The sequence below is a fragment of the Pituophis catenifer genome, unplaced genomic scaffold, assembly GCF_029215685.1.
Source record: "Pituophis catenifer annectens isolate HBS135680 unplaced genomic scaffold, rPitCat1.0.hap2 SCAF_6, whole genome shotgun sequence".
Lineage (NCBI taxonomy): Eukaryota > Metazoa > Chordata > Lepidosauria > Squamata > Colubridae > Pituophis > Pituophis catenifer.
Window position 1 is genome coordinate 29,230,829 of NW_027256886.1, and position 121,896 is coordinate 29,352,724.

The 121,896-nt window shown below is 36.9% G+C and overlaps 2 protein-coding genes across 3 annotated transcripts; one reads left to right on the forward strand and one right to left on the reverse strand.

Annotated features, from left to right (window-relative positions):
* Positions 1-38,835: 38,835 nt before the first annotated feature.
* Positions 38,836-92,507, forward strand: SPHKAP (SPHK1 interactor, AKAP domain containing). The gene is made up of 12 exons (XM_070945815.1): positions 38,836-38,918; positions 42,684-42,771; positions 51,062-51,172; positions 70,203-70,262; positions 70,739-70,873; positions 73,531-73,780; positions 74,524-78,244; positions 85,530-85,703; positions 87,319-87,405; positions 89,637-89,689; positions 89,785-89,969; positions 92,364-92,507. Exons 1-12 carry the CDS (start codon positions 38,836-38,838, stop codon positions 92,505-92,507), a joined length of 5,091 nt encoding a protein of 1,696 aa, XP_070801916.1.
* Positions 92,508-95,822: 3,315 nt separating this feature from the next.
* On the reverse strand, positions 95,823-119,416 carry DAW1 (dynein assembly factor with WD repeats 1). Of its 2 annotated transcripts, none has more exons than XM_070945798.1 (13): positions 119,377-119,416; positions 117,009-117,081; positions 113,553-113,697; positions 108,931-108,989; positions 107,199-107,321; positions 106,839-106,938; positions 103,749-103,856; positions 102,509-102,615; positions 100,211-100,313; positions 99,262-99,376; positions 98,100-98,176; positions 96,905-97,067; positions 95,823-95,857 (listed from the first exon to the last, which is right to left on the reverse strand). In XM_070945798.1, the coding sequence occupies exons 1-13, from the start codon at positions 119,414-119,416 to the stop codon at positions 95,823-95,825; spliced, it is 1,248 nt and encodes a 415-aa protein (XP_070801899.1). The 2 variants fall into 2 exon arrangements, with proteins under 2 accessions (XP_070801899.1, XP_070801898.1); XM_070945797.1 differs by lacking the exon at positions 119,377-119,416 and adding an exon at positions 117,181-117,229.
* Positions 119,417-121,896: the final 2,480 nt, after the last annotated feature.

Here is a 121,896-nt window from a genome sequence, read left to right on the forward strand (position 1 = left end):
TGCAATCCAAGGGACTCACAGGAGTCTTCTCAAGCACCATAGTTCAAAGGCCTCAATTCTTTGGCAGTCAGCCTTCCTTATAGTTCAACTTTCACAGCCATACATTGCAACTGGGAAAACCATAGCCTTGACTATACACACTTTTGTTGGCATGGTGATATCTCTGCTTTTTAGTATGATGTTTAGAAATGCCATAGCTTTCCTCCCCAGGAGCAAGCGTTTTTTAATTTCTTGGCTGTAGTCCCCATCTGTGGTGATCTTGGAGCCCAGGAAAATAAAATCTGTCACTACCTCCATTTCTTCCCCGTCTATTTGTCAGGAATTGAGAGGGCCGGAAGAAAACATTATGTTTTCTTAATGTTGAGTTTCAAGCCAACTTTTGCACTCTTCTCCTTCACCCACATCAAGAGGCTCTTTAGTTCCTCTTCATTTTCTGCCATTAGAGTGGTATGATATTTCTCCCGGCAATCTTAATTCTAACTTTTGATTCATGTAGCCCTGCATTTCTCATGATGTGCTATGCATATAAGTTAAATAGGCAGAGCAACAGTATACAGCCTTGCTGAATTCCTTTCTCAATTTTGAACCAATCAGTGGTTCCGTGCCCAGTTCTCACTGATGCTTCTTGACCCACATATAGGTTTCTCAAGAGACAAATAAGATGGTCTGGTACTCCCATCTCTTTACGAACTTGCCACAATTTGTTGTGATCCACACAATCAAAGGCTTTAGCATAGTCAATGAAGCAGAAGTAGATATTTTTCTGGAACTCCCTAGCTTTCTCCATGATCCAGCGTATGTTGGCAATTTGATCTCTAGTTCCTCTGCCTCTTCAAAATTCTGCATGTACTTCTGGTAGTTCTTGGTCCACATACTGCTGGAGCCTAGCTTGTAGTATTTTGAGCATAACTTTACTAGCATGTGAAATGAGTGCAATGGTGCGGTAGTTCAAACATTTTTTGGCATTGCCCTTCTTTGGAATTGGAATATAAACTGACCTTTTCCAATCCTCTGGCCACTGTTGAGTTTTCCAAATTTGCTGGCAAATTGAGTGTAGTACTTTTACTGCATCATCTTTTAAGATTTTGAATAGCTCAGCTGGAATGCTGTCATCTCCACTAGCTTTGTTGTTGCTCAGACTTCCTAAGGCCCATTTGACTTCATATTCCAGGATGTCTGGCTCGAGGTTAGTGACCACCCCATCATGGTTATCAGGGATGTTAAGCTCATTCTTGTATAGTTCTTCTGTGTAATTTTGCCACCTCTTCTTAATCTTTTCCTCTGTTAGGTCCCTCCCATTTTGGTCCTTTATCATGTCCATCTCTGCATGAAACGTTCCCTTCATATCTCCAATTTTGGTATTAGAACATTGTAATTGGAGCAAAGTGGAACCAGTGAGTAATGGCATAAGAATACATTGGATTCATATCTAAACCATCTTAAGATTGTTGATGACTTCAATAGAACGAGCTTCGTGCAAAATGCTTTTGTTCTGATATAAGAAAAATCAATAGCTTGCTTCCATTTAAATCCCTGAAAAGAGCTTTTCTAAGTTGGCACCCTCCAGAATATTGAACTGAAGTTTGGTCCTTACCCAGGACAGCTGTGCTGTGCTGGCTAGGGATAATGGAAATTGCAGTCTAATACATCTAGAGGGCACTGGTTGGGTACCAGAAAAACAAAAGTATTGTGAAGGCCAACAGATCTGATTTTTTTTTTTAACTGAATGTTATTGCTCTGATTTTAGTTACAATTCATGTTCTCCATTTTTATTATAACTTGCTATGATTTGGCAATAAAATAAAACAAAATAACCCTCAGTAAATTATTAATTTGGAATAAAAAAGGATTAATGTGGATTGAAAACAGCAGCCTTTCAGCAATCAACATAGGACTGCTCAGTTTTAATTAAAATTATGTCATTTACCATCAAAATCAAGCTCCAGTCTGTGGAGAAGTAGAAGCTCTAGTAATATTCTGATATGACAAATATAACAAGTGAATCTTTTCCTGAATGCACAACCTCCTTTGTCCAATAGAACATAAAATCTCTGTCCTCTTAGTTCCTTTTTTTTGAAGGACTTTTTCACATCTGTGAACATTTTAGGTTACCCTCATAGAAAGAAAAGTTATTTTAAAAAATCTAATTAACAAGAATCAACTATCTCTCTCAGAACATCAAGTAACCAATAATAGGTTTTGCTCTTTATAAAGTAGATGTATAAATCCAGTTAGAGTTTTTTTGTTTTTGTTTTCAAAGTAACATGCTAGTCATACTAACAATAGTATTGTTGAGAAATTTTACAGGTAGCTCACAAATTCATCCACTTAATACTTATTTATTAACCCTTTCTCAACCATACTGGGGATGAGGGGAAGATGAGGAGCTGGGGAAAAAAGTAGATAGTTAGTCATTTACAGTGGTAGAAGAAAAATAAGGTGAAACGTATCAGTCATACCCTGAACGTCTTAGAGCTTCTGCTCAAGGGCTGTATATGTGGCTCATGAGACACTGAAGTCTCACAACGTCTGCCCCAGAGCCACGTGTAGAGCTCTTGGGTGTCATTTACAGAGTTAACATTGCTGCTAAAGTGTAATTTTTAATATGCCACAAAGGGTGAATGATTAAATTTATGCGGAGTCAGAGTTAACTGAATGTAATATCATTTGGATTGAATTTAAATTTAACTTTTGTCTAGATGCGGTGGCTCAGTGGCTAAGACGCTGAACTTGTCAATCGAAAGGTTGGCAGTTCAGCGGTTTGAATCCCTAGTGCCATGTAACAGGGTGAGTTCCCGTTACTTGTCCCAGCTTCTGCCAACCTAGGGGAAGGTAACAGCGTTCCGTGCACCTTTGGCCACATGATCACGGAGACGTCTTCGGATAGCACTGGCTCTTCGGCTTTGAAATGGAGATGAGCACCACCCCCTAGAGTCGGGAATGACTAGCACATATGTGCAAGGGGAACCTTTACCTTTACCTTTAGCCTTGCCTAACTTTTGGAAAGCAATACAATGCAAGAAAAAATTTCAGTCAGTGAATTCAAAATAGTACAAATAAACTTCTCTGGGATTTGTCTGAGGCCAACAGGCATAACAATAGAACCTGTAGCTGTAATTTACATTCAGCTTCAAAGAGAAAGAAATCCATAGGATGAAAAATGATCAGCTATCCTATTTTTCATCAAAGCCTTAATTAATATTTGTAGGTCTTTGAATAAAATCTGAGTTATATATTACAGTATCCCGCTGTTGCAAAAAAAATATTAGGTAGAACACGGTCTCGCCTTCCTTAGGCAACAAAATAATTAGTGGAATAAATCTTCACTGTCATTGGTTCCACTGAAACAAATTTCAAATAATCAGCTATTTTCCAAAACCTGCCTTCTCCAAGACGGCATATGGCATGACTTGAAATTTAAATAATGAAAACACTACGTTAAAAAAAACAAGTTTCTTTTAGATATTATTCTCATATGTGAAAAGGAGAATCAGGTGTTTGTGTGTGGGTATGCGTGTATCCATGTCCATGCATCTGTGGATATGCATCCATGTCCTTGAATCAGTTCTCACTAAAGCAGTTACTAGCAGGATTGGGTTCTACTTACCTTTACTACCAGTTCGCAATGGGATCACGCGTGCATGTGCCTTGCTTCTGTGCATGCACAGAAGTTTCTGTGCATGCACAGATCACTGATGATGACATCCGGATTGGTGGGCGGAGCCTGCTGCCGGTTTTACTCCCGATTCTTGTGAACCGGTCCGAACCAGGGGCAACCCACCACTGGTCACTGGTCATGTAAAAGGGTTCCCATGCTAAATGAAGAGCAAGTGCTATCATCTTCTTTGAATATATATCTTTATCTCTTCACCAGTGCTGAACTGATCTCGTTCATGTATAAATACAGAAGAAAGATCACAGAGCACTACTTCAGTTAAGATTTTAATTAAGGTAAATGCTCAGATGAAGCTTTGCAGCAGTTACTCATTTTTTTCTCTGAAATCTATTGCTCTGAGCTTTTCTGGGACCAGCAAATTTTCATTCATTTGTGACTCTGTAAATGAGTATAATTGGATTTGAAATATAACAAAATATAATGAAAATTTAGGAAGAAAGATACTCATTTGGGCCTCACTGGTTCAAGAGACATCAGATTGGTAGCACATAAACATTAACAGCATAGATAATTACAGAACACAACACAGAGAGATTTGGTAAACCTTTTTCTTTTATTTTAACTTCTTTGGCAAAGCAAAATAAAGACCACTAACAGAAAATTTGTCCATTTAACAACTCAATATATTTCTATATAACTCATCTTTTTTCTGTATTGGATTTATGACTGTTTTGATGCATTAACTCATTAACAGATAGACTGAAACAAGCTTAATCATAATATCAATTTATCGTTATAGTTATTTATTTTATTTTTATTATTTTTTATTAGTCATGTTTCTATGCCGCCCACTCTCCGAGGAGTCTGGGAGGCTTACACCAAAGACAGTATACTAAATAGCATTGTTTAAATACAGTAAATAAATAAATAGTTATTGTTGCTGTGTTACAGTTATTTTTATTACATTTACATGTCAATCTCATCTGTCTTCCTAGGAGCAAAGGGTAGTGTACCTGATTCTGCTTTTATCTTTGTAAACATCTCTTAATAGATTTTAGATTTAGCTAAGTGCTAGAGACTGGCAGATTGTGTGCTTCATTGTTGATTAAAGATTTGAGTCTGGATTTCTCAAGACTATTAGACACTCAAAAGGAATGGGAGGGAAAAAGAGGTGGCATCTAAAACTCTGAGGTAACTTATTCTTAGCTTTCACTCATTGTCTCTACCATTACCTCTTTGATAACTGTGTTGGACAAGGAATGGGTGCGTGTAATTTCCTAGCAATACTGAATTTATGCCAAGTAGTACTTACAGAACTGTTGATTCTGTCTGTGAGGTTGATATTTTTTAAAGTTATAAATGTAGTATTGTATGTCAGCAATCTGAGCATTCAGCAATTCCAGCATTTGAGAAATATTGTTCTAAAGAGTGAGAAATCTAGGGATAGGTAAATTATTGCAATCAGGCTGTAGGCATGGGCTCTTTGTGTAGGAAGGAATTCATCAAATGAGGCACCATGCACATGTTGTTTTCATCTTTTGCCCTCTTTTCAGACATCCCCAAGGATGGACACTGCTGGTGCTGAATATATGCCAAAGCCCCTTCTGTCATGTAGAGTAGGGTTCTCCAGTCTTGACAACTTTACAACTTGTGGACTTCAACTTCAAGCAGAAGTAGATGTTTTTCTGGAACTCCCTAGCTTTCTCCATGATCCAGCGTATGTTGGCAATTTGATCTCTAGTTCCTCTGCCTCTTCAAAATTCTGCATGTACTTCTGGTAGTTCTTGGTCCACATACTGCTGGAGCCTAGCTTGTAGTATTTTGAGCATAACTTTACTAGCATGTGAAATGAGTGCAATGGTGCGGTAGTTCAAACATTTTTTGGCATTGCCCTTCTTTGGAATTGGAATATAAACTGACCTTTTCCAATCCTCTGGCCACTGTTGAGTTTTCCAAATTTGCTGGCAAATTGAGTGTAGTACTTTTACTGCATCATCTTTTAAGATTTTGAATAGCTCAGCTGGAATACTGTCATCTCCACTAGCTTTGTTGTTGCTCAGACTTCCTAAGGCCCATTTGACTTCATATTCCAGGATGTCTGGCTCGAGGTTAGTGACCACCCCATCATGGTTATCAGGGATGTTAAGCTCATTCTTGTATAGTTCTTCTGTGTAATTTTGCCACCTCTTCTTAATCTTTTCCTCTGTTAGGTCCCTCCCATTTTGGTCCTTTATCATGTCCATCTCTGCATGAAACGTTCCCTTCATATCTCCAATTTTGGTATTAGAACATTGTAATTGGAGCAAAGTGGCTGAGGAATTCTGGGAGTTGAAGCCCACAAATCATAAAGTTGCCAAGGTTAGAAAACCCTGATGTAGAGGAAATCTGAAGCTGCTATTCTCCACTTGTTAGACCTGGGCCATCACAATATTTCACAGAAGCTTGAATTTTACTGAAGTAAAATTTGTATCACTCGAATAGGTAGCACTTGATTTTAGTTTCAAAACATCCATTTGAGAGATCAGGTGTTCGTTAATAAACTTTAGTGAAGCATTCGTTACTTTTAATCTTTCAATTTAAAAAAAGAATATGGCAAAATATTTATAATCTTGCCCAAATTTACAGCTCAGTCTAGAAAAAGAAGAAGCAGGTCTCTCTGGCTACAAAGAAAAGACAGTTTATTACAACATAGAACATTCTCACTCTATAAGGGCACAATAGTTTGTGACCAAAGCTGTATTTAGATTTTGAGTTTTGTGTAGTTCATTGACATAGAAGTGAGCAAGGCAAGGCCAGGGTAAAAAGTAGATTTGATTAAATCCCTTTCAATTCGAAATTCCAGCTCAGTAGCAGCACCCATATTTTAGGGTGGGTCATGTATGACCCTGGAACTGCAGATGGCAAATCCTTTCACTGTTCCATACATATAATATTTCATTTATCAGCCTAATGAGGAATATCTCTTTGGGAATGCAAAGAATCATTAAAATGCCTATCCAGATTACGTTTCCTAGTTATAGCTGTGGAGCAGATGTGAGGAGATAAAAAAGAGTAGCATTTAATTCTAAAATTAAGAGTATTAATTAAATGGATTTCAGCTGACAAAATTGTATGAGTCTGCTGGAGCTGTTATTCTATAATAACCTGATCAGTGTCCTTGCTCTCAACACATTGGCCAATTATGAAGGATGGAAGGAGATTCCAGTTTCTTCAATTCATACAATAACAAATCTACAACTCCCTACATCTCAAATGAGAATACTGCAATCCAGGACACTATCACACTTTCTCTTACTTAAGACCTTCCAGAGGTGTTTGAATTTTAGTATCTTAAAATTGCCTTGTCCAATCTTTTGTTCTGAGATTAATTAGAATTCAAGTTTCAATAACCAGAGTATTTTCTTTCTGTCTGAATTAAGGTTCAGTTTTTATCTTTATCCTAAAACTGTCTCCAATCAATTATTTAAGCTGTTGGGGTTGTTGGGAGCTTAGGTGATGGCAATATGTCTCTCCTTTTACTGGAGATACTGCAACCCAAATAATTTACATTGGTAATTCATCTTTATTTTAAATAGGAAAATTAACAAGGTGGCAAATGATGGAATCTTCTAGACACCTATAGGCTATACATCACAGAATAGAGCAGACTCACCAAGTATTACATTTTGAAACTGAAACCATAAGGTAAAATGGAAAATGGAAATACCATTATATTATTATACCCACAATAATAACTTCCAGACAGCCAAACTGGTTAATGGAATTAAAGACAGCTTGAACACCCATGACATAGTTTTACAATCCATTCTCCATGCTAAACAAGCTTTCACTAAAGAAGCCTAAAGTAACCCCCATTTGGTGTAGTGGTTAAGGCATCAGACTAGAAACTGGGAGGCTATGAGTTCTAGTCCTTCCCTAGGCACAAAGACAGCTGGGTGACTTCAGGTCAGTCCCACTCAGCCCTAGGAAGAAGGCAAATAGTAAACCACTTGTTAAAAATCTTCCCAAGAAAAACCACAAGGATTAGTCTAGACAGTTTCCAGGAATCAACACTGAAGGCACCAAAAACAAAACATTTTTCCCCTTAAAACAAACAAACAAACAAATGGGTAGGGTATTTTTTTACCATAATTTAGAACTCCATCCAATAGTTAGTTTTTCCTCCTCTGAAAAGGGAGAAGCAAATGAATGAATGAATGGATGGATGAATGAAGTCTTTATTTCTATTTAAATAAAGAATTTAAATAGAGTAAATGCATAGAGTTGTAATTATGTACTCACCAGTAAGAGCTAAGTGCTTTAGTTGCATGAGCAGCCTTCTGTTAATAAAGAATTGCTTGATCCACCCAAATGGGGTTAGGGGTGGGTGGTAAGAGTAGTCAAGTCCCATGGAGGTTGGACAGACTGAGCTGCAAAAATCTGGATAATCACTCAAGGAACAATTTTCTGTATCTCATTACTGCCATTACTGTTGATTTTACATAATACAGTAATATTTATCCCCACACCATCAAAAATGTTGGGAACACATGACCAATACAAAACAGCTATCCAACAATTGCCCCAGTTAATGCAAGTCTTCTAGATTCATAAGGTGGAGCTTAGGGAATTTACATGGAGCTTCAAATTATAAAAACATTTCACTTTCTAAGTACATATGTTTTCAAGAATTCTAATCCAATTTAAAAAATGAAGACAAGCCGCCTACTCACCTTGTATCACCAGTATATTCCACTCTATGTACTTTGCTTGCCAACCCATTAAAATTCGCTTTCAGTCTTCCAATGGACAAACCCACAGTTTAAAAGCCCCTGTGCAGAGGGGTTATTTCAGAGGGCCTAGAATTCTGCAGTTAAACATCAGTTTAAACTGATTATCTTTCTAATTAACAGGAGAAATGTTTTCCTTCATTGCATTGATTTGGGAAAAAAAATATTTCCATCATCTACCTACAGTTTTTTTTTTTGTTTCTTACTCCTTTTTAATATTACTTTAATCTTATTTTCAACAGAATTTCCATATATGGCTACACTAAGGCCACACTTGGAATACTGCATCCAGTTTTGGTTGCCATGATGTAAATAAGATGTTGGGACTCTAGAAAGAGTGCAAAGAAGAGCAACAAAGATGATTAGGGGACTGGAAGCTAAAACATATGAAGAATGGTTGCAGGAACTGGGTATGTCTAGTTTAAAGAAAAGAAGGATGAGGGGAGACATGATAGCAGTGTTCCAATATCTCAGGAGTTGCCACAAAGAAGAGGGAGTCAAGCTATTCTCCAAAGCACCTGAGAGTAGCACAAGAAGCAATGAGTGAAAACTAATCAAGGAGAGAAGCAACTTAGAACTAAGGAGAAATTTCCTGACACTTAGAACAATTAATCAGCGGAACAACTTGCCTCCAGAAGTTGTGAATGCTCCAATACTGGAAGTTTTTAAAATGTTGGATAACCATTTGTCTGAAGTGGTGTAGGGTTTCCTGCCTAAGCAGGGGGTTGGACTAGAAGACCTCCAAGGTCCCTTCCAGCTCTGTTATTTTATTTGATATAGGGACAGATGATGGTATTGACAGGAATTTACAGTACATACGAAGCAAATCTACCTCTCTTTCAGTTTAAATTATTTCTTGTACATATTTCCAAAGAAATTCAGATTTAAACACATTTAGTTGAAATTGTTCGCAATTGCTACTGTGCTTTAGTGATGGCTCCCAGCTAACAGTTCTAGCTGTCAGACCCAGCCCTGCAATGGTACTTGGGGCCGCCATTTGTGTGGGGATTGCCATTCCGCTGCTGCACGCTTTCGCCGACGACCGTTCCTGTGTGCTGGGTTGTCAACCCCGAGGCAGGCCTCTCACTTCGACTCCCCAGCCGCATGCTAGATGACTTCAGGGGCATGCACTGAAGCAGTTTATTACCATCCATCACTTTAAGGAAAGATGGAGCAGCACGGAACTGGAGCAGCTTGCGATGGATTGGGGAGGGAGAGGGAGGATACGGGTTAATTGGATAATTGAGTGATTGCACTGGGGTGGAGCTGTATGCTGCTTAAAGGGTGATGGGGAGCACCGAGAGTCAGCTCCAGCAAAGATTCCTTTCTGTAACACTTTAAGGTGGTCAGTTAGTACCGATATCAGAATAAACAAACTTGGTTAATGCTTTTGCGTGCTGACGGTTTTTTCCCTTATTTTACAGAACCTGACACTAGCAGTGACTGTGTCATCAAAACACAGAACAAAACAATTTTGCTAACCCCCACCTCCTGTTTTCCCTATACCTCCTCCAACTCAAAGGCAAAGGTTCTCTCTATTCTTTGGGGTGGTGGGATACTTGTAGGAAACTGCAAAGGGAGAGGGACACAGTAAAAATGACTTGGTCTCATTCTGCTGGCAGATCTCTTTCAGGTCCTAAAAGATACTTCCTGCCTTCTTTACGTGTTGTTTTGTCTAGTTATATTTTGTCAATGGAAAGAAATAAAGGCAGTTGGAGCATGGGAAAATTTAGATAGAAGCACTTGATAGAAGCCTAGATATACATAGTCACAGTAGCCAATGAGAGAACAATGAAAAGCCATATTCCACTTGTGGTTTTCTAGCAACTTGGAAGTATTATGAAAACAGCAGTAACTTGTGGCTATTGATAATGTTATCATTCTTGGATCAATTCAATGGATTGTCTTAAGCCGTTGTACTGTTTAGTGGCTATCATCAAATTCCATTCAGAATACCTCCTTTTGCCTCTCTTGAATCTCGTTTGAAACACCAAATTATCCAAAAGCTACTGCTAGAGGAATAATACTACTATTTTCTTCTACCAGAAGAAAATCTTCTTACTTTCTATGTATCTCACTCATCCTTTTATATGCCTTTCACTAAAGAAAATAGTTCCAAATACTGCAATTTCTCTTCAGGTAATAAGTCCAATTTTCTGATCATCCCGATTGCCCTTTTCCTGCTCTACATGTTTTCTAAATTTCCACAACCCAAACAGTACATAAAAGGGCAAGCATGGTGTAGTTTGTACAAAGGCAAAAGACTTTTATTTTTCAAAAATAAAAGGGTTTCATAATAAATAGAAAATGAGTATAAAAAGAACTGAACTGTTTTGCAGCTGCCACATAGTAATCAGCATTCTCTTTGAGCTACTACCAAATCTTCCCTGTGGGGATCCCATCAATTTATATGTAAAGTTCTTCTTGTTTCTTCTGTCCATCTTTTTCTACCACATGTGCTATTTTAATGTCCATTGACCTAATTTGAAATATATTTTTCCATGGTTTTCATTTTTTTTCTTTCTTTTCCGAGGCTAAATAATTTAGTGCTGTCTTCAAATCTGGCCGCTCCAACTAACAGAATTTATAAACAGATTTAAAAGCATCAATCCTAATGCTGAAATTCCAAGCATAGCTTCTCAAAATTTAAAAAAAAACCCACTTTGATTTAAAGGATAGAAACAAATATAAAAACTCTGGACTATCCTCAGTTCTGGGATTTACAGCACAGTGTAAATCCCAGTACAAGACAGTTCTACATTGGAAGCATACTTCCAACTTGCTATTATAGAATTATTTAATTCATTTAGATTTGTACTTTGCATTTGTTTTTTAAAAAGTCTTTCATTTTCGTATCTCCTAAATGTATATTGATTCTTCACAGTAGGCCCAGGAAGTACTGCAGAAATAATTTATTTGATTTGACTAAAATGGGTTAAAATTAGCTTCCAGCTTATCTCATGCTATGATCAATTATTTTTCTATGATTTCTACACTAGGCTTTCTAGCTCAAACAAGTCTTCTGTATAATATGCATCTTACAGAAATCAAGGGATACTCTTAGATAAAGAAACAAGATTGCTAATTTTCAGTAGGGTTTCTAAGAGTCTTAAAGAGCAGCCTTATGAAATCAACTATTTCAGAAAGTCAAGCTGTAAGTACAAAAATATGAATTTTAGTTTGACCTTTTATCCTTAATGGATAAAAACTATCCTTAACAGTTGCCATATCTCCTTATTTATTTTTCTAACCTTGTTTCAAAAGAGATAATCTAGAATAGAAGCTCTGGATAAATCTGAACTAACTTTTTATTTTTATTTTTAAACTAGTTGAAAGAATAGAATAGAATAGAATAGAATAGAATAGAATAGAATAGAATAGAATAGAATAGAATAGAATAGAATAGAATTCTTTATTGGCCAAGTGTGATTGGACACACAAAGAATTTGTCTTGGTGCATACGCTCTCAGTGTACATAAAAGAAAAGATACATTTGTCAAGAATCATAAGGTACAACACTTAATGATAGTCTTGGAAAGTAAAATGAAAGTAAATTATTATAGCTGAGTTATTGTCATTTTTGCTACAAAAAACAATTCCTGCAGTGAATGTGTTTCGATACACCATAGCATGGCATTGATGTCAACCTGAAGAAAATTTATATTTACACATGCAATTTAAAGAAGTTCTTGTTTCCACAAAGTCTTTTTCTCAACCAACCTTTACTAAAGGGTACCCCACAACCAGCTGGCTCTATTCTCAGGACTATTCATCTTCTTTATAAATGAGCTAGGAGGTAGAGTTGAAGGGACGTTTATCAAATTTAAAAATGAAACATATCTTGTAACTAGTATCTCAAAGCACAGATTCTGAAACTCTGTGGTACTATCATCTTTCAAAATAATAAAACTGGACAATAAACCCCCACAAATAAAAATGTTTCATTGGTAAGCGATGAATTAATTACATTTAATAATTAACTTTATTTTTCTCCATTTATTAACATCATTGAAAATAATCAAACATAATAACACAAAACCCAATAAATTTTAACTCATGTTTTTAATGTGAAAGATGACCTGGTTTATCCTAATTTCCTAATTCTGAAATCTGGGTTTCATTTTGAAGACAGCTACTTTCATTCATCAAAAATCAGGGGAAAAGAGAGAGGGTGTTTCTTGGTTTTCAATCAGCTTCTTTTAAACTGCTGTTAAAATAATGTTCTTTGCAGGATGTAAGTCAATTTTCTTGTTTTACACTCTTTACACTCTCTAAGCATAGACACACTGAGATAACAATAACAGCTTAATCACCTTCCATTTTCTTGCAATTTCCTCCCTTTCTTCTGTTGTAATTCCCTCTAGAGCAGGGGTGTCAAACTCGATTTCATTGACGGCCACATCAGGGTTGTATTTGACCTCGGGAGGGGGGCAGAGAGGGTATATCCGGGGTGAGAATGTCCAGCTCGGCGTCACTTGGGTCGGGGGCACCTGTGGTAGCCCGAGTGCTCTGCCAGAGAAAACAGGCTGTTTTCAGCTGTGACAGCCTCCTGCAATCCTCTGTCAATGAAAACGGAGCTCGGGAGGGCTGCGTGTGACCTTCTGAGCTCTGTTTTCACTGGCAGAGACACCATGGACCAGTCCTTCACTGTTTCCAGCCAGCCCTGTGGGCCAGATCTAACCACCCTGTGGGCTGGATCTGGCCCCCAGGCCTTGAGTTTGACACCCCAGCTCTAGAGAGTGGTGGTCAGCTTTACATAGAAATTGTGGACTCTCCAAGCATGATGACTTCTTTCTGAAAGGCAAGTGAAGTGTTTCCCTTTGAAAAAGCAACAACAACCAGAGTCTAGCTTTATACAGGACTCTGGTCCTGAATCTCATTGCTTGGCATTCAGCATATTTTTGCATCAACCTGCTAAATCTGCTCAGCAATTATGCATAAAGAAGGAACTCTGGAGACCCAGAGTTTATAAACCTTGTTGTAAAGAACAAATTGAAATTACATTAAAGGTAATATTGAATATTGAACCAAATGCAACACAATGTTCAGCTTTGAGAAGTGTAAATAAGACGTTGTATCTGGATAAGAGTATGATATGCACTAGTACAGAGTTGGAGAAGCTTGACTTGTAAGAAGAATCTAAGAGTTCTGGTAGAACACATTGAAGTTTCTTATGATAAATACTGTTAAGTGTTAAGTACTAAAATAGTCTACATTGATGAAAAGTGGGTTATTCCTCATTAAATATTTTTAAACAGAGGTCAGATGGCCTTTTATTGGCTGTAGTCATGGCCAATAAAGTCATTAAGATCAGGAATGGGATTAAATTACTTAGATTATCCCCTGTATTCTGTGATTTTATCACTTTTAATATTCTATTGATATGATAGCAATCAAATCAAAACAGTTTAGGTTCTTTGCAACAACTCTCTTGTTGATTCTTAGAGCAAAAAATCATATGTTATTCTTTGAAAATGAGTAGGAAAAAAATAAGCTGTTCAAGTTTCTGGAGTTCTTGGGTGAAAATATGGAAGAATAATAGTAAAAAACAAATTCTTGGGCATGCTCTGAAAGTTTTTGTACATCACAGGGCAGCATCTATGCAGAGACCTTTTCTGGTTAAGCTGGAAAAGACTATTGGAGTGATATGAATGACCTCAGTGAGATGAATTTAATCACTGCTGCACAAGAAGAGCTGTATTATCTTTGTGGTGCCTCTGTCTCATTGATGCAAACCTCATATATCTCAATAAAATTGGCAAAATCCATTTGAAGATAAAAGCTGTCATAAACACACTATTAAAACCAAGAATGGCAGCAGAAAATAAAATGCATGAAAGAAAGCCCTTAAAACAGTTTTGGAAATAAGAGAAAAATAAAGAACATTAGCACCAAAAAGACTTCCTAGCTGAAATAAGCCACGTTGTTGAAAAGGCTTTCTTCTTGGTAGCCATCTGCCTTATCTCAATAGGCAGTGCTATAAGTCCATGATGAGTTAAGCACTCAGATATGTAATAAGAGAGGACATGCTCCTTCAGGTAATCTGGCTCCAATTCGCAATTATATCAAGATTTTACCAGATGTTCCTGCTGAGCCTGAAAATTGATTGGAATCTGTGTAAAGAGCAAAACACTAGAATTATTTGATTCTTGTAGTGATCCTTAGCTTAGATCCATTTAGGTGCTGCTTTGGCTAGCCGATATTTGAGGACCATTTTCAAACATAAATCACTTCTTTGTCCCTGCCCCAGGGGTGAAACTCAGCAGGTTCGGACAGGTTCTGGAGAACTGGTAGCGGAAATTTTGAGTAGTTTGGAGAACCGGCAAATACCACCTCTGGCTGGTCCCAGAGTGGGGTGGCAATGGAGATTTTGCAATATCCTTCCCCAGGAATTGGGCAGGAATGGGGATTTTGCAGTATCCTTCCCCCGGAGTGGGGTGGGAATGGAGATTTTGCAATATCCTTTCTCTGCCAAGCCCACCAAGCCATGCCCTCCAAGACAGACCACAGAACTGGTAGTAAAAAAAAATGAATTTCACCACTGCCCTGCCCCCCCAAATAGAATAAAAGGGGTAATTCAGAAATTCTGTTTAAGAACAATTTAAGAGCCTACCAATTATGAAACACCAAAACAGAAACAAAAGATAAGGCACTTAAACAGGAAATTAAATTAATATTGGAAATGTTCATTGCTGGTTTGGGATTTATTGAAGCGTTACAAGTTTCAAGATGCATCGCGGGGGCATGTAGAGGGGTCAATGACATTGTAGGATGCATTTCTTCTTTAATGTAGGAGGCTAATAAAATATGATAACCTACCATATATACAATTGCTTCACTTTCCTATGTGTGGAGGTCAGATTATATGTTGGAAACCTAGAACTACCTAGAATTGATACAGTCTACAGTAGAATTTCTAAGTATGATTTGGTTCACCCAACATATTAAATTGTGATTTATTAAACATGATTTACTGATTAATCCACATTTGCTGGGTTTGTATACCATAATCTCTCAACCATACTTTGGAAACAACAAAGCTGAGTTTGACAACCTATTGCATCAAGAGCAAACAAATCACAATGTGACATAATGGCGATTTATAAAACTAATCTTTGTGCTCCTCCTTTGTATATTTATAACACATCAGAGGCATGTGTAAATCCTAATAAAGCAAATACAGTATACAAGCCTGAAGGCATTCCATTTTTATTTTAAGGCATTGTCCTGAACATAATTATCTAGTATTCATACAAGATAATATGAAACAAAATTATGAAGTAGAGCTAAATATTATAATTAATTAGTCTATCTTCCTGGCAGAGGAGCAAAGATCAAGTTTTCACATTTCAAATAGTTCCACTCTAGATAAAAATAACCCAGAGTGTGAGTTGATCCAGCAAAACAGATCATCTGTTCTTCACCTGTTTTAGATATCACTCTTTTCAGGCATATTTAGGTAATAACACTCTGAAGAAATGATGAAATAGAATGCTGGACAAAAACCAAGAGATATCGAAAGGATTAGTTTAGAGAACTGACAGATGGTTGATTACGGAGAGGAGGTTTATTGTCAAGGGCAATAAATCAGGATCATTCATAAGACTGCAGCATAATCTCACCAGCTCAAAGTTGATTTAGCCTTCCATCCTTCTGAAGTCAGTAAAATGAGGACCCAGATTGTTGGGGGCAATATGCTGACTCTCTATAGTTTAGAGACGGCTAGAAAAGACCATGAAGCGGTATATAAATCTAAGTGCTATTGCCATTGATATAATCAGATTTATTGAAGCCCAAACAGAAGAATCTAGTCAAATAACAATCAGCACTAAATTGTCACTAGATAAGTCACTAAATTGTCATTAATTGTCACTTGAATTCTGCCAACAGAAATCAAGGATGGCTGGACTTGGATCTCTTGCAATGCAAGGACCCTGAACTGATAATGTGTTTTACTCCACCCTTCCCAGCTCTGCCTTCTATTCTCCTACATTTATTTTTTAAAATAAGGAAAGCAAAGGAGCTGCAGCTTTTTAACCTGTATGTTTAGGAAACCAAACTGTTTTTTTTTTCAAGCCAATAGGTGTAACTGAATGATTTGCTGGATGAAAACAAAGGGTCTCTCTGTAGTTTGGTTTTATTAGTGGTTATAATCAGATTCCTCTCAGAAACTGCAAGTTGTTTTTGAAGGAAGCATTTCTTCATAGAGCACCTACATAAATTTCAGAATTCTCAACCACAAAATATAATGATGGTTTAAATCCACCTGAAGACTTAAGAAAATTTAAAAAGATGAGTGAATGTTGCCTTTATGTTCTGCTTGGAGGCTACTCATAGAATGTGACTTCAACCTTTTAATTCAAATGCCATATTTGGAATGGTAACAGAATAACATGACTGCTCTCATACAACATTAATTTGCAAAATCATTGATTGTCCCAACAGGATTTACCTGTCTTTTTCTTCTCTAGTGGACTGTAAAGATCTCTCATTTTGTAAACTATCTGTGGGATCTACGTGCTAATCTGGCTGATGCTTGTGACTGGCATTTTACTTTGTAGCAAGTCAATCCCATTTTCTAAAAAATTAACATTTATTTTTAATAAAAAGTCTTAAAAAGCAGTATATTGGAAAGTGTTTTGAGAAATACTGGAATCTGCAAATAGTTAGGATTCTAACCTATATAATTCTGGAATAGATAAAATTTTGGTATGATTAAGTTCAAGTTTTCCTTTTTTCTTATGTAAAGAAGTTGCTGCCCAATCACACTGGAGGACTATTTCTAAACATAGAGTGATCATAACCAATAGGTAGAGATACAGTTATTTTGCAGCTAGTGACTTACAGAGTCTAAATGTAATCATGCATATTGAGTTGCATTCAATAATGAATGCTGGAGTTCAAAAATAGGTCTACAAGAATTAGTAATCACTCTATATCAGTATATAACAACTTGGCAAGGGAAGTTCTTTCTCAAGGAATATAATTTATTGATGTAGAAAACAGGATGCTGGAACACAGAGACCATAACAGGAATTCATTTTTATCTTGGCTAGACACATTTACTATTGTACCTATGTTTAATGCCCCAGAATTTTTTAGCCTGTAGGAAAAAGGTTTGGGGGAGCTATATTGGTACTAAGTCCTTCATAGTTTAAAAGATGGCACCCCATTCTTTATGACTGCCTGATCATCAATTTATTGTGCTTTGTGCAGGAAGTAAAGTATTTAATATTTGCTTTGCTTCTTTCCCCCATAATGTAGCTTCTACAGTGCATGGGGAAGACAGACACCAACTGTTATGCATTGTTTATGTGAGACTTCTTGATTCTGAGATTTTTTTTCCCCCTTGAGAAATAACTCAGAATAAAAAAGGAAACAGTGGACATATATTTGTGCTTCCTGTGGATTTGTCTCTCTAAATATGAGCAATCCATAACACTGTTGGATGGAATCATGTGAAGCAGGCTAAAAATGCAGAAATCTGGTAGTGTATCAGCAGTATTGCAGATGGTGATAGCAGGTTTCATGACAGCAGGCAGTAAAGAAATACTCTCTGAACTAAAGAAAAGACACAGAAATGAGACAAGAACATGATCCATCGAAAAAATATAAGCTGCCAAGAAACCTGTGTTATGTGGTGTCTATACAAAATAATTAAATAGAATTAAGGGCACATTTAGTAATCCTATTAGTATCAGTATATATAATATCAGTATATAAGATATCACTATATAATATAGTTATCAGTATATAGTAATAATCATATTACTATTGGTGCTTAGAGTTCTTACTATGGCACTTACTATGGTTATAATAAAGAATAAAACCTAGTTCTTGCATGTGAAAAAAACCATCAATTGGTAGATGTGACATTCCAATACCTACAGTTTTTTACATAAACCTAGAGTAGTACAAGATTGGGACCAATGTGCATTTTATTTGGTTACTCACAAGGATTATGAATCACTTTGCAACTCTTTCTCCTAATGGTATTTCTCCAATATACTGTTTTGTCCCTTTGGCATGATGATGTCTTCCAACTGAAGCAACATATGCTTAAATCGAGTGATATCATTGGCGGGAATAATTTTAAAGCCTGATTGCCTGATTGTGAACACCAAAATCTGTTGACCACTTTCTTCCTAAAAGGGAGGCTAAGGCTTTTCAATGCCACTAAAAACAGGTTACTACAGAAAGGGGAACAATAAAAACAGAAGGGAGAAAAATAGTCATTCAGCACCAGTGGAACCTGGAAAAGTTAATGTCTTTTTAAAATGTAAATGAACATGTTACATGCTGTTCCCCAAAGGTTCCTAAGAGAGAAAGACTTGTAGGAAGTAATTTGGTTTTTTAAAATCTGTTTCCAAAATGTGTGTGTGTGTGTGTATATATGTATAAATAAAATTTTCAGGCAATTGCATAACTATTTACAGATTTTATTCCTTAGCAAATGTGCATGTTTAGATTCAATCAACATACTTAAAACAAACACAATAGCAATTGTAGCCACAAACCAACTATCGCTGGAAAATTTATTTCTTGTATTTCTTCCAAACTTATATATCTATGCATAGATGTGCCATGTGCTTAATTTTAAATATAGCAAGTTTTGCATTGTGTTTATTAGCTTAATGCATTAAGCTCACACTATGTCATTAGTGTCTCATACATAAAAGGTTTCAAAGCAGAGTCATTTTATGGTCTTGATTTCCACGGGTTTGGCTTTTAAGCCACGTACTTTATTAAAGGTTGTATTCATGCATGACGTCTTTTGATGTTGGAGGTAGAACATGCATTGTGTTGCCAAGAAGGAAATGTTATTATATGATCTAAGCTCATGGTTATTACTGGAAATTCTGTTTTATAAAACATACAGCAGGTCTTCATTGCTAAAAGTAGAAAAACTACAGCATGTTCATCCATGAAAGTACTGCAGGGTCTTAGATGTGTCATTACAATCTTACATCTGCTCTGTATGTTGTTGGATTCAGTCACAGTGAACTGATTATGGATTTGAGACTAAAACTGCTTTTCCTAATAGTTCTGTCACGATTTGAATTTTCAAGCTTTCTGAAACATCCACTGATGTTGAGAAACTAGTAATTAAGTGGCAAGAATGGGAATCCAGCTGCAACATAGCTTCGGGAAGAAAACAAGTTTCAAAATATTGGCAGTTCTCCACAGGGCATTAAAAAAACCTACACTTTCAAATGAAAATAGAATAAATACACCCTGTTTTAGAAGATGCAATCATATCTTGATCCCAAAAGAAATTATAGGAGGGAAAAAAGGTCCATTGGCTTAGTGGAGCCAAGGGGCATCTGCAAATGATGAAATTTGTTATGTGATGTCATGATACACTTACCTGTGACATCTCAATGCAAGTAGAAAAGGGATGGAATTTGCATCAGGGCTGTAATTATTGACATTTGTTCCCCTCACAGACCCTATGAAGGATTTCTTGCAGCTACAATGTGTCTTTTTACACCATGGTTAGGCAGCATTCATATTGCAATATTGCATATATTGTATTTAACAGATTTATAAAGGAACACTGAAGAATTACACTGTACATTTAAACAATAGTATTATAATAAATGAACATATTTTGTGCTAATATGAACAACATTTGGCCTCTTGCTTGATTTTTGTGTTTCTTGTCTTCATGGCAAAATAGTTTGCTCTGGCCAGCTTCCTAGGGTTGAGGGGGAATGACCTGTCCATGGTCACCCAGTTGACCTCACGCTTAAGGCAGAACTAGAGCTCAGAGTCTCCTAGCCTGAATCAAATTGGCTGTCTCTTTTAATAAAACACACATTTTACCTACTGTAAATGAAAACACCTTCTAGTGGCTTGGCCCTATGCATATTTATTTGGAAATAAAATCCCTTAGATCATTGAGACATTTTTTCTAAGCAAAATTTCAATTTCCCAATCCTACACATAGGACAAAACATCCAACGTCTTGTTTATGTTTATATTGGAGAAACTAAAGCATTCGAAAAAGCTATGGAAAGAGACCACGTTTTGGGGGGAATGTTTTGAGATTATTATTTTTTTTTCTCAGAGAAAGAGTCCAAAATGAAAAGTTTGGGTATTGCACCCTCCTCTGTTTTTATTGATCTGCATCTACGTCCAGTTTTCTCTAAGACAGCAATCGCAGTGGTTTTTCTCCTTTTCATTTCGTCTACACAGCCACCTCCTGAAGATCAGGCGGAGAAATCACCATCGGTGCTAGGAAGAACCCAACTAGCTTGACCGAACCGTTTGGAACTTTGCTGCCCCAAACGGGCTCGTGATTCTTGGCCCTCCTCAATAGTAGAGTCAGTGACACACACACACACACACACACACACACACACACGTTCGAAAGGTTCCTCCTCCAGGTTGGGCGGGGGGGAGGAGGAGGAAGAGGAGGAGGAGGAGAAGCGGCGAAGGGCAGGGCCGGCAGAAGGAGGTGTACTAAAGCTGGCGAAGGTGCGATGCCAGGAGACTTCGCGGCGCCCCAGCTTGCCTCCCTTTCCCTTTCTTTCTTCCGTCCTTCCTCCCAGCCCTCAAGCGCCGCAGAAAATGACGGCGGCCGCGGATCCGAGCCTCAAGGTCTCTCCGAGGTAAGGTCTGGGGGCTTTGCTTGTCTTCCCCCCCTCCCGGTCCTTCGTTTTGCGGGGATTCTCCTTTCTCCCGACCGAAGGGCTCCGTGGACAGGGCTCCAGGTTCCAAGACAGCTGACCGCTCCTCCCGCGAGAAGCTTGGGAGAGCTAGGAAACAGCATTCGGCTAAAAAAGCCTGCCCCCCCTCCCCCAGCTCGCGTGTCTCGTCCCGTCCCGTCCTTTGAATCGAAGAAGCGGTTTGTCCCGAGCTGCCTGACTTCTAGCAAAGAAGGCGGCTTACTTCACGCGGGACAGCCGCGCGAGCTGGGTTGAGTGTCTTGGGTCCATCGCTGGAGGAAATGTCTATGGAGATTCAGGTCACGGTTGTCTCAAAGGTGCTTCCCCCCCGCCCCCAATAGGCAACTGGACTTTCTGGTTTTTCTCTGAAGACGTTTGGCTTCTCAGTTTAACAGTAACAGAGTTGGAAGGGACCTTGGAGGTCATCTAGTCCAACCCTCGGCTCACCCAGGAGACCTGTACTCGGGATTCGAACCGCCGACCTTTCTGAGCGACAAGCTCAGTGTCTTAGCCACTGAGCCACCTAAGTCAGATGGTATTAAATCCTTCCATTCACCACCCTCCAGTCAGAGCTGAAGAAGCTTCTTGGTTGACAAGCGAAACGTCTTCAAGAAGAAGAAAAACAAGAAAGTCCAGTTGGCTCTTCGGGGTGGGGTGGGGGGGAAGCACCTTTGAGATATAGCTGGAGTAAGCTTAAATTGGATGGGGGAGGGGAGGGAGAACCGATCATCTCTTTAGAGGATCCAACCTTTTTTTCTTCGTCCCTCGTCCCAGCAAATTGAGGACAGTCCTAGCCGAGGTTAAACTATAGAACCGGATTCTTAGAATCGGATTCTTTTTCCCTCTAGACTAGAAAAAGTGTCGGCTTCCCACGCGACACCAAATGAACTGCTTCCCATCATAAACGGTGTCCATGAATAACCGGCCTCGTTGGCTTAAAAGAAAGGGCAGATGGAAAGCAACGAAGGGAGGAAGGTTGGCTTTTCACGGGACTGGAGGGAACGGGGCTCTGGGCTGCAGGGCAGGTGGGAATGGAGAAGGGCGGATCGGCTAAGTAAAGCAAAGCTACAGGATGATGGTATAGAGGTCGTGCAAGGTGCGGCCATGGGGCAGCCCCGACCCATTAAAATTGCACTTCGAAAAAGGATTCTTGTTTTCCCAAAGTGCCATCGGACTATATAGTAAGGGCTTTATGGTAAAAAAAAAAAAAATCCAGGGAAATGGCCTTGCCTTTTCCCAGGACAATATAATTTCGGAATATTCTAATGAGAGAGAATGCTGTGTAACAAAACACACACACACACACACACACACACACACACACACACACACCCTATCTACTGTAAATTTAAACAGGCAGGAGGGAGAATGTGTTTCTTTTTTTCTTTCTTTAACATGGCTTGTCACATTTTCTTATGGGTTGCAAGTCTAACATAAAATACAAGGCAGTGGAAATTCAGTACTTGGAATTTCCAGAATGTACTTGCTTTATCATGACCAACATTTTCATTATACATATATGTGTATAAGAAAGATACATAGTGTCTGTTTTAATATAAATCATTGTATTTGTTTAAATCCAGTTGTATTAAGTTTGCAGTAACAGAAGCCACCGCAGAAATATGTTTTCCCCCCATGCCCAAAGATTATTTGGAATTTCATATGCCCCATGAATAATGAAGGAAGTAGATTAAATGCTTAAAATCATCATTACAGAATATGTTATTAAAAAAAGAAATCATGAACCATTACATTCCTTGTGTTTAATATTATCATTTCCATATGCTTTTGTTACATGCTACAGGCATGTATATTTTATGGCTGCCTTACATCCATTGCTCTCTGACCCAAATATCATAAATTGCTCCAAGAAGCAATAAGTTTATGATCTGTTCCTTTAGCTAATGAGTTTTCACTTTATTCCCTTGAGCAGATGCAGTTCATCAAGTAAATATTAAAAAATCATTATAGAAGGTTAATGGTGTCTTAGTGGAATAGTTAAAAATAAACATCCAGACATCTTCGAGCTAGTTCAGTTATTCTTAATGGACAGCATCTGTCTCATTCATACATCTCATAAGCCAGTAAATAGAGTGCAAGCATAGCCGTCTTTAACCATCTATGTGCTAAAGAACACACATCATGTTTGAACAGCAGAGGGTGCAAAATTGAGCCCTTTTCTCTTACTAGAAAAAACTAACTAGGGAAAACATTAAATCTGTTTAATATATACTTTCAATGTGATTTCCTTTTGGGTCTTGATAAAATAAAAAAGCACAACAAAGCAATTAGCAGATTGTAGTAATGCATAATCATTCCGATTTCCTTTAATATTTAAATGCAGTTCATTAAAGAAGATTAAAATTAGCTTTAGCGTCAATGTTCATAAAGACATAGAACTGATAAATCGTGAAGTGCCCAGGAGGATCATGCAAAAGCTGTGCTTCCTGGTTTGAGAGATGCTATTCATTTCTTTTATGGTTATAATATAAATTCTTATTCCAGTCTGAAATATTTTGCAGAGGCAGACAAACTGGTGCCTTCCAGATATTTTGAACTTCAGCTATCATCAGTCAGTCACTGTAGATATTTGCCTGTTTTGTTCCTATTTGTACTTATTGTAATGTATATAACTATCTTGTTCCTCATACTTTTAGCATGTGTAATGTGCATAAAAATAAAATGATATGTAACATTTCTCAATAACAATGCTTAAGATTATCTTCTAAACCTGCCAACTAAAGATCAAGTCCCCAAGAATATAACCTTCCTTTATACTTTCAGTAACTGCAAGCATGAAAACCTGACACGTCTTCTGATTTTTCCTTCTACTTCACTTTATCTCCACAGAGATGAAGACAACATAACTGTTCTTATTTGAATGTAGCTGAAATAATTCATTCTATTAGAAAACTTGATTGTCTGTGGTTTCCAAAAGAAGTATAACCATATTTGACCAAAGTTTAGTTCCTCTTTGCTCATTTTTTTTCCACCAAGCCAGGAAGGTCAAGGATGGAACAGGCAAAACAGATCCTGTCTGTTCTTAGAATTACTGAATGACCGAATTGAACTTTAGAAAATATGCTCTTAAGATCTTTAGGACTCTCTGCAAGATGTACTTCTTGAAAATAAAAACATTTTATGTGGCCATGTGTCTCCGTTTCTAGGAAAGAATTGGAGATTGCTCATTTCAAGGCACTGATAGCTTGGCCAGTGGAGTTTAATAAGTAATGACAAAATGAAATTGAGATGGATCAGGATTCAGTTCCTTAGATGTAGCTTCTGATTAAAGTATTTTCATTCTCCTGCTTGTTCCAAATGCAAGTGAACTATGCTTATTTATTTATTTCTATTATGAAAGAAAGGCTAGCTATTTCCTCCTTTCATGGCAAATTGTCCATACAACATAAACCATAGAAAAGAAAATAATGCATTTTGCTTAAATGCATTTCTAATGAGCTGCCAAGAAATCTTTATTATGGGATGACTAGTAAAGGTAAACAGAATTAAGTGCAAAATAATCTATTATTATCAGTGAGACTTCAACCATGCTTTTGCTTGGACCTTATATAATGAAGAGTAAAACATACCTCTTGCATGTGAAAACCCTCCCATCAATTGGTAGGTGTGACTTTCCAACACATACAATTTTATATAGTAAACCTAGAACACAAAATTGATTCCTGGGACCAATCTGTATGACCATTTTAACTCATCATTCACAAGGATTACAATTCACTTTGCAACTTTTGCTATACTATTGCTCCAACATTCTGCTATGTCCCATTGGCATGATTGAAGTAACATATGCTTAAAACTAGTGATATTATTGGTGGGAATATTTTTAAATATTGAGTGAGAATCAGCTGCCCAAGTGCTTCTTTAAAGTGAGTCCAAGAATTATATGCTCTGTTGCTTTATATAATTTTTTATTTTATTTTATTTTATATCCAATTTATATACCGCCCTTCTCCCTGAGGACTCAGGGCGGTGTACAGTCGAATAAAAACATAAATTACAAACATTAAAATAGTATTAAAAGAATATATATAAATTTGCCCCGTAATTTAAGAACAATAACAAAACCATTTAAAACATTTAAAAAATTAAGAAAAAAAGTTAAGCCAGCCCGGCTTGCTGAAAAAAGAAGGTTTTAAGGGCACGGCGGAAGGCACCGATGTCTTGGAGTCTCCTTATCTCTGGGGGCAGTTGGTTCCAGAGGGTGGGTGCCCCTACAGAGAAGGCCCTCCCCCCGGGGGTCACCAGCCTACATTGTTTGGCTGAAGGCACCCCGAGGAGGCCCTCTCTGTGGGAGCGCACAGGTCGATGGGAGGCCGTCGGTAGCAGCAGGTGGTCTCGAAGATATCTAGGTCCTATGCCATGGAGTGCTTTAAAGGTGATAATCAACACCTTGAAGCACACCCGGAAGACCACTGGGAGCCAGTGCAGCTCACACAGGAGAGGTGTTGTATGGGAGTGCCATGCAGCTCCCGTAACTATCTGCGTGGCCACATTCTGGATCAGTTGGAGCCTCCGGGTGCCCCTCAACGGGAGCCCCATGTAGAGAGCGTTGCAGTATCCAGATGAGAGGTGATGAGGGCATGAGTGACTGCGCAGGGCATCCCGATCAAGAAAGGGCCGCAACTGGCGTATCAGGCGGACCTGACAAAAAGTCCCCCTGGCCACAGCCGTCAGATGTTCCTCCAAGGACAGCTGCGTATCCAGAAGGACACCCAGATCGTGGGCCCTCTCCGAGGGGGCCAAAGACTCGCCCCCAATAGTCAGAGATGGAGTCATCTGACTATATCGGGATGCCGGGAACCACAGCCACTCAGTCTTGGAAGGGTTGAGTTTGAGCCGGTTTCACCCCATCCAGATCCGCACAGCCTCCAGGCACCGGAACATTACTTCAAGGGCATCATTGGGGTGGCCAGGGGTGGAGATGTACAGCTGGGTGTCATCAGTGTACTGGTGGTACTTCACCCCAAAACCACGGATGATCTCTCCCAGCGGCTTCACATAAATGTTGAACAGAAGGGGTGAGAGAACCAACCCCTGAGGCACTCCACATATGAGAGGCCTCGAGGTCGACCTCTGTCCCCCTGCCAACACGAACTGCGACCGATCGGAGAGAAAGGAGGAGAACCACCATAGCACGGTGTCCCCCATCCCCAACTCTTCCAACCGGTGCAGCATGATACCATGGTCAATGGTATCAAAAGCCGCTGAGAGGTCTAACAGGGCCAGAACAGAGGAGCAACCTCTGTCCCGAGCCCTCCAGAGATCATCTACCAACGCGACCAATGCTGTTTCCGTGCTGTGCCCGGGCCTGAAACCCGACTGTAAGAGTCTGACCCTTTATGTCAGTATATCAGTATATAAATCACTAATAGTTACTGCTTCCCTGAATAATGTTATCTCGATGCTGTTTTTAAGCTGCTACAGAAATGTTTAGTAGTGGTACGAGTAAAAAATTACCTATTTAATATAATCTATAATAGAGAGCTGTAGCTACTGCTTTCAGGTGTACTTTTAAGGAGGTAAATAGATTCCATATAATCTTCATGTATTTTAAGATGCAGAATATATACTTTGCTGCAATTTGAGCAAATATAATAAGCTGCCAAATTTCAATACCATGATTGATTAGCTTCACACCTGGCATAGCGATATACTTTGATCATCAGACACTTTACTCCTTTTCCAAGGCCTGGCTCTCAGGTGTGGCAAATTGGCAGATGTGGCAGATTTGGCAGAAGGTGCTCAAATGTGTCTTTCCATTAGAACGAAGCCACATTCACACAGGAGATTAAACAGGAGTCAAATTCTACGGTCCTGGATTTAAGCTTTTCCTCCTTTTTGATTCAATGAATACTTGGGTTTCTTTTGATGGCCTTGGAAGGCAATTGATTTCTGTTGTCACAACAATTCCTTTTAGCCTGAGAAATGCTGATTCCTGCCTTGCCAGCTTATTTCAGTTGCTGAAAATTGGCAACCACTATGCATCCTGAAAATCATCAAATAAATCCTAAATAAATTTAATGCAATTAAACTCCCCTAAAGATTGTCCACTTCAGCATGAATGCATCTCTTATTTTTTTAAAATAGTAGAAAGTTGTTAGCATCCTTGCATTAAAAAGAGCCTTGGTAGTACAGTTGTCTAAAGCACCCTGTTATTAAGACCAGCTGCCTGCAATTACTGCAGGTTCGAATCTCGCCAGGCTCAAGGTTGACTCAGCCTTCCATCCTTTCTAAGGTAGGTAAATTGAGGACCCAGTTGTGGGGGCAATAAGCTGACTTTGTATAAATATACAAAAGGATGAAGGCTATTGCTTAGCGCATTGTAAGCCGCCCTGAGTCTCTGGAGAAGGGCGGCATATAAATCAATTTTTTTAAAAAAAATGTCACAATTGCACTGGTACAGTGAAATTAGTGGCATTTTTCATATTTGGAAACTCGGTAGCATAGTATAGATGCAACAGTGCAATTTCTATGATATCACTGAATTATGTGCAAACGTTGCTAGAATCACATGTGGGCCAGGATTGCGAAATGTAGAAATATTATCGGATTCATTGTTAGTGTAAGCAAAACCAAATATTAAATGTTATAATCAGTTAAAACACTCAATGCTAACTTCTTTGCACAAGAGAAATCCAGAGTCAATGGGTTTTTTATTCATAGTACACACATGTTGTTCTTAAGTGCCTCTTGAGTGATACTTAACTAGAGTACATGAAGTTAATCAACAGATTTATAACTGCCCAACATGATACAAAGAACTAGCATTTCCCTACGAGGTTAACTGTCATCAAAAAATATTAAATTGTTAAAGTATTATTACTTAAAAGTCAATTAACCATTACATCATGTTGTTAGTTTGAGTAAATGGCTACTTTTGTAGAACACCTAATCAGATATGATTATTTTGATTGTTAATCCCTTCACCACAATGTTAACTATAAGAATAAATTTTGTTAAAATTAATGAATTTCAGGAGACTACAAGGGACTAGAAGAGGTAAATCAAAGCACATTTTTTATAGACAATAGATGTTAAACACGAGCTGCTTCCGTCTCTGCTTATATCTGAAACCTAGGCAAGAAATTATTAGATGCAAAACTGAGAGTATAAGACGAGCTCTTCTGGATAAATTATTGGTCAAGTGTAGATCTATGGAAATTCATAACCTGGATCTGAGTACAAGTACAATGAGTCTCAAGGCAGCTACTGAAAAAGTTCATTGAGTTGAGGTTTGAAAGAGTTGTTTTATAGGGGAAGGAACTATAAAATATAATAGAACTTTGAGTATCCCTCTTATTATTTTTCATAATTGACATGACTCCATAATAGACATGACTCCAAAATCCAAGAACATTGTTGGAATAAGTCATGTCAATTATGAAAAATAATATTCACTGCATATTCAATGCAGCTAAAGGACCAAGTAGAAACATCAGCACCCATCTGGATATATTAGAGACTTGCAGAATCTTGACCACTTCACTGAGCTTAGCCTTAGCATTATACCTTTTCCAAAAGTTCAGCAACCTATAGAACTGGGACTTTGTCTCTGGTCTGATTTGGGCATGTTGCTGACTTGGGACTGTCCTTCCTGATTGAACTAGCAGTTATACCTCAGCACTCTTAAGTGTAATATTATAATAATCTGAGCTGAATGGCTGGGAAAGAAGTTCTAGTCCTAGCATTTTGTGTAGGTCCTAGATCCTAGAATATGACTAGTTGGATTACACATTTTTGCTTAATTTCTTTTGCATGTATATATTTTTCTTATGAATAGTGTTTTCCTTTTAGAACTAGAAAACCAGCATGGCTCACTCAAGTCAACTGATTTTTCTTTCTTCTTTAGCCCCTTACGATCTCTAGAAACTCAGAATAATCAGATAATTAGATTTAGATGAGTTTTACTGAAAATATAGTTGAGATTTTCTCCCAGAGCCCCATCTTAGTTTCCTTCTGGTCATTCATTTAGGTATGATTCCCATTTGTTTCTAAGTGGGGATACAACTCTTCCACTGAATTCAGTCTCTATAAACTTTTCCTAAATCCTCCTTCCCTTAGTTTTCTTATTTTTCAAAGATTCACCCATTTTTCCAAACTAACTAGGCCCACAGTACCTTTCTATTTGACTAAGTCTAGAAGTGACCAGAATAGAATTACTTCTGTTCATCAGAGTTGAAAATAGACACGGAAAAACAAGGAAAATCATCCAAAAGTTCTCTGAATTTAGGAGTTGAATTGATATGGTAAGGCACACCAACACACATAGTAACAAATTCAAAGATGAAACAAACATGGAAGGAGTACATTAAAATCACGTACAGTGTGGATGCCAACATAGAAAATATTCCATATTTGCAAGAACTGCTACTGGTAGAAGATGAAGTTACTGAAGGATCAATATTCCAGTCTTTGCCAAACAGAAGGCTACAGAATTTGAGAGAATATCTATAGAAATATGGTAGGCAATTTAGGAAGAATGAGTAATTGTTTTATCTAATCTATGCCAGAAAATTTAGGGAACCACACTGGAACTCACAGATTGGAAGAGGGCAATCTACATTCCAATACCAAAGAAAAGACACTTAATAGAATATAATGCAAACTATTACACAATATCCTTAATTTCACATGTTGGTAAATCATGTATGGGATCATCCAAGACATATTGGAACCTACTTGAAGATATCAGATTTCAAGATGGTTTTGAGAAAGAAGAAACATTGCTGATATGTGCTGGAGAGCTAAGAAAACCAAAGAGTAGCAAACATAAGTTAGTATCTGCATCATGAATTAAAGAAAGGCACCATGTCAAGCTATGGAATGTTCTTAGGAAAATCCCGGAACATCTCATTGTCTTATTTCAAATCTGTATAGGAAACCACAATCTGCATGAAACATGGCAAAACCGACTGGCTCCAAACTGGCAAAAAAGTGAGTCAAGATTGTATATTTTATTCATTCAACTCGTATGCTTAATATATAGTTGCAGTAGCTGAATTGGAAGAAGATGGGCATGATTTTAAAGTTTGAGGAAGAAATAACCTGCATCAAGATGATGATGATGATGATGATGATGATCTCATAGGTGAAAATGTATTTTCATTCTTCTAAAAGAAGAGTCAAGAGTCAAATGAAAGTCAAGGAGCATGATGAAAAACTGGATCTAAGATGAAATATACAGAAGACCAAATTCATAACAATATGTACAGTAACAAGCTGAAGAATTGACAATGAAGATATTGCATGGTGGATAGACTAAAGCACAGATCCACTTGAAACATAACCCTTTAAAAGATTTAACATGTAATATATTTTACCTACTGCTTTTTCTTTTTATTCACCTCTTTTGAGTCTATAAGCCTTACATTAATATTTAAATCTCCCAATTTTAAGATATTATAAGTAATTTAATTTAATTAATCTAATTTAATTAATCATATTTCTATGCCGCCCAACTCCCAAGGGACTCTGGGTGGCTTTCTTCCTTAGGATTTTCTGAGCTCCACTCAGAAGAGTTCCACTTTTTTTGATCAGAGAACAAACAGATACAAAAATGAACATTTCTCATTTTTAAACCTCATGCATAAATGCATTATTGCTCTTTCTTTCTTGTTCTTTTTTTAAATAGAAGAATTTATGGAAATTAAATATTTATATTCTATATCTTTCCTCTGTAATTCTTCATCTTCAAATATTTAAATACATTATTCTAAAAATGATCATAATAAACTATAACAATCTTAATATATTTTGCTTTCAGAGGTCTAAGCAGTAATATTTGTTCCATAGCTCAACCTTTCAGTGCAACTGCCTAGTCCTGTTCACTTCTTATATCTCTTCCCTATTCTCATTACTCATTCCATCATCATTAAAAAGACACAACAAAGAATGTTCTTTCTGCATCAACTCAAGAAGTTCAGACTGAGCTGATACAGTTTTGCAGAGGAGTTATTGACTGTGTCATTTATACTTTCATAACTGTCTGGTTTGGTATAGCAATCAAACAGGACAGGAACAGATTCCAATGAATAATTAGGACTGCAGAAAGAATGATTGCAACCAGCCTGTCTTCTATAGAAGATCTGTATATTGCATAGGTCAGAAGAAAGGTTGAGACTCCTTTCATCCTGGACATAAACTGTTTCAACTCTGCTGCTTGGTACACTGCTGTAGGACATTGCATGCAAAACTAGACACAGGGACAGGATTTTACTGAACACCTAACTCTCACAGTACTGTCTAATGTCTATAGATATTTACCCATGTTGTATGGTGGTAGCATTACTATTATCCTTCTTATCTTTTTTACTACCCCCTCTTATTGTTTTATGATGATGATGATGAGTATTACTCTGTTGTTTTGCATGGGCACTGAGAGCTTCTGCACCGGAGACAAATTCCTTGAGTATCTAATCACACTTGGCCAAATAAAGTTATTCTATTCTATTCTATTCTATTCTATTCTATTCTATTCTATTCTATTCTATTCTATTCTACTCTACTCTACTCTACTCTACTCTACTCTACTCTACTCTACTCTACTCTACTCTACTCTACTCTATTCAATTCTCCAGTCCCTTTAATTTTTCCCATTGTTATAAAAGCCAGGGCACTGAAAGCACTCATATAGGTTATGTCAATCTGACATCTAAATCCAAGTTGTTCTGTATCCCACTGAGTTGATTAAATTAGGTACAAGAAATAAATGATTTTTCATACAATTTTATCCCCATAGAGCTGTGATGGCGAACCTACGGCACACGTGCCAGAAGTGACACACAGAGCCATCTCTTCGGACATGCGAGCCATCACTCGTTGCTATTTCGGGTTCTGGCATGCCAGCCAGCTGGTCTTCACATGCTCAGGAGTGCCGGAAACTGGAAGAGAAGCTACCCAGTGCGCATACACGCACTGGAAAGATGATCTTTCGGTTTCTGGCACATGCATGCACGCCGGTCACCTGGTCTTCCAGTTTCTGGCATGCATGTACACTTATATTTGCTGGGAGACTCATTTCTATTTTATTGCATCTTCCTGGAAAAAACTCTGCAAAAGGGCTGGATGGTTTCTAGTGCTAAAAAAGCCATTTATTTCCTCTGTAATTCTAATGTGATGCTAGTTACCTAAATCTGTTCAACATTTTTTTTTTACTTTTTCTTCTATTAGTTCAGCAATACATAATAAATTGATCTGGTAATTCGATCAATGGAAGCATCAGTGATTTGAGAAGGCTATAAAGTTCAACAATTGTTTGTGAGTGCGAGAAAAAGAGAGCTGGAAGAGAAACAAATTCTTTTTCATGAAAACATAAAGTTCCGTAGCCAAAACTGGACTGGTTTGATATGGTTCAACTCAAACAGTTTTTAGGGTTTGGGGATTGTCATGGCACCTGTGATGCAATGCACCTACTGTAGTTTGTCCAAACGTAACTGCAGATCTAGAGGAAACTATTTAGGTCAAAATATTGTTTCTCAACCTTAGTAACTTTAAGAGGTTGAAGGACTTGATGGCTTGCTGGAATTCTGGGAGTTGAAGTCCACATATAGTTGCCAAGGTTGAAAAACACTGGGTCAAAGACTAGAACTTCTCTGTAAAAGAGATGGTGGGTGATACTCAGTAGAAACTATGAGCTTTGCATGCAGGAAGATCCACGTTCACCTCCAGCTATATCTTGTCAGACATCAGGGCATGGAAAGCATCACTGACAGGTTGAAGAGTCACTGCCGCGCAGAGTAGATAATAATGGACAAGTTGACAGATACTCAGAGCAGCTTTTGCTGGCATATGGGAGATAATGGATTCCACAAAATTATTGTTTATATCTGTAGAATCTGGCAATAATATTCTGCCCATGCAGTTGAGCTATAGCATTTATCAGGTTTATCCCATAGCATTTATATTATATTATTATTATATTATTATTATAAAGGATAAAGTAGTGAGATATGCCAGAGTCTAATTTTTATGGATTACTTGCATACTGCAACAAACCAATAATAAAACTCTATGCATTAATTTGTTTCTGGAGGAGAATATTAAAGCCCAAATGTGAAAACAACAGCTGTGGCTTTCAACTAAGCCAATAATGATAATGCAGTAATGTTTATTCTCAGGGATTGTCTGTTTCTTTCAACTCTTCCCTCTTTGAAGCCCCACATTTAAAAATCTTAGCTAATTAACCCTAACACTTTATAGCCCAGGCAGGGAGGATAAAAATTAAAAATACTAGGAACATTATGTATTGTACTGTTGCTATCTGCACTCCCAACCCCACTGTCAATTTCTATGCATAAAATTTAACAATAATTTGGAACAAAACTGCTACTAGTAGGAACAAAGCCTTATAGACTAGGAACACAGTGCAAATTAAGGCAAGTGTTCTATTGCTGTTGGTCTTATCTCAATTACATTTAGAAATGATCTCTGGCCATTTTAATTATAATAGAGAGATTGCAGAGAACTTAAATATATTATTTGCTTCTGTATTATGAAATATGTTAGCCAAATACCCACACCTGAAACTTATGGGTTTTTCCCCCCCAAATAGGGGTAGAGGGACTATGTCAATAGAAGTAATAGCATATATATTTTAGTGCTTAAAATATTAATAAAATCACTGGATTAAAATGACATCCATCCAAAAAAATTCATCTATACTAGAAAGTAAAATTGTTGATCATATGTGCAAGATGTATGCATACCAGTGTTTCTCAACCTTAGCCATTTTAAGTTTGTAGATATCCACATGCTAGCAGGTGAAATCTGGGAGTTGAAGTCTACATATTTAAAATGCCAAGGCTGAGAAATACTAATGTAAAGTTCACACTTACTGTTTGGGAAAATAAGTGTTATGATGGCTGTTTTGATAAAGGATTAAAATGTGGGTGCGGAACGTGATAGGTCCATTAGTAGGAAATTGATGGAAAGAAAACCTAAAGGAAAGAATGTATTAAGCAGATAGAAAAGCCAATCTTGCTGAGAAAAATAAGCATAATATCTGTGAAAGAAATTTTGATTCTTGATGTTCTTATATAGCTTCAACATACTATACATACATCAAAATCAATTTGTTAGTGCATATCTGACCTAATTATGAAAACAGTATTTTTTTTTCAATAATGAAATAAATCTTCCTCTATATCTTACCCCAGAAAGCTGAATGTGCATTACCACAATCTGTGACTAACCTGACAATTGTCAATATTATTTGGATATGATGCAAACTGTAGTCCCAATATTTGACTTTGGGAAGTCATCTAAACATATTTTATGGGGGATCATCAAATATGTAGAATAAATGGGCATTAATTTAAAAAATCATATTTGTTAATTTTTCTGTGGTGTTCTTCAGCTTTCCTACCAGTCTGGGTATCAAGCATAACTAGAAGCAGAAGGCATTTCATAAGCCACAACTTCATAAGCTACACTACTACTTACTCTATGACAAGCAGACATATAGACAGGGAATAGTTGTCATGATAATCCAGGTGCTTCCCTTATAGCATTTCTGAATATCATACTATTGCTTATAAAGTGAAATATCTTATATTCTAAGGAATGGAATTAGAGATTAGCACCCTGTTTTATTTTTTTTTATTTTTTTTTTGTTTTTTTTATACTTTGCAGGGCTAGCTAAATTATAAAAACAGCAGAGATCTGATACAATGAAGTCTTATAATGCTAATCTGAAGGAGGTACCTTCTCTTCATTGTTCTTGGCAGATCCAACATTGATTTTGGAGATTCCAATATTCCAAAGGGAAATATTGACTTTATCTTTTTTCCTCTCATACTCTCCCCTATCATTGGTGTTAACACATATTAAGTTTGAGTTCATACTGGATAAAGTCAATGTTCCATAGTGCTAGATCGATGCAGACTGATTCACATATGCAGGTCATTACTTGAGAGGTGTCACTGATAGCCTTTCAGAGAAATATCCAGATTCAAATGCAAGCTGTACCATTACAGTATAAACAGAATCTATTTCAATGAATATTTGGAATATATAGTGTAGGAACCATAAAATGTATTTTGGGTGAAGCTGAAACAAAGGTGAAACTAGAGCCCAGAGTTGGGTGAATTATTCATTTTCTTACTGCGATCTTCTTTTATTGGGTTGGGGGGTGGGAAGAGACTGATGTCTGATTTTTATTTTTGATTTTTTACCTCAAGCAGTAGATGTGGGAATAGAGAAAAATCTCTTCACACCCTGGTCTTTTGCACAAAGCCATATGAAATGAGTTTGATGGCTGCTTACATGAATCCAGGTCTACAGCATAGTTACAGATAAGGTGCAAAAGTCATATAATGGATGTGAGAAATAGCCTGAAGTGCTATCAGATAGATACTGTGATATGTAGCAGTTTTGACTATGTTCTTTTCTTCTGTAAAATGATTGCTCTCTTTTGAAATGGCAACATTTTGTCATGCCAAAGATTTTGTAAATTTTGTTTTGGTTTTCATTCCTGAATAGCACTAAGAGTCTCTTATTTGAGATAGGTGGACATACTAATTGAATAAATAAATAAATGAATAAATAAAGAAAAATAAACTCCCTTAAAATAAATGTTTCTGTATTAAAGACAAAGGTAAGGATGAGATACTAGAACTTCTGTTTCTTTAGAAAGGAGACATATTTTAAGATATGATTATTATGCTTAATAAGTCACTTGGCCATAATATTTTAGTTTGGTAAATCTCACCTTATTGCAAATTAGGTCATTTGAATGAATTCCCACATTTAATAGAATATTTTTTTTCAAAAAGTGTAAAGCAAGGGAAGAAAATATCTATGTAAAGTTAAAGAATTATGGCTTTTTTTCCATTCAGTATTCTCTATTTGATATTTATTCCAAGATGACATCTAGTTTTACATTAGGATTGCTACAACAATTCAACTGTGGTACATATGAAATCCCTGTTCAATATAACATAATGTGCATTGAATATAGGCAATGGGTTGTTATATTTTTAAAATACAAAGCTATTTAATTTGGCTGATAAGTGACAACATATAATACTAGAAACAGATTCTTCTTCAGTATTTACATCCTTTGTAATCATAATCCTGAGAAGTAGATTATTGTATAAGACTCCTAATGTGTGTGATCTATATAGCTTGTGGAATTAGGCCACAGATAGCATTTACAGTTTGCCTGAGGTTTTCATCCATAACAAATCTCAAAGACATTTGCAAGAGGTATTTTTAGCTGTCACTTTGACTAACCATCTGTGCTTTTACTGAAGAATGCATGGTTAGAAGTGAACAAATAATGCTAAACAATTCTAACTTTAAAATCACAAATGCAATTACTGGGGTACATATGTCACCCAAACATATTTTGTTTATGTTTGTTGCCAAATCAGTACTATATATTTGAAAATGCATGTAAAATGAGAAAATCTGGATTAAAATTTCAGTGATTTTGCTATTCTAAATATTTGTAAGGTTAAGTGATATTATATAGGGAACGACTAATCTGGAGTTTGGAACCATTTAACTAACTTAAATACATGGTGTTATGGTTTTATTAATGCATTATCTTGGAAAATGAATTTGGTTTTCTAAACTGGGTTCTCCTGTCCACCTTTCATAAACACTGCATTTCTGAGAACAGAGACAAGTTCTTATTTTCAAATATGCTTTATATGAGCACAAGTGGATGGCCTGCAAACTGTCTACCATCTTTAGTCCACTTTGAAAGCCTGCAGAATCCCCTACAATAGTGCTGAAATTGAGAAACAAACTTGCAAAACACAGTGGTATAATTTAATATCTGAAAAAATAGATAATATTTTGATAAGCCTTTGATAAGCTTTAACACTCCTGTTTTATTTTTTCTATACCTTACCACTTCAATTTAAAAAACAAAAATACCCATACTTAAATTTTTCACTTCTACATCTCACAGTTCTCAAAGGCCAAACAACTGCGGGGAAAAACATCCATAGTGTTGAAAGGTGCCTCCTTTATTTTAGATAGAGCTGTATCTTATCAATATTTTGCTTGAACTGTAGTAGAGCTTTAAGTTAAAATATTAGCTTTATAAATACCAGTATTTCCACTTGCGATCTGCTCTAAGTAAATGTTTTGTTTTGTGCTTACTCAAGATTTCTTGAATCATATTATGTACAATTTATTGCAATTTAAATATAATTAGCTGAAGTCCGGCTGACATCGCGGCGAGATAGGACACGGAGAGCAGGTCTCCATGCTCCTGTGCCGAGTTCTCTCCGTTGGTAGGCTCCGAAAGGAGCCAAAGCCACCTTGGAGGGGCAGTGAAGCAAAGACAAGTCGCAGCTCTCCTGCCTGACCCAGAGCTTATTTTCCCCCTCAGCCACAGTGAGGAAAAGAGACAGCCTAAGGTAGCTGCCATGAAGCTGGAACAGCTGACGACCATCTAAGCTTTGAGCTGGAGCGGACTATAGTGAACAGTGTGGAAGTGGGTGAGAGGATTTCTTTTACCCAAAAGTTAACCCCAAAAGAGAAATCTAGGATTTACTCAGAACTATCTGTTAAAGTTCAAACACTTTGAGAAAACTACCAGACCAGAAGGAAAGGATTAAAGAGGAGAATTGGACTCTCAAATTGGGAAGACATGACATTGGGAAGGAAATTTAAAATGCTGTAATTACAGATTTAAAAAATTAACATTGCTTCTATAATTAAATTATAATTTAAAATAATTAAAACCAGATTTCTAGTAACAATATTGAAAATTAACTTGAGAGTGGCACCTGCTGATGAAAAGAAAATATACAAGCCTGGGAATACCATTTAAAGGACTGTGAAAATATTTACTGGACTATAAGAGCCTTGGTAGTACAGTGGTTTAAAGCACCCTGTTATTAACACAGCTTTTACTGCAGGTTCGAATCTTACCAGGCTCAAGGTTGACTCAGCCTTCCATCCTTTCTAAGATAAGGTTAAATGAAGACCCAGTTTGTGGGGGCAATAAGCTGACTTTGTATAAATATACAAAAGTATGAAGACTATTGCTTAACGCATTGTAAGCCACCCTGAGTCTCCGGAGAAGGGCGGCATATAAATCAAATAAAAATTAAAAATTAAAAAAAATATACATCTACCCTATGACCACTGGAGTTTTAAATGTGAGAACAAGAAGACATTTAAATAAAGTGAACCCTGAATGTTAAGTTATATGACTGAAGATATAAAGGTGACTTAAAGAGGCTTGGATAACTCCCTGGACTATGTAAATGGAATCAAGTGACTACTTATGAAACATAAAGAACTGTGATTAGTGTATACTTTGAAGAGTAACCTCATGTGTGAACAAATGGTTCTTCGGCTATTGGCCAAAAGTGGAATTTATTAAACAAGATAATATGCAACATAAGGAGGAAACAAGCTGAACTTTGAATGAGATGGACTTGATGTTTCAAAGCATAAAGGATATTATACAGAAAGAACATAACATGATTATGGAATTAATGGATGGCATAGATGAAAAATTGGAAAATATTATACAAAGGACAATGAGTAATGACCAAGATGCCCAGGAAAGGAAGGAGTTAGCAGAAAGAATAGAGGGAAAAACAGAATTGAGGAATAAACAAAAAGTAGATAATGAGGAGTCATCAATAAAATTAATAATGTTTAATGAATAAATCAGGGGTAAAACATTCTAAGAGATCTGAAAAGAGAACGGGAAGAGTAAGAAGATACTTTGGGAAGGGAGACAGGGGTCCGGGCTGATAATTTCAAAGCTAGACAGTGGAAGAGAGTAGGGATGGGAGAAACACTTAGATTGACTAGGCAGGATGTAGACACAGACACAGACAGAGACAAAGATTTAAGAGAAGAATATGGGAGGCAAGTTAAAAAAAGAATAAGAATTAAAGTATTGATGCGGGCCAGAGATGTTGGCTAGAAGGCGGATAGGAAAAAGAAGAAAGAAAAAAATATTTTTTCCCCTGTTTCTTTTTTTTTTTTTATAATGGTGACAGGAGGACAAATTAGAACAGATAGGAATGTGTTCAATGAGAGATTGAGGAATTACTTGTACATATACCTTTACATGATGAAACAAAAGTAATAATAAAATGGGAAAATTAGAGATTAAATGATGGTATTATTAAGTAAGCTTAAATAACATTGTGATTGGTAAATGCTGAGCAATTAAATAACGAAAAGAACATATTTTAATATAAACATGTGTACTAATACTAGAACCATATAGATTGGATGAAAGAATATGAATAGAGTTATTTTGTATGTTTAAATAATATCGTGATTGGCATTAGAATAGTATATTGAAATATTGAATAATAAAACAATGAAGGATAGTATTTTAATATAAATCGATTCAAAGAGGGAAATATGGGAAATATGAATAAGAACTAAGTATTAAAAAGGGGGAAATTAGAGATTGAATAATGATATTATTATGTTTAAATAATATTATGATTTGTAGTGGAATAATAAAGTGAAATAACAAGTAATAAAATGATGAAAGAACATATTCTAATATAAACAGGTGTATTAATGGAATCATATAGATTGGACAAATGTAAAGAATCTAAATAGAATTAATTTTATAAACAGAGGGATAGAATCAAGATCACGTGAAGTGTTAATACCACTTTTTAATGCCTTGGTAAGGCCACACTTTGGGTGTCAAGTAAATTTCGTTGTATGTGTATACATACAATGACAATAAAGTTTATTTATTTATTTTGTTATTTATTTTTATTTTACTTGGAATATTGCATTCAGTTTTGGTCACCATGATGTAAAAAAGATGTTGAGACTCTAGAAAGAGTACAGAGAAGAGCAACAAAGATGATTAGGGGACTGGAGGCTAAAACATATGAAGAACGGTTGCAGGAACTGGGTATGTCTAATTTGATGAAGAGAAGGACTAGGGGAGACATGATAGCAGTGTTCCAGTATCTCAGGGGTTGCCACAAAGAAGAGGAGCCTGGATAGCTCTGCAGACAAGGCACTGTAATTTAACACCAGCTGTCTGCAATTAAAGTAAGTTCGAATCTTGCCAGGCTCAAGGTTGACTCAGCCTTCCATCCTTTCTAAGGTAGGTAAATTGAGGACCCAGTTTGTGGGGGCAATAAGCTGACTTTGTATAAAATATACAAAAGTATGAAGGCTATTGCTTAACGCACTGTAAGCCACCCTGAGTCTCCAGAGAAGGGCGGCATATAAATCAAAAAAATTTTTAAAAAAAGAGGGAATCAAACTATTCTTCAAAGTACCTGAGGGTAGAACAAGAAGCAATGGGTGGAAACTAATCAAGGAGAGAAGCAATTTAGAACTAAGGAGAAATTTCCTGACACTTAGAACAATTAATCAGTGGAACAACTTGTCTGCAGAAGTTGTGAATATCCCAATACTGAAATTTTTTAAGAAGATGTTGGATAACCATTTGTCCGAAGTGGTGTAGGGTTTCCTGCCTGGGCAGGGGGTTGGACTAGAAAGGTCCAAGGTCCCTTCCAACTCTGTTATTCTATTCTATTCTAAGTAATAAAGAGCTTTATAGGTTAAAACCAATACTTTAAACTGTACCTGAATCCAATTGACAACCTGTGTACAGCCTACAAAACAGAAATAATGTATGTCCACTGGCAAATATCCATGAAGACCTGAGCTACTGGTTTTGAATCAACTGAAACTTTCAGGTGGTCCTTAAAAAGAACCCCATGTAAAGTGTGCTGCAGCAGTCTATATGTATGTCATAGTATATATAGTTGTGTATGGCATCCAGAATATTACTAAAATGATGATGGCTTTTGTGAGCCACAGGGTTTCCATATATATGGCTACCTGACAAATTTATCAGAATTTCCCCGATTTTCTGGGAAATAGCCTTAACCTAATATTTCACTGTCATGACTTTGTAATGAATATATCAAACAGTATGCTAGTTCCATATTTTGCACATGAGCATTGACAATGATAGAGGTTCCAGGTCCTAGAAATGTACCTCAAGCTTCAGAAGGAATGTGGAATTATTACTAGCTTCAAAAGGAAGAGTCTTTATGAAATTAGCTTTATATATTATAGGATTACAGCACTGGACTCTGTCCAGAAAGACTCTGTCCAGTGGATCCATTTCCACTCCAGATTGCTATGCTGACGGCTTTTTTTTGCTTCAGTATCAGATTATTATCAGATTTGTCTTGTTTGTAATAATGCCAAGAAAGGGAATCCACTCTTTGCACTCATGATTGGTCCCAACTAACCTGGCATCAGAAATGTCAGTTAAAAAGCTAGTCAGAAATCTGACTACCATAAATGCCAACTAGCCAAATTGATGAAAATATTTCCAAAACACATTAGCGCAGGGTTTCATTGTGAGGCAGCACTGCTGTTCGATCAGTTGGAGTTAAGACACTGGCCTTGAAAGATCAGGTATGAGCAAATTATGTGACCTGACAGTGTTACAACAAAGTCCACGTAAATCATCAGGACATACCCAGATTCAGATCAAATAGTCATCAGAGGGAGATCTTGGCCTGGAGACTGGACAGGAGCAACTAAAAAGGAGATTCTAGTGAACTTTTTAAGCTCCTGTCAGCTTTTTCTGTAATGACTGAGAATGACAGTTAGTCTTACCACTGTGATACTTAGAAAATGTCCTTGACAGATACCATCATCTAAGCATGGGACTTCCTTAAGAGAGAATTCAAGAAGGTTTAAGATATGAACTAAGTTATGCTATCATTTTCTGTTCTGGTTCCATGTTTGTTTGAGGATTTGGACTATTACAAGTGTTGTTACAGCAAAATACGCAGGAGCGCTATTTTATATGTACATAGTCATGTGACCTAATGGAAGATATTTCTTTCACAAGACAGTAAGAAAGATAAAAGTCCTGCCTTCTGACTAGAAGAAAACATTCTTTCTCTTTTGGTGATCTGGATGGCAATTCTTAGTACTTTTATACAGCCATAAGAGTCAGTCTTTGTATCAAAGCTGAATTTATGTAAAGGTCTTTGCCTCATGACTTCCCATTACACTAATTCAGTAACAGTAGCACTTAAGACTGGTATGAGCTTTTCTGATGATGAATTGTCTGATAAAATTCTCAGATAATTTCTTTGAACCCCATTCTTCAAAAACCGATTAACTGTTCCATGTCAGCGCTGATAGAAATGGCCTGCTTTGCTTCCTAAATTTAATCAACCCCATTGTATTCTTTGCCTTGAAAAGCTATAATTTACCTCTTTCCTTGGGTATGAAACAGATGACTTATAAGATTTAGTGTGCAATTTCTTGCCTGCTGGCATAGTGAATGGATGTAACCACTATATAATTTGGAAGTCTCAAATTGCTTCTTTGATACAGAAGAGAATATTTTATTGTATTGTTGAAGGTGGACAGATGCTATATCCAATGTAGTTCTGTATTCTGTTTTTTTTTTTAAGGCAATCAGGCCACTATTTCAGAATAGGGCTCCAATACTGAAAAAGTTATAATAAATAGCTAATCCTATAACAAATAATATGATGCTTTGAGCCAAGGAAAACTGCAAGAAGGGGAAGAAATATGAAGGATTATGAAATAATGTTTAATTCATTTGTACCAATGTCACTGACCCCCCCCCCCCCATTCTCTCTTCAGCAACTTTGAATGTCCCTTGATGTATGAAATTTCGCACCACGGTGGCATGGATAATAGTGTCAGAAGTTCGGTCAAGGCATGTAAGAAGGTAATTCTTTTTTGAAATTGTTTTAGTCAGCAATTCAGCTATGCTTTTTACCCATTATTTCAATAATTGAAATGCACACAAGGTAAACAATGAAAAATATTAATATCTGGAAGCAATCAATTGACCAATCATTTGCTGAAAAATAGTTACATATTCTAAAAACATACTTGTTCAGTTTTTATGGACAAACCTGATTATACAATATGATAGTTTTTAGCTTATAAAAACTGTGGCTTATAATAATGTGCCTTAAACACAAGGCTTGGAACAACGGGTACAAATCTCACACTACTGGAATTATGGAATGAAAATAAGGAAGGACAGAAAGAGTTGGATCCAAATATAGTATTAAGAAGTGAGTTTTGAATGTTATTTGATTGAGAAAATATGAAATCAAACTGACCAAAATGAAATCAGGACCACAATTTATCCCAGAAAGACTTAGGTGTGGGCACAGGGTTCATCTATCCAGGAATCACTGCCAAATATTAAAAGAAGAAAAATATTATTCATTATTTTAATTTTTTTTAAAATAATGGGATGGAATATTCCAGTTCAGATCTAAATGCATCAAGTACTGAAATTGCCTGCAAAGGATTATATGATAATGTATTCCTTTTACACAATGACTGAGATGGCAGTCAGTTTTAAAAGTGACTGCAAAATCTTTTCAAGAAGGAATCCAACTTGGATTTCCCAGGTCCCAGGTTCTAGCTCTACTTATGTCTAAAAAGGCAATTCTTACATATATATAATTTTCTTAAACATTAATATTAAACTGAGAAGTAACAAATACTGAATACCCAAGTTCAATTTTTATTATCACTTTGATTGATCAAGGTTCATGTTTGGGTATATTTTGCCCACAACAAGAAAAGCTAATCAACTTGACACACACCTTTGACCATAATGCTTAACACTTTTATCAAAGCGAGATCCCTGGCTTGCTTATGTTTTGAGAGGGATCCTGATTTGAATAGAATAATCAGAAAATCATAGATAAAGAGTCTTAATTTCTTTTGTTGCTTATACTAGTAGGAGAAACCAATTAAAAACAATTGAAAGATGAACAGTAATACATTTGCTTCTTAATGATTACTCCAGGATTCTGAAGAAATTTATAAAGCTTTCCAAAATGGACCTTTGACTATCCCTGAAAAAAATGGATGTATTATCTTTTAAGGATCCATAGATATCTTGCAAAAAGAGAAATAGCTAAGATTCTTGTTTATGCAGTGTTACATAATATTTCCTATTTTACTATGTGTTGGATGCTTATCCTACGGTTGGGTAGGTAATATATAGAAAACTATGTTCTGTAACTTTAACTGCTACAAAGATGACTAATTGGCTGTGCTAAGCAGACATAAAAGAAGGCAGGAAGTTCATTCACTTCTACTCCTGCTATTAGAAGGTTGAACTGCTGAAAGGAACTTTGTGTTACTGAAGAGAACTGGAATTGTAAGCAAACTATATTTTTGTGTTCAACCGTGATTATTTGAAGAAGTGTTATCTTTGTTTTGAGAAGCCAAGTTTGTTTTTTACTACAAGTAAAGACTGTTTATTTTTCTTTAAACGTTCAGAGTCTGTGAGTATCTGTGTGTTTTGCTAAGCAACGTATGTATTCATTGTCTGGTCTGTTGCACCACTTTGCAGAGGGCAGTTTTACCCTCAACACTATGGAGACATCCTAAGTAAGCAAAATTTTGCCCAATGACAATCCTTGGTTTTAGAACATTGCAAATGCCTTCAAATTCCTATCAAATCTAGATTTGTGGTCAGCAGAAATCACAGAACTGATTCTCAGGGTTGGTTTTTTTAAAAAAAAATTCATCAGAATGCAGTACTGCTGAAACCAAAGACACATAGGGAGAAGCATTTCTGGACATTGTTTTTATTTTAATTTCTCCCATTGCCTGGTACTTGAGTACATGGCACATGATTTGAGTATATGGGGAGTATAAATAAAGTATTAAATGAGAGAAAAGGATGGTGAGAGACTGAAAGAAGATATCTCTCTTTGCAAGGTATATATGGATCCTTAAAAGATAATAGAGGGGGAAGTTGTCTATACCACACTGTCATAGTTATGTAGACCTGGCACAATCTCTCATCATACTTGGCTGTCAGGGCAAAATAATCCTAACTCTTGGCCTAGGTTTTTACTGCAGATTTTTTACTTTCTGTGCAATTTGTAAAGCATATTTTATTCCACCAAATTATCATTCACTTCCATTTTGACAATAATCTGAAATAATTCACAACACTTATTATAAAATGAGATAATATGGAAAACATCACTGAGTCCTGGTCATAAACCATCACAGTCCATTTCCTGATCTTACACATTATGTTAACATAATTGATTTTTTAAAATGAAACTTTATTGTTTGCAGTGGGCTGACACAAGAAGAATAACGTAAGCATTCCCTTCAATTTGCTTTATGTTTGTTCAGTTATGCCTGGCATGAACAAAAACTCATAGCATATGAGATGCCAAATATTATTTCACTGACTCCATTTTAGAAAATCCATGTGGAATGAACTCCCAAAGTCTCATCTTGTTTTACACATTCTTTGCCATCTCTTTTTGATGAACTGTAATTAAGTACTGCAGTTAAAATGATCAGGCAAGAATAAGCTGTTATCTCATGTGTGAAGAGAATCTCTATAGGGATGTATCGAATTATACATTAACTGTATTAGTCATATAACTATCTTAAAGAATGAAGTGGTTGTTCTGAATTTATAGTCTGTGCATTATTAGACAGTGTTTCAGTTCTGTGATTTACAATTGACAATATAGGCCATAATAGGAACAGATTAGACTATATGGAAATTTCTATTCAATTAGAATTAAGGCATTCATTTTTATCTTATTTTATTTTATTGTCACCGAACAATCATGAAGTTTCAGCTTCCTATATGTGGAATATGACATACTTATTTGTAGGTTTGCTGAGAAGATGAAAAAATTGTATTTTAATCACATATTTTTTTTTAGTTCAAGTTGACCTTGGGTGTTTTGGGGATCATATTAGTCCCCAAATACATCATATATTAGATTGGGATCAAAGGGTACATCACAGAATAGCCAGGGATGGACCCAGAAAAATAATAAACCTGATATAACTTTATTTGACATGTAAACTAAATTAAAATACAACCACTCAGCAAAGAGAAGTTTTAACTTCTCTCATGTTAAAAATTATATTGTGAGAACAAGAAAAATGAAAGCAAATGCTTCTTAGATGATAAGCTAGTTTGAATGAAAACAGCTCAGGTTTTGATGATTTAATTAAAATGTTGCAATGATTGAAGTTGTTAGAATAGGGAAGAATTAAATTGTTTGGTCTGAAAAAAGATACTTTATCTGGATTATTGTATTGCAAAATAGTTGGTCTAACACAATGACTTCTTTTGAAAAATACTTCATTATCGAGATCTTTCAGAACATGATGGAGCTGTGTGGTCATGTGATCAAGAACAAACCTACAGAACATATTCAAGATATAGTACTTTTGTATAACATCTAAACAAGCTGGCATTTCAAATTAACTCATTAATAATTTGCACAGAGAATATACATAGCATCCTGAAAGAACAGCAATGTTTCCTGCTGTTACGTCCTATTCTGTTGTTTGTTAGATTTATAGTCTACTTTTCCTCAAAGTTTCAAGACATGGGATCTAATGTATGCACACAATGGCAAATTCACCTGAAGTTGCTGAATAAGTTTCAATTACTAAGAGTAGACATGTACCTCAGCCTCCCTGGTGCTAGTCCAACACCCTAACCACTATACTACACTGACATACAGTAGTGGTTTTGAAACCTTATTTCCTCCCTACACCATAGACTTGTGACTGTTTGGCTGTTTGACATGATAGAAAGGGCTCAAGGAGTTAAGATTCTTTCAACTCAAAGCTTTTCAAAAGCTGGCCTATTCAGATCCAGAACTTCAGTCCTGTCATTCCTCTTTGGGGAATAATTTTAGATCACTCTATTTTATTTAAGAAACCAATATTATAGAAGTTTATAAAAAGGTTAAGAAAAAAATGGGTTGACCTGCCTAAGCAGGGGGTTGGATTAGAAGACCTCCAAGGTCCCTTCCAAATCTGTTATTCTGTTCTGTTATTCTGACCCACTTTTGATTTTTTTTTCTTAGTACATATTTTAAAGCTTTATAATCTTAAAAAGGTAAAGGTTCCTCTCGCACATATGTGCTAGTTGTTCCCAACTCTAGGGAGCGGTGCTTATCTCTGTCTCAAAGCTGAAGAGCCAGCGCTGTCCGAAGACGTCTCCGTGGTCATGTGGCCGGCATGACTAAACACCAAAGGCGCACGGAACTTCCCACCAAAAGTTGTCCCTATTTTTCTACTTGCATTTTTTATGTGCTTTTGAACTGATAGGTTAGCAGAAACTGGGACAAGTAACGGGAGCTCACCCTGTTATGCGGCACTAGGGATTCGAACTACTGAACTGCCGACCTTTCGATCGACAAGCTCAGCATCTTAGCCACTGAGCCACCACATCCACTTTATAATCTTAGGCAGCATCAATATGACTGCTTTATCATTCCATTCTTATAGCAAAGCATTAAATGTGTGAGATGTGTTGTCCTAATTATTAGTATAATATGATGAACCATGCTTTTAAAATTACTGTTACATGTATTATGAAGATATGCATCACTGAAAATTTCATACAAAGGGAAGAAAAATCTACCTAGGCTTCAGTTTTGTACCTGCAGATTTAAAATAAATCCATATGAACTTATTTCCATGTCTCTGTTCATCTCAGTGAATTTTTTTTCTTTTTTAATTCTGTATGATAATTTGTCAGATAAAAAATAGCATATTTTAATAATATGAAAAGTTACCTAAGGATCTTTAGAAATAAATCCTGTTATTCTCACAGAAGCTATTATATTATAATGAAGCTTAATTTTTTCCCTTTCCTACTACACTGTCAGCTAGTTATTAGCAACATTTCATTTCCATGTATGAATAACTAACCGCTTTTGTTTTCCTTATTTCTTCTATGTGAACGCTTGTTTTAAAGAAACTTCATTTATCTAAATTAAGACATATAGATTTATGGAGAGTCTGACTTCCCTAAAATTCAATGATGGTGCTTTCAATACATTTCAGAGTGATCATGCATAACATTATCTGCTATTCCTTAACTGATCCTGGAACTGTTCCCCTCTGATATTTATATTCAACTCCCAAAGTTTCCAGCAAACACTGGAAAAGAAACTGCCTATAGGTCATCAACATGGAGAATAGTGTTTTACACCTTAAAAATAAATGTTGACAAGTTATGATCCTACTTACCAAATTGGAACAAGCATCTTCAGAAGCATTCAATTAATAGCAATTCCTTCTTTTTACAAACCAAGAAACTCCGAGTGAAATTGAGAGTGCTGCAACAAGCTAGGTTCTTAACCACAATTAAATGTAGTAGTTCTGAAAAAGTATCAGTTTGAACAAAATAGGAAGCTATCATTTATTTTAAAACTTCCTGTTGAACTGTATATGTGTCCATTGGAACCAGGGGGCAATGAAAGTATTATTTGTACAACCAAAGGCTTGATTATATCTCCAGTTACTGAATCAGATATAATTATCTGAATTCTCACAAAGTTGTTTTAGAAGAAGAAATTGTTTTTAGGTTAAAAAAAAGGTGGGCTCTTAGGTAAAGTTCTACATTAGATAAAATTAGAAAACATATTTCAGCAAATACATGCATACTTGTGTCTCTAAATATAGAAATGCATTTAATTTGCTCTTGATCAACTGTTCTAAATCAGTTTTAGATTTTGCATTGCCACTGACTACTCGATTTCATTAGTTAATAAACTGGTATTTTCAGAAGGCCTTCCTAGTCAACTTATCTCATGCTATTCAATTTCTGATTGAAAATATGAAGTACTCTTCTATATTATAGATTCCCTGAGTCTCCAAGATGATGTTATTTATGCCCCAGCAGTAGAAAAATTAGAAATATTCTGGAGTCATCAAGAATTTTACAGTTTTACACTTAAAGTAGCCCCAAAAGGAACCGATAGATTTTGCTTGTTTGGCATAGAACTCAGACTGATATTTGGGAGGAAAAAAACAGAATAAAATGAGGAATGGAATGCAGTGAGAGTAATACAGCTCTCTGGAATCCAATAAGGAATAATCCATAGTGTAACTTTTTGTTATAGATCCAGAATTTTTTAATTTATGTCCAGTCATCCTACATCTTTTTGGCAGGCAGACAGTATAATGGCACATTTTAAAAAATCAATGAGTTTCTGAATAAACTACCATAGAATAGAAGTTTTAATATCTCTTTCCTGCCATCTAATGCTCATCCAGATTTCTGTATGCCAGATCTGGCACCCCTGCCTATCACAGGGATGTCAAACTCACGTCGTCATGGTGGTGTCACGTGACGTATCAGGACTTTTCCCCCCTTTGCTAAACCAGGCATGGGTGTGGCCAACGCATGATGCATCCAGCCCGTGGGCTGGCAGTTTGACAGCCCTGCCTTAAACGGTGTGTTTTTTTTCCAGAAAGTCCCTATTCCCACAAACCTAATGGCCATAACAGTCAATGAAAATCTGGAACAGTAATCATTTTGTCTTTTCTGGAAAATAATTAAAGCATTTAAGGTCTTTTTATTGCTATCTGGTAATAATCTGAAGTTTTGCAGCCCAGTTATATATAGCCTTAATAATGATAATATTAAAATAATAATAGTTCTGTACTACGAGCTGCTATATTGTACATATTACTTGGAATTTATGTAGGAGCTGTAAATGTGGTTTTAAACGTTCTGGCCCATTAACTGGCATAGCCCCTAAAGGGAGAAAAAAGTATTATCTTGTAGTTTAGTCTGCATGCCTTACATAAATATTCATTTTTCACCAGTTTATAGTTATTGTTATAGAACAGTTGTAGTTCGTTTTTCATCAGAATTTTTTTTCTTTCTTTCTAGTCGCTTTAATGTACTTCTATGATGCATAGTTTTGGTGATGGCAATTTGCATCTTGTTGAAATGGGGACTACTGGGCACTTCCCTTCTCATCATTTGGAATCATAAACACATTTTATTACAAGATTTTATTTGCAAACCGGTGTAGTGTGCCTATTTATAATTTCGAACTAGTATGAGCTTTTGAAAAATAAGGCCTCTCAATGAAAGGAGACGAAAGCATTTTTATATAAAGCAGTAATGTCCTTTTCATAAGAAAGTAAGCAATATGCCAGGCTGCATTTTTAAAAGATTATTTAGTGGCATTCCAATAATTGGAAAAGGTTTTGCTTTAAGGCATTGTTCATCAACCACCAGCCCTTCAGATGCATAGAGACTACAATACTAAGAATGTCAAAGCATGAAAAGAGTTTGGAGTTTATGAATACAAGATTTTCTTCAGTGACTGTGGTTAAAGATGAGTTGGAACCTCCTCTGAGATTGTGATAAAGAAGTTGGGGAAAAGATTTTATTTTTAATCCAGGCCAGATAATTGACAATGATTTTATTAAGCCATAAATTAATTATTAGGCCCTTTAGTTTTGTAGTTTATATTTGGATTACGTTAGAGCTTTCCATTGCATTTACATTAAAATGAGTAATTAAATTTTAACAACAGATTACAGATTATGAAATGAGAATGATTCTAGCATAATAGAATAAACCATATTTAATTTTCCCTGCCTAGATGTAAACCCCGAGTGTCAAACTCACCGTGTCGTGTTGCATTCATGTGACATTTCACATTTCCCCCATTCGCGGAACTGGGGTGGGTGTGGCCTGTACATGACATATCCAGGCATGGGCCACCAGTTTGACACCCCTGATGTAAACTGTAAATAAAATAACCACAACACATGTGCATACTACCTATTGACCTCTCCTGTATTAAATAATTTGTTTAACTGGTTTTTTAAAAATTTACTGTAGTTGATTTATTGTAGCACCTTTAAATGGCAAGGATGAAAATAAAATTATTTTGAGAACCTCCTGTAGATAACCAATGCAGCTTGGAAATAAGGAAAACTTTCCTTACAGCGAGAACAATTAGTGGAATATCTTGCCTCCAGAAGTTGTAGCTTTCCATTACTGAAGGTTTTTAAGAAGAGATTGAACAGCCATTTGTCCAGAATGACATAAGATTTCCTACTTGAGCAAAGGGTTGAACTAGAAGACTCTTCCAATTCTATTATTCTGTGTAATGTTGTATTTAGGCTCATGATTTCATTTTGCGAAGGACTATGAACTGTTTCTGTTTCAACAGGTACTTTGCAGTAACAGTTTGCTAGAATCAACAGATTATTGGCTCCAAAATCAGAAGACACCATGTCGAATTGGCATCGTGGAAGACAAGATGGACAAGAATTGCACCTCTGTAAGTCCTTTGTAGAGGAGAATATGTACAGTCCTAGCTGTGAAAGAGCGTTTGTCACAATGAAATTGCACATAAATCAGTTAAGGAAAAGTAATGCCTAATGGCAAAATCCAATTATTACTGAACTGAACTGAAAGTAAGTTATTCTATCATAAAATTATGTTTTTTGTTGTTGTTGGAATTATCTCCTATGATCTGGCAGTTTTCTATTTGTTTTTCCCTCTTACGATAGGGATAAAATGGGATTTGAAGGATGCCAAAGAAGATAGGACAAACAATTACTATCATTTCATTTAATATTTTAATTTATGTTCATAGAAATGAGGCATGGTTTCTATTGGGATGGGAACAAGAAAATAAAGAATCACAAATATAGAGCTAACCAAAATTTCAAGAAAAGGTCTTTTAGTTGATACTATGAAGACATGTGTAACAGGTGTGACTAAGAGGCATATTTAATGATAGATGGAACTGCTTGCCATGAGAAATAAAGAGGGCCCTTAAAATACAAAGTATAGAAACAAAAACAGATCAGATGAGAAGAGGACTTTGGTTTGGGAGATTGGTAAGCAAATTTATAAATGCTTTTTGCAGTCTCTTTTAATTAAGGAATAGAGTGTGAATTTTAACTGAAATATTACATTTATTAATTCTGTTCTTACAAAAACTCTGAATCGCAGAGTTTCCCATTATTTCTAGCCATTCTTGTCAAGATTTTTAAAAACGTAGCTTTGCATCTTTTGGCTATATCCTCTCCCTCCATCTGAAACCTAAGTTATTATTAGTAAAGGTATATTTTTAGTATTAATCTGCTGCTTAGTGCTCAATTTTGAAACACCTTAATTACATTTCACCAAGGAAAAAGAAAAGATAGTTTCAGGAGGTTAGTGCTATAGCAATAAGAAACCCATGGCTATTTTTTGAGGATAGTTTCTTAGGGATTCATGTTTTACAAACAGAAGGCTAATGCTTTGGTTTAAAAGATTAGATTCATATGGTCCTAATGATAGTTAATAATAAGGATTACTTCCAAGATAAATGTTCTCTGCTTCAGCTTTGCACATGTCCATTGCTGCCATTTGATCACAGTAGTGGTCCATCTGCTTTATGCCTCTCTGTTAATTATTTGCAGCCTAAAAGGGGAAGTCAGGATAATTAACTTATGTAAAACTTCCCTATTTGATTGTTCCAACCTTATGCTATAGTACGTAGCATAAATGTATGTACTTATGGAATGAGTATATAATTTCCTTATTTTATTTATTCTTGATATTTTTCTTCTGGGGGCTCAAGATAATACAGTAGGGTTTCCTTCCTTATTGTGCTATCACAACAACCCTATGTGCGAATTTGGGGTGAAAAATGATAATTGGTCTAAACTGATCCTGTTCATGGTCACCTTTTTATTTTATATATTGTACACCATTAAAAATAAATTCCAAGTTTATTTCTGCAAGAAATATAGATTGTTCTTTCACCCCAATCACTTTGCAGCCAAAAGACTATCTATTTTCTCTCTTTATGTTGCTCACTTTTGAGTGTGGTTCATTTATTTATTTATTTATTTATTTATTTATTTATTTATTTATTTATTTATTTATTTATTTGGTTCGATTTATATGCCGCCCTTTTCCGGAGACTCAGGGCGGCTTACAATGCGTTAAGCAATAGCCTTCATACTTTTGTATATACCTGCTTAGTAGGGCTTTCGCCCCCCCAAGCGGTATTCTTTTTTATACAAAGTCAGCTTATTGCCCCCACAAACCGGGTCCTCATTTTATCTATCTCGAAAGGATGGAAGGCTGAGTCAATCTTGAGCCTGGTGAGATTTGAACTTGCAGTAATTGCAGGCAGCTGGTATTACTTAACAGTGTTTTAGTCTGCTGCGCCACCAAGGTCCTTAAATCCTTAATGATTTATAGATAAATCATTACTCAGTTTTAATAAAATTATGAAGACAAAAGGAGTTGACTTCTGCCCATACAGTATGTCATTTTGCTTGTTAAAGAACATGCCTTTGCAGCAGCTAAAATAGCATCTTTAGAAGGAGATAGTATCTATATAATGGATTTTTTTTCCTAGAAACTCTAGAAAATTCTACCAGATGTATCAATCTATCATCAGAAAATATTTTGACACTTAAAAAAATCTCAGTTTTAAAAATCTCAAACCCATATAAGTATCACTAAAAATAAAAATAACTTTATTTTAGTGGTTGTCCAGTTTTGAGTGATACTATAATAACTGGGTATTAAGTAAAGCTATAAGTAGTAGTATCCAGCAGGCCATTTGATTGCTGGGTACTTCAGTGGGGATCTGTAGGCATTATTTTTACAATCAACATGGTATCTCTATGAACTTTTTGAAACAGAATCCCATGGAGAGTTTAATTCACTATTTCCTGTTCTACCTTGGGTCAAAAATCTCAGTGTGACCAGAATGATTTCAGGTATAAACAACAAGTATCCTGCTAATTCTTAACATATGGTACCAAAGAAAGCAAATGGCAAGCATGACATAAATATTATTGGCATATTTTTGTCAAGGATTTATCTGAAGTGACAATTAATTACATCAGAATCAAAAAGTAGTCAGCTTTCATTACAATAAAAGACTTATATTTATTTATTTCTAAATGCTATGAAATATGCAGAAAAGGTTCTGGATGACAGTGCCAAGTATTTATATGGAGAACAACTTCTAATATATTTATAAATGCACTGGGACATTTTTTTTTTAAATTTGATTTATATGCCGCCCTTCTCCGGAGACTCAGGGCGGCTTACAGTGCGTTAAGCAATAGCCTTCATACTTTTGTATATTTATACAAAGTCAGCTTATTGCCCCCACAAACTGGCTCCTCATTTAACCTACCTTAGAAAGGATGGAAGGCTGAGTCAACCTTGAGCCTTGGAGAGATTCGAACCAGCAGTAAATTGCAGGCAGCTGTGTTAATAACAGGGTGCTTTAAACCACTGTAGTACCAAGGCTCTTTTTGGGATAGAAGGTAAAGTTAAGGTAAAAGCTAAATTTAATCTGTTTTGATTTATATTTAATTTAAAATAATTTAAGTCAATGCAATTAATATTACAATTGCCTATTTATTCAATGATTCCCCTTTTCTGTGACATTTTAATTTGCAATTTTATGCCATATATTCTGGCGATTGTATCCAGTAATTTTGGAAGCCAATATGTACCAACTAATCCATTATGGGATGTTCAGCAAGCCTTGATTCAAATAATTTTGGGGTAGAATGAAGCAGAAAACTGAAGCCTTATGAAGCAGCAGAACTACTTTCACTTCCCTTGAAGGAGTTATACAATTTGTGGCAACATTTTGACTTCAAAAAGGCATCTATCTTGATGCTTATAATTAACTCATTGAAGCATGTAATTCCATCATGTCTGGCTGCTTTGTTTCAGCTGAGGTCCTTTAGCACAGCTTGCCTGTGTCGAGCCTTTGGAACATCAACTGAGTAGAAGATACAATCCATTTAAAGGCACCTCAACTGAGCCTTCAGCTTTTTGAGGCTTCAGGTAGCTCCTCAAGGCCTGAAGAGAAGGGATGCTTCTCTTCATAGGAGGACATAGGTTTTAGAATAGACAACGTGTTGGGCAACTAAATGAGCATGATGATTTCAGAATCATTACTGGAAACAGAAAAACTACTTAAAATGACTATTTCTCTGCTTTCTGCTGAACAATAGGTTATTTCCTGCAGTATTTTTGTCAACTAGCATCTGAATGTCAAGTGTTTGAAAGAAAATCATTTTTCTGCAGGTGGAAATGTTTTTATTTTTGTAGGTTGTGCATTTTAATGAGCCTAACCAAAAGGGAGAAATATAACAATCCAGAAATAGAGGTGAAGGAGAATTCTTTCATTTATGCTGTCTATGATATTTTCTAAGTAATATTGAAAATCAGCTTTTTTTTTTAAGACAACCTCTTGAATTGAATGAATAAGATCTATAAAATTCATTGCTAAAGTTTTTTCTGTGTTTTATACCTCACTTCAGATTAATGGTTTTTCCCCCTGATGTTCTTTTGCCTTCTTGAATCTAAATCTGAATTAATTATAGAAAACAACTGAAGTCTAGTTAATTGCATTAGAGCATAGAAGATTTTTATTTTATTTTATTAATAGAGGATTTTTATTTTAATTTATCATGTTCTTTTCCTTTACTCCAAGGGTAAGTAATCTTTATAGCTCTGAAGGTTATTAGTAGTCCTGAATGATGAATCAGAGCCACATGTGTATCGGTGTGTGTGTGTGTGTGTGTGTGTGTGTGTGTGTATGTGTACAAAGTGTCCCTGTCAGAGGTGGGTTTCAGCAGGTTCTGACCAATTCTGGAAAACCGGTAGTGGAAATATTGAGTAATTTGGAGAACCGGTAATAAAAATTCTGACTACCCCCCCCCCATCTATTCTCTGCCTCCCAAATCCCAACTGATTGGGAGGAAATGGGGATTTTGCAGTAACCTTCTCCTGGAGTGGGGTAGGAATGGAGATTTTACAGTATCCTTCCCCTGCCACACCCACTAAGCCATGCCACACCCACCAATCCACACCCACAGAACCGGTAGTAAAAAATTTTGAAACCGACCACTGGTCCCTATACAATTCAATACTTGGTGAACAGTCAAATGCCACAATATATATCCACAGTTCCTGATAAATAGTCACACCTTTGATACATAATTCAAAATAACAGTATGGCTTAAACATTTAAAGATTTCCCCATAAATATGCTAATGTACTATTTTTCTCTAATTGGAAAAGTGATATTATTCCAGACATTCAGAGAATGGTTGTGAAAAATGTCCACCTTTTCTGGAAGAGGCAATACTTTCTATCTATCAAAGTTGCAGCAATGTGAGTTATTATGGCAGAGATTCTGTAATACCTTACAATAATTTCATGCCTTGTTCATATTATAGTAGAGAATTCATTGGTAAAACAATGAATGACTGTTGATAAGTAAAAAATATAAGATTTTATTTCAGTTGCTTCTTATATTTAAGAATATCTTATATTCTTATATTTTTAGTTTGCACTTTTACTTAAAGGTTTAAATTTAAAGATTGGGACTTTTTTTGAAAAATAAAATATTTAGTAACTATAATTTTAAAATATATTTTCATTTTCTTTCATAATCTGTACTGCAGAAATTCAGATCACTATGAAATGGCACCAAAGAGATACAGAAAATTATTTTTTCCCCCCTGTCAAAAATCCACATGTGGATTTTTGCAGCACAGATTTGGTAGGCCAACTTTTAAATAAAAAGAAATTAAATAGAGAGCTGGTATGCTGCCAAGCAAGACACCAGCTTTAGCATAGTTATTTACAGAAATGCCTGGGGGCCCCTTAGAGGTCCCATTAATACAAGAGAGAGTATCTACAGTGCCTCATGTCAAATGAGTAGTTTGTGAGTGGCCATGCCACTGAGCAGTCATTCTGTTAATAGTAAATTCTCCCATGGCAGCTTTCTTTTACGTGCATCCCCCAGATGTTCTTAAAATTCCTAATTGCTCCTGGCCTAAATACATGAAGATGACCAGAGTTTCTGAAATTTCATATAGCAGTAATCATTTTTTTTATTTCTTAAAGTACCAGGTTTCTCTCTCCCTTCTTTTTGTAACTACTTATTAAGTAAATTAATTTTCAACAAAACTATATGCTATTTTTAAAACCTTGCTAACCAAGGTTCATCCAAGTTAAGATTGTGACAGGTGTCTACCTTGCCTCAAATCCAAATACTGATGAACAATGCCTCTGGTGATTCAGCTATTCTCTGTTAAGGAAATCTCAGTGTAGTTTGTCTCAAGGTTTGGGCATTGTGTTTCATAGCAGCTCTGTGGAATAAGAAATATAATGATGATAAAACTCATCCCCAACATATAGCTGAAAAGAGGGCCTGATGATATTCTTACTATGTTATTTAGGTTGGAAAGTAAATAAGAATAAGGGAGTTCCAAATGGAGTCTCTCAACTTACTGAGAAAGGCATCTGGTTCAGCTCTATCTAGTCGTCCAAACTCTACCCCAAAGTAAGGGATTGCTTTTACCTGTTGTGAATATCCAAAATTGTTTAGATGAGATAGGTGGCCATTTATATTGAAATAATAATAATCACTACTATTTGTTATTGCACTGATTCCTCTGTCAACAATACTGAATGTGTTAGCCCATGACTATCAAATATCAAAAACATCTGCCAGATTATCCCACTTCCTTTACATAGATGATCTGAGGTTGTATGAGCGCGGGTGGGGGGTGGAATCTGAAATAGAATCACTGCTCTATATTGTCTGTATATGCAGCCAGGATACTACAGGAGAGTTTGGACTGAACAAATGTGTCATTTTCATAATTGACAGAGGAAAAATAGTGAAAACAGAAGGAATCAATATGTCCTGTGGAAACAACATCAAGAATCTGAAAGAAGATGATCACTACAAATTCCTGGGCATCCTTCAAACTGATAACATCAAGCACACTGAAGTCAAGAAGAAAGTTAGAAGTGAACACATCATAAGAATGAAGAAGATCTTAAAGTCTAAACTCAATAGTGGAAATAAAATCAAGGCAAATAACACCTGAGCAATTCCAGTGAATATATATACAGCTGGAATAATAGATTGGAGTCAAGTAGAGTAATAGGATAGGAATATAATGACAATGAATCATGCCCTTCATTCATGCAGGTATATTGATAGACTGTACTTACCAAGGAAAATAGGTGGCCGTGGAATGTTGCAAGTACACCAGACAGTTGAACAAGAAAAAAGGACACAGGAAGAATATCTGGGACAACGAGTAAGATGAAACCACTATACCAGGAAAGCTGGTTGAATACTGGAAAGACCAAACTGGCTTACAAGAAAGACCAAATGAAAAGAGACATGGCAAAGCAAAGTATTACATATTCAGTATATTAAAAAAAAAAAAAACATGCAAAGCAGATAACAACAAGGCCTGGCAAGGCTAAGAGAAAAAAACTTGAAGAAGAAGAGACAGAGGGACTAATACTGGCTGCACATGACCAAGTCCTGTGGCATATAAAGCCAGAATTGAGAAGACAGCAATATATATCAAATGCTGCCTCTGCAAAGAACCTGAAGAAACAGTGCACTACCCAGTTAGCTGCTGCAAGAAGATTGCACAGACTGACTAAAACTAATGTCATGACAAAGTAGTAAGAATGGTACACTGGAATATCTTGAAGAACTACCATTTGCTTGCAAGCAAGAATTGGTGGGACCATCATCCGAGGCCCTTCAAATGAATTAGAATTCAGTCTCCTGCATCTCCAGCTAGCAGGCTTTTTTTTTTTTTATTTGATTTACATGCCGCCCTTCTCCAGAGACTCAGGGCGGCTTACAATGCGTTAAGCAATAGCCTTCATACGTTTGTATATTTATACAAAGTCATCTTATTGCCCCCATAATCTGGGTCCTCATTTTACCTACCTTAGAAAGGATGGAAGGCTGAGTCAACCTTGAGCCTGGTGAGATTTGAATTTGCAGTAATTGCAGGCAGCAGATGTAAGTGGATGTTAATTAGTCTGCTGAGCCACCAGAGCTCCTAGGCTTATATCTAACACCTATGGAGAATTGATGACAGCTTACCTAGAGCTTCACTAGATTGCTCAACAAATAATAGGCATCAATTTGTAGTGAAAGAATTGTTACTGCTGTCTTACAGTTGGAATATTATAGCTGTGTTTCACAGTAGCTGAAGAACCACAGGAAAATGTTCTGATTTAGCAGGTACTTCAGTTTAACATTTTCTGACATATTGACATTTTACACTTTTTAAAATGTAGGCGTTTGGAAAGGAACACTGTAAAAACAAAATCATGTCAAACAAAACAGTCTTCAGAAAACAAACTATTGTAACCATAGTCCGGTAGAAAAAGAAATTTGCACAGCCATGTCAGAATACTGTGTGAAATGTTCACATATGGTATTCCTGTATAAGGCAATAATATTTCATATCTTGTTTTGCATATAATTGTTCCTATAAATAAATTCAGGTCTACTGTTTTCAAAACAGTTTTCTCTAGCCTGATGCTGTATAGAATTCCCAGTGGATATAAAATTATTCCTCACTGATTGAACATCTGCTGATATATGACGAAGGTCTCTCTTCTGTGTCTTACATGTCCAGGTAAAAAGAAAAAAACTGCCTAAGAAACACAGAGGAGCACTGACAGTACTGAGTTAATGGGATATTTGTGAAAGGCACTTTTTTATAACTAGGAAAACAATTCTAGCTCTTCCCCTCCTTCATAGAGTTATGATCCATATGTTGAACCTCAAAGTAGATATTAATATAAATAAATAATAGTAATAAATGTCAAATTTATGCTAAGTGTACATTAAAGTCAAGACTTAGGCTAATAAAAAGTATGTATTAATGTTCGGCTAAACCTCTCTTTCCAGAATTATACAGTGGCATTTAGGATTTCAAGAGTGTATATTTAAGTTGTCACATTAATTGAATTGATGACTCCAGTTGAAGTGAACAAGTTGACAAATGCTGATGATTCACAAGTCACATAAGATGGCCACAGAAGTCTCAAAGAAAATGATGCTATTTTTACAGATTTTTAATATCATATGTGTTAAAAATAGGCTGGAAGTGACAAAATAAGAATTATTGTCACAACAGTGTCTACTTTAACTAACAAGGGCAAACAATTCTACAGGCAGATGCTGTAAGGATAGGTATTTCAGTGAGTTTTTGAGGCATTAGAAACTGGGAGACTATGAGTTCCAGTTTCGTCTTAGCTGGGTAGGAAGGAGGCAATGGAAAACCACTTCTGAAAAACCTTGCCAAGAAAATGCTAGAGAGTAATCCAGAGAATCAGGATTCAAGACTGACTCAAAGGCAACCTTTACCCCACCTCCAAATAAATGGAGAACAACAACAACAACAACAACAACAACAACAACAACAACAACAAAGGCACACTAGAACAAGTGGTTTAAGAAAAAATATTTCAGGAATGTATGTAAATTTTTTTGTGATCTTAAGGACAGACGTAACATTTTATATATTAATCTTCAATACTTCTGTGCAAAAAGGCTTGTATAAAATTAGTATGAATTATTGGAGGAGAATCATTTTGATTTAAAGATAAAGATAAAGGTTCCCCTCACACATGTGTGCTAGTTGTTCCCAACTCTAGGGGGACGTGCTCATCTCCGTTTCAAAGCCAAAGAGCCAGCGCTGTCCGTAGACATCTCTGTGGTCATGTGGCCGGCATTATTAAATGCCAAAGGCACACGGAATGCTGTTACCTTCCCACCAAAGGTGGTCCCTATTTTTCTACTTGCATTTTTTATGTGCTTTTGAACTGCTAGGTTGACAGAAGCTGGGACAAGTAACAGGAGCTCACCCCATTACGCGGCACTAGGGATTCTGAACTGCTGACCTTTCGATCGACAAGCTCAGCATCTTAGCCACTGAGCCACTGAGCCACCACATCCCTTAAGTTTCCTTTGTGATAGTCCCTTTATGATAGTCAAAAATCAAAAGCCTGGTAGCATTTTTTTCAACTTTGTTTTTTAAAAGCATAAGGCATTTGGAGCTGCAGCTCAGTTCATCAGATTGATTGAGAAGCTAGACTGATGTAGGGTATAATTTGGGATGAGATGGGACACAATGGGAAATGACAGGGGTTAAGTAAATACAGCTTACATGTGAGACACATTTTGAATATCTTGCTAAATAGCAATTGTACTGTGTTAAATACATTGTGTTTATTAAGGTTCTGAGTTTGGCTGAATCCTTTTGATGTATGTAAATTCAACAGTTTAAATGAGCTATAGCTGGTTCTGAGAGCCAAAGAGCATCCAAGGAGGTTAAATGCTCTGCTATTACTTTGTCCTTATTTTGAGTTTTAATGTTAAAATAATGTCCATTTATTCTTTTGCACAAAGTCTAGCTTCTTTGTTCCATGTAAAATCCAGAGGAGCAGTGCTGGCAAATTATGACATTTGTCACATTGGAAGAAGAGCATGTGAAGGTGCTACTAATGTTACAAAATTATAGGATCTGTGATGACAATGTTGGGGTAAACGTGGGCAAAGAAGACATCCTGACTTGTTGTAGGGTCTAGTTCCCATATCAGCCTCACTGTCCTATTGTTGTTGCTTGTGAGAAACTGCTTCAAGTTGGATTATTATTTATATGCAATATGTACCTGCCACCCAGCATTGAGAAAATGTAGTGTCATTGCCTGGTATGACAGGTAGCTTATTAATTATGTATTTGAGTGGACTAAACTGTATTTTTTTTCTTCCTAGCATTTTCCTACAAATGCAGAGTCTTTTTTTTTTTTCCAGAGCAGCTGACTGTTGATCCATGATTGTGACAGGAATTGACTAACCAGCTTTCATGCCTAAGGCAGGATAAGAACTCACAGACATCTTTTACGCATGTAGCGTGGTACCTTAGCCACAAAACCAAATTGGCTCTCTGGCTTGAGCTGTAAATAATGATTTTAAAAAATAGTCTGAAAGGTGCTACCCAATTAAAGTAACCTGGGATTCTTCAGTATTTTTGGCTAGTGGGCACAGTATATTTGTCAGCCATACTATCATTTTGATACCACTAGTACCAAGAAATTTAACTTTCAGATGCCTTATTATCAAAAATCTGGTAGCTAACAACAACAAAAATTCTTATATTGTTTTTCTGTGTTGAGGAAAATGGAGAATAGACTCTGGGAAGGACACTACATGAGGATTAAGAGTCTCTTTTTTAAAAAATCCTATTTCAAAGACAATGACAGCAATTATTAACTGCTTTTTCAGATTTTTAAATAACTAGTGACCACACTGTATATGTTTGCACCTATAACCCTGCATAGGTATGCAAATATATACTAAGCTGAATTGTATAAGAACATTGAATGAACAGTGATAAAACTAAATACAGATGAGCTTGTTAAAAAAAATCCATAATTTTATTGAGCCATCTTGTAATATTTAGTCACTGCTTCAGTGGCTGAAACAAAAGAATAGCTTTGGAATTGGGGCTCTAATTACACACACAAACATACACACATTGCATATTACAAAGAGGGGGAAATATTTACAATTTTTTTTTTTTGCAAATACCAAGTAAAGCCCCCCTTCTATCCACCCATCCATGAATATTGGTTGGTATGTGTGTGCAGCCATGTGTTTATTGTACAATGTTACAGTGACTCATTACTTTAAGCATTTAATTGTCACAGCTGCAAGTACCATAAAATTGTGATAGTTAACAGCAGGACAGTGTTTTAAGTCACAGGAAATCTAAGAGGTAAATCTTTAGAATTTTAAACCAGTCAATACAGTCATACACAAATACTTACAACAATGCTCTTTAAAAAAAAAAAGACATGATTTGGCAATAAATATAATTCTATTTCTTGTTTAAATTGACTGATAACTCTCAAGTGAAATATCTGTCAGAATCAATTCTGTCAAATACTATGATAAGAAATATGCATACTGTTTGGAAATTATTATTGGAACTGTCCATTTTTAAATGTTAGGTCATATACAGTAATTATATTATGAACAGTCTAATATAGTGTAATATTTATTTGTATTTTTTTTCATAATTTAGATTTTCAATTCAATAGTACTCTTATATAATATTATTACATTCACTATACTCTAATTCATAATAGCAAACAGGTCAGATAACCACAGAGGTCATTCTGATAAAAGTATTCCAAAATAGATAAATAAACAAGAAGACAAGACATGATTACAAGTAATCATGTAAATGTATTTTTTTGCTTATTTATTTAGTAAATTTACATAGCTGTCCCTCTCACAGAAAGTGATTCTGGGTAGTTTACAAGCAGGATAAAGGGCCTTTCTGACCACATCTGATATCTGGTCTTCAAGCAGGAGTTGCAATCCGGAAGGACCCCCAGATTGCATACCAGTCTTGAAAGGAGAATGCTGTGCATCCAAGCTCAAAGATGCAGTGTCCCCAGATGTGGTTGGCCAAACATGCACAGCTACTCAACCTTGCTAGGATTGAGTTAGAGACAGTTCCTCCCATCCAAACAGAACAGCTTTCAGGTACTATGACAGAACCTTGACAGTTTCACTTGGGTGGTCTGCAGTTGGAAGATATAATTATTATCAGCCTCTTGATGATACCGAACCCCAAACTAGTAGATGACCTCACCCAGCAGTTTCAGATAGATGTTGAAAAGGAATGGAAAAGAGTAGAATCCTGAGGCATCCCTCCCCTCATACTCAAACACACACTGTACCACTGCAATTCCTCATTGAATGTTATTTCCAATAGTGGAGAATATACTGTATATCAACAAGATCGAACTGTTAGGTTCTGCTGTTTCCTGAGCTTTGTTATTCTCTTTGTGATGTCAAAATCCACTGTCATGGGCACTGATGGTATTATCTAGCCTGGTAATGAAAATATTTGCCAGAAAACAACCAAATGATGTGTTCTTTATTAAACTAGACTAGAGGGTTATCATCTTTAGGAGGTGGAATGGAGTCTGAGTTCATCTCCAGTGTAACATAAAAAGGCTTTTTTTCTAAATTTACTGAGAAGTGGAGAGGAGAGATTTGGAAATTCAGCTGGAAATCTGCCAGAAAATTGTTTGTCAGAGGGCAATCATCAGTGACTGACATAGCAAGTTCTGTCAAAGGGCGGTAAGGCAGCAGACTGGTGCTTTTGCTTTTCCCAGTAATTTTGACAAAACATAAATGCAATTTATTTTATATGACAGGTGTCTGCTCAGCATTTTGATGTCCCTCACAAGGATTGGAGCTGGATAGATTGAGAGAGCAGATAACTACTTTGCTGAAGATATCAATTTTTTTTGCATTAGGATGTCTCTTACAATATTAAAAACAAGGCATAGAGTTTCATTTCAGAAATGAAAAGCTGAAGCTAAATTTGAGAAAAGTTGGCCTTTTGGCCTTACCTTTAATAATTCTGGAGCTCTATTTTGCTTCTCTCCAAAGAAATGTAATATAGAACAATATTTTCATTCCCAGCCTTTAGCTGACTCCAGTGTTTGCAAAAGATGTCCATCCAAATGCTAAAAGCACTCAAGGGAGCCAAGATTTTGAACTCCTCATGACCCATTATAATACTGTGGGGAAAATTTATTTGAAATTATTCCTCATGAAAGCATAACAATCGCTTCCCTAATGCATTTTTAATTTATTTCCAATCTGACCAACAAAACTGAAATGTGAATATGATTTGATAAATAGGGCATGTGAACTGGGCTGGTGCAATGGAAAGCAATGTGGCATAGACCAATACGAGTATACCTAACTAGCAAATAGATTGACTACTAAGAAGAGGCAGTGGTAGATTAGTGTGTTAGATTCAGATTATGCCGGTTGAGTAGAAATGTTATGGTTGGAACAAAATCTTCCTAATTTTCTATTATATTTCCCACCCCATCCAAAAACTCACTTTCCTTCAGTCAAAAATGATTCTTTAGAAGAAACATGTTGGTAGTGGGAAAAACTGCATGATAAAAAAATTACAAGATTGATACAGAAAAAGGTTGACTGATGTCTTATAATAATACACCCTTCATTCAAAGAAGCATTCTTCACCTACTGTAACCATGGAACCAGTCTGTTTTAGACAGTTGAACAAAATATATTTTTATATATCTTCCAAAACATGAGGTGAAAAAAATCCATATGAACAGGACAAGTAATTTACAGGGTTACCTTTGTATAGCCTAGTCTTAACATATGAGTCTAATGCTTTATACCAGTGATGGCTAATCTTTTTGCCATTGGGTGCCAGGAGTGGGGGTGGGGGGGTCATGTGCGCATGTGCCCACACCTGTAATTCTATATGCCACACCCCGCGCATGCATGTGTGACTCCCCTACCCCCGCTCCTGGCATGCGATGGCCCAGTAGGCCCATTTTTCTTTCTCACCTGGCTCCAGGGCCTCTCTAGGAGTCTGGGGAGGGCGAAAACGGCCTTCCCCACCCCCCTGGAGGTCCACCGGAGGCCGAAAACACCCTGTTTGACAACTTCCGGTCCCGCCGGAACTGTGCTCGCATTCCCACTGATATGGCTACATGTGCCACCTATGGCACACGTGCCCTAGGTTCGCCATCATGGCTTTATACTGATCTAGGCACTGACAGACAGTTACCATTACAATCATGAAGTAAAAATTATTAACATGTGAAAAATCTGAGCATCCATCAGACTAGGAGAGTGACATACAAATGATATATTGTAAATATCACAAAATAGAATAAACTCATCTACTTATTTAGTATCCATGACTATCACTAAGTGTTGTATCTAATGTTTTATGATAAATGTATTTTTACAATGACTATGATAAAGTTCTATCACTATTGTTGTATGTGCACTGAGAGTTTATGCATCAGAAATTCATTGTGTGTCTAATCACACTTGGCCAATAAAGAATTCTGTGCTGTGCTGTGGTGTGCTGTGCTGTGCTGTCCTAACCTATCCTATCCTATCCTATCCTATCCTGTCCTGTCCTGTCCTGTCCTGTCCTGTCCTGTCCTGTCCTGTCCTGTCCTGTCCTGTCTTGTCCTAGTCTATTTTTACCAAATAATCCTTCCCTAATCTTATGTCTGCTTTCTTCCTAAACCACTCTCATTATTAATGCTTTTTATAAAGTATATAATTTTACTTGAAAGATATTTATGATAATGGTCAGGAAGTAGTGGAAAATTTCAATTGATTTGTTCACTGTCAGTTTCAGTTTTACAAAGATGAATTTACCAATAGTAAAGAGGAATGGTGGATGCCATCAAATGTGTGCTCTAAAGAGGAACTTGTAACACACAACCATATGCACTGTTTTCAGATTTTGGCAAAACAGCTTTTAGTAATGTTGAAAGTACAAGAATTTTACATATAAGAGAACTGTGGAACAGTCCAACATTCTCTGCAAAATCCAAGAAGGAAACAACAGGGAATGGGATAAGGAAGGTGAAGCTACTGGTTTCTTATAGGCTAAAGCAGCCTTAAGACTGCTGCTTTATTCTCTTACTGACAGCTCTTAAATAATCCTTATCACTGTAGATACTTTGCAAGTTCCCCCTCTCATCTGAATCACTTGGGCTGCTCCGACTGCTCCAGTCAAGAGATTATTTCCCTATGAAATAATCTCTGCTTTCCACTTCTATGAGTAGAATTGTATTGAAGGCTCTAAATGGGAGTTGGGGAATGGTTTTCTTTTTGAGTTGACTATCCTGTTAGGATGCCTTCAATTCAATTCATCTCCATATTTTCATGTTATTATTCAATGGCAACTGAATTAGTAAGCCATTCTTTGTGGCAGCATTTTCTTGCATCTTATTATTACATATATGTATTTTCCAGGAAAAACACTAACAGAGCAAAACATTTTTAAAAACTCATGAAAGAGAATAACCTTATGAACAAGTTATTACCAAACTTAAAATATATTGCTTTATAGTGTATCTTCAGGGCAAATGTTTTCTGTAATGTAGCCAAGCATATATTCAAATGATTGAAGTGACAATCACCAATCAAGTGACCTATTTTAAGATTCATTTATTTAAATATATGTCTAGAACAATGGAAAGACAACATTTTAAAGTAAAATAATATATTATCCTTTCCCGTTCTGGGTTCAGTTTGTCAATATATTATGCATCTGGTTCCTACAGCCACTGTATTTTTTACATGGAATCAATGCTTATTACATAGGCATAAGTGAAAACCAGACAAATGTAAAACCTTAATCTGAATTGTGCTATTGTGTGTTATGACACATTTCTGATATTTGTTCTGTAGACATTTGTTCTCCCTAGTGAATTCTCATACATGCTTAAAGCAAGCTTTCTTTCTGTCTTTAATTTCAGTCCCAAATCAACAAAAACCAAGTTGTAATTTGTCTAAAAGAGATAGAGTTGTCTATTTTTTATGAATATTATCATACTGTTATAGAATATTTGCTGAAATGGCCTTCAGATTCTTTCCAGTCCTGTACTGCTAAATCCGGCTTCATTACTTATATTTGATCAGTTTGTATTTTATGACTAACACAACAATTTTTGTCATGTATATCTGATTGCAATACTGTTTTTTTCCCCTTTAGTTTCATCTGATGAAATAGATTTGGAACATCTAGTACAAATGAATATACTTAGAGTACAATCCCCAGTACTAGCATATCCAGAAACCAATCTCAACAGAACTAATGGATATCATAAAGAATGGAGTCTTTTTTTGTGATAATTTCAAGAGAGTGCAAATTGCCCCAAAGATTAAAAGGTTGTTAGATCTGTCTGTGCTCATCTATGTATGGTGCAAGGTAGTGATGGCCAAGAGAGGATAAAATAAAATCTCGTTGAGATTTAAAATCTCTCTCTATAAAGTACTATTTAGAGTCTTCGCTCTATGTGAAATTCTCTATATACTCATGCATAGGCCATATCTGCTAGGATAATCAAGTCCTAGTAATATTTATTTTTCTCCTTGTCCTTGCGATGTTTTCCTTACCTCATCCTCAGCCAATGAGTTTGACCAGTTTAAGCTCCTAGCTCTACCAGTAGGGTTTTTCTTTGTAGTAGAAAGAAGTTAGGTCACTGGAACAGACTGAGAGTGTATTGTCCATATACCCAGAATTTATAAATTGAAACTGATTCCATCTTTAGATAGTGATTAGGACTCTATAATTGAGATTGCTGAGAATAAGTTATATGGTGCATCCCATTCCAGGTCTCAGAGCTTATAAGGAGACATGTATAAGAATCAAATCAAATCAAATCAAATAAATTGAAAACCATATAAAGATAACACCAACAATACATTGTCTGCAAATAGTGCAAACCATGGAAACTAGTCTTTATCCAAACATCAATTATTTCTCACTGTCTGAAACATTACTGGAATGGATACATGTTCACTATTTTTAGAGCATTGGACAAAGTTTGGTTGGTGTTAAGATCCAGTTTTATTTCTCTTTTTAATTTTGGAAAAAAAATGTAAAGCTACAGTTCTCAGCCTGCTTTACTATTGGCTGTGTTATCTGGGTTTGCTGAAAGTTGTTATTCTCTAGTGTACCTTTGCTAGCTAATTCCCACTAACTCCTTACTGTGCATATAGTATTTGTCTACATTGGGCATTCATTGAAATTTTAAACAGACCTTTATTTAAAATTTGTTTTGTGGTGTTTTGTGTGTGTGTGTGTGTGTGTGTATGTGTATAATAGTACTGCTGATAATTATTTGTAGCTCAGGGTTGAACTTCAGGAAACTTGGTGCTCTCTGAGTATTATTCCTTGATTATACTAGATATGCAGAGTATATTTATATTTACAAGTGTCTTGTAATTTTTTTCTTTGCATCAAACAAACAGCTAGGTATGGAAAAATTTCAGTTCTCAGCTAGTTGATAATCCCGCTGCCTGGAGGCCGTGCGGATCGGGATGGGGAGGAACAGGCTCAGACTCAACCCCTCCAAGACTGAGTGGCTGTGGCTCCCGATGGCCCGATATAGCCAGCTGACACCATCACTGGCTATTGGAGATGAGATCTTACCCCCTTCAGAAAGGGCTCGCAACTTGGGCATCCTCCTGGACTCACGGCTGTCCTTGGAGGATCATATGACGCCGTGGCCAGGGGGGCCTTTTATCAGGTTCGCCTGATCTCCCAGTTGCATCCCTTTCTAGATTGGGACGCCCTGCGCACAGTCACTCACGCCCTCGTCACTTCCCAGCTGGACTATTGTAATGCTTTCTATGGGGCTCCCCTTGAGGAGCACCCAGAGGCTCCAGCTGGTCCAGAATGCAGCCGCACGAGTAATAATGGGGGCGACTTATCGCTCCCATGTAACATCCATCTTGGGCGAGCTGCACTGGCTCCCGGTGGTCTTCCGGGTACACTTCAAGGTGTTGGTTACCACCTTTAAAGCGTTCCATGGCTTAGGACCTGGTTATCTACAGGACCGCATTCTGCCACCGATTGCCTCCCACCGACCAATACGCTCCCACAGAGAGGGCCTCCTCAGGGTGCTGTCAGCCAAACAGTTAGGCTGGCGACCCCCAGGAGGAGAGCCTTCTCTGTGGGGGCTCCGGCCCTATGGAATGAACTGCCCCGGACATATGAAGGATCCCCGACTTCCGTGCCTTCCGTCATGCTCTGAAGACCCTATTATTCCAGCAAGCTGGACTGACAGGATAAAGTTTTTTTAAATTGGGTTTTGATAGGGGTTTTAAAATGATCTTAGTTGGATGTTTTAAGTTTGGCCGAATGATTGAATTATTTTAATAAGCTTTTAATTTTTGTTGTACATTGTTTTTACCATGGCTGTTCACCGCCCTGAGTCCCTTGGGAGAAGGTCGGTATACAAATATAATAAACTAAACTAAACTAAACTAAACTAAAGAAGAAACCTAGATTTAAATCTCATAGTATTTAAATACATAGTATTGGGCTGAATTTTTATTATTGATAAGGTGACAGTTCCATTGTTTCAACTGCATAATAGTTTGTTTCTTTGAAGAAATCATACTCATACAACCCCAAATATAAATATACAGATACTTGTCTTCCTTGTGTATAAGTAGCTTCTTGGGTGCCAGGGGAAAGTCATCATTTAGCTTTTACTATTCAAAATCAAGCACTTCTATGGGAAACATTGAGTAGTACTGCGTATAGTATAAAAAATTCACCCTGGGCCATTGGAGAATTCCAGCTACTCAGATTAGGAAGGACAAAAAATAAACCAATTGCTTATGTTCCAGATTAATTTAATAATCTTCTAAGATACTTAGAAGAATCTTACTTCTTCTAAGTAATAGGCTGCTTACTTTTGGACTTTTTTTTTTTGTAGTAGAAGTTGTCATTCTGCAAAAGGACTTTAGACAAATGAGTTAATTTTTTGTCTCCAAATAGGTTTATAGATTTTTTTTCTTCCTGGGATTTGTTAGAATCTATCCCCCCCACTCCTTTTTTTCTTTTTTTCATTTGTCTTTCATGCTCTCATTACAGGTATGCTTTGTGAATCTGGATGCAGGCAAAGCTGATTACAACAGTGAATTCATGAAACAGGCAAGTGTTCTTCTAAGTACACATGCAGTAGGATTCATGTAGGAATAGATCCAACAGTATCCCCATGCAGCCTTGCAGCTCATGGTGTGACTTCAGTCAATCACTCTTCTGCACACAACTTATCTCACAGGATGTTTGTGGTGGAGAGAACAGTTAAGAAACCTCCTTAGGTATGTTGCTTTGAGCTTCTTAGATGAAAAATTGAACATGAATCCAATTAATTGTGAAATTCAATGCTCAAACACTATGACTGCTTGCTTCTCACATCTGGATTGTAGAAATTTCTGGATGGGTGAAATTGTGTGATCTCATAAAATCGCCATTTTAAAATTCATCTCCATTTACTATCAATGAGAAGTTCATTCTCAGTTCATTTCTGAGGATGTCAGCACTCACACTTATTTTATATTTAATAGCAAGGCTATCTTAACAAATACGATACAGTCTGCCTCAAGATCATGATTCTTGTATTTCAGAGATTGGTCAATATCTCCCCAAATCTTCCAAAGTTTATTGCCTCAATGAATGTACAGCCACCAAAAGACAATGAAATTATTTTCCTGAGTGGATTAACTTCAGAAAATCTTCAGGCTGATTTTGAAGTGTCCGAGGTATGAACTTGTATGAATTAATCTTTAGAAATGCATTCATGCCCTATATATATATATTAAAACCACTGCCTTGGGATTTAAATTACATGTAATTCCCTTGAATGGAACACAGAAAATCAATTTGTATATGCCTGCAAATACAATATTGTATATGCCTGCACTACATTTTTCACAAGTCATTCACAAAAAGCCCAGAAACTTGTGAATGAGATTTCACAGAACCAGGGCTGCAGAACATCTTAGTTTACGTAGGTAAAACCTGGCTAGAAAGAATATGCACATAAAAGCCTATGAAAAAAAAAAGAAACATTGTACCTTTACAGGGAGGATACTTGAGAAGAGGGTGTGGCTCACTGATGACGCCTTACAAGGCAGAAATAGCTATCTGAGTCTCCCAATGAGCAGCACAGAGTTGCTGTTTGTCAGCAAGATACAAAAAACCCAGAAACTTGTGAATGAGATTTCACAGAACCAGGGCTGCAGAACATCTTAGCTTACGTAGGTAAAACCTGGCTAGAAAGAATATGCATATATATATATATATTGAGGTTTTCGCGGGGGTTTGTATGTAGGTCTTTGGTTATTCGGGTTTTCTCCCGCGTAAAATTGGAGGTGTCTTGGCAACATTTCGACGAAGTCTCATTTGTCATCTTCAGGCTGGTGTTTTCGGCTTCATGCTTCTAGGAGCAATGTGTGTGATCGCAGCTGTTTCTTCCTTTTAACTGCCAGTGGGTGTGTGAACTGATTGGGTGGGAGCTTGGCTGTGTTCTGATTGGGTGGAGGTGTGTTCTGATTGGTTGTGGGGTTGGCTGTGCTCTGATTGGATGGGGGGTTGGCTGTGCTCTGATTGGATGGGTGTGTGTTCTGTTTAGGTGGGGGCTTGGTTGTGCTCGGGTTAGTCTGAGTAGCAGGGGGATTTGAGCTGGTGAGCTGTATTGCTGTTGTTTGGCTTCGTGTTCGTGGCCGTGCCACCTCTTCATGGTGGGTGTCTGTCTACTTCATGTATGGATTGGAGGGGTTTAAAGTGGCTAATGATGCAGCTGTAGTCTGGCTTCTGGTCCGTGGTCATGCCTCATTATCAGTATGGGTTTGAGTCTGCTTTCTGCGTGGATGTGTGGTGGTTACATTAACAACAGAATAATCAGAGAAGCCATCGAGATAGAAAAACGTCCACACAGCATGAATAAACGAGATGATACCTCCCGCCTACCAGCCATTTGGAAACCCGCCCTTATTGACAAACGAGTCCCTAACACAAAGAATAACACCAGACCCACACTCACGAGACCCACACAGGATGTAACCACCACATATCCACGCAGAAAGCAGACTCATACCCACACTGATGATGAGGAATGACCACGGACCAGAAGCCAGACCACAGCTGCATCATTAGCCACTTTAAACCCCTCCAATCCATACATGAAGCAGACTGACACCCACCATGAATAGGTGGCATGGCCACGAACACGAAGCCAAACAACAGCAACACAGCTCACCAGCTCAAATCCCCCTGCTACTCAGACTAACACGAACACAACCAAGCCCCCACCTAAACAGAACACACACCCATCTAATCAGAGCACAGCCAACCCCCCATCCAATCAGAGCACAGATATATATATATATATATATATATATATATATATATATATATATATATATATATATAAAATCTGTGAGTGCAAGTTTTTTTTCATGAAATAAAACATTAAATTCAACCTAATTATAAGTATAAGGACAAATACCAGGTACCACCACTCACCTACAGAAAATAAATAGCCAATTTGTAGCCATGTTGCCATGCACTGTTTGCATTTCTTTAAGTGTTCAAACTAATCCACAGTAGGCATTTTCAGAATATTTATAATCACAGGCATTCATCCATTGGCATCCATGTATGTACTATCAAAAGAGAAGGATTTAATTGGATGAGAACTAAATGGCTTTGTTATTATTCTGGAACTGTATCAGGGCTAATTATACTTAGAATCAGGCTCCTATTCTGGGCAGATGTATTTGAGCTGTCATCTTTCAAATTACATAATGTCTTTTGACCTTGAAACAAAAAATGAATCTGGGAGTACAGTAAAGAACAGAATCTGACATCAAGTTTAACAAAGTCATGCAAGCATATATAACCTGAACATACTAGCTATTTATGTGATGCATATGTTCAGTGGAGCATACTCCTGAGTTTAGGATTATAGCTCTTCAAGTAGAATGTTCATCATCATATAAATTTTATGAATGTGATCTTTTTACCCAAGAAATAGATACGGAGGATCCCGGATCTGCGCACTTTCCGCTGTGCTCTTAAGACCCTCCTATTCCAGCAAGCCGGCCTGCTGGCCTCTTTTAAATCGAAATTTTAATCTGTTTTAAATTATTGGGATTTTTAATTGTCTCGGGCTAAATTATTTAATCTGGTTTTAATTATGTTTCTAACTTTTGTATCTATGTATTTTATTTTGTGCCTGTTCACCGCCCTGAGTCCTTTGGGAGTAGGGCGGTATATAAATTTAATAAAAATAAAAACAAAACAAAAACAAGAAATACCTTGGGAATGTGAAAAAAATGAATAAAATATTCCTTATTTTTATTTCATATTTCAATAATCTCTCTGTGTTGTTTCCTTCTTCCTCCTCCTCCCCTAGTGTTCTTGGCTGGCAGATATATGTCTTCTTCAGTGTGCAAGAGGAAACCAAAGGAAGAACACAAGCTGCATCATCTTTGAAATAAACAAGTTTCTGATTGGCCTGGAGTTCGTGCAGGAAAAGCAGCTGCACATAGAGGCTACCAGCTTGAAGCTAGAAGATGATACTAACTGCTCGGTCTCTTCAATAGAAGAAGATTTTCTCACAGCATCAGAACACTTTGAAGATGAGGATGATGAATATAAACAGGGTAAAATCTGGAGGTCTGAGTGTGGATTCATAACCATCTGTGTTACTTAGGAGCAGATGATTGAATGTGCAATCAAGCTGATATCCATTTTTAACATAGATACACCGTTTCAGGATTATCTATCCCTCCTACTCTTTTAGAGCTTTCAACAGTGCAGCTATTAATTTTGTATTTGAGTGTCCTCCTTGCTCCTGATCAATCTCTTCTTGCTATCACCTTTCTCAAAATTAGAGTAAAGAGAGATAAAATTAGAGTCTTCACATAAAGCCCAGAGTATGACAATTTGAATCTGGTAATTTGTGCCTTGAGTGAGAATTCTGGGTTGATTTGTTCTATGATTCATTTCTCTGTTTTCTTGACTATCATCTCAAGAATCTTCTCTAACACCAAAGTTCAAAAGTGTCAATACTCTTTCTATCCTGTTTTTTTTAAAGTCCAACTTTTACTTCAGAGAGCAATTCTGAACTTTCATAGGTACGGACATGTCATGGTATCTGAATATCTTCAGATGGTCTTCACTGCTATCTATTAACTGCTAGTCTGAGCATATTGCCTGACTGCTGGTTTATTTTTACGTAACATGGAAGGAGATTTTTAATAACCTGCAGGTCATTAAATAACATTCAAAATATCATCCATGAGAGAGACATTCTACAGCATGATTTTCTCTCCTTTTCATCAGACTTGTAAATGCCACTAGTCTAACTGCTTTTGCAGGTTAATGTATTGTTTTTCTTTTGCAGGTGAGGAAAATCTGCATCTTGCAGCTGAATTCAAAAAGTACAGAGAAGGAGATTGTGAAGACTTGCATTGCAAAAAGGCCCAAGTGCCCTTTTTCCTGAAAGGTAGCTGCATTAGCCATGATAGCACAGCTTCTACTAGATCTTCAATGTCATCTGAAGAAGAATATAATAGTGAAGCTGAAGACAATGTTTTAGAAACTGTAGATGAAGCCAATAAGCAGCTTAATTGGAAAGTTGGAAAGTATAATACAACTGGGAAATGTAAGCCACTCTCCAGCACTGATGATAAGAAGGACTTTGGCAAAAGTGATAACAACAAATCAGAAAATGTATGTTGCACCATAACAACTAAGGAGGATGTAGTTTTATTGGATGAACTAGCTGCAGGACAAAAAAGTCATTTGGACATGTTAAACTGTAGAGTTGAAAGAATACCTCATCCTCTCATTCAAAATGATCAGGCTCCTACAGGTCAGTTTGCTACAAATTTGGCAGAGTCTGTCCTGCAAGATGCATTCATTAGATTGTCTCAGTCAACTTTTACCAAAGAAACTGCTCTTGACATCTCTGTCAGTAACCCCTTAACTTCAACAGCACGTGGAACACAGAATGAAATGGTTTGCCAGTCATGGAATGCACTTCCAAAAATCGTTATTGTTCAGAGTCCAGATGGTTCTGATAAGTCTGAGTGGCCTGGGTCTAACTTTCCAAGCTTACATCCTTGGTCTGAAGTTGAACATTCTTCTGGTGCAGATTTTTTCCAAGACAATAGTCCCAGTAAAAGTACTCAGAGTCCTTTGGAGGTAGCTTTGGCTTCTGCAGCTACTGTCATTGGTACCATTTCAAGTCCACATGCTGCAGAAAAGCTCAGAGAACAGGAATCCCTGAACTCTGCAATGACTGTTGGTAATTGTGAAGTGGAGGAAAAAACTTCCCAAAGTACCAACAGTAATTGTAACTCTGTGAATTATTCATTTCTACCTGACCTTTCAAACATGGCTCAGATGGCAAATGTAGTTGCTGTTCATGGACTTGGTGAAAAAAAAGATATATATCCTGTAACTTCAAGTGGACTCTTATCTGCAGCTGAGACATCAGCAGCTGTTACGCTCCATTGTAGCATAGCCATTGGAAGCACTATGGAGAATCTGAACAATAGCATTGCACAAGTCTTGTTCAAAGAGGCATCTCTAGTATTAACCAGACCTCATGCATACAGAACTATGGGAGAATTTATGGAGTCTGTAAATGGAAAAATAGTTCAGGCTGCGACAAAGCCCTCTACCGCTCTCCTGGATGAAATCATTGTTGATGAACTTGCTCAGAATTTGTCCAATATTATTCTCAGGCATTCTGTGGAGGAAGTTAGAAAGAAACAACACTCAGAAAAGAACATAGATGCATGTTTAGAAAGCACACAAGATGTTTTTACTGCAACTGCAAATCAGCTTCTATTTAATGTATTTTACTTCACTTGCAAGAAAATGAATGACATTACACAGCTTAATGAATGCTCAAATACTTTCATTCCAGATACGTTTAGCAAACAGATAATGGACTGCCAACCAAAAGAGACAAAAAATGATGTATTGTACCAGTCCTCAAACTGCTCCAATAATAAGCTCACCAGTAATTTCCATGACAAGGATGGTCTATTAATGACAAATTTGGTGAACAATGTCAAAGAGGAAATTGTGCCAAATGCCTTGGAATCTCTATCTACAGTCAATGCTCAGAGTTCACTCTCCAGAAAAACATCTTCCAAGAAAAGGTATTTGAAAAGAATTACAAAAGAATGCTGCAGGCCCGTAAATCCAAATAGCAATTACATGAAGGCAGAACTATCTCCGTTTAGTGGCAGAGAAAACCAGACATTAGGCAGTGAAGGCATACATGACCTTCAAGAATTTCTAACGTCCAGTGTCTCCATAATAACAGAAAATCATGAAGAGCCCACATGTGATGCTGCGTGGCACAATGAAAGACAGCTTAGTGTACCTTTCTTGGGTAATCAAGGTATTCTGCCTACCCGACCTCTGGTATATTTGATGCATCCAGCAGATAAATACTGCATAACAGATTTTGCAGAAGAATTGGCAGAAACAGTGGTTTCCATGGCAACAGAAATTGCTGCCATTTGCCTTGATAATTCAAATGGCAAGCAGCCTTGGTTCTGTGCATGGCAAAGAGGAAGTGATTATTTGATGCCCCAGGCTCTGCCATGTCGACCTATGAAAAGGAAAAAGGAAACCCAAACCAGTGGATCAACTGTGAGAAAACATCGGCCACCTAGACTCAGTGAGATCAAAAGGAAAACCGATGAACATCCTGAATTAAAAGAATGGCTTATGAATAGGGTAGTGGATGACTCAATTAACCTTGATGACACCCTTGATTTGAGCAATAACTTTGCAAATGAAGCCGCTGCTAAAATTATGAATTTAGCTGAGTTTTCTGTGGCTGATAATGTATGGCAGAATCCAAGCCATCCTCAAAATAGGCTCCATTGTGACCGATGGAATAGAGTCAATGCATCCAGCTGTGAAAGCATTCCTGAGGAGGACTTGGATTCTAAAGGGTCTATAAATACTTTGGCTCTCATAAATACTTTAGGACAGTCAATAAGCAGGACTAGTTCAGTCTCCAAGCAATCTAGTTGTGAAAGCATTACAGATGAGTTTTCAAGGTTTATGGTCAACCAGATGGAAACTGAAGGCCGAGAGTTTGATTTATTACTTGACTACTATGCTGGGAAAAATGCCAATAATATTATAACATCTGCACTGCAGCAAGTCACCAAAAAGAATGGCCACCTCAATGTAAAGCCAAGTTGCCCATCCAAACAGTCAAGCACCGAAAGCATAACTGAAGAGTTTTATAGGTACATGTTAAGGGAAATTGAAAAAGAACATAAAGAAAAAGTATATTCTGCTAAGAATGCAAAGGAATGGAGCAGCAGCTTATTACTTCCCTCTCAACGATCATCTTTTTGTTTCAGGCAATCTTCAGTCCCTGACAACAGATCCTCAACATCTAGGCTAACAGTAAATATGCCCATTAAGGCAAATTCATTAGATGGCTTTTCTCGTAGTGGCCACCGAGATTCCTTAACTGTCTATCCAGTCAACACAGCGTCTTCTTCAGGACTCTGTAAATCAGATTCTTACCTGTACCAAAGATGTAGGACTGATCAGGTAACTGACATGCTCATTCATGAGACCTGGGCAAACTCCATTAAAGCTCTGATGTGCAAGAACAAAATAATTCTAGATAGCGGGGAGGTTGCCCAGCCTGAACAGCATCCACCACATGTTCAGCAATATGCACACAGGCTCGCTGCAAATATTGTTGAAAGTGGGAAAACTTTAATTGCCGTCCACCAAGATTCCACAAAGAAAGATCATGCCACAGAAAGCATCCATAGCCCATCAGGGATGCAAAACAACACTAAACCATTTGGAGACAGAAGATACTTAGATGAGAAAGAACAGCAGGCCTCATTCCCTGGATTGTTTTCTATAAAACCCACGAGCTCATCTTCTTGCCTCAGGGAAGTGCCTTTAATCCAGATCGAAACAGATCAAAGACAACACCTTGATAATGCCTCAGAGCCTTTAAATGGAATTAATGTTACCTCTAGCAAAGCAAAAGAAGATCTACTCAAAGGGAAACCCATAGATGCTGATTCAGGACAACAGCTAATTTCCTCAAACAGCCATGGGTAAGTTTCATTCCCCAAAGAAGAATGTAAGGCTCCATGGCAGACAAATTAGTAGTGCACTAACAGGAAAGCAAGAGGTAAAGAAGCAGCCTTGCCATTTTTTTCAACCTTGACTAAGCCCATAGTTTGTTTGGGCCATACTCCAAGATAGCAGGTAGAGTAGTGAGTGAGTGGGTTAAAAACATATAGGCAATTGAAAATGTAGCATTTTTACATAATTCAATATTTTAATAAATTTAATAAATGAATTTTCTTCTGTGCATGCCTCAAGATGGCGGTGGCCGAATGAGCTCTGTTTACGGGGATGGAGTAGTTGCTGACATCGGGGTCTTCGGGAGCCGTACTGACCACCTCCGGCTCCAGCCCCAGTGAGGGGAATGTCCACCCTGCCTGCTGAGGGCTTCCTCGCCCTCTGGAATGCCAGGGCAGGGCTGGACTCGTTGTTTGGCAGCGCCGCGGGAGATGGGGCGATGGCCTTGCTACGACAGCTGTTTCCGGCTGTTCAGCGCCGGAGGAAGTGGAGGCTGAAGCGTTCAGCAGTGGTCGGCGGTTGTGCGGCAGCGGCTTGGAAGTGGCCCCTCGCCCCCCTGGGACCTCTGGGACGCTCTTTTTGGATGTTTTCGGGAGGCCCCGGGGTGCTTGGACAGCCTAGGGTGCCTAGTTGCAGGCTGGCGACCATGACGGCGGCGGCAGCTGTGGAGGCAATGGAGGCCACAGACCGGCCGGCCAGGGAAACAGCTTGCAGTAGGTGGATGGGGGAGATACGGATAGCTCTTGCCCTCAGGACTACCATCTGGCCTTTATTGACTGAGACCCCTACTGTGATTAGGGGTTGTGAGATCAGAGCTGTGACTGGGGGTTTGTGGAGATTTGGGGGCAGGAGAGGTGGGAGGCTGACCATGGTTTGGTTTATTGGTCGCCTTGGGTGGCCCCTCCTCCCCCCCTTCCCCCAGGTATGGGTGGGTGTTGGCCTTTGATGGCCATCCACCCTTGGATTGGGTTTTGCTGTTTCGTTACTCCTACTCTTGCCTCAGGGAAGATCTTGTGCCCGTGGTACTATTACCATCGTTATTAACATCTTTACAAACTGCTGGCCTTTTATCCGACCCCTAACTGGAAGAGAACTGGACAAAATGGTACGCAGGTGCTAAGGGGGCAATTGTCATCCACCGAATGAAAGGATGGGCTTTTCTGACTCTATTGTTGGTGTTATCTGGCCCAGTCACTGTGAGAGGGTGACTGGGATAATTAGCCTCCGAATGTGGTGGGACAACACTGGCCCCTTCCATTGCCATGAGAGGGCAGTGAAGCCCAGCTCCTGGTACGAAGAGCTACTCTTGACCCAGTACTATTGGACTATCTGGTGAAGCCCTGACCAGTTTACTCTCCACCTATGTTTTTTGTGATGTTTAGGCTGCTGACCTTCTTGCGTTGCGAGACTTCCCCCTCTTGCAGGTTTGGCCCTCCTCACTATCGAGGGCCTACCTTGATGATGGATTTTGGAATCCCGAGAGGTGGCATGTTGTGAAGAGGGGGTTGTTTTTAGATAAGATTTTAAAGGGTTCTGGGAGGGGGGTGGTTTGTGTGGGTCTGGGGGAGAACCCGCGGGGGAGGAGGCCTGGTCCGGCTGAAGAGCGCGATACGGGAGGTGCGGGACTCAGGGTCAAGGAGGGGGTTAGAGCTTGTGCTATTGATGGACATTATATCAGTACTGTGGGTGGGAGGGGCAGATATAGTGGGAGCAGGGGGGCATATCATGTTATGGGAGTGTGCGCTCGCTGTCTTCGAGCGGTAGCGCGCTCCGGCCCCCAATGCTCCTCTTGTTCCCCAGGTTGCACAGACCCTCAGACCCTGGGCCTTTGGCTGATGCAAGCAATGCCAGGTCCATGGTAAATAAAGCCCACCTCATTTGTGATCTAGTTCAGGAGGGGGGAGCAGACCTGGCAGGTATTATGGAGACCTGGTTGGGCCAGGAGGCAGGGTCCCCCTCGTTGAAATGTGCCCACCCAGTTTTCGCGCATTTCATCAGCCGAGGTCACAGGGGAGGGGCGGGGGATGGTTGTTCCTCAGATGGCCAGATGTGAGTCCCTCCTTGTGAAATGGGGTCATGGGGTTCAAATGGGCTTGCTGGTTATGTACCTGGCTCCCTGCCACGTGGCGGCAGCCCTGCCCGAGCTGCTCAATCTTATAGCCGCGGTTGATATCCCCAGGCTTATGGTCATGGGGGATTTTAACCTGCCATCCGTCGGTGAGGTGTCTGAGATGGCTCGGGAGTTCATGGCTTCCATGACAGCCATGGACCTGACCCATTTAGTTCATGGCCCTACTCACACGGGCGGAAACATGCTGGACCTGGTTTTTGTCTCTGGTCAGTGGTTGAGTGATCTTGAGATAGGGGATATAGTGATCGAGCCCTTGTCATGGTCAGATCACTCCCTCCTTCGCTTTGACCTTCGAACCACCACACCCCGCCACAGGGAGGTGGAACCGATGAGGTGGTTCCGCCCCAGGCACCTGATGGACCCAGATAGCTTCCAGATGGAGCTTGGGCCATTTCCTGAGGCTCTGGCTCACGGCTCGACTGAAGACCTAGTGGCGCCTGGGATAGGGCGGCCACTGGAGCTTTGAACCGGGTCATGCCTTTGCGGCCTCTGACCCGGTGCCAGTCTCACCTGGCTCCTTGGTTCACTGAGAAGCTGAGGGAGATGAAGTGCCGGAAAAGACGCCTGGAGAGCAGTTGGGGGGCCAGTCACTCTGAATCTGACCAAACACTGGTAAGGTCTTATATTAAGACCTACCTAGTGGCGATAAAAGCGGCAAAATGTAATTATTTTTCCGCTCTTATTGCATCATCAGATAATCGCCCGGCAGCTCTGTTTAGGGTGGCCCACTCCCTGCTCCACCAGGGAGTGCGGGAGGACCCCTTGGAGGGTAGAGCCGAGGACTTTACACAGTATCGCTCAGATTCGGGAAAACCTGGACTCTGACTGGGTAGATTCAGGGGGGATGATGGAGGCAGGTCTTGAGAATATTACCTGGGAAGAGTTTGATTCTGTGACTCCTGAAGATGTGGACAGGATAAAGGGTAGACTGAGCACGGCCACATATTTATTGGACCCGTGTCCCTCCTGGTTGGTGCTGGCCTCCCAGGAGGTTACGCGAGGCTGGCTCCAGGGGATTATTAATGCTTCCTTGAGTGAGGGTGTCTTCCCCGCCGCCTTGAAGGAGGCGGTAGTGAGGCCTCTCCTCAAGAAGCCTTCCCTGGACCCGGCAGTGTTGGCTAATTATCGTCCAGTCTCCAACCTTCGCTTCGTTGCAAAGGTTGTTGAGAGTGTGGTAGCGCGACAGCTTCCTCAGTACCTGGATGAATTGGCTTATCTAGATCCATTCCAGTCGGGCTTCAGGCCTGGGTACAGCATGGAGACGGCATTGGTCACATTGGTCGATGATCTCTGGAGGGCTCGGGACAGGGGTTGCTCTTCTGTCCTGGTCCTACTAGACCTCTCAGCGGCTTCTGATACCATCGATCATGGTATCATGCTGCATTGGTTGGAAGAGTTAGGGGTGGGGGGCACAGTGTTTCTCTCTGACCGGTCACAGTCTGTGTTGACAGGGGGGCAGAGGTCGACCCCAAGGCCCCTTGTATGTGGGGTGCCACAGGGGTCGGTCCTCTCGCCCCTTCTGTTCAACATTTATGTGAAGCTGCTGGGTGAGATCATCCGTGTTTTCGGGGTGAAGTACCATCAGTATGCTGATGACACTCAGCTGTACATCTCCACCCCAGATCACCCCAATGATGCCCTTGAAGTGATGTCCCAGTGCCTGGAGGCTGTACGGATCTGGATGGGGAGAAACAGATTCAGGCTCAACCCATCCAAGACCAAGTGGCTGTGGTTTCCGACATCCCGATATAATCAGTTGATGCCATCACTGACTATTGGGGGCGAGTCGTTGGCCCCCACGGAGAGGGCTCGCAACTTGGGTGTCCTCCTGGACTCACAGCTGTTTTTAAAAGAGCATTTGATGGCTGTGGCCGGGAGGACTTTTTATCAGATTCGCCTGATCCGCCAGTTGCGTCCCTTTCTGGATCGTTACGCATGGTCACTCATGCCCTCGTCACTTCCTGCCTGGACTACTGTAATGCTCTCTACATGGGGCTCCCCTTGAGGAGCACCCGGAGGCTCCAACTGGTCCAGAATGCGGCCGCACGGGTGGTTATGGGAGCGACGTGGCGCTCCCATGTGACTCTCCTCCTGCGTGAGCTGCACTGGCTCCCGGTGGTCTTCCGGGTGCGCTTTAAGGTCTTGGTTACCACCTTTAGAGTGCTCCATGGCTTAGGACCGGGGTATCTACAAGACCGCCTTCTGCCACCAATAGCCTCTCACCGACCAGTACACTCCCATAGAGAGGGTCTTCTCAGGGTGCCGTCGGTCAAACAATGTCGACTGGCAGCCCCCGGGGGGGAGCCTTCTCTTTGGGGGCACCTGCCATCTGAAACGAGCTCCCCCCGGAGATACAGAGGATCCCGGATCTGCATACTTTCCGCCGCGCCCTCAAAACATTCTTATTCCAGCAGGCTGGTCTGGCCTAACCTCCCTTTTTAATTGTTTTTAAATTGGTTTTATAATTGGGGTGTTTTAAATCTGGCCAATGTATTTAATGTATTTTAAAGGGTTTTTAACGTTTGTATTATGTATATTTTACTTTCTGGCTGTTCACCGCCCTGAGTCCTTCGGGAGTAAGGCGGTATATAAATTTAATTATAAATAAATAAATAAATAAATAAATAAATAAATAAATAAATAAATAGATTTAAAATAACTACTCATGATTTGCTCTTTCATGCACTCACAACTCTGACCTACACAGATATACACATATATATCATCCTCATACATTCCTTCTTAGCCATAACAAAGTGATTTTAAAAAAGGGGAAATTGTGTATAATTAACACAATGGCAACTGAGAATATTGTATGCAGATACCTTGGGGAATTGTAGGCAGCCTAGTTCATCATCCACCAAACCAGCAATCTTGAATATGAAAAGAGAAAACAGGATTTAAAAAACCTACAAAAATAAACCCTAGTATGAAGAAAGGGCATAATTAACAACTTGGATAGCTTAGAAATTAGGCAAAGAGAAGGAAACCAGTTCAAAAGAAAGGATGAAAATAGAGAAAATCCAAGAAACAGGATGAAGAATTTAAAAAAATGAAATACTTTGGTTTCTTGGTGGCTGCCTGATTATTAGCTAGCTCAGGAATGTCAAACTCGCAGCCCGTGGGCCGGATAAGTCACGCGCTGGCCACACCTGGTTTAGCAAAGGGAGAAAAAGTCACATGATAACGCTGTGACGGTGTGAGTTTCATACCCCTGAGCTAGCTTGTTGACTGTTGAGCATGGATACCAGAGCATATGCTGCTGCACACTCAAATCTTGGAACAGGTAGTCCTCGGCTTACCACCATTCGTTTAGTGATTGTTCGAACTTACAATGACACTGAAAAAAGTGAGTTATGACTATTTTGCACACTTACCACCATTGCACCATTACCATGGTCATGTGATCAGAATTTAGGCACTTGGCAACGGGCATGTATTTCTGACAATTGCAGTGTCCGGGGTCATATAATTACCATTACCATTTGCAACCTGAAGGTTACCATTTGTAACCTTCCCAGCCAGCTTCCAACAAACCAGGTCAATGGGGCAAGCCAGATTCATTTAACAACCACATGATTCACATAACTGCAGTGATTTGCTTAAGACTGACAGAAAAGATTGCACAATAGGGTGCATCTCACTTAGCCTCATTTAGCAATGGAAATTTTGGGCTCACTTGTGGTCGTAAGTCGAGGACTACTTATTAATAATGCAGCATTTTTACTTCTTTCAATCTAATACTGGTGCCACAAAGATGAAAAGCAAAGTAACTTGTCTCAAGTCAGTATTCTTTTTCTCCTTTCCCCTCCTGTTCCAAACACAGCAGCAAGTGTACAGTGTCACTCCTCTCCTCATGTCTTTCCTGGCTGTGTCATTTTCCTATGTCCTTCCCCTCTTGTCTCACTGCTGCCAGTGCTTGTCTTCTTGCATAAAGAGCAGAAGGAAAATTTTGAGGAATCGGGCAGGAAGGTGGGCATTGGTGGGGAAAAATATAGGTGAGTTAGAAGGTCAGAGAAAGTTTTGAAGTCAAAACCAGATTATAGAGCACTGCTTTTTCTAGGAGAAATTCTGCTGCACCAACATCATCTTTGCTACTACATGGGATTTATGTGGAATCTGTTTGAATAGCAGAGGTATGTAGATGTAATTTAGGATCTACTTATAGATTGGGGCATTTGTTGTAAATTATAAAGGATTTCTGATTCATAGCCATTTAGCAATGGCAGCAACAAAACGATTTTTCCCATTTAAATTAGATTGCAGTATAGAATTTCTTTTTGCAAACCATGTGATAAGAAAAATACTTTGAGGATGACTTCATTTTACTTTTATATGGGATACTTTTTAAAATACTGGATATTGAAGCTTCCCAAATATACAGATAACTGGGCTAGAATTGAAGGTTCAAGTTATTTCAATCATGAAGAAATATATCATCCCACAAAAAACTTGGACACTTTATCAGTCTTTCCCAATTATTGTCATTGGTCTTACTAACTTACACAATAGGGCCCTTACCTGATCCTGAAAACATTTATATGTTTTCATGGAAAAGGGACAGATTGTGTGATTGCCAGGCCCAGGAAAGCAGCTGTAAAGAGAATTTTTGGAAATTGTGGCATTGCCGCTGAATAGTCCCATTATCTGATCACCACTCACCTCATATCAGATAGTGGATAAAGAGATGAATTTATTACAATTGTTGACAGGTATTGACCTAGCAAGAAAAATCACATTGCTTAAAACTCTTAATTATATTCTTTTCCTAATCATCTGTTCTTTCTCCCATTTTCCCTGTCCTTGAAGCAAACTGTAGTTTAATTTTGCTCCTCAACAGATGGAAAAGGTGATTCATTTGTCTGGGAGCAGAAGGGAATGGAATTATAGGTGGTATATAGTGGTACCAACTGCAGACTGCAATCCTTACAAGAGAGAATACCATTTTAGTTTTTCTCATAAAATATATGGTAACAGATGCATCTTCAAAGAAGGCAGTATAAATTGCATTAAAGTCTGATTCCATGACTGCTACAAGGGTGTTGACAACTGGAATTATTTCAGTTGTAAGAATTACAGGATAGTCTTGTTTCATCAGGAACATCTTTTCTTTTATCAATCAGTTTGACAGTGCATAGTTGCCCTGAATCTGAAGCCTCTGTGGACAATACAGCAGTGGAAGAGTTTCCAGTCCCTCTTAGCAGCAGTGAAGAAAGTACATGTAGCAGCTGGTGCCAGTTGGCAAACAATCCTGATGATACAAGCAGCTATTTGCAACTCAGCGAGAGATCTATGAGGTAACCTTGTGCTCTTCAAGCTATAAACTGCATAAATGTTTGGCTTGCGGTTTTCTCAAAATGAATTCTGCAAAAAGAGGTTTAGTTTTCATACTGGGTTCCAGGAGACCTCATTATAGCTTTAGAAATAATGCAAAATAATAATAATAATAATAATAATAATAATAATAATAATAATAATAATAATAATAATAAAAATTCTAAATTTGCCGGACTTGAACATTTTGACTCTACAAAAAACCACCTTACTCGGAACAGCTTACATCCTCCGACGATACCTTAACAGTTCCTAGGTCTTTGGTTAGGACTCGAGCTGCTGAGCTATTAACCAGCCTCAAAGGCTGTGAATCTCACTAAAGATTAACCAATAATAATAATAAATTGTAATCCAACCCAAAGCAATTGTTTTCCATTCCCATAAGAAAAACACTAAGGGACAAGCTAATTGGTCAATCAAGCTCATTTTTTTCCCATTCCATATTGCTGACACATATATTATTTGGGTGACTTGCACATTGCTCTCCTGTACCAAGTTCTCATTCATCATTAGGGTAGAAATCTGAGTAGAAAAGTCTGGAGGACATATGACTATTTAAGGCGCCTTTTTTCTGTCATGAACTTCAGACTTATTACATGACTGGGAGTATCAAGGACAAAGTTTCAGGATATTGTAGATCTATATAGCTATATTAGGCCTGAATGGCCAGTCTATAAAGGAAAAAAATAACTTGAATAATCTATTCCTTTTACAGATATTTCATTCTATGGCTCATTCACATTTTCTAAATGCTTACATCTAACCCTGTGCTGACATAGATACCAAGCAAAGTAGATAAATTCCCAACTGTTTTAAGACTTTTCTCTTCATAAAAATAATTTGCCATTGCACTCTTGGATCGTTTGTCCAACAAGATTGATAATTTGTATTAAGAGACTATTATTGTTTTCAGTGTTCACATTATGTGGCTCAGTGCTGCCAAAGCAATCAAGTATTTGGAGCTGCAGATTGATATAAGATGTCACACTGCCAAATTATTTTATAAGAAGTTTCTGAGTTTGTGGAAAGATATTTAAAGGGATTACAATGCGATCAGACTTAAAGTAGAGGCATTTAGAATGTAAACTTGCTAAATACTTCATCATTGCAATATCAACTGATAATTGGAACATAAATAAACCAATCATCATTGATCCAATATCATTAAGCGTTCATATCGCCTGTCAGCAATTCAAAGCAATACCTTTTAAATGTTATACCTCACACATTTGCTGTTAATATCAGTTGGTTCATATGCAGGCATAAATTACCTTATAAAAAGGATAATTTGCTATCCTGGGCTGAAAACACATTTCCATTTCAAAACACATACTTCAGATTTAGTTCTTTCTTTAGTAGTACTTAATATCACTAAATATATACCTACTGCAACAGTTTCCCTTGCTTTTTTCCCTTATTTTTTTGCTCTGTTAATAATGGTTTGCTGAGCAAAGAACTACCTGCCCTCATTCTGACAAATAGAAAAGTAGCAGTTCTGCCTGTCACTTTGGGTTAACATTGTGTTCAAGTGCGTATTGGGGCAGACTAGCATTAATATTAACATTTTTGCATTGTCAGCAATGGCAACAGCAGTACCTCTAGCAGTCTTGGCATTATGGATCTGGAAATTTATCAGGAAAACATACCATCTTCTCATGCATTTAAGTAAGTAGCTGTTTGGGTATGGGAGTCATCCTACATAAACATCATTTCATTTTAATATAAAAAATTCACCATGTGTACAGTGTGGCAAACTTTTCCAAAGCTTCATAGTTTATCTTGATGCTTTCCAGTTGCTGTTTTTCAAGTAGCAATATAACCCTATAGTTGCTAATTACAAGTTTGATAATTACTGTTTAATAAAAATGTCTAGTTTTCATACAAATATTACAATGCATTACAAAGTGCAAATTAACTTTCTGTCCTTATATTAAATAAGTTTACATATACAAATTCATGTTACAGTTCATGTATATTTTCCCTCCCAAGCCTTATCGTAATATTTAAGGGTACATAGCTACTTTTGTTTTTGTTGGAGCTGTCGACAGTAATTCATGTAAATGCTTTTATCTAGCAACACATTTTTGTTTATTTTGAAGACTGATACTCTTACAGCCCCAAGTCCTGCACTTGGCAGGTAGCAAACAAGCATTCACACATTTCCACTCATTTTATTAGCTCAAACAGCAAACAATACGAGGGATTGTAAATTAAATAGCAAAAGATATGCAGAGAAAGAATATCACATTTGTAACTTACTATAGCTGAAGTTTAAGTACCGTATTTTTCGGAGTATAAGACACACTTTAGTTTGTGGGAAGGAAAATAGGGGGGAAAAAATTTTGCCTTCCAGGTATTCATCTGATTAGTGTCCTTAGCCTAGTCAGCTTCAGCACATTAGTTCGCTGGTTGTGAGCGTGCGCATTCACAACCAGCGCTGAGCTTAAGCTTGGGAGAAATTCAAATTAACTTTAACAAACTAGAAAAAAATAGTTGAAAATAGCAAAGTGAAATTTAGTTCCTCATTTAGGAAAATCAGATGCATTGGAATAGGGTGGTGGATACCTGATTTGGCAAAGATGCTTATGCAACTTATACTGAAGATGTACTTGACTGCAAATTGATTATGGACTGGACTATGATATGGTTGAAAATAAAAGCAACTGCCACTTTGTTAATTATATTAAAAAAAAGTATGATCTCCAAATATTGGGAAGTAATAATTCTTTATATTGCTTTTGTCAAGTTTGTCCATTCTGAGGACAATTAATAGCCCACCTCTGCATTTCAACCTCTATGTAATGCATTGCATTCATTTCATTGAGGATATCTCTTAGCAACAAATTAGGCTTGTTCAGAACATATTCAATTAAGATGAAGAGAAGCTGTAAATTTCAAAATGAAAAGATAATTAACATGGTGCATATTTTAAACATATTTTCTTGTTTGAGTTTATTTCTATTACATTTGTCTAAAAGCATTAAAGCTCTGAACAGGTATGTGAAATATGCTTATATAATCTAAATCTGGAAAACTGAACCATTTATCAATACATGCGCAATATTTATCACAAAAATAAAAATATACTGTTGTTTTATACAAATGTCTTCCAGTATCTCAATTTTGGAACCTCTTTACATTCCAATAACCATATCCTATATATATTTAGTGTGCAGTTCTAAAAAACAGACATGTTCAAGTCCAATTTCATTCATTCAATCAAATCCAAATATGCAAATGAATGAAGACAAAGCAGAAACACCTCTATGCATCTTTCTGAATGCAAAAATGGGACATTTATGTTTAATTTATGTTTTTAAATAAACACAATATTGAATATTGAATTCAGTTGATAAAAGTTTAATGCAATGAACATTTTTGAGTAGAATTGCAGAAATTAATGATCTTAAAAATCCCATGTGCCTTAACAATCAGTGTTCAAATCCATAATACCCATTTCTTCTATAAAGGCATAGCATGGAATTAATGACTGAGGTTCAAAAACTGGGCAAGCATGCAAGCTTCTGCCTTCTGCTACCCCACCCACCGTGCTGACTCGTGGATTTGAGACTACCTTGAGTTTTGTTCTAGATTTGCTGAGCATTTCTTTAAATATTTAAAATCTGAATCAGAAGGCCTCTGGTAGAAAAAAGTAACTGAAGAGAGTCTAGATATGCCTCCCTTGGCAAGGAATTATGAAGGCTGGTGCAAAACACAAAAAAAGCATCTATCATTCCTATCATTGCTTTACCAGTAGGTTTCTGTTAGCATAGTTCATAATAAAACCATTACTTTTCTTGATCTATCTGAAGTAATCACAGATTCATGAAAGAATGAATATGTAGTAAGAGCCAAAGTTCCTTGTAAACATTGTTTTTTGTTTTTGTTTCTTAAAGTGATTTAACAGAAGGAGGAGTTTTCTGTGAGAAACTACCAGAAAAGATAGAAGGTAAGTCATACATTATAAAACGAGGCAGGGGAATTTTCTTCTTAAGCATTTGTCTCATGAAATTAAAGAGGAAAAAACATACTTTCACTTTTTAGCGGGCACGTCTGGGTTGACTGTTGAAACTACTAATGAGCAGAAAGATCTCTTGGTGATAAACGTGGATCTGGAACCAGAATATCCTGATGCAGAATTGCGTGCTACACTTCAATGGATTGCTGCATCGGAGTTTGGCATACCCATGATCTATTTTAAGAAATCTCAGGAACACAGAATTGAAAAGGTATTTGTGAATGGTTGGATAGATTCCACTGTTTAATATACCATCACCGCCAGAGGTGGATTTCACATAGAATCACCAGTTCACCATGCACGCACACTCTCGCTTTGCACGCAGCATGCCTTTCGCCCATGCGCCCGGCCTCAAAAATGTGGCTAAATAGGACAGTATTACACCGGGGTGGGTGGGTGGACACACCCACAGTCGCCATCACCAGTTCACCCAAACTACTCCAAACCGGCTGAATACCCACCACTGATCACCGCTTTCTATGGTAGGCAATAGTGTACAAGCAAGAAAATATATAAAATAAAATACCAAACCCAATTTCCAGCTATTAATGTACTCAAAAGGATATCCTGTGTATCATTCAGTAGAACATCTTTAATAATCTTTAATCTTTAATAATCTGGGAAAGGCAAGGGGGACTAAGAGCGGTCTGTGTCTGAGAAATTCAGCATGTTCAGCATGGGGACAGCTACCGAGAGTGTATATTGTTTGCTTCCTAGTCCAGAGGCTTCATATCAGGTGGCAGCTCTCATCAATCCTTTCCAGAAGAATATATGGGACAAACAAGATCTTGACAGGAGTCATAGCTCTATAAATATCCAGGAGCTAAATCATGATGGGTAATCAGAATGAGATTACAGTATTTAGAGACAAATGTCACTTTTTCAGACAGAAAATTGCAATAACAAAAAAAAAATGGATTTTTGTCTTCTTACAGTAAAAAAAAAAATTGGCTTTTGCCATTGAGATACTGTAATTTTGTTGCATCTTTATGCCATCATTTCTGTAAGCTGCTCCAAGTAGTATATACACAAAATCTTTTTGTCTTCACACTGCTCTAAGTAAGATCAAGAGATTATGACATATTAATTCTGTATCATGTGTTCCGGGGATAATTGGGGATTTAAAGCCAAACATCTTGTATCTAAGCCTGTGCATTACCTTTCATTGATTCATATTATGAAATGTGTTTGATTCATGCCCACACAAGATAGCAGTCCAGAAACTGACAGTATTACAATTCACATGCTGCTCGGTATTGCTTAAAAGTTATTTTCACTACCACCACCACAATAAAAATCTGTTCATTCACAACTGTAAGAAACAATCATGTCTGTAAATCAGGCCTAGATTTACAGTAGTGAGTCAAGCAGGTAAATGTAAAGTGATAGCTTACATAAAGTAGGTGTTACAAGTTTTACATATATTCTGCTCCCTCTTACCTAATCCCCTTTGGTAGCTTGGAACAACTCACTTCAGAATCAGCAGCATTATCTTTGGAAGGCATTGTAGAAGCTGAGGTCCACTCCAAAGCTCATGGTGTAAATAGGTTGCTTCTACAATACACACCAGTGTTGCATAAATAGTGGGAAGTATATCATTGCTATAATAATATAGCTGCAAAAATGATAGGAATCTGCAGAACCAAATAATCAAGTGACCCTTCAATACAGCTGACTTACTGTTAGGTATTTAGGGGGAAGTACCATTTGAGAAACTTAAAATATTATTTAAATGCAGATTCAGTAACAACTGCCCAAATTCTATCACAGAAACAGCTGACAGCTTTGTAAATAGTTGAATCAATTATTAAAACCTATGTGAGAAAGATGAAATGCATTAAGTCTGCAAGCTAGTTTTTGGAAATCTACTTGCTAGTTTAACATATTTAAATGTGTGTTTAAAGTTAGAATACCATGCTCTGATAGCAAATAGTCCAGAAAAGCAATGAGAAAAAGAAGAGCAATTAGATATTCATTGCAAAATGAAAGAATATAAGAAAAATATTTCTAACCCCAAAGAAAAGTAGTATATGATGTAATGTAGCATAGCACGGTGCAATGTGACTAGTAATACCACTGTCTGAAGTGAAAAGAAAATGTCAGAAGCTCTGTTGAGGCATATTAGAGTAAAACATACTTCTCTAGGATTTTGTGCTGCTCTAAGATTGAAATAGAGATCCAGTACTGGATGTTTTAATTTCCACTGACAGAGACATTTGAGCTGTTTTAGAAACCTATAACCCAGTTGTCCTCAGAGTCAGTTATGGGGAAAACAGTACATACCTTTTATTTTTACAATTTACTTTTAAATAGTGTTTTCATTTCTACCAAGTGTCTCTTAATTCTTTAGTAAATGTATGTGGATTATTTGATTTGTCATTAATCGTTAGCTGAGTGATCAGTAGCAACATGTGAATCAGCACAATGGATGTGGCTATCAGTCTGCAGTCAATGACTTAGGCCAGTTCCTACATGCACAACATTTGGTACAGCTGTTTTCACTAATTAAACTGTGAATTAATGTGTATTCGTTTAGATCTCTTAGCTTGAAATGAAAAAGGGAAAAACAAAACCTTGTCTAAAAATTGTTTTTTTTTTCTTCCAGTTTTTAGATGTTGTGCAGTTTGTGCACCAGAAGTGCTGGAAGGTGGGTGATATCTTTCATGCTGTGGTACAATTTTGCAAGCTCCATGAAGAAAGTAAAGGGCCAACTCTGAGCCTCTTTGACTGGCTTCTTGAGCTAGGATAAAAACCTTATGAAAGATATTGTTTGTATTTTTATTCCATTTTTAGCGGCAGTGATCTGTGAGTGGCCCTGTTTTATTCAAAATCTCAACATAGAGCTGAAAAGTATCCATTCTGCTGCTACGTCATGACCGTTCCAAAGCAGTGCAAAGAAGGGAAGTGAGGAGGGAGGACAGGGCAGAAAGAGAGAAGTGAAGAGCCAATGTAAAATATTACTGCATGAAGGACTTTGTAATTTTGAATGCATTGCTCTTGAAAAGAAAAGGATATGCAGTTAAATGACTGTGGGTTTTTTTTTTTTTTTAACAAAATCTAAATGAAAAAAACATTTTCCATAATCTGCCAGCTACGTATTAACTGCTAACTGGAATCCCAGTAACAAAATTCAGTTTTTTTTATTAAAAAAACTTTGTATTTATAAAGGCATTTCAAATGCCTAATGATTATACAGTGACAAATGAATTCATATCAGATGTTCTTAAATGAATTCTATATTGTTCTGCTTTCAATCTATTCCCAAAGAGCAAATTAAGGTCTATACTGACACTGCATTGAAAAGCCTAAAAGTCATTCCACAAGTGTGTCCGTTCTGCTGAAAGAATTAAACCCAACAGCTTTTTAAATGAGTTATTAAAACTCATGTTCAATGAGTATAATGCTGGTCTGTCCTTTAGTAGAATCGAGTGTCACTGGGAATTCTAGACAACTGCCTGAATGGCTATTGTCAAAATATTAGCGTTTCCCAGTTTTAACAATGACTCATGTGCTTTATAAAATTATTTCCAATCTCTGAATAAATAATAGAAACATGTACTCTGAGTAAGTTTGCAGTGGGTTCAGTCAGGAATTAAATAGTCATTTAACTCCAAAAGTAAAATAAGCTCAATTAGGCCAACCTGGAAAATAATGGCTTTCCATTATGCCTTAATAAGAAGATTGTACTGATGAAATATTTCATACTATTATCAACAATTTATTTCTAAACATCTTTAAACTAATGTATCCTTTTTTTGTAAATATTTGAAGTATAGAACATCAAGATTTTTCTTACAGAAAAATGTGCTTGTCAAAAGCTAGTACCTTGCTACTCAGAAAAATAGTTCTCATCCTACTCAAACATTCTTTGTAACAGCTAAAGAATCTGATTTTAATATATACAGTAATCAAGGAAGTAAATTAGGTTGCAGTAAAAAAAATCTTCAGCTTACTACCTGGTAAATAGCTCCAGTACAACTTGCCAATATCCATTGCTAGTAGTTTTCATTGTGGCCCTACTATGATATTGAACATTTATTTCACAAAAAGGGGTGCTTTTTACTACAGGATTATGATTTTAGAATGTATCCAAAAATAACATTATTTTGCACTATTTTAGAAGCAATTTTTAATTCAGTATAGAGAGCCATAATTACCACCATTTCCCAATCATGACTGCCCTTTCTTATATGTGCAGCAAAGATATTGCCAGCATTTCTATCAATTTAAGTAGCTTTATGGAAAATAATCATTCTACAGTGCATGTAGAAAAGTAAAGAATACCATTGTTCATAGAAGAACTTTGGACTAGCACCTTGGTCTGCTTTGGAAAAGTGCCATTTCCTAAAAAGTTTATCAGTAAGTGTTTGCACTCAGAAATCAATAAAATAATACATCATTAGAGATTGATATATTGTTGAAATATATTTATTTTTGACCAAATTAGTTGTGAATTACACAGATTTTGCAGTGGTAGAATAAATGTTTACAAGCACAAATAATATAACAATGTAACAATGTGATGACATTTCTCTGTGTATATTACGTTTTAGTACTGAAGCCTGACTTGAAATAAATTTGTGTTAACAATCTGCCTTTATCTTTCCTAAATCTGATTCTGAATATCCCTTGCATGTGATACAGATGAAATAAAGGATTGTTGTACAACTATTTAGTGGGGGATATAAGTCCTGTACAAATCATTATCAGCAAGCTCAGACTACCAGTAAACCTAAAAGCCTATTAAGTAATTGATACTTAGCCCTAATATAAGATGTAAAATTAAATTCATATAATCCTATATTCTGAGCCTATATCTATGCAAACAATATTTCCCTCACTTCTGATATGTGGAATTTTTGCTTGCAAATAGATACATTTTAGTAGCAGTTTAATAGTTTCATTTAATTTTTGTTTCTATAAACTTTCTGAATGTATGTACTACAGAAACAAATGAGGTTTCACCTTCCACATCTGGAAAGGTGCTATGTTTTATAAGGTAATAATACCTTATTAAAAATAGTGGTCCTTTGCTGTATTAGAGATTTCACCTGACTTTTTTAACTTTCTTCATTGAAAGGAAACTATACATAGTGTAGAAGAAAGTTCAGATAAGCCAGCAACTTGATATTTTCAGAGCCATATAACAAAATCTAAAGAGTCACACACATTTAACAACTAAGCTTTATGCCAGCATCTGGATATTTTGGAACACAATGATGCTTTGCTGACAGCAACAGTTCTTTAACACTATTCAAAACAGAAATGTAGAAAATCATTTCTAATGAATGATGGATCATAAATAATAATATCAACAAATTCTGGTTTATACAAGAATTATACAAGAACCAACATAAACAACATTGCATGAACTTTGGGGCAGGCATTTTCCTGGACAGCCTGCTCGTATAGAAGCCCAAATTAGCAGCAGATCAGATTAGAAGGCTCTGTAAAACCAACATCAAGTTCTTAAGAAGAAAGGCAGTTCACATTAAAAGAAAAGGCACGTGGGTTATGCTGTTTCAACACTACTATGACTCTCACAATTGAATGCCAAAATCAATGTAATCATTTTCATTTCAGCTTAAATCTTTCAGGATGGGACAAACCATAAATATAAACTATACTTTTTAAAAAAATCGAGAAACAGAATTATACAATATAAATTCAAAATTAAGTCAAAATATAAAATACGAATAGAACATTCCAATCAATACTACAATGTTATTTACATTATACATATTGAAATGTTTTATTAAATAAAAATTAAACCTTGTAAGGATAAAGTATCTAAATAAATGCAAGAATAACAACTAATAGTACGATGAAGCTTCCTCACTCCAACTAGCCTATAGATCTTTAGAGAAAAAAGGCATTTCTTATAATTTTCTCAATAACACATTTACATAACTAGCCAAGTTTATTATTACAATAAATCCAGAAAACATTTCTGCTTCATAAAGAATAAAAAAGACAGATGCAAAAGCCATATTTTTAAAGGTTATTGTCTATATAAAAACACTGAATTAAAATTCCTAGAGAAGTGTGTCAGTCTTTGTCTCAATTAGCGCCATATCCTACACGTATTATCTTTGCTTCCTAAAAATAGAGAAGAATATAACATTAAGTGTTAAATCTTTTTTATAACCATATCTAAACAACAGTCTAAGGGTTTGTTTATTTGCTGGATCACTGAGTTATTATGTTTATTTTATCTCAAGCACTATCCTTATTTTGCTTGCAATCAGTAATGCTTTTAATCTTAAGTAATTCAGCACAGTTATTACTCTTTCTTTGAAAATTAATCTTGCTGGCTTTATATCTAAAAAGCCATTGTGCTATTCTAATTATAGAATAAATCATTATTTTCAGCCCAAATATCTTCAGTAAAAGCTCTCCGAAAGGATTAAAAAAAAATCTTTACTTGAAATCTTGGCAACTCTGTTATATTCTGGGAATATGCTATAGTACTACACAGACTAATGGTCCAGATCAATATAAAGCAGTTTTATATACTATGGCTTTATATAGTAAGCCAAAAAACAGACATTCATAAGATACAGCTTCCCACAATTATACTTTCAAGCTTGTATTGTTATTTTATATGTAATACAACTGTTAAAAATAAACCATAAAATGAGGCAATTACAATTCTTCATACATGGATTACAATTTTGAGTAGGCTAGCACTCAACATTGTAATCCACAAATGGTTATATGATACAGTACCTCCACTAAGTTATGGCTTAATGTCTGGTCTAATTCAGATCACAGGCAAAAAAAGGCAAATGTGACTGGAATAATATTGCCTTCCCTAGTCTTCTCTTGTTGCAATGTTTAGCAATGTGCAGTAGTGACACTTCAGCTATTTCTGCTTAACCTTTTCATGGCAAAAGCGTAAGCAAATATTGAAATCTGAAAGTTGTTTTACTTCATCCTCACATAAGAGATGAGAAATGTAAATAGATCAATACCCTCCAAAACCCAACTAATTTAATCCTATATGTAATAATAAGTTTATAATATAATAAATTTCTGGACTAAGAAAAACTGAGAAACTCGCATTGCTTTATTTTTATTCACCACTACCAGATAAAAAATTCAATTGAACTATAACAATTCCATTTCAGACTATGTACTAATTACCTGTAATAATTATATTCCCTTTGTAATTGAAAGCACAGGAAAATATCTCATCAGTGTGGCCTTCCAATATTTGAATGCATTGTCCCGTCTTGGGCTCCCAAAGGCGAGCTGTCTTATCTGAACTGGCTGTAAGAATACAACTTCCTTGAGGATTGAAACAGATCTTTAAAAAAATGATAAAATACTTTTAAAAAATAGTTAAGAAAGTAGAATACTTTATTGTAGTTTGTTATCACTTCTACTCCTATTTTATGCATGCAGCCAAGTGGGTAGCTTTAAACTAGTCATGCTCTTTTAGCAAAAAGTTGATTTAGGGCACTGAAACAGAATGGCAAGTCACCAGCAACTGATTCACTGTCTTTCTTCTCAGAATGGTACATATAATTATTTTGCAAAATTAGAGAAGTAAAAAATGTAGAAATGATTATGAACTAATTTAAGATTAAGTTGTAGATTTAATTATGATCTAATGGATTAAATGTATCCCAGAAAACATCAATTAGTGTTACCTAGATTGTTATAGTTGCATATCAAAGTAGCAAGTCATAGGTTGAAGATAGTTACATGTCACACCCAGTAAGTAGTAAAAATGAAAGAAGCAGATACGAGTTCTAGGAAAAAGTGTGCAATGTTCTGAATTAATATGATATGTGGAAACAGTTATAAACAGTTAATAGTAAGCAGTCTGTAGGTGACATGAATGGATGAATGAAAATGGGATGAGGCAGTACAAAAAAATGTGATTGGCCAGCCAAATGCTACAGATGACATTATTAGTAATGTTGCTTTGGACAATGTTTCTTTGTTTAGAATATATAGCTTAAGCATATTAATGTATACACAAGAAGAAAGGAATTGAAAAGCATGATCAATTTGATAGCATATACTGGAAGACTCAAGAATGATTAAAATTATTAACTGGTGATGCTTGATTTCTATTGTATTATATCCACCTGACCTGATATTCAAATAACTAGACAATAACAATTTGAGTGTCCTGAGAGCATTCAGGGCTCTAACTACAGTTAGAGTAGAGACACAAAGAAATAAAACTATATTTAGAATACAAAGACAAAGAAAAAACCTTTCTTGGTCATATTCAAATAAAAAAATATTTTATGAAAAATAAGCAGAACTGCCAAAGTTTGAGCTAGAACAGCAGTATGAAAGAATTTGAAACATGTAAACATTTTACCTTTGAAATTTCTCCTGTATGGCCTTCAAGTTTTGCAACACATTTTTTTGTTTCTGCATCATATACTCTCGCTGATCCTTTGGTAAAAAAGAAGAATCTAAATAGCTTAACTAAATTTTTGATAAATATTAATAAATTCAAACAAAATTCTGATAAAAATAGAACCTATATACTGGATATGACTGACTAACAGTACTTTCCTAAACATGTTTATTTGCAAATAATATCATTCAGTCTAGGGGGATTTACTTCTAAGTAACATGCATAATCTAGAGAGACCCCTGATGCTCTCTAGTCATTGAAAGAAACAAGTTGCAATGCAAACAAATAAAAAATCTATGATTGCTTTAAGGTGTGATTGTAAGTAACTTGGAAGTTTCTGAAGCTCTTTTGCTGATGAAATTTATGTCACAAAGTATGATAAAATATGTATTCAAATTTTATACTCTCATGAGAATGTTTGTATGTTGTCTGTATCTCAAACTTTGCAATTTGTGGACTACAGGTACCATTTGCGCTTCAGTTTGAGATGCAGACAACACAGACTCATCCCCACAGCTTGCGCCTGTGTTCAACAGTGAAGGACACAGGCAAAAAAAACATCCTGCAGAAAGCACAGCTCCACAACACAGTCCTTTCAGCAGTTCCAAAAAGGTTCCACTCCCATTTGCACTATTCAGGTGACCCTAAGGACACAGAAAAACCTCCAAGTGGCCTCAATGACTCTCTAAAAGAATGCAAATGGCCAGTTATCTGCCAGTTTTTTAAATCCTTCCATTCTCCACCATCCATCTGGAGCTGAAGAAGCTTCTTGGATGAGAAGCAAAACATCTTCAAAGAAAAACAAGAAAGTCCAGTTGCCTCTTGAAAAAACACCTTTGGGAAGACCTGAACTTTTCTGGAAGTTACTGGTATTGTCACTGAGGTTTTTTATATGATTAAGCCTATACAAAAATCAAACTGCCTTCAAGGAAACACCTTACCAAAATACCTCTAATAATTTTTTTTCAGAAATCTCTACCTGCAGGCCAAAATATTTAATCATTAATAAGGTACAAAAGAATTTTTTAGAGTTTTTGCTATTTCTAGGAATACCTTCTGACAGAATGTAAAACAGGAGTGAAAAAATCATTTTAGTTTTTCAGAAATCCTCTTCACCTACCATCAGCTGAGGCACTTGCAATACGCTGGCCAGTATAATCAAAACAAACATCTAAAACTTCATCATCATGGCCTGTTAAGGTTGCCACCCGCTTGCCTGTCAAAGCATTCCAAAGCTGCAATGTTGAGAGAAAGCATTAAACAACCTAGCAAATAAATTCAGGCAATCAAAAACATTATCTTTTTATGTTATACTGGATTTTCATTGCAAGTATACCTAGCCTTTGATCTTTTCCTTTAAAAGAACATGTGTAAAGCAGAGTAAAAGATAGTTTCTATGACATAACAGCAATGTAAATTAGACATTTACTGAAATATTTTTTAATGTAAGATGCTCTTTTACAGAATTGTTAGGGACAGATTTAGTTTCCAGATTTCAATATATAGCTATGTTTCTTTTCCAGCCAGGTTGATATGTAGTGTATTATTCTTGCTGTTCCTATTCAGTTGACATGTGCTCAGAAATCACTTGATGTGGTAGTTCTAGAGTTTAGTCTTTGTACCAAAAGTATGACAATTATATTACTAAATGGCTGAACAAAAACGTGATTGTCTAGTCTGCCAGTACGGTATAGTCACTATGATCATGACTATATTTTCAATATCTATATCCCATATCTTATAATTGTGGCTCTGGCTGAAACATACAATTCTCCAAAGTTCTAGGGTACCTGGCTCATATCTCTAATTGTTTCTATTAGTGTCTTAACAGTTTATATGCTGTTTGCACATAATCTGAACTATAATTTTATAAGAATCATAGTTCAGATTAAGTAATATTCCATTGCTTGGATCTACATCTCAGAATCCCTAAAGAGAAATTAAAACGGTCAGACAAATCCAAAGAAGACATGGCCAACTGAAGCTTTTTACTGGATCAAATATTATAGGGGAGTAAATAAAACCTTTCCATATAAAAACTTATCATAACCTGCAATACACTATTGTACCATGCATGTTTTATCCATAGATCCAGTGATGATCAGAGTACAATCCCAGTTGAATTGTGTGCTGCTTATTTCTGCACGATGGCCTATTAAAGTATGCATTCTCCTGATGGGAAAGAAAATAAATTTCAAGTTAAATGGTAGTTTACATTGATATATATTAATCACAGATATCCTTGGAAAAAAATCTAGAGAAATGCTACAGATAGTGCTATCCTTGATGTGTTTATTTAATAAGTATCACAAGAAGAAAGAGTTCTATCCAAATAAATATGTACAAAAATGCAACCCTGGTATTAAAATATGTTTTTCTCTACGAAAGCTTATGCAGTAAAGCCTACTGAGTAGTTTGCATTATATTTATTTTTTAAATGCATATCAGCATTTTATTGTTTTAAAATGTACAAGGTCACATAGTAAATATACTGTATAAATCAAGGAGACTATCATTTCTCCATTAGGGCCATAGCAATTATCTAAAGATTGTTACTGTTAGTTTGGCAAAATGATAACAAGCTTCCTATTACTTCAGCTTGGTTAGGTGATGCTATGAAAACACTCTATGCTTTAGGGGGGAAATGGCCTGAGCTGGCTTGTGTTACGTTTGAATAAGTTACACTTTAAAAGGCAAGCATTTCAGTTTTGAAATTTATCATGTTCTTGAATTACATTGCTCTTTAGGGAGATTATTTTATTAAAGAATAGGTCTAAAAACCCCTTTTGGTATAATGGTTAAGGAGCCAGGTAAGACACCAGGAGACTGTAAGTTCTAGTCCTGCCTTAGGCATGAAACCAGTTGGGTGACCTTGAGCCAGTCACTGTCTCTCAGCCCAGGCAAAAAGGAATGGCTAACTCACTTCTGAAAATCCTTGCCAAGAAAACTGCAAGACTTTTCCAGGCAGCTATTGGGATTCAGTTCTGATTTAAAGGCACAAAAAGAAAAAAAAAATCCATAATTCTATAGCAAGTATTATTTTAAGCCCCATGTCCAGGAAGGTAACACAACTTATATTTGTATAATATAAATAGATAATATAATAATATTAATAATAAATAATATAAATATATATTTGTAGCTCAGGGCTGAAATGAGGGGCCCTTGGTGCTCTCTGAGCTTGGCTGTTTGTTTGTTTTTTTTTTTGTTTTTTTTTTGCAGATGTCTCATTCACCAGACTAGTGAAGTTTTCCAAAAACAGATAATGCAGAGAAACCAAATGGTGGGACAATCAGATCTAGACTACAAATGTACAGGCAACTACCATATGGCAACAAAGTTTCAATTTTCTGTATCTCTTTATTGCAATCTCATTGTGGCTAGATTTTTGTAGTCCAGATCTTGATGCAGCATACTTTCCAAACTAGTCAAGGAAAAAAGGAAGTATTGGTAGTAAGAATAATATTCTGGATTTGGACAATTTACTGCTTATAAGGCTGACCAAGTATAGTTGAGACCTATTAACTATATGACTCTTCGTGTATGTAGTTATTTTCTACAAAGGCTGAAGAAGTCTTCTGAGATTTTGGATAGCACTAACCACTGATGGACTTTTCAACTCAATATAAAGACATTCTTGCACTACAATTATATACTAATTTTCCAAAAGCTACTTCAAATGTAGAATATGAAAGAATATGAATATTTTAAATAATTCAAATAACTAAAGTTGCATCACATGTTCTCCAAAATGCCTAACTTATGTAACATACTGGCATAGCTATTGGCATAGCAACTGCTTGGTTAATTTGTTGCTGTGGAGTCTCACAGTGAAATAATACACCTAGTTTTCATCTTTTGGGATTCAAAAAGTTTTATTTGCTTCAAATACAGAAAACATGTAAGCAAAACACAACATTGTTATAATATAGATATGAAAGATTTTGGAGTTTATGGAAATAAACTGGACATCAATTTATGCTTGTTAAACTAGCTGATACAAGCCAGAGTCTGCCTTAAAGATTACCAGATAATCCTAGATTATTTGGGCAATCTCTGGTTTGTTTTTGCCCTTTTCAGTTATATTTGTCATGCACCTATGTACATTGGAAAAATGGGAAACCAAATTAAACCATGGATCACTGTTTTTACATCATATTATGCCATAATGCAGACAGAAAGCCAACTGCAAACAGTAATCTGAAAATATGGAAACCTGCCTTAAAACAAAAAATAGCTCTTTCATTGACTCTATTGTATAATGCATTAAACAAAAATGTATACAGAGCACATTATGAACTATATAATCCTAGCCTGTACAAAACAGGATTTCTGTAAAACATGACATAAAAAATATAAAATAGTACCTGCCCGTGCTAACATCCCATACTGCAACTGTATGGTCAAAAGAACCTGTGATGATTTTGTCTCCTGTGGTGTTAAACGATAACGCAATTATCTCTGCAGAATGTCCCTACATTTTTTATAAAAAAGAGAATTCCATTGAATTATTTATATATACAGTAGTGGAAACCTTTTTTTCAAACATGAAATGAGGTAAAAGTAAATCAATGTAAAGGAAATCATATTGGAATCTGAGTGAAAAAATAAGTCACTGGCTTGTTATGACATATTAGGATTATAGTTCATAAAGCCTGACTGAAGTGTATACATGAGACAAACAATACAAAAACATGGGAAACTGGCAAAATATGAAGTGGAAGTAGGTTGGGAAAATTTGGTTTAAGATAGGTTGTGGATCTCATTTGATGAATTGGATTATCTCCAATCAACATAAATAATTCTAAAAAGGAGTGGGCAGCTGCTACCAAATACAAGATGCAGTGGTTCATCAGAGCAAAAGTGGTAGAATCAACTTACAGAATGATTTGGACCCTGCCTGCCTGCTTCCTAATTGACTTTGCTCAGAAAACTGGTAGGGAAGGTTGCAAATGCCAATCATGTGACCACAGTTCTCTTAGATATTGTAATCACAAGCTGAGTGCCTGAGTGCCCAGATTGTGATCATCATATATCCGCAGGAATGCTACAATGGCCAACACTTCATGGACCAGTTTTTCAGTGCTGCTTTAACTTTGAACAAATGGATATAAGGCAGTGGTGAAATCTGAACCGGTTTGCCACCGGTTTGCCAGCTGCGCATGCGTGCTGCGCACCAAGCGCATGCTGTGTGCGTGCATGCAAAGTGTGTGCCAAATGCACACCAAACGTGCGCTGTGCGCATACGCAGTGTGCACCAAAAGGTGGCTTGGAAAAGTAAGTAGAGCAGTGAGGGGGGGCAAAATCAGCTGTGCCGCGCAATTTAGATTAACTAAAAAGCAGGATTTACTGCTTTCTAGAGATTTTAAATCGTGCAGCACAGCTGATCATCGGAAATACCTGTTCGGAGGAACGGTAGCTTTTTTTTACCTGAATGGTCATTTTTATCACTACTGATTTGCCCGAACCGGTGTGAACCGGTAGCATTTCACCACTGATATAAGGCAATGGATATAAGGAACCTGTATTCTTTCAATAACTTTTATTTCATTTAAAACATAAGAAATCATACAATGCCTGCTAGAACTATAAGTAACTGCAACGCACTGTTAATCTGACTACTTCTTCTCCATTCTGTATGTCCCATAGTCTAGCCGTAGTATCCATGCTTCCAGTTGCAACTAGTGTGCTTTGAAGATTAAATGACAAGCAAACCTGTAAGATAAAAGAGGGAAAACAGATCTTTTTAGAAATCCTTAGCTTTCCTAACTTCCGTGCTGTCAGGCAGGTGATAGTACGACAGAATGCAATTCCTGATGATCTATGCCTTATTGATTACACAGGATTATAAATGGCAACAAAGATGCCATTTATAAAGATGCTTTTGTTTCATCAAGCCAGGCTGACCTGACCATACTTTTTAAATTGCTTTAATTTTAAATTGCTAAATTATGGGTTTTAATATGGGGGTGTTTTAACTGTGGGCCAAATTAATTTAATTGGTTTTTAATATTGTTTTAATTTTTGTATTTTCTGTATTTTATCTGCTGGCTGTTCACCGCCCCGAGTCCTTCGGGAGAAGGACGGTATACAAATATAATAAACATAACAAGAAGATGAATCTGAGCCTAAAAATTCTCAGCCATCCAGTCTTAGAATGCTTGAGTCTGAGCTTGTTCCTCTCCATCCAGACCTGCCCAGCCTCCAGATATTGGACATTGATGGTATCACTTGAATAGCCCAGAATCAAGATGTACAATTGGATAAAATCAGCATATTGGTGAATCTCTGAAACTCTCAATCAATGGATGAGCTCTCCCAGCTGTTTCATGTGCATATTAAACAGGAGGGGAGAATGTAGCATGCTCGGAGACAAGGGGCTGAGGGTATTACTTCTGGGTCCTGCCAACACAAACTGGAACTGGCCAGAAGAAAGGAGAACCATTATAACACAATGCCTCCAACTCCCAAATCCTGCAGTCAGTCCAAACAGTACCATGCTCAACAATATCAATAACCCACTGAAAGATGAATGAGCACAAGGATGGATACATCACCCCATCCCAGGTCCACCAAAGGTCATCATCAAGTAATGCAGTCTCCATACTGAAACTTAGCATGAAACCTGACTAAAATGGATGCAGATAATCAGCTTCATTAAGTATTCTCAGAAGTTGCAGTCCTCCAATCATCTTTTGTCATTACTAGAAATCTATAATGCCTATAATGATTGAAAACTACTGTGTCCACAAAAAGCTTCTTGAGGAGGGGACACACTACCATTTCCTTTAAAGCCAAAGGAATGATCCCTTTTCTCAAAGAAGCTGATATCAGAGAATGGATCCTGCACTTCCTGGGCAGCTATAATAACCCAGGAAAAGCTCAGATCTAATAAGGAAGTGACCAAACTCAATTTGAAGTATCCTGGAAACCTTATCAGGAGTCACTCATGCTAAATAGCGTCTATACAAATGTACGGCTAGTCTCTATCTACTTTGATCTTTTCGAATTTCCGGGAAAAAAATAAATCATGACATACCCTGCAAAAACTATTGTTCATAATGGGTACCTGAATTCTAAAATTATGATAACAAGACAAAGCAATTTGCCAGGTGTGTACTTCATTTTATAATTTGGGCGAAGATAGAAGAAAACAGCTCTATGGTAACATAATAAGATATATGTGAGAGTGAGGTTTATTGATTTCTTGAAGGATTGAAATGCTTTAAAAAGCATGGAGCTGTTTCATGTTTTTATAACTCAATTCTCTCAAACATTATGCTGAATATAATACAGATTATGACAAAACACTGGGTATTTCTCATTAAAGTGATAAAGAATAGCACATGATTTTTCAGCATCTTTCTACAAATCCTATTGAATTCTATTTGGTTTTAGTTCTGATTTATATAATTAAACCCACAATTTAATAGCTAGCAACTATATATCTTAATTGGGATTTCTGTGCAATGGTACCAAACATATGTCAAAATCAGTAAATGTACAAACCGGTTAATATCATCAAATACACATTTGAGGAAGTACTAGTTAAGGAAGTAACTGCTGAATGAGTTTTTCTTAACAAATGAGGGCACATAAAGAACATATATATTTATAACCCAGAAGAATATATCTTATGAAATAGACTGTAATCCATGAAAGTTTATGTGACAATCAATTTCACAAGACCCTTAATTATTTTTATTACTTCTCTGAAATTAGGAAAAGTTTTACTGGTTGACATAAGACTACAACTAATCCAAAAATACGAAGATACTCCTTAAATTATCCCTAATTAACAAATTATTGCTTATTGTTAAGCAATATCTGTTAATCTATTGAAGCAATAGATTGTTTAAGCAATATTTGTTAATCTATTGAAATAGATTAATAAATCTATTTCAGAGTATTTGTGAGAAACAACATGCATTAATATTAATTACTGATCTAATTTTGGTGAGATGTAGTGAATGTAGTCACTCCTTATGTTATGACGACCTCAGTTAGTGACCATTCACAAGTATAAGTTGTAATAAAAGATTTATTTTCTGACCAATGCCTGCAACCAAATTCCAGGTGCCTGTCAAAAAAAGCCTTCCATATGCAACTGATTAAGTTCTGGTCAGTTTCAGGAAGCAGTATTAACCAATGCAGGGTTCTAATCAAGTAATTAAAGTCTTCAACTTGTTAATTTATGGCACTTGGGGATATGCTGTTCTGAAGAGAAAAGCAGCTCTTGAGGAGACAGCTTGTTTAAGCAATCTCTCCACTCTGCAAATGATCAAAAATTGGGGGGGGGGGGGGGAGATTCATCTGAATGATAGGGCAGCAACCAATTATCTTTACTACCTCTCTTTCCCTCTTCCTCTCTTTCTCAGTCATATGTTAACTGAACAACCATTTTGCTTAAAAACAAAATTGCTGGAATGGATTGCAGTCATTAAATGACGAGAGGGTATATACAACAATGAATGAAGAAGTTTGTAACAACTGAAGTTACTCCCTAATAGAAAAGGAAATGTTCAAGTCTAAAATGTATTGCATTCTAATTTACAACTGTTCTAAGCTTGAAGCAAGTTGTGTCACATTCGGAACACATTCAATGGGATTGGAACAGCTCATTTTAAAGTCAAGCTGTTTTACTCATTTCTGTTCTATATATACAGTGGTTACGTGCAACAAAAACTCCTTACTTACAATTTCTGCAGTATGTCCTCTAAAAGTATAATAGCATTTTCCTGTGTCTACACTCCATAATTTGCAGGTCTTATCAAATGATCCAGTAGCAATCTTGTCACTAAATAAATAGAAAAATGTTATTGTTTTAATTATTAACTCCAAATATTTGTTGATTTAACTTATATAGTGCCAAATCCCATAAGACTCCTAGCAACTAACAGCATTGCATCAAACAGAAGAGGAAACCAAAATAATATTCAATGCAGATAATTAAAACTGGGGTATAAAAATACGCCTTTCAAATTAAGTTTGCAACATACCTTAGATCTGAAGACATGTACAACCATGGTGTATTTAGGATTTTGAAAAGTTACATACCCATAAGGATTATTGAAAGCAATTGCATACACCACATTTCTGTGGCCTTCCAGAGAACGTAACTCTTCTCCTGTTGCTGTATCCCACAGTTTGCATGTTCGGTCATAACTTCCAGTGATAAAGCTACAACAAACAAGTCCATTTTTTATTTTCAGACCCATTTGTTCTCATCCACAAATTAACCCACTTCTGACTGAATTCAATGGCTACTAATTATTCTCATTCTCATATTTTTAAGTAATGCTGTATTGGCAAAGATTATAACAAATCTAAACATTATAACTCCAGGTTTGTTGAGAAGATTGCACGACCTCTATTGGTGTTGTAACAATAACGCTGAACACAGTAGATCTAAGTATGGTTGTTTCAAAATTATTTTCCCAGAAGCCCTCTGAGTTTACATACTCTGAGTCTGGCCTATCTTTGTGCCTTAGTGTACAAAGTTTGCTGTTATTGCTGCCTATCTTCAAGAGAGATGTTGTTACATGGTATATGGAAAACATAGACATCTCAAAGCCTAGAAACCCAATAGACAAACAGAGAGGAGGAGAAAATAATGATAAAAATAAATACAATCTATAGCTCTATCTCTCCTAGGATGGTAGCAAGAGATGTATGACTAGGGAGAGAAGTCCTTGTACTCTAGAGAAAGATCAATCTCTTAGGTGTTAAATAAAATTTATTTATTAAAAATGGAAAAAGATAATGTAAAACTTCTTTTTGCTTCTTTTTAGGAATCACATGTAAAACAATCAGTTTTGTTGAAGAAATGAACATACAAAGCTTCTAAAAATCACACCTAGTATCATAAATTTTCCACATAAAATTTAAGAAAGGAAGGAAAATTAGGATTATGGACAGATACAGCACAATTCTAAATTTAGAGGAATTTTGTTCGTCAAGTTCTAAACTACAGTAATAGCACTCAATTTATTGAGCATGTACAGAGAACACAAATAACAGAAATGCCTGGGCCCAACGCATCTGTTTTCTCCTTTTTTCTGGGAGTTTTGACTTGGATTATTTTTCTTCAGAATAGGGAGAGGCTAGGAAGAATTTCCTAGCACACTTTCTTACACACTCACTACTAGTTATGAAGTATTACTAGTAAGAAATTGAAAAATGTCAAGGGCTTTTGTATATCTTTGTATTTTTGAATTGTTGAATAATGATACAATCTTATATATGTCTAGTAGGAGTTGTCCTGAATAAATAATTATTTGCAGCCTCAATAGCTTTGCAATCTGAAACCTGGATTTTAGTGGCAATTTGCTATTACATAAATATTAATAAAACATTCACCACAGCATAATTGAACTGAAAAAAGAATAAATTCAGCATTAAAACATGCTTTTCAAATGTTAACATTAATGGTTTTAAATATCATCTCAGTGAATGACATTTTTAAATTGGTAGATTATTAACTAGCAGCATTTCAAGGAATGGATAGAAAAAGCAGAACACTGGCTAAGGATAAGTATGTTTATTCAACGTCATTTTGCTATGTATTTTTTACTAAAATATTTTAATTGAGATTTTTTCCTAATGTTGTTGCTACTGCTGTAATTTTGGCCTTGCATTCCCTACTGACCTTAATCAACTTTCTTTAGTTAAAACAATAGCACGGGAAAACATGGATTGTTAAATATACCAAATATAGTTTTAGTTTACGTGTACCATTCCATTTAGATTACGGTACTTACTTTTAATTTAACTACATATCCAAACTTACCAAGAACCCGATTTGTTAAAGGCAACGTTGGTGAGTGGCAATATATGTGCTCGAAGTACCTGAAATTAGCAATAAAAAAAAAATAGCAATGATTTATTATATTTCTGTACATTTTTGCCTTTGTAAATCCAGTTCCATTTATATATATATTTATGGAACTGGCTAAGTATTAGCCTGGTGGCACAGCAGACTAAAGCACTGTTATTAACATCAAGCTGTCTGCAATTACTGTAAGTTCAAATCTCACCAGGCTCAAGGTTGACTCAGCCTTCCATCCTTTCTAAGGTAGGTAAAATGAGGACCCGGTTTGTGGGGGCAATAAGCTGACTTTGTATAAATATACAAAAGTATGAAGGCTATTGCTTAACACATTGTAAGCCTCCCTGAGTCTCTGGAGAAGGGCGGCATATAAATCAATTTTTTTAAAAAAATATTTGAAATATGTGACTTGTTTCAAACAAAATTAAGTGTTTCACTGATTTGAATGCTTATTGATTTCAATGGCAGTCATATAAGTATGCACTTCATTTGAATTAAATGAGGATTAGGCTAGATTATGCTTAATTAAATTAAATCATCATGCCATAACAATATGCTCTATGTATGAAACACTCAAATGCCAATCAAGTTATGTTATAGCAGCTTGCTATTGAGCTGAGCACACACACACAAACACACAGATCACCCAGGAAACAGCTAAGAAAGACACAGCCATTTCATACCCATCCCGTGTCTCCATTAAGAGGTGTTATTGACAGTTACAAGGTGATATGAAGTGAAAATAGAAAACTAGTCTTATTTACACTTCTCTGTTCTTGACAAATAAGTGTCCAATGAATATATTTGCATGTCATTCCTTACTGAACTGTGGGGAGAGAGAGCCCCTATTTTTATCAATATGGAGGACATATTTTAAGCAGAACTTTTATTTCATATTAACTACATTCTGTATCTTGCATTTATGGAACAAAATGCATATAAATAACCTAGGTTTTTTTTTTATAAAAAAAGAAAAATTAAATTTGGATAATTGTTTCTTTGCTGCCAGATAGACTGATGAAAGATCATGTCATTTATAATAATTTTATTTTCACTGCCTGGTTTTGAATTATCTTATTAAAAAAAAAAAAAAAAGGCCCTGAAAGAAGAAAGGCAATGTTCAAAGCTCTCTGAAAAAATGCTTAAAAGTTGTTTGAAAATTAAATTAAATTAAAAGATTGAAAAGCTAGGATATGAGACGGTTACCAATAGGAAGAACTTCTGCTGTGGCTATCTGAAAAATTCAGCATAAATAGTAACAGAACCTGGAGGAGTCAAGCATTTTTACTTGTCATTGAACAAACCAAAAGTTTCTGAAAAATTTTGTATCCAACTTATTCCACCTGTTCATTTTTTTAACCAATGGGAGAACCATGGTTCCTCAAATAGTTACTTATGCTTTTCTACAAAAAAACAATTTAGCCATGTTCATATTTCATAATAGGGTATATATCTGTGAGATAATCAGCAAGAAAAAAAAACCTTTTAAGCCATAGCAGCCTGGTATTCTGTTACTGTTATATTGTACAATAAGACTTAAAAATTATAATATATTTGCATCCCATTTAAGAACAGGCATGACCGTCAGCTAGGATTCTGGACAGAACAAAATCTGTCCAGAATCCTAGAATTAATCCTGAATGAAAAATAGTAAAATATCCATATTTTTGGCAATTAAATGCCCATGTAAAACAGGCCTAAACCCTACCCTTAATTGATGATCCATAGATTTTTGTATTGCATTGGTGATACTAGTGAAGGTTCCCCCCCTCTCCCGCAATTTACAATTTAGATGACTAAATCATTTTTTCTATTCAACTGCCTAAAGTATCTTACTCTAGTACAAGTAGTATACCGTAATTGTTTTTATGCACCTATATTTCCTTTTTATATGCTCTGTAATCACAACTTAGCACAAATATACTTTTAACTGTGCAGAACTTTTAGTAGTAACTTTTAACTGTGCAGAAGCAGACAAGCTTACTGGACTTTTGCGAGATAGACAAGAATCGGGATTATATAGGAGCTGGGACAGGTGGTATGCTTGGCTGCAAAAAAAGAAATCTTAAGAAGAATGAAAATATTAACCTTAGTGTGAATGTGGGTAAATATTTATAGGAGCATTGCATGGCAATTGAGAATTTTTTTCTTCTGGATAAACTTTTCTTTCTTTTGATGAGTTGATGGTTTGTACTATCTCTAGGCGAAAATTGATACTTTAAAACTCTATATGTATTATATTACTCTCTGCAATTCTATCTATATTGCTATGCTTTTTTTTCTGTAATTTTTAATAATTTTCAATAAAAAATTAAAAAAAAGAAAAAAAAGAAACTTTTAACTCACTTTTCTTAAAGTACATTTGTTTTACCTACATTTCTGGCTGACAACAATTTGCATTGATTGGCGCCATATATCTCATGGCAGACTCCAGCCACGGCATTTTAGGGAAATTCATAGCATTTTAAGATAAAAAAAATCTATTTTTATATCTCTAGTACACATTTGATTCCAGTTGTTAATGTTTTATGGATCATAATACATCACTCACCCACTTAACCACTTAACTTAACATAGCAAAGCCATAAATAGCAGGCACTACAACTTATTTTCAAATTACATTGTCTCCCATTTCAAATCTTCCTTTTGGTTGAGGTATCTTGGAAGCACATGTCCTTCAGAGACTACTGTAGCTGGAATCAACTATTAGTCCATTTAGAATAGCTCAACACTGCCATCTGGCTTTGTCAATGAAATATTGCAATTTCAGAAAAGGAAAGAAATAGACCATTTATAAAATAGAAATTCTGTGAAAACTTTGATATATTTATTATTATTATTATTATTATTATTATTATTATTATTATTATTATTATTATTATTATTATTAATTATTCCAACCCTTTAAAATATTTGGTCAACAAAAGATAGAGAACATACTTAATACTCCTGCTTCCTATTTTCCCCCGTAATAACAACCTTGTGAGGTGTGTTTGGGATGAGAGACTGATCCAATGTCACCCAACTGGCTTTGATTCCTAAGGGAGCCTAGAACTCAGTCTCCTATTTTTAGGCTGGCATCTTAACTGCTACATCACACTGGCTCTCTATATAGTTTGCTTAGTTTTCAGTTTTACACGAAAACAGAAATAATTCACCATTGTCTTTTTTCATGATTTTCCATGAAATATAATCATGAGATTTTATAATATTGGGATGTTAGGGTGATTTCCTATTGAAATATTAAACAGGACAGTTTTTTAAAGATTGTCTAGATGTTGCCATCTTACCCAATAACTTAGCCTTCTAAATAGTTTCATTAACAGTTTAATAAATCTGTTCCTGCTCATTGTCTTGAATAGCCAATGATCTAGGGCAGGGATATCAAATGGGTGGCCCGCGGGCCAGATACATTACGCACAGGCCACATCCACCCAAGCTCTGTGAATGGGAAAAACATCCCAAAATGTCACATGAGGGCAACGTGACACAGTGAGTTTAACACCTGTGGTCTAGGTCTTCTGAAAAAGCCCAATGTACTGTAATAATCTTTCTTCACCTTAATGCAGGAATGCACATTTTTATTCCAGTCAAGAGTCATACAGTGTTTGAATGATATAACAGAGACACATTTCAGTGTGTAATAAGTGAGACCAGGACAATAGCTAATTTTCTTTTACTTTTATTTACATCTAATGAAAATGAAAAACGACTGATAAATTTATTCTCAAATCATTTGCTTCCTTTTATCACATTAAAAATTTCATAGTAACAGAAAACTTGCTGGAGATATCATTGGCCAGGGATCTACATTTGGTGGATCCCAGGAAATATGCCTTCTCTGCTATGGTGCCCACTTTACGGAACTTCCTTCTCCTCAAAATTACATTGACCCTCATCCCTTTTGAGATTCCTTAAAGTCCTCAGTACCTGCTTATGTGGCCGAGCCTGGAGCTCCCATGGAACTGGAGATTTGGCTAGATGGTTCCACTGTTGAAAGGGGGGGGGATTTCTTATTACCCTCCATTTTGATTGTATTTTGGATTTTTAAAGATATTACTAGATAAAGATATTATTATTTTTCATCTATTGTTGTGCACCACCCAAAGTGAGTGAAATGGGTGGCTATATAAATTAGATTGATAGATAGATAGATAGATAGATAGATAGATAGATAGATAGATAGATAAGATAGATGAGACAGATAAGACAATCTTTTGGAGGCATCTGTTGGCCATAGCCAAGAATTTCCAGCCTCAGACTATTTACCTGTGGCTTTGCGGATCGCAGTACTGTAACTGAAATTTTGATTTTTTTTTCAGAATGAAAATGAAGGAATCAAAGATTACATATCTATATACCTCACCCACAAAAAAGTAGAAATTAAAGGATCAAGTAAGGTTTGCAATGAAGAGTTGCAATGCAGTTCACTTTTTAAATAGAGTGCTGATGTTTACTTCTCCATTTTATTTTGTTTCCTTATATTGGCACTCACAAACAGAAAGAAAGAAAGATAGGAAACAATGTTTCAAAATATAAAGATTCTTTATTGCATGACTAAAAAAATACCTCATGACTCTTACCTTAAAAAGATAGAACTTGTGGTCCACTTGTTGTCCTAGCTTCTCTTGTAATCGTAGAATTAAATGTACAACCTGATCTTTCCGTGACTGTGTGATGAGAGGCTCTGCTTTTCTAATATCTTCTACTAAGGCTTCTACATCAGTTCTAAAGTACATTTTAAAACACAGTTTTCATCTTCTGACAAATGAACAGTTAAATAATTGTTCCTATTATCAACATCCATCATGCCAGTGTTGGTTTCTCTAGGAATGATGGAAGCTGCAGTAAACAATTTAAAAATTAAAATAAACTGAAAAATTATAACACCCAGATTATAATCACAAATTTGAAGTTGAGTAAGACATGCTTGTTTAACATATAGAAGTTCAGTTCTATATGTTATTTCAGCAGCAGTTTACAAAATATAAATATACAAATGAATTATGCATAGTTGCAATGTTTTATAGCATTCATTCAATCCTTTAGCAATCTGATCAGTGGATTTCTAAATTTATTTCTAAATTTAAATAAAGTAATGTGTCAGACTCCACATATGATGATATGGTGGTGGTGGAAGAATTCTATAGTGCATTCTTAAAAACCTATCTTTAGGGTTTATTTAAAAATACTGTAGAGGTCTCCCTTCCTACCATCTACCATTCTTTTATATAAAATTAAATCCTTCTTGCTGGTTTATACATCTCAGCAATTATATTAAAGCTATTACAATTTTAAAATCTTTCTTAGGACCATAGATAATTATAATATTTTATATGTATGCAACTTAGGTATATGAATTGCTAATTATAACAATCAGGTTTTCAATAATTGCTATAACCGTTTAAACCTAATTGTTGGGAACACAATCTTCTCTAACACAGTAATTGTCTGTACACTAACAAAGGAACAAGACTCATTTTGTTCAACTAAGACTTTTCTAGAAGCTTTACTGAATTAAATCCAAGATTTCTCAGTGAGGTTGTTGAAAACAAATAATGCTTTACATATATCGTTCTCCTATAGATTGATAAATTTTAAATCTCAAAGAGAAGATGTTTCTTGCAGTGATGGTTCCTAGTACAGGAACTCATTGACAAAGGTGGCGATTTAGTTCCTTTTATGACAATTTAACTCTAGAAGAACATTTTTTTTCAGACATGTCTGTGGTTTCATAAATAAACTGCTTTAGTTCCATGAAATAGTTCTGTTTGAGCAAATATCTGCTTTCATCTATCTTTAGTTAATTATTTCATTAGTGTAGGTTTTATTTCTATTATTTTGTATATTTTCTGCATTACATATTGTAAGTCACCTTCCAAGTCACATGGTAGAAAGGCAACATGCAAATTTAAGAAATGAAATATTGAACTTGCTAGAACTTACTTCTGAGTAAACATGCATAGGATTGGCATATAACAGCTTTTTCTAGAATAAATACTAAATTTGAGTTTTCTCATTAGGTAGCTTTTCTATTTTTGATCAATTCATTTAAAATGACACTAATTACACTGTAAAACTGTCTTCTTAAACATTGATGAACTCTGAAATCAGTTTTTCAAGTAAGGATTTAATTACTTCAATGGCATAATGTTTTAATTTATACTAAAATGTATAAATGTATAAAATGTAGAGCTGAGGTGGCACAATGGTTAGAGTGCAGTACTGCAGCTACTTCAGCTGACTGCTAATTCAGCAGATCAGCGGATCAAATCTCATCGGCTCAAGGTTGACTCAGCCTTCCATCCTTCCGAGGTGGGTAAAATGAGGACCCAGATTGTTGGGAGCAATATGCTATTTAGTATCCTGTCTTTGGTGTAAGCTGCCCAGAGTCCTCGGAGAGTGGGCGGTATAGAAATACGAATAATAAATAAATAAATAAATTTGATCTTCCTCCACCATGTTCATTTGTCTCCTCCCTATCCTCACCTTCATAAAAGAAAGGTAATATTTGATATTGCCATCACTGACTATTGGGGGCGAATCATTGGCCCCCACGGAGAGGGTTCGTAACTTGGGCGTCCTCCTGGATTCACGGCTGTCTTTAGAAGAGCATTTGACGGCCGTGACCGGGAGGATTTTTCATCAGGTTCGCCTGATTCGCCAGTTGCGTCCCTTTCTGGATCGGGACTCCCTACGCACGGTCACTCATGCCCTCATCACCTCCCGCCTGAACTATTGTAACGCTCTCTACATGGGGCTCCCCTTGAAGAGCACCCGGAGGTTCCAACTGGCGCAGAGTGCGGCCGCGCAGGTGGTAATGGGAGCGACATGGCGTTCCCATGTAACACCTCTCCTGCGTGAGCTGCACTGGCTCCCGGTGGTCTTCCAGGTGTGCTTCAAGGTTTTGGTTACCACCTTTACGGCGCTCCATGGCTTAGGACTTGGTTATCTATGGGACTGCCTACTACCACCAATAGCCTCCCACCAGCCGGTACGCTCTCATAGAGAGGGGCTCCTCCGGGTGCCGTCGGCCAAACAATGTCGACTGGCAGCCCCTAGGGGGAGACCCTTCTCTGTGGGGGCACCTACTATCTGGAACGAGCTCCCCTCGGATATATGGAGGATCCCGGATCTGCGCACCTTCTGCTCTTAAGACCTTTTTATTCCACCAGGCCAACCTGGCCTAATCTTTTCCCTCTTTTTAATTATGCAAATTTTAATCGGTTTTTAAATGATTGGGGTGTTTAAGCTGTCTGGGCCAAATTGTTTAATTCAATTTTACTTTGTTTTTAAATTTTGTATCTATGTATTTTTACTGTTTGGCTGTTCACCGCCCTGAGTCCTTCGGGAGTAGGGCGGTATATAAATGAAATAAAGTAAGTAAGTAAGTAAGATATAGCACTTCTCAGGATGTGTCATAGGAGTTAAATTTTTTACATTCCATTGATTTTTTTTTAATTCAACCACTTTGAAAATAGTCTCAAATCTTTTAAATGTTAAATGTACAATACCACTAAGAGCCAATATACAGTTAATAAAACATATGTATACAGAGAGTCTCACATATGATTAATACATTTCTCATTGAGAAATAAAGTCTGTGTAAACAAAAGGTTTTGCCAAGAATCATCTGAATCATGGTAAACCATGAAAAAATATCCTGATGACAGGAAGTAGGTATATTCCACTGCGCTGGATGTTTCAAGCAAAAAATGGACAGTCATTTTCTAGGAATGGTTAATTGAAATTCCTGCAGAATGTTGCACTCAGTGTCCTAAATAGCCCTTTCCAATTCTATGATATTATGAATTTGAAACAACAAAAATATTCATAAAGAAATTAACAGCTATGTGCTAAGTATGCCAAAGGAGGCAGGATTAGGCATTCATATCTCTGTTTTAAATAACCAAACCTATATTAACATCACAAACATGATTAAAAGGTAGCATTTTTTCTGTTCAGCATATTTGTGGGCATTACTTAAATTGTTTAGTGCAATATATAGTCCTAGTGTTATAAGAAAATATAATACTCACGCAGTATTGAGATCTAGTAAATCTATGGATTTGGTTTTCAGTTCCCCTCTTTGAATATATTCCAAAATAATGCCTTTGAAGAAGCATAACAATACAATTATGAATTCCATGTTGAGATAGTTTCTAATCATAAATACTACAGGAACAGGCCTTTCTTTTGATAAAAACTTACTGTTTTCAAGTAGCATTTCTACTGCTGTTTCTGTCATACTGCAGGGCATAAACCAAGGCCTCCAAACCTGCAACTAGTTGAATATATCAAATAATTGCATAAACTTTGTTTCTTCAAGGTACAATCCCCCTCCCCATTGCCACTTACACTCCATTTCTGAAACATAAGTGAGAAGGATTTTGCAGATGGATGATTATGGAGAATTGCTAAAAATTCCACTGTTTTGTGCACATACTGTAATAAATAGGCTGGGGAGCACTTTGGATTCAGTCTTAAAACAATTTTTGGGAGCATGAAGAAGCACAGATATAATACCTACCTAAAATACTGTAAAGCAATCATAAGCAATTCCAAGAAAGGCATAACTGCTTTAAGGACTTGTGGACAAGTGCTACACCATACTTCTCCCTACCTGGAAGCATGTTTTATAAATAAATACATCTGCTGCACTATATAGTCCTACTAGCTGCATTCCTTTCAGATAATATTTAAAGTCTTAGCCTTGATTACAATCCACTTAGTATTGCAGAAATTATACTTTATCAGAACAAACCCACAACAAAGTTCTAAAGTTTAAATATTAGAAAAATTGAGATTTTCTTCAACATATAGCAAATATTATCTTTATGATTATTAATTTGATTTCTGAAACTATACTACAATACTTGCATGAAAGTACATTTACAGCAAGATCATGGTTCAGATTTTACCTGTGGACTTCCCAACATAAAATTTATATTCTGAACCAATCAATTAAATTGGCACTGTTTGAACATTGGTTAGTACCAAGGGGCCTGGTGGCTCAGCAGACTAAAAGCATTGTGATTAACACCAACTGTCTGCAATTACTGTAAGTTCGAATCTCACCAGGCTCAATGTTGATTCAACCTTCCATCCTTTCTAAGGTAGGTAAAATGAGGACCCAGTTTGTGAGGGCAATAAGCTGACTTTGTATAAAATATACAAAAGTATGAAGGCTATTGCTTAACGCATTGTAAGCCGCCGAGTCTCCGGAGAAGGGCGGCATATAAATCAAATAAAAAAATAAAAAAATAAAGTACATATGAAGTATTTAACTGGCTAAAATTAACTACCATCTAATGCTTCAGAAAACTTCTTAAAATAAATTGAACAGATAAATAAATAATTTTACATTTTGCTGATCCAGCAGGAACCAGGCTGGCTAATCCCTAACATTCAATTCTTATCCATAAAGCAGAGGACAAGATAATAAGAACAACAGAAAGGGTAGATTTTACATTTTGGAATTCTGTGCCAGAAGATGTTAGGTTAACAGGTTCTCAAGAACCCGTTTATAGTTTGACAAATATCTAGGATAAAAGTGTAAATTGTAGTTTATTTCAGCTGCTATTTCAGCTAACACTTCATATTTCCCTTTGGCGGTGTTTTGTTTTGTAGTAGTGTAAGCTGCCCTAACTACTGCATAAGTCCTAATATAGCAAAATCATAGTTTTCATTAAAATAAATAATTGATCATTTCCCCTGTTCTGAGTCCGTGATTCCCACAAACTGATACTTAATTTCTATCAGCAGGTAGTATCAGAGCAAACAAATACTTTGAAATGGGTGAAAATGCTCTTCCCAGAAATTATTATTTAAGATGTAGGGAAAAGGCCTATTTTAGTTTTTCAGGACGCGGATGCTGATGATTGGCTGTGTCCGCAACTCCCTACATAGATCCCTCCCTTGATTATTTTTGCATCTAAAAACAAACTGCTACCAAGAGTTGTTGTTAGTTGCGAAGTCGTGTCCGACCCATAGCGTAGAGTACGTCCCACCAAAGACTAAATAGAAGGAGTCTACTAAGCCCCACTGAAGTTTTCTCTTTCTTTTTTCAAGTCCACAACGGGCCTGGTTAACTTCAGCTGCACAATAAAGTCAGGTACAGTGAAACTTTGCCCTCCATTCGCTCGTTGCCTTTTCTCCAGGTCTTTCCTCCTATACTTCCCCCATCGCCGCTCCCGTTGAATAGCCCGTCCCGCCGCTCCGCCTTCGCTCTCCCCGTTATTCTCTTCCCTCCTGCCGGTCTCCCCACAGCCTCCGTTTGCCCGCATGCCAAGGTTTTGCCGCTTTCCCCCATCATCACCGCCCTTCCCCGCCGAGCTCCCACAGGAGTTCGCCCCTGCAACTGTCTCTCTGTCTCCCTCCCAATTCTGCCGCTGAACCTTTCCGCACCCGGCGGGTAATATCGCAGCAAGAATCGCTTCAGCTTCATCTTGTCTCCGGCCGCCGAAAACTTAGAGCCGGGGCCGTTGTCATAGAAACCAGACAAACCGACGCTCTAGTGCAGTGCGCAGGCGTAGCTGGGTACCAACCGAGAAGGAGGGATTTGGTATTCTGTCTGCAGCCTCGGCCTTGTTACTATGACAGCGGGAGGCGTGGCATCAAATCGTCAATTCTCCCGTGATGTCGTAGAGAGCTTTCGGATTTTCAGAGGGAAATTCAGAAAGTGAGAAAAGGGGAAATGCGATGTTTGGAAGTGAAATGTTTGGAAATGCAAATTTAAGGTGCCAAATCGAGTACTCTCCTGTCCTTCAGACGCGCCAGACTGCTTCTTCTTTCTCTCATCTCCGAAAATGGTGATGAAGACTGGGATAATTCCTGAAAGTAATTGAATGCTGTGTGATTTTACACGTTTTCTCAACAGGTATCCGATCAAATTCAATGGGGCTTCCTCACAACTAAACGTGTCTAGAAGTGGGACTGCCTCGCACAATCATGATTTGATTGGATGGTGTTTAATTATCCCATTTTTTTCAAATTGCAGACAACTCACAAAGCAGGTAGGCATTTATCACACTGAAAAGCCCGTGTTTCCTATATAGTATCCTTTATTCCCTTTTCTCATTTTATCCTCAATCCTGGCCCATATAGAAATCAGGCATTTAAAATAATGCCCTGGCCCAAAATCACTCAATATTCAATGGCTGGATCTTTTCTTACCGGAACAAAAATATATTTGGATAAGAAGAGACTTTGGATCGGGTGCATTTTTCCATTGTGATAAACAGCAACCCAAATCCATATTGTAAAAACCACCAGACATGCTGTTCCCCATAATTTTTTTTAATGTGTATGTGCCTTCAAGCCAGTGTTAGTCATATGGACTCCCTAGTCCATGGTCAGCAACCTGTAGTCCTGAAGCCGTATGTGGCTCTTTCACCCCTCTGCTGCGGCTCCCTGTCACTCAAAATGTGTCAAAACCACCAATGTGTGACACCTGCCGGCACACAATTTATTGAGCTTTTCAACCCTCAGTAGGCCAACCATGTCTAAATCCAAGAAAAGAAAAGTTTCAGACGAAAACAGAACATTTAATTCAACTACATATGCTAGTTTTGTGTCTGCTCAAGAAATAGTCAGGCACAGGAAGTATTTTATCGCTCCCAGTGTTTTCTTTTCTGTGGGAAATGGGTCCAAATGGCTCTTTGAGTGTTTAAGGTTGCAGACACCTGCCCTAGTCTAATCCCTGCAATGTTCTTGTATGCTCTCAGGTCTCAGAGAGAGGAACCAGCCCAAGATCACCCAATTTGCTTCATATCTAAAATGGAACTAAGGCTCACCATCCCCTGGTGTCTTAACCACTATACCAAAGTGGCTCTCTTCCCTGTGTAGTATTGAGATTTAACAATATCCCCTCTTTTCTTGTAGAAATAACACAAATATATTAAAGCAATCTATGTTGATAGACATATTTTGTGGCAGCAGATTTTATAGCTAAACTGATGTTTAGTAAGAAGTATTTCCATTTGCTTATTCTAATTCTCCCATTTTTACTCTCTTTGGTTCAAGGTTCAATTTAATAAAAGGGGGAAGAGAATCTTTTCTATTTTTTACTCATTACTGTCAATTTTACATTGACAGGTGGCTTACCCAATTATTTACTTCTCCTTGTAGTTCTCTTTAAAAACCCCTTCAAACTCTCCTACATATTTCTCCAGCATCAGTCCTATATTCAGAGGACAGAAGACAATCCTAGAAAGAATAAGTGGTAGCCAGATCAAAACAAATTTGTTTTAGCAGCCTTTGTATAAAAATTGTCTCTTGTAATTGATCTTTTCTTCTAAAATTTCCCGAGAATATTTTCACATGGTATTATTTCAGAGTCATTATACACCAGTGGTCTCCAACCTTTCTGGCTTTGTGGACCAGTAGCGGCAGCGGCGGTGGGAGGGGGAGAGCAAGGATTGTTCCATGTAAGCAGCAGGCACCCATTTGCACAAGCATGTACCTGTTATTTGTGCAAGTGGAGTTGTGTGCATGAACATGCTCCCCATTTTTGAGCGGACTGCTGTCTGGGGGTTGGGGAACCCTGTTACACACAGAGTCATTATGTGTTTGCAACAGGAGAAGAGGAACGGTTAGGTACAGACATGTTGCTTATCTAAGCTCTGCACTGTTTTTTCCTATGATAATTACATCTTCCTTTATCTCTTATTGCAGTTCTTCACAAACTGGAGGGGAACTCCTTCCACTCAAGCTTTCCAAAGGGTGGGAAATTGGTTAGGATGTAAGCAAAAAAAATCAAAGGTGTGAAACTGACTACTAGTAATCCTCTGTTAATGATAACTTGGTCAGTGACTGAAGTTACAACAGTGCAGAACAAGCAGTGGTTATGACTAGTCCTTAAAGGTGCATATCCCAGCACTGCCACAGAACATTTGGCTCACACTTACAATTGTAGCATCCCGTGGT

Coding starts and splice junctions, on each gene's coding strand:
- SPHKAP (XM_070945815.1), top strand. CDS start 38,836: ATGGGAGAAACACTTAGATTGACTAGGCAGGATGTAGACACAGACACA. Junction 38,919..42,683: donor TTAAGAGAAGAATATGGGAG/GCAAGTTAAAAA, acceptor TTCTCTCTTCAG/CAACTTTGAATGTCCCTTGA. Junction 70,874..73,530: donor CTGATTTTGAAGTGTCCGAG/GTATGAACTTGT, acceptor CTCCTCCCCTAG/TGTTCTTGGCTGGCAGATAT.
- DAW1 (XM_070945797.1), bottom strand. CDS start 117,229: ATGCCCTGCAGTATGACAGAAACAGCAGTAGAAATGCTACTTGAAAAC. Junction 103,857..106,838: donor GAGGACATACTGCAGAAATT/GTAAGTAAGGAG, acceptor TTTATCTTACAG/GTTTGCTTGTCATTTAATCT. Junction 97,068..98,099: donor ATACAGGAGAAATTTCAAAG/GTAAAATGTTTA, acceptor ATTTTTTTAAAG/ATCTGTTTCAATCCTCAAGG.